This window comes from Emydura macquarii, unplaced genomic scaffold, assembly GCF_026122565.2.
Source record: "Emydura macquarii macquarii isolate MOO-44397 ecotype Brisbane River unplaced genomic scaffold, CSIRO-AGI_Emac_v2 contig_3019, whole genome shotgun sequence".
NCBI classification, from domain to species: domain Eukaryota; kingdom Metazoa; phylum Chordata; order Testudines; family Chelidae; genus Emydura; species Emydura macquarii.
This window is the reverse complement of record NW_027133156.1, coordinates 4,686,191-4,830,369: the sequence shown is the minus strand read 5'-3', so window position 1 is coordinate 4,830,369 and position 144,179 is coordinate 4,686,191.

Genomic DNA, 144,179 nt, shown 5'->3' with positions numbered 1-144,179 from the left:
TATTATGTGCTGAAACTAATTAAAACCCACTTCAGACACATAAGGATTCATAGCTTGATGTAGATTGAAAGAATCTAGGAATTCTTTTCAGTGTTGTTTGCTTGAAACCCTATCACAATCAGAACTTAAACACAAAATGTCCTCCTTTTCACAGAAGTCAAGATTTAGCCAGTTATTGGAATGTAAATTAGGTCCCATGATAATGATAAAAGCAGCAGCTACAATATTTGATCGAATTCCCTAATAATCAGGTTTTCCAAACTTTTCTAACAAGCAGCATCCGGTATCTATTAAAATCTATTATGAAAACTTGCATTGCATCACTGGAGATGATATGTCTATGGTAATTTTCTGAAATTTGCACAACTGCAGGAAATGTTATTATTAAAATCAAGCCCGACTAAAAGGCTCTCTAAAATCAACCACCTAGCACAGCAGCAGTGATTATTTTTGCTTTGAAAAGTGGTAGGAAAAATAGATTTTGCATGGCTCTGAGTGTCAGATTTTGTTTGACTTCTGCTGTTTATGCCCTGAGAGCTTGATTCAAGAGTTTTCCAGTTGCCTGTAAGTATTTACCATGTAAATCTGAAATTGAAGCACTGAAAGATGCAATAAACTGAAAGTGTCATTGATTTAAAATATTATTATGCAGGGGGTTGGCAATCACACCATCTCCTTGAAGCTATTGGGCATGACAGCTGCTTTCCATTCAGTTTAAATGAGAGAACAATTAAATGCTCCTTTGCTTAAGGATAGCTGAAACAATGGAAAACCACCAGCCAAGGACTAGACCACATGCAAGCCTGAGCAGTGGCTGGCCCATGCAGTATAAGGGTATTTCTAGACTGCAACTAAAAACATGCAGCTGGCCGATGGCCAGCTGACTCAGTTCTCATGGGACTTGAGATAAGGGGCTGTTCAATTCTGTTCTGGCTCAGGCTGCAGCCTGAGCTCTGGGACCCTCCCACCTTGAAGGGTGCTATAGCCAGGCTCCAGCATGAACCCAAATGTCTCCACCGTAAATAAACAGGCACTTAGCATAAGCTTCGTGGCACAGGCCAGCTGTGAGTATTTAATTGCAGTGTAGACATATTCTTAGGGGCTTCCCAGGGGTCTGTTAACAAATGCAGAGCTGATTTTATTGCAGCCGTGTGTCTCTTGGTGTGGGAGAGCTGCAGCTGAAGCACTGGAGATGCAACAAAAGGCAGCAGGAAGCCTAGGCAAAACCAGAGATGCAATTGTAGCATACCTAGAGAAAAGCTAAGACAGAGAGCTTTTGTGTAAAGTGCTGTCTGGAAAAAGGCTTGGAACTATGAGCAAAGAAACTGTCTCCTGTTGTTGGACTCCTACTGTGTTCAGGGAAACAGGATTTTATGTACATGTTTGTAAATAACCAGGATTGCATCAAAGAAATACCTGACATTGATTGATGAGGTTAAGGCAGTTTCTCTCTGAGTGATTTTCCAGGTTCTACATAGCAGACAAAATAAAGTTCTCATGTTAATCCTGACCTGTCACTTCTTTGTGTCATGTGCAGGGCCACCCATGCCAGCCATCCCTGATAGTTGTCCATCTCTTTCATGTCACTCCTCTCCGATCATAGCTCCAGAGATTCCATTGTGGGACCATTGTCATCATGTAGGGACCATTGTCATCATGCAGTCTGACCTTCTATATAACACAGGCCATAGAACTTCCCCAAAAGAATTCCTACCGCTTACCTTTTAGAAAAACATTCAAACATGGGGACAAACAATCTCTCATTATGGGCTATAACCACTCTCCATCCACTGGACCCTTCTCCACTGATGTCTGAATTTGGAGACTGGGCCTGTGGAACTGAAACTGGCATTGTATAATATTTCATTGTGTCCTGTTATAACACCGCATCCGATTGTATATTACTGTTCACATTAAATTAATGGTTAATAACCTGGTGTTTTACACCTTGGAACAGGAAGTGTACCACACACCATTCCTGCATCAGCTGAGGCAGTCCTTTGAAAAAATGCTTTACATTTCTACTCAAAGAACTTTAAACTGGGCACCCTTTAGAGTGCATTTATGAAGGCCACTGGCAGGAGAAGCACAGCAATCCAGCATTATTAAATAGAATCCTTTATGAATTCCTGTGTTTCAAACTGTAGAGAGAACATAAGTGACTTTCATGGAGCTAGTCACAGCAGTAAACCCTACAGGGAAGATTTTCAAATGCAACTGAAGGATTTAGGAGCTCAAATTCCACTGATTTGCAATGGGACTTGTGATCCTAAGTCCATGAGGGTTTTAGAAAATCTTTACCATAATGGGCAGTAGGTTTGGCACAGGAACATCTGGCCCAAACACTGCTAGTCAAGGTTTAACATCAACACGGAATTTATGTGCTAATAATGGGTGGCTGCTAAAGTCTTTTATATGCTCTCCACATGAACCGTGATACATGGTAACCACACAAAATTCATTTCTTAAAATGTTCATGTGATTAATATTCATTATTTGTATTGCAGTAGCAACTAGAAGCCCCAACCAAGATTAAATCCTGTTATGCAATATGTTATAGAAACAGTAAGAGGCAGTCCCTGCACTGAAAACCCTACAGTCTAAATAGACAAGACAAGGGAGAAAGAAAAAGGCAAATTGCCTTGCTCAGATTACTGGAGGTGAGTGGCAGAACTGGCTGTAGAACTCAGGTCTATCTGACTCCTAGACCAGCGCATGATCCACAAAACCGCACAGACTTTCTTGGGTGAATTTAGCTCTTAATTCTTCCCGATGGCCATGTGCCATTTCTTGTGCTTAGGCAAGACTTTCCAAATGTGCTAACACCAATTCAACCTCTAGCAGCTTTTACCTTCAGTATGCCTTTAAAAAAAAAAAAAAAAGAAGAAGAAGAAGAAGAAGAAGAAAAAAAGTGAAGGCCACAACAAATGTAAGCCCATACCATTTGTCATGCTTTGTTTTCCAAAGTCACAGTGGCAAATGGACTGTATCCATTAACCTTTTTGCAAAGATCAGAAGGTAAGCTAGTTAACATTTGACAGCTTTACAGAGTCTATTGGCTTCTAATAAAAAATTCACCAGTACGTGGTGTTCTCTGTATTCCTGTCTATTTCATGGAATTTGTCACAGGTCCAGCCATTATAATCTTCATGTTTTGCTCTCCCTGCTTCCCATATTCTCTTAGTAAACACAAACAGAAGTATCATCATGATTTATTTACTACATGTGTTTTAATTTGTACACTCAGTGATACCATGTTGGGGATGAATTTGAGTTGTTAGCTAATAGACCATGCATTTTCTTGCTGTGGTTTTAAGTAGTAGCTGATAAGGATTCCAGCAGATATTTTACCTTTACATTCTTTGTATAAAAAAGTTAATAGTTACAACATGTCCTTCTCTGACCTTAGAAGGCATCTAGAAGTCTCCCAAAATTATAGGAAGATTATAAATGATGATGGCATCACAAAGTGACGGTGCAAGGAAGGGCAAGGATGCAGGTGCTGTAATGATAATGTGGTGGCAGATGCCCAAAGAGGATGACAGCAGCTCCTAATCTTCAGTGCAGTCAAACACTGGGCATCTTCACTGGGATTAATAATTAATAGCCTGGGATCTCACAGAGTGACTGTCCCTTACCTAAGACTTAAGCAAAGCTTCAAAATAGCTCAGCACTCATAGTATCTAACTGTTATTCCTATAATAAGGAAAAGAACAAGGGGAAATAAAACCACATTCTTTATCTTAGGTAAGTATAAGTTATCTTTGCCCTCTGTTACAGATATCTAGGCAGAATGCTAGACTGGGCTAGAGTATTATGTTAAAATGTAATTATTTAAATTAAGCCTGAATATCAGAGAACTGAAATGTGGCCAAATACAAAATACATACTCAGGGTAGAGCAGGAAGGAAGGGACGGGTTAGAGACTGGTGGATTTGTAGATAACCAGGTATTAGAAAATATAGGCCGCATGTTTCCCTGATAACCACTTTCCCATGTAGGAACTTGGGGCCAGATCCACAAAAGGACTTAGGGACTTACAGTGCTCAGCATCATGTCACCTTGTTTTTAAGTGCCTAGAAAACCCCAGGAACACCATTATGATCTACAAAGCCTGAGTTAGGCACCTGTGCTCCCTATGCAATGGACGGGAAGGGATAGGTGCCTTAAAATGTGACCCCAAAAACCACTAGGCAGGGAGACGTCTAAGCTAGCCCATGGGAAATGCCAACCAGAGGGGCATGTGCTAAGCTCAGGCTTCAGGGAGGCACCAATCTCTGTTAGTGAGCCACAGAAAGGAACCCACCACCTGGAGTCAGACTCAGGCACCAAAGGTGAGTTAGGCACCTGCCTTGTGCCATACAAAACAGCTGCAGAAGTTGGAGGAGGAGGTGGCAGTGGCCATCTTATAACTTTTAGCTCAGTGGTTCAAGCACTTTCCTGAGTAGTAGATGACCCCTATTCAAATCCTTTCTCTCCTACTATCAGAGAGTGGAAATTGAACAAGGATCTGCCATATCAAAGGCAAGTGCTCTAACCACTGGGATAAAAGAAATAAAGTGTGTGTCTGTTGGGGTAGGCATGACTATCACCACCTCCTCTGGCCATATTTTGAATTGGTCCTGCTCTGGTAGGGGTCCTCTGATCATGCTTATCAGATCAGGTCTATAATGGGGTTTGAAGGGGTTAATGTGGACCTGCAAGAGAGAGAAATCCAGGCTTAAAGAAGCTTGCCCACTGAGAGGCTGGTTGATGATTATAAAGCCAAGAAGTTTGTAGCAGAAAGAGGCTGAAATTGGATCTGGAATGCAAGCCCAGCAGCAGTGATGGTCATTTTTTCAGATTCAATCTCAGGCTTTATGGTGATAAAAACAATGGTGTCTCAGCATGTAGAAGTGATTTAATCAAGGAAATTGTATTTCTACAGAGTTAGTACAGAAGTGGATGCATATAGAATTCACTTGGATTCCAGTGCATATCAGGCAAACAGGTAACAAAATAGTGGACTAAAATCTCTGTAAGAAATTGAAAGATTAGCACAGAAATACCCTGGAGTGAGTAGGAATGCAAAAGATTAGTACAGAAAAAAATTAAAAGAGGAATGGCAAAAAAACTGGATTAATAAAAAAAGGGGAAGAAGATCTCTTGAACTGAACTCCCCAGAGTTGAGGATAACAACATACTTCAGGAAAAATGAAGTGATTTTGTTTAGAGTACTAATTGGCTGTTGTGGCTTAGACAAAAATCTTTTTCAAATGAATAGACACAAAGATAGACTATGTGCACTCTGTAAAGTGGAAGAAACAATTGATCCCCTTTTATGGGGATGTAAGGACTTTGATAAAGAATGGTAAAAGCTTTCTGAGGAATTCAAATGTCTTCAGGTAACAAAAGTTACATTGTATTATTTAGTAAAAATATAGGAGAAGTGGAGTAGTATTACAAAGGCATTGTTACATTACCTGAAGCATACAAGGCAGAGTGAGAGAATATAAACTGCTAAGTAATTAGGAATCATAGTGGGCAGATATAGAGTATTCAGTCAAGTCTGATTTGGCATTTTTTAAAAAGGAAAAAGGAAAAAAAAAAAAAAAGAAAGAAAGAAAGAAAAGAAAAGAAATTGGCTGCAAGGAGAGAGTCAGTAATCACTCTCTGGGAGAAAGAAGAGGTAGAAAACAGTTCCGGCTGGTAACTAAGAATCTGAGGAAGTAGACTTGGCTGCCTGGTACAGCCAGGCTGGAACACAGTGTAGAGGGAGGGCTCAGGTTCCCCTACCAGCCACCAAGGAAGGTGCGGGGTGAAACCCCCTGAGATAAAGGGTTTAAGGACCACAGAGCCCAGAGACAGAAGACCTTCTGTAAGGTTATTGGACTGTAGTTGGATTGGATTCTGTTACTCCAAAGTGGTAGACGAACATGTTACCTGGCAGGAGGAGCCAACTTTCAGGAAGAGAGACCACCACAGTGACTGAGGGACCATCAGCAGAGCGCATCATATGGGAGAGAGATGCTATGCCATTCCTGCACAGAAGGAGGGGCTCCTGCAGTGACTGAAATCCATTACAAGGCCCCTATGAAATTTAGGCAAATGCATGCCTTTTTTCTCATATTCATGGATAATTCTAGATCGTAGGCAAGACAGGCATCCAGAAGCACAGTCTGAAGCAGTATACATGCCATGAGGCAGAACTTAGGCACCTACAAGGTTTGGGAGGAGTTCTGTGAGGCCAAAACAGGGACCTACGCAAATAAGTCTGGAGTTCAGGTGTCCAAGTACATGTGTGGATCTGGGCCTTGGAACATCTGCAAATTTCTGCTTGCCTCCCAGTTCTGCCACTGGTGGATAACTCTGTGGCTCATCAGATAGTATTTCTGTGGCAGGAGGTTTGTCCCCTAGTTTCACAGGTTTTGAGAAACCCACAGTGGGCAGAAACTTTCATACAGCAGCTTAGAATCTCTACACAGCTCCCTTGACTCCTCTGTCTCCTAAGTACCCCAGCAATCAGCTGCACCTAGACTTTTCTTTCATCAGGGAGACAAGGATTGTGACTAAGCTGGTCATTGACTTCACATCTCCAGGGTAACTCCACCTTTTTAAAGCAATAAAATTCAACCCCAATGAAGGATCTATTGCTTTCCCTCCTCCACCACACACAATGCATTTGGCCCCTACCCTGATTCATTTTGCTACTCCATATTCTTTATAGAAGAAGATAGACTGTAGTGTGAACATGATTTGTATAGTTAATACACTAAAGAAGTGATGGCAGGTGTTTCATATTCAAATGCAGCAAGAAAGAAAAATATCTTGTTTAAACCCAAAGCCAGTAGTACTCACAAAAGGTGCTGTATTTATAGCCCTAGAGAGTGAGGTCTTCTGCTTATCCAGAGTTGATACTCAGAGCATAGATACTAATAATACAAGCTTACCCACACCCCTTGTTGACAACAAGGTGTCTCATTAATATTCTGAAGGGGACATTAAAGAGACTAAAGCTCTGTGGCAAATCTCTGTGCTAATGCATTCCTTGACCTCTTAGCTGACACTGTCAGCAAAGATGCCAGTTAATGTCAACAGTGGTGGTTGGCTAGATATGTCCAACAAGGAATAGTGTGAAACCACCAATTCATTTCACAGAGGCCAATGAAGAGATAACAGTTGGCTGCCACTAGCAATCTAGATTGCATTTCAACCAGTCACCTAAAGGTGATTTCCATGAGACATAGAGGTCTCAGAAAGAAATATTTGTTACCCTGTAAAGAAATGGCCAGTTCATCTCCTTTTCAGTGCTCATCACATTCACTCGGGCAGGGTACCCCCTTGCATATTTCTACTTGTTATGATCTTTTAAATACCAAAAATCCATAAGGTAAAATAACTACGGATAAAAAAAGGACTCTGGTGCAGGGGTTCTCAAATGCCTTTTTTACAGCAGGCCTGTGGTGGACACCAGGTCAAGTGAGGCCTCTTTGAAAATATTTCAGGTTGTGATGAAAGATGATAAAAAGGTATATAAGCTGGAGAACAAGATGGAATAAACCTCAATCATATTGGTTGTTGTGCTTTATCCGTCCCTTCTGTCATCAGCCTCTCCCTCATCCTCTGCTATCAGCTCATCCTTCCTTACTTCGGTGCTGCTGTTGGTGGTGACATTGCCTTCAGAGGTGGGTGTCTGGATAGTAGCCACCGCTTTCTTGCTGCCCAGCTCTGAAGGCAATCCAGAAGTAAAGGTGCCATTACTGCGACCCCCTACAATAGGGTTGCAACCCCCTTTTGGGTCGTGACCCTCAGTCTGAGAAATGCTACTCTTCAGGATGAAAGAAACAAATCCGCTTTGAGATGGGTGAATTACACGTGTTGGCCTGCTCCTCTGGTGTATCAGTACCTCTGTAGATCTTTAGCAACACATTGAATTATAGTAAAGAAAATTCTCCAATTTCAGTAGCGTCTGTAAAATGTGTTCTGTCCCCCATTTAAATGACCTCAATAAATATGCAAAAAACATATCCCAGAGTAAACATAGCACAATTAATGAAAGACAACAAAGACTTTCTGGAACTGCTGTGTCAGCCAGTATCCCCACAGGTTTTTTATCATCATATGACACTAACAGCTGCAAGTGCCAGTTTGAGGGACACAGAACACTATGAATGTTTGCAGTGTGCAATATAACTCCGTGTTGCTCCTCTATGAAATATAGTGTTCAATACCCCTCTTCTTCTTCTTTTTTTCCCCATGTGGTGAGCTGGTCTACTTGGATGCACACTGGGCTGCAAGTAAAGCTAGTGGTATAAGGACTCAAGTAACAGGCCTCTTAAAAGACTTAAAATTGTCACTGTCTGTAAACTATGTATCTTTTTATGTACCAATGTATATGTATTTTATACCTGTGTATTCAGAATATCCGTCTTCCTGAAATGTTGCTTGGAGGCATGTGGTTTGAAAGTTGGAACTCTAACCTTTTCACGGTGAGCAAAATATCTCTAGGTACAGGAAACCACTCTATTGGCGCATGACATTGTCTGTACCTATATATTGCCTGGAATGGGTAACACCTCCTTATCAGCTTCATTTTATTACTAATAAAGGACTAAATTATGACATTACTGTCTAGCCCCTGGAGCAGCCTGGAGTGAAGACTGTGACCCCAGCATTTGTTGCTCTGGGGAAGGAGTAAACTAGAGCTAGTCGAACATTTTTGGTTCAGCTTTTTTTATGGAAATATTGTGTTTTGGCTAAGCTAAAATATTACATGGAAACATACCATTCTCAGCAACGTTTTTAAGGGGGAGTTTTCTGATGTGCAGGGTGGACTCTCGGCTGAAAGAGAGAGAGCCAGATACAAAAAAGTTGATCTTTTTGATCCAAAAATGGATGCTTGGGCACAATTCCATTTTGCAAAAACATTTGCCAGGTTTTGTTTTCATACCAATGTGGAGGGAAAACAAATTTTGAAACCTCAAAAGTTGTCACAAAATGGAATTGCAGTTCTTTTGTCAGCTATAGAGTAAACTGCACTGGGTTTTCAACTGGTTCAACTACGCTCCCCAATGCACTGATGAGGGGGTGGGGGGGTTGGTTGGAATTAGGTCATGCCTCCATCCCTCTCCTGCCCACCTGTGTGAAAGGCAGCCATAGAGGCTCTAAGTTAGTGGTACCCCCCTTACCTGGTCATGCCCCACTGGAGCCAGGGACGGGAGTGAGGCCAAAGCTACTGTCAGGACATGATCTGGGGCCTGACCTGTGGCTGGGGCCGGGATGGGGGTTGGAGCTACAGCCACTGGGCCTGGGATCAGGGCAGGGCTAGGAATGAAGCCACAGGGCCCAGGCTGCAGCTGGGAGTGGGGGTGGGCAGGGCTGGAGCAGAGATGGGGGCAGAGTGGGGTTGAATGGCACTTCCTCTCCACCTCCATGGGAGCTGGTCCAGGCTGGTCCAGGCGGTGCCCCACGGTTTGGGGAACTTCATTCTAAAGAGATTTCAACACCCTGAAAACCAGAAATAGTGATGTCGACAAAAGAATAAGGAGGCGCTTTATGACCCCTTCCTCCCTTGTGCTGATGTGCAGGTGGGGTCCAAAGGAAGAAGTGCTGAGAAATTGATTATGGCCAGATGATTAGTGTGTGTGGTGAGTAGTTAATGCTCAGCAGTTGTTGATTACAGTAAATTTAAATAAAATTGCTATCACATACCATAATCAATGATCTGTTAAAAAAGAGATACAGTAGAGCCCCAGAGTTATGAGCAGCTTGGGAATGGAGATTGTTCACAACTTTGAAATGTTTGTAACAAAACATTATGGTTGTTCTTTCAAGTTTATGACTCAACATTGACTTAATACAGCTTTGAAACTTTACTACGCAGAAGAAAAATGCTGCTTTTAAGCATCTTAATTTAAATGAAACAAGCACAGAAATAGTTGACTTACCTTGTCAAATCTTATTTTAAACTTTCCCTTTTTTGAGTAGTTAATGTTTAACCCAGAACTGTACTGTATTTGCTCTTTTGGGTCTCTGCTGCTGCCTGATTGCATACTTCCGGTAGCATCTGAGGTGTGTGGATGACCGGTCTGTTTGTAACTCTGGTGTTCGTAACTCTGAGGTTCTACTGTACAGTAGCTAAAATCTTGTAGTGAAGGGAGAAGAAGTGCTGTGCCTTTAGAAGACAGTTGTGTCTGAGGGAAGAACATTTATCTTTCACCACCAGATTCTGAAAAAAATAACAAGGAGTTTGCCTGCTAGACTTCAATATGATTTTTTTCTTGAAATATGTAACCTGGGCAACTGAATATTACTTTTGCAATGTGTGATAAGTTGTTTCTCCCTATACCTCTAAGGAAAACCTATGGGGATACATTTTCACAGGGGACTTGATGCTACATTGTGCACACATATACTTTTCAGTGTGCAAATCACTAGACTGCGTTCCATACTATTACTGTGCACACATTACAGACTTCACATGTGCAAAGGGTTACACATATGTGGTGTCTGGTCTCTGTCAGCATTTTCCCTAGCTGGGGAAGAACTTTACTTGGGCAGGAACCTGCTCCGATCAATGGATGTGCAGTGTCAGGGCCAGACAGTTTCCAGCTCGTACTCCCAGGCTTGGGTGGAGGTTCACAGCTTTGCAAATGCTGCTTCTTACTCAGTCCTTTCTGCTCAGACTTCCTTGTGCAGCCTGCAGCTCCTTGTGCTGTCCAGCCTGCATTGATGGGATCGCTTGCTTTCTGAAGCCAAGGCCTACTTAGGACACTTTTCATTACTGTTATTGAGAGCCCAACAAGTGACATCATGCATCGCCCTGGCAAATGAAGGACAGATTACTTCAATGCAAACAATGTCCCAATTAGCTTCTTAAAGTGTTTCTCTTCTCCTGTTTGTACCATCTCTATCTTGTTTTTTCTTGAGCTTGAGGCACATGCTTTTTGTCATAAGTTGAAACTAGTCCAGGTGTAATTCCTCAATTGTAAACAGTAGAATTGTGAACCAGAAGCCTCCTCTTTTCATCCAAAGTTTCCCTGAATCTTAGCAACTTAATCTTGGATGAAAACTTCATAATGCATCTTGGTCTTCTTCATACACATTCCATTGGACATGACATGAGCTTCAATATTATAAACTACATATAACTCAATTTAGTGAATTTACTCAACTCTAATTAGAAAATAGACATGGAAATCCTAAGACATGGATACCTGTGGTAGGATATCAAATATTTATTCAGAATAATAAATTAAGCACAATAGTTCAGACAGTGTTATTCCAATTAGAGAGGCATAATAACCACATTTTCAAATCTAAACATAAAGTATTTTGTAAGTGAAAAGCAATGAACAGTTTTATGAGTAAAATAGCATAGGACAACTAAAAAAAAATTTGCTCCCTATTTCAATTGGCAAATAATCCAGTTTAGCTGAGATCAAAGCACAGCAGTTTGGCAATTCAGAATGGTTAAAACTTGTTAATGTCCCCAGGCATAGTATTTTTTTTTTCTTCTGTCTAAACACTGTAATTGATAGGCATCAGTCTGCAGAGTTTCAGTTACCAGTCTCTGTCAAGGCATTTTACTTGCTAGATTTACAAATGTTTCTTCTAACCTATATATTATTTCTAGTAAAAGACACGCACGCCATATTTTTTTATTTATTAGATTACTGCAGGTTCCTTTTGCCTCCCATAGGTTATAGTTTTTCTGTTCATTCAGACGTTAAAAAAGAAAGTGGTAAAAAGAACTCAAATCCAGTGATGAAAGGTCTGTTTGGTTCATCTTTAGGGCATCTCCATGCACTTGCTGGTCTATGAAGCTCCTTCCCCAATCCTTCATCTGGTTTTGACTTTTTGGATTGCAAACTCTTCTAATTAGGGAAGAGATTGGGCTCCTCTCTGTTTGGAATACACCTAGCACATTGTGCATAATAATAAATTCATTAGTTAATATAGTATGAGTTAGCCTTTTGACACTGCCAGTCAAGGTACATTTTACTGCATTTTTCTGATCAAGTTCCATACCCAGCAACTGATTTTTTCCTCATTTGCTCATTACAGTATGTTAGTGTGTGTGAGAGAATAAAAATAAACCAACAAATAAATGAAGGACCGGACTGTAATACGTAGCTCACAGTGGAGTCCTCCAAAGTGTTAAGACCTCTGGCCCTGATCCAGCACGACAGTGAATCATGTACTTATCTTTAAGCAAGTGAGTAGTCCCATTGACATCAATGGGTCTATTCACATGTTTAAATGTAAGCACGTGCTTTATTGGATCAGGGCCAAAATGCTCAGCAACATGAAGGATCAAGACTTCTAAGTCGTACCTTGCTTCTCAAGAAATCCTTTGGAATAAATATAACTTTATACCATTGTATAAGATAATGCACACTGCAAGGAGATGACTGCAGAGAACCAGAGAGGGATTCAGAAAGAGAATGACTTGTAGTAGGGACTGATCTGAAACCAATGAGAGTCTCTCCATTTATTTCAATGGACAGTGGCTCAGTCCCACAGAAAATGGTAGAACTTAAATTAAACAATGACTTTTAAAAATCACTTTAAAAAACTAAATTAGACTTCCCCTTAAGCTTGCTAAAAATATGGATCGCTCTAAAACTCTAATGGTTTTAAAGTTACTTCTTAATTGCTTTTTGAGCGTAAGAAATTTTGTTTGTAAGACAGAAGTATGTGAGTCTGAATGAAGATTAGCTACTATATATACGTAACACATACCAGAAAGCCATCCTAGTGTGGTGTATGTTATTTGAGAAGTTTCTTAGCCAACACTTCTAATCATTATGAAATAATTCATAGTATAGAAAAAAATGCTTCCAAGTCTTCCTGGGGTAGATGCACATGGCAAAAATTGTAAATTATATCAACAGCCCAACAAATTATCTTTCTAAACATGATTATGTTACTAACTAGACACTTGCTGCTTTCACTTTTACCCACACATATTTCTTCCTTCCTTTTCAGCTTTCACTAGGATACTTTACTGTTTCTTGTCACAAAAATACTTTTTCAATGATCACATTTCTTAGAAAATTAAAAATACTCACGTAATCCACAAAATACTCCACTACCGTGTAGGCTAATAATTACTTCAATTTATGTTCTCCAGGAGGAATATAAATAATTTTACTCACATGCTCCATGATAATTTTTTCATGCATGCAAATCTGGGAAAATTAAAAAAAAAAGAAATTGTAGTACTTTTTTTTTAAATAAGAAAAGGACAGAAGCTGAGAAATTTTAGTATTTTGTCATGGCATACATCAGAAGAGGGTTTTCTTCCATTCCCTTTTAAGATCTCCACCCTCCAAGAAACATGAGTCCTTGCAGTAATGTCCAAAGCAGGAAAAGCAACAGCCCTTTGGGACAGAGACAATCTGTCATTCAACACTACATATCTGCATTAATCTGGTTTTAATTTGCTCACTGTTCATTCAGAGCGCTAGGGACTGAGAGTTTTAATTTTTCTTTTTAAGGAATTCCAAATATAGTCAAATGCCAAATGGTAAAAGGTCATTGAAATGCACAAGTATAGAAAATTCCCATCTCTGAAAGTAACATAAGTCGTAGAATCACTGTACAAATACATTGATTATTTTGTTCTTCATTTGCATACTGCACCCTCCTTCATCCTTAAATTAGAAGCTAGATGCTAATAATTTTATTGGAAACTTAAAGCCCAGATTTTGCTATGGGAGGAAGTTTCTGAATAAGACATCAAGTTTCTAGTCATGAGAGGATAATTTATTGATACTTGTCAAAAGGAAGTATCAGTCTAACAGAAATCAAGACAAAAAGAATGCCTGATGAATTTCCTTTGAAGTGCCTTTTATAAAAGTCCTTGGTAATACATATTGATGAACTTCAAATTGTCTTGCCTGAAGGGAAAAGAAAGTAGACTGCTTTACACTGTCTTATAAATATTCATCAAAAGAACAAGACTTATGTTTCCAGGCGTGAGGTGAATGATTACGGTTGTATGATTGCCTTGGAATCTGGATAATTAGTAAACCAGCCTTTGACAGTTGGAGAATTTTAAAATTGGTGTCTTGCCATCACTCCTTTTGGATTTAAAGACAGATCCTGCTATTCTGAAAGGAAGCAAATTTAGGGGTTGATGGAATGATACAATTAAGCTCTCCATCAGATCCATCTACTGTTTGTTTGCTTGTTTGTTTAACCAAAACTTAAAGGCAAAGTTGTATAGCACATCACTATCCTCACTCTGAAATGAAACCACAGCATCCTTAATGTGGATGTCTAGCTGGAAGAAGCCAATGAAAAATACTGTTATAACTAAGACTGAGATAATGTGAAAAAAGGTCATTGTGGCTGATATCCCAATGGATCTTCTCCAGAAATCTGCAGGCTGGGCACCTTTTTGCTTAGCTCAGTCCATTCTTGATTGTTTCATGACATAACAGAAGAGTCAACAATTTACCTTTCATGCTTACTTAATGTATGTGATAAGCGTATATGAATTGTATGGGGAAGGTTCTTTGTGAGTGGCTTGGGAAAAAATATGCCTGTGCTCAATGATCTGTGAATTTCCATCGTTTACTCAAACTGTCTGCAGATATCCATTGACCCTTGTTACAGGCAGCTAGCCTTCTCCTAGCAAAGAGGAAAAAATGACTTTCTCAGAAACATTATCCTTTACAGTGTTTGGCACTTAAATGCAATTAGGCAAATATAATATCCTCTTTGAAGGGAAATAGTTGCTCAGTTTAAGTAACTGAAACTAATTATCTCTGTTGAATGAAGGACAGATTCTATGAGCACTTGAGCAGTGTGCTATTTCTGAAAAGCTGAAGAGGCAAGTGGATTGTATTTCTGGGTATGGAGTAGAGGGAGTATCATCTTCATTAGGTATATGCCAATATTTAGATGCAGAGGTCTATGAAGAGATCCAGTGGTCAGTCAAGATAAGAGAAAATCAGTCTGTGAATAGGATTTTCCAAGAAACTATTCATTGGACAATATGTCAGAACTGTTTAAGGTACTGTACTATTCATTTTATTGCCATGATTTGGACTTGACCAGAAACACTTAGAAAGTTTTAAAGTAACCACATAGTGCTGAGCTGTGATGAAGGCAAAGATAGTGGTGGTGGTCTTGGTGATGTTATACTTGGAGAGGGGTACAGGATAATTTTGTAAGCAAAGTTTCTTTATTGAATGGAGTGAGAAATCTCCCCACGTTTATCTTGCCTCATTCCATTTAACGTGTTGTATGATTCATCCCATTTGGAATCCATAGTGGGGCCCAATCACAGTTAAAAACAGTTTGGAACATTTAAATCCATCATGCAGAATACTAAGAAGTACTTAATATGTATAAGAACAAACCAAAACCAGCTCCACATGAACCACACTATGAAGAAATGTTGAGTAAATAGATTAATTTTTCCTATTTTCCAGAAACTATTGGTAAAGTTTTACATAAACATTGAGAGATCAACATCTTTGCACCAATTTTCTACCTCTTCCTGTAAAAGAAGGATTCCCTGTTTAAGTATTTAGAGTGGCCTGCATTAAGATGTACAGAGCAGGGTAAAATAATTTACAGTAAAATATCTTTAAAACCTTACACTATCTGCCATTCTAATCCAAATCTTTGTAAAGCTATAGAATTATTGCACAACGACCCAAACACACACACTCATTAAAGACAGTGCAAATGACATTCAAAGCCTAGTTACATGGTAGGTACATGTAATTCTTGGTGTCAGAGCATACAAAACAACCATACAAGGCAAAGTGAATGGGAGAGAGAGAGAGAGACAACATGTATTCATAATTAATCAAATGATTACTATGCTTTTAAAGTAATACTAAAAAGCAAAGTGCCTAATTGGAATATTCTGATTCCCTAAAGGCCACATAAGTGAAACCATTGGATTGAAAAAATACTGCACTTTGCATACTGTGTACTAGATTCCCTCCTGAAAAGTCAAATAGTCAAATCATACCCTCCCTACTGACAAAATCAGGTAGGGAACAGCCAATTGCATTTAAAAACTCATTGTCAGCCAGCATTCCCTCTCCATTTCCTGTTTCACTTTCTCTTCTCCAGCTGATTATTTCCATACAATGTTAAACAGTCAACATTTCCGAACCTTAGCTTCCATTATGTGAAAAGTATTGAGCGAGGTTGAGAATTGCGTGTATTTAAAATGCTTTGTTTTTGATGCTGATATATATATATATATATATTTAATCTTTGTTGCTTTTTCATTGTGAATCTGTCTCCAATGTCCTAGTCACTGTCTGGTTGCATTACTATGGCCATTTCATTATATTTTCTCATCCGCTGAGATCAGCCCTGCACACATGGTATTGCCAAGAGTCAAGAATGCTGGAGTGCTTCCGTTTGATTATTCTTTCACCTAGCATTCGCAGATAGACTCATTCAGCCTAATTTCCTATATATATCTCTTCAGGCTGTTGATTTCCATTTCCTCCTCCACTATGGAGGGAAATGTTTCCCAGTTTTAGGATTGAAAGCCTTGTCTCCCTAAGGATGTAGCAGACTTTTAGACAGCTGTCTTTTTAACTATAACAATCCCCTCTGTACCTACTGCTTGGTCTTAACCATGTCAACACTCCCCTCATTGGGTTCCCATTGTCTGGGACCTTACTGGTAGCACTCAAGAATGCTGCTGCTGCTGCCTTTTAACAGATTTGCAGGATTACACCCATCCAAAGAGCCCATGTATAGTAGATTGCTTTCACAGCTCTTGTGGATGCTCTAGTTTCTTTTTCCATGGTTCTAATAGTTTCTGTTCATATTTCCCTTTCTTTATAGCTCCATCTCTTAGTTTTATATGTCATTCACTGGTGGCTCTTCCTCATCCCTCCTGGTCATTCTCCCTAACTCCAGTGATTGCCATATTCAATCATATCTAGGCTTCTCCCACTTAGCATAGGACTGCTGGAGCCAGCTATCAGGCTGGAATCATCACTGAGTTTCTAGCAGTGTCCCACAGCAATTTTGGCCCTAAGCGATTTAATATTTTTATTAATGACCTGAAAGAAAACATAAAATCACCACTAATCAAGTGTGCAGGGGACACAAAAATGGGGGAGTGGTAATAAGGAACAGGACAGAGCAAACTGAATTACTTGGTAAACTGGGTACAGTAAACAATATACATTTTAATATGGCTAAGCATAAATGTATGCATCTAGGAATAAAGAATTAAGGTCATACTTACAGGATGAGGGACTCAATCCTGGGAAGCAGTTACTCTGAAAAAGATTTTGGGGTTGCGGTGGATAATCAGCTGAACAAAAGCTCCTAGTGTGATATTGTGGCCAAAAGGGTTAATGAAATCCTTAGATGCGTAAACAAGGGAATTTTGAGTAGGTGTAGAGAAGTTATTTTACCTATATATTAGGCTGTTGGAATAATGTGTCCGGTGTTGGTTTCTACAATGGAAGAAGGATGTTGATAAACTGGAAAGGATTCAGAGAAGAGCCATGAAAATGATTAAAGGATTAGAAAATGCACTTTATAGTGTTAAACTCAAAGAGCTCAATTTATTTATCTTAACAAAGAGAAGATTAAGAGGTGATTTGATCACAGTCTGAAAGTACCTATGTGGGAAACAAATATTTGATAATAATCCCTTCCGTCTATGATAGAAAGCTATAGTATAACACAATTCAATAATTGGAAGCTGAAACTAGACAAATTTAGACTGGAAATAAAGTGTAATTTTTTTAATAGTGAGGGGAATTAATCATTGGAAGAATTTATCGAGAGTCATGGTGGATTATCCATCACTGGAAATCTAAAAATCAAGATAGGATATTTTTCCTGAAGAAATGCTCTAGGAATTATTTTGGGGAAGTTCTGTGTTATACAGAAGGTCAGACTAGATGATCATAATGGTCCCTTTTGGGCTTGGGATCTATGAATCTGAGGATACTCCTCACTGCTCTCCCTGCATTCTTATAGCAGCTTGTAAACACCTGCAGAGACAGACTAATATATATTCTGAATCTCCTAGCACTCTTGGTGATGACTTGTTTCATTTTCATATATCTCCCTACAGTTTCTCCACAAGCCTTGTAGACTATTTTTGATCACACCACACTCCCTAAACCCTGCTCATGGATTATGCCAGGCTTTAATGATTTCTGCCACCTCATTATCCAAAGAAGGAACTCTATTCTTTGCTGTATTTGCTTCTTTCTTCCTCAACCACAGGCTCTTTGTCTACTCCCTAGGCTTTTGAATAAGATTTAGCATAAGGGTCAAACCTATCTATGTCTAGTTTAACCACAAAGAGCATTTGAAATGACAATGACATTTTCAGCTGTACACTTAAGTAGACTAAATATTACAAAAAAACCTCAAACACCACAAAACAAATAAACAAACAAACAATGCCCCCAACCACACAAAAATCACGTAGACTTTTAATATGATGTCGGAGAACATACCAGGGGAAAAGGAAATCGCAGAACTTTTTCTCAGTTACCAGCTTCTGGCTTCATACATGAAGAGAGTGAAGACCTGTTTAAACTAGGGAGCAGTTTTCCAGGGAAGACCAGAGGAGGAGCTAAGAAGAATTGTAGTGATAACAAGAGAATTAATCTGAAAACATGAAATGCAAACAGGAAGAACAGATATCTGGGGATGGGAGAACAGCCAGCTATTCCCAGCTCTGCCACCTACTTGCTCTGTGACCTTCTATTCTGTGCCATTCCCTCCCACCTTATCTGTCTTGCTGCTTAGGTTGTAAGTTCTTTGGGTGCTGGGACTGTCTCTTTTTTGTGTGTTTGTACAGTGCCTCGCACAGTGGAGCCTAAGCATCAGTTGGAGCCAGCAGCTGCTTCCATAATGCTTGTTAATAAAAACAACTACCAAAACCCAGCAGCAGATTCAAGCAACTTTCATACTTACTGTTCAGAAGACGAAAGCAAGGGTTCAGTGAACCTTTAAATTAGATATTTAAAAGGTCACTGGATTCAAAAACAAGATTTCTGAGGTCTGAAAAGTGACAAATGTAACTTCATTATTTGAAAAAGAGTCTCAAGAGACAAACCAGGAAACTGAGGCCAGTTCCTTTAATATGAACAGTAGAGAAAATCTGGAGAGAGGTCAGTAGGAGAACACCTGGTAAAATACAGTTCATTAAGGGAGGCCAGCACAGTTCCCGGTAAGGGAGGTCATGCTTAAATGACCCACTGGAATTCTTTGAAGATATCACTGACATGACAGATAAGTGAAATTCAATGGATGTAATACATTTAGATTTTCAAGAAGTGTTTGGCAAAGTTCCACATCACAGATTACTAATGAGGATAAAGAGTCAAAGATAAACCAGGGTGCTAGATAGAAAATTGGATAAAAAGCAAGAGACGAAAGGTAGTCATGCATAGACCCATATTAAATTGAAAAGGAATTACTGAGCAGAGGACCAGCGGGTCAATTTTAAGATTTCAGTTAATTATGCAGTACATATCTTTGGATGAGGCTATTGAAAATAAGATCTCCAAAGACCTGCTCCAAAAGGCCATTGAAGTTAGTGGGTTTGGATCAGGCACCAAATCTGCAGAACAGTAGAAAATTCAGTGGCTGCCTTTAGCAGAAAGAAATCAGAGTCAAATGAATTTCAGTTGTTTAGGTATTTAGGCCAGCAGATGGTAATTGCTGATAGCAAAGTGAAAAACTTAACAATGATCCTGTAAGGTGCACAATGCCCTCAATTCTCACTGGCAGTGGGGTTCAGTGAACTCAGCATCCCTCCAGCCTGGGCTCTAAAATAGGAAAGATGTGCTAAATGGAATAATTTCCCAATATATTTAAGAAGGAAAAGATATGGGGATTACTGAGGCATAAAACATCAGTGAAACAATCATCCCATTGCACAACACTGAAAATAGCCAAGTAACTACAGTACTAGACAAAATACAAAACAACGGAGATAATTCAGTTACACTCTAAAACATTTGTTTATCTGAAAGTCAGTTCTTAAGGGCCTGATGCAAAGTTCACTGACGCTCACTGAAGGGAAATTGGGAGTCTTTCAACTGACTTCAGTGAATTTTGGATCATGCCTTTAGAGATGGTAGAGGTTTGCTGGTGCATTTGAGTATTGTTATGGTAATGGGCAAATGTGTTAAGTTTGATATTGTGTTGGGTGTGCATGTTGCCTGAAAGAAGGGTTACTTACCTTACAGTAACTGTGGGTCTTTGAGATATGTTGTTCACACAGACTCCACTCTTGGTGCTCATGTGCTGGAGAGAGGTGTCTCCCTCACAGCAGTGAACTGTTTCCTAGAGTTAGGCACCTAAGTCAGGTCAGCCCTTTCTCAGAAGAAGGGTGCTTGTGATGCTTCTCCTTTGTACCCAATAGCTAAGTAGTTAGAGCATTCACCAACGATGGGGGAGACGTGGTTCAAATGCCTACTCTGTCTGCTGTGGAGCAGCAAATTGACTCCATATATCCCACCACCTGGCGAGTGCCCTGCCTGACCTCTGGAGCAGGCCCAGAGCCACAAAGGGATTTATGTGCCTAAAAGCCACCAAACACCTGCTCTGTTGTTGTCTAACCATGTAGCCTCCTATATTTCTGCTGTAAAATATCCCTGTGCACCTCAGTTTCTGCCTCTGGACATAACGCCCAGCTGCCCATCTCACACCCAATCGCCAGATACAGATAGGCAAGGCAACGTCTATGTTGTCTGGGGGGGGGGGGGGGGAATGCAACTAGTAGATGTGTGTTTCTCATTCTCTCCTGTTAAAGCTGTTCCACTTCATATTAAACATGCATGTGGTCAGAACGAGCATAAGCATGAATCTATAATCCAGGGGAAGGGCACTTACCTGAGAAGTTGGAAATCCCTGTTCAATGGCTGTTTCTAAAGAATGAGGAGAAAGCAAGGGGCTGAGTGGTTCTTACAATTAGTTGGTTATGACATGTACAGTGCAGTTTCCTAATTGAAAAAGAGAGAGAGAGAGGTACAGTATCAGGGAACATGGTGCTCCCTTTTGTCTTAAAGCCGCTCAGTTTAAAATACACAGTTGCAATTTAGGTTTAAATTAAGAAACCACGGGCAAACAACTTATAAAGGGATCCAGAGAAGGAGCAGAAAACCCTTTGAGCTGCTAGTCAGCAGCTCTCTCAGTCCCAGCTCTGGTTGTGCAGGCTCCAAAAGTCTTTTCGGCAGCATGGGTAGAGATTCATAAAAGACTCGGATTCTTTGCCACGACATATAGTATGATACCTGCACTGAATATACTGCAACTTGTATCACTTATTTAACATTACAAAGCATTTCAGGATAGAGGTGGCATGACAAATGCTATGGCAACCAAGCTGTGTTGTGTTGAATATCTTTGTAGATTAAACTGTTTTGATTCATGAGTTGCAGCACACACAAATAGTTGGGCAGAAACAAACATACCCATAATCAATATTTCATGTATATATGAGTCACACTCCTAACTAGACACCTACACAGGCACATTTATATTCATGCCCACGTCACATGTGTAAATATGCACACATATAGGACACCTTTAGGAATATATAAGCTTATTCTAAAAGCTTGGATTGTAGTTTTAATGTTTTTACTGTTAACCTAACAAATGAAATCCTGTCATTTATGAACTAAGCAAGCCTAAAGATTTAAATAATTGGTGAATGTATTGGAAGATAAAATTAAATTTGGCTTTCCCAGTGGACTAGTTCAGACTGAAGGGAAGTAAATGTGCCTGCTCACTGATCTGAAGAAGCATAACCTCATTTTCCTACAGATGCTGCGGTAAAGACAGCACTAATCTAATTATAGTATTTTTAAAATTATCTTCATGCATGGTAGAAAATCACCATTATGGCAGTGAGAACTGCAGTACCTGAAGTATTAAGAAAATAAAACAAACAACTTTTATGTAATTTAACAGCGGTAGGTTTGCTTAAAACAGGGAATGTGTTAACTAACATCTGAAGACCGCACACATTTGCAGCCCTTGTGCTCCCTGGAATATAAAACATCTAAAAGGAGCAGGTCATGCTATCCCCTCACCTCCCATACACACTTGCCAGCGAATAATAGAGTCACACACATAATGAAGGTCCCTCTGCACCATTTAATTCCAATGAAGAAACAGGTAGCTGTTGCAAAGCAGCTGTGCAGGAACAGCAGCCTTGCAGCTTTGCAGTGTGGCCCTACTATTTATTCCCAGGCTGAGGGGAGGAACTCCATTCTTGTAGAAAGACACACACACACAAACCCAGAGATGGCCATACAAAGCCAGTTACTCACATCATCTCAGTCCAGCAGTCTAGATAACTTGCAACCAAGAATTTTAAAAGAGCTGGCTGAGGAGCTCACTCGATGATTAATGTTGATTTCCAATAAGACATGAAACACCAGGGAAGTTCCAGAAATCTGGAAGAAAGCTAATATTGTGCCACTATTTAGAGAGGTCAAATGGGATGGCCATAATTATAGGCCTCTCAAGCTTACATTGATCCTGAACAAGATAATGCAGAGAGCCTCTGTTAATAAAGAATAAAAGGAGGGTAATATAATTAATGCAATCAACACTGATTTATGGAAAATAGATCCTGTCAAACTAACTTGATATATATATTTTTAATGAGATTACATGTATGGTTGATAAAGATAATAGTGTTGATGTAAGGTACTTAGACTTCTGTCAGGCGTTTGACTTGGTACCACAAGACATTTTAATTAAAAAAATTAGAAAGAGATGGCACACATTAAATGGATTAAAAGATGGCTAAGTGATAGTCTGAAAATGTAATTATAAATGGGGAATCATCATCAAATGGGTATGTTTCTAGTGAGTCCCACAGGGATTGGTTCTTGGCCCTATGCTATTTAACATTTTTATTAATGACCTGGAAGAAAACATAAAATCCTCAGTGATAAAGTTTGCAGATGATGCAAAAATTGGTGGGAATAGTAAATAATGAAGACAATAGGTCGCTGACACAAAGTGATCTGGATAGCTTGGTAAACTGAGTGCAAGCAAACAATATGTGTTTTAATACGTCTAAATGTATACATCTACGAATGAAGAATGTAGGCCACGCCTACATGATAGGGGACTCTATCCTGGGAAGCAGTGACTCTGAAAAAGATTTGAGGGTTGTGGTGTATGTGTGTGAGACTGATAACTTCTTGCAATATCCTGAAATAACTTTATTGAACTAAGCTAAACCTTATTGACTTAAGTTAATACCGTTGGGGCCCATTGTATTAAAAATGCAATTGTGTATGTGTTATTGTGAAATTGTATGGGAAGGTTAAATAGGAGAATAGCAGGGTGTTTAGGCAAATTCACTCAAGTTGTAACGTCTCCAGAGAAACCACCCTGTTGGAGAGGTGTGCATATTCTAGTTCAAAATGGATTCTCCAGGGACCAACAGACAAAGAAAGTGCTTTTGGACAAACAGTCTGGTTTTAAACTGGCTCAGGGTTTTCTTCCTGATACAGCAGTAGTCTTGCTGTGACACAGAGGCCCATTAATGGTTCACTATTCTGTGTCAGTAGTTCTTGTCAGGCCTAACATACTCACTACACCTAACACACTGTTGTCGTAATTGGTATCTAAAAGGTGTCATGTAAGATATCATTGGAAAACTGATAATTCATTGATCACTAATATCCTTGCATGATGTATGTACAAGGATCGTGCAAAGATTATGGATATATACTAAAATTATGATCTTAAAATCTGTTTGGCTAGCATTGCATAAGCAAAGTCTGCCTAAGATAAAGGAATGTGTATTTGTGTGGTCAACCTGGCTGTCAGGCAGAGTCAATGAAGACATATTTACATAAAAGGTTAAAAAAAAGCCATCAAACTAATGAGTGGGGGAGATAGCCTCTTGCAGGAGTTTGAATTTTAAATGATAAGCAATTTAATCAACTGATTGTATGCAATATAACTGTATTGTAAAAGCATATCAAATAAGCTATTTTATGAAAGCTAATGACACACTAATTAATATCATTGTGAAATGTATTTATTAACACTATAAGAGTAACTATGAATACTTAATGATATGCTTTAAAATCTGAAACAGGTTTTCTCCCAGACATGAGGGAAAGCAGCTATCTACCTCTTGCCAATGAAATTAAGCAATGTGACAAAAACAATGGAAGCCCCATTTACATACAAACCAGCAGTGGGATGAGAAGACCACAGGAAGGGAAGACACCATGAAGTCATCCTGAGTCTGGGGTCAAAACAGTGAGTTTGTGCAGATATAAGGAGAGAGAAGAAGTCACCTTGGCATCTATCACTGGACAGATACAAGAGGCCAGAGCTCTTGCAAGCTGAGAGAGATGGATCCTTCAGCCAAGGGAATGAAATCTCTGGGAACTAAATATAAGTGAAAAAAAACCCTGCTTTGCAAAGATCTTTCACCTTGGAAGACAAGGTAAACCAGCACCTTGTACTTCTGTGGAAGGTCCTGACTGAGAGAAAGTCAGCCATAGCTATAAAAAAAGAAGATTGGTAAAAAAAAAATCTAATTTTAACCAAGGCTTTAGCTTGTTGGGTTAAGTCTTAGTCATTAGAAAGCATATTTTTATTTGCTAATAACCACTTTGTTCTTTACACATTGTACTTGAACTCACTTAAAACCTCTGTCTTTGTGATTAAATAAACTTGTTTTACTTTTAATCTAAACCAACCCAGTGCTGTGTTTGAACTAAAGAGATTGTTATCTCCAGGTAAAGTAATAAGATGTATTTTTGTCTCTTTTAAGGAGCAACAAACTTTATTACTTCTCTGAGTGTTCCAGGAGAGGGATGGACACTTCAGAGCAGACAGTTCTGGAGAAATTTGCAACTGGGGGCATGTTGGGGTCACCCTGCAAGTAGTAACCAAGGCTGGTGGAGACCAAGGTGGGGCTGTTATATTGTAGGCAGGCTGCTAGGGTCATTGTGCAGAACCAGGGTGGACAACACACAGGTACTCAGGATAGCATGCTTGTATGCTGTCTATGAGCCACAGCAGCAGAGCATTTAAGGCACTCAGGTTTACAAGACAAGTGGTGAAACAACATTACACTAGTCTAGGCTGAACACCAAAACATCACACTTGCATAGAAAGTGCTGTGTGGAAACTTATAACTGTTGACAATCACTCTGTTAACAGTCTATGAAAAAGAAAGCCAGCAGGTGTCTTTGGGCAACCTGTCTGTGATGGGAATTACATAGTGAAGACAGGGAAATGTGCAGTCTGGGAATACCCCGGACAGAGGGGAAAGAGATGCAGGTCTCCATCTAGAAAGGCAATGGTTGGAGAGCTGGAAGCTGAGAACGGGTATCCTTGCTTGGCCACTTAGGGGAATCCAGGTGCAGTTGCCCTGAACTGTGACAATGAGTTCCCAGTATGACACTGTGGCCAAAATGGTTAATATAATCCTGGGATGCATATACAGGGGAATCTCATGTATTTGACATTGGTGTGACTGCTAGTGGTATACTGTGTCCAGTTCTGGTGTCCACAATTCAGGAAAGATGTTGATAAATTGGAGAGGGTTCAGAGAATAGCCAAGAGAATGATTAAGGTGTTTAAAAACTTATAGTTATAGTTTCAAAGAGCTCTGGCTATTTAGGTTACGAAAGTGACAGTTACGGGGTGACTTGATTACAGTGTATTAGTACCTACATGGGGAACATATATTTTATAATGAGCTCTTCCATCTGTCAGAGAAAGGTATAGCATTATCCAATGGCTGGAGGTTGAAACTAGACAAATTCAGACTGGAAATAAGGCATACATTTTTAATTGTAAGGATATTTAACCTTTGGAAAACTTAACAAGGGTCATGGTGGATTCTCCATAACTAACGAGTTTGGATGTTTTTCTAAAAGATATGCTCTCAGAATTATTTTGAGGAAGTTTTATGACCTGTGTTATACCTGAGATCAGATTACATGATCACAGTGGTCCTGTCTTGTCTTAGAATCTGTGAATAGCCTTCCTAGAGTATTAGGCACTCCCATAACCTAAAAGCTCCGAGTGTGACCATCTAATAAAGCATAGGACCTTAACCATGGCCATTGTGACAATTCAGGCAATATGTCTGTGTCTCCATTTATGATATCATCTTTGTTCATTAATAGCATGTATGATTGTAACCTTCAGTATGGATTAGAACTTCCATTTTGTAGCCGAAACAACTGAATCAGGGCCATGAAAGAGTCATTAACATTGGATAGCTCTGCACTGTCAGAACAATTGTGGTGCTCCAGGCATGCTCATTGATTTTAATGACTTTCTGCTAGCAATCCCATATGGAGTTGCAGCATGGAAGATCCCTGTGGAATCACAGAAGAAAGGTGTCACACACTACTTCAAAAAAGCATGTTCTCTAAGCAAAAAGCACTATTTCATTGTCAGAACCAGAAGCCTCAGTAAGAGGCAGAAGGGAACTGGTCTCCCATAAGAACTTGGGCTAAACCCAGAGACCCAGAAAAGTGGGGTGAGACTAAGGAAGATTGCATTCATGTGTCTGTTGTTTTGCCTAGATCTGTAACTCTCTTTTCCTGTCTATAAGTAAAGTGTGTGTGTTCAAGAAATTCCTTTGCAAAGCCTATGTTCCTTTCTTTAACTGTCACATGATCCCTAGTGAGTTAAACTGTAATCCAAAATGCCCACAGGGGTGGACTCTGGCGAAAGTGTGCATAACAACAGGAGGCTTGGGAGGACTGAGGAATCCTGGGTTTCAGGGTCTAGGTGGCAGGACTGTGGGCTGTCACCACCAAGAGGGGTGTAAGATGCATGGGCTGCACCTGGTGTGTGCACCTGAGTAAACCAGAAGCATTGATCAGTCACTAACCATTTCCAGGTAGCTTAGCAGCAAGTGGGATCCAAAAATTGAGCCCAATATAGGAGACTGGTGACAATCCACGGAGGGCAACAGTACTCAGTCAAGGCTGTAACAACCACCATATAAGAACACCAGAGTATTTCATCCTAAAAGCCAAATGTTGGGCCTCTTGATATCATTAGCAGGAGCTGTGCTATTGATTTGAATGGAACCTAGATTTTGCTCTGCCAGTCTGGTATTTTAAAGCATTAGTGTATATATGTAATGTAAGTACAAAGTTCCAAAATGTACATTATGAAAGTACCATTGCTATGAAAGTATAATATATGATTTTCATGGTTTTCATGGAAAATTGCCTGGTTGCCAACTGACTTTCAGGCATTATATATTTAACTGACAAGGAAAGGTCAGGTCTCACCAGTAGAGAAAGGACAAATATCACAAATGCACAGAAATCCTCATATGCTGAGCACCAGTCAGTTCTCTGCTAGCAGTTTCACAACATTAAGTGTGTGCTTAATTCTAATTATTAGTATAATTCTTTCGAGTCTGAAATAGATAATCTATTCAGAAGCATGCTATCCACTGTCTTGTTCATAGACACTGTATTTAGAAGGCAAGTTACAGGACAGAAAAATGCTAGTGTGACTCAATAGCCAATAGAGATGTGTTTATGTCATATAAGGAGCTTTATTCTTGGAAGAAGAGTCAGGAGAAAAAATATGAGTATCTTGTTGATTTGTCTTTTCATCCTTCTCCGTGAAACAAATAAGTCACACCGTTAGTTGAACAGATTTTGAATAAGTGTGAGATACTTAGTATTATGTGCATAGTTTTGCTTAAAATGTGAGGGAAAAATTAAATTGAAAATGTTTGAAAAATTTAGTTGAACTGCTTTTACATTATGGAACTTTGCATGAGATAGGAAAAGCAGTGGAAAAAAATCATTTGTTGTGGTTTTTATACAGCCATCCTCAAGCTTTCCCCTAGTTGAAGACAGTTTTAATGAAGCAAACTCTGAAATAGAGGATGCTGTTCATTATAAGTGGTCAACTGCTCTGCTGCTTTGTATATGCTATTTGAGATAGGAATATACAATGACCATGACCTACTTGACAAAAATCTGACGTAAAATGCTACATTTCCCTTCAGCTAGGAAAGCCACTGCTTAAGTTAAGAATAGTTTTTTTCAGCTGAATAAGGATGTGGACTGGAATAAACTGAATATCTCCAAAAAGACTGTCTTCTACTTGTGGAATGCTCACATTCCTAATGAAGAATTTGACTGCTAAAGCTCAGAGATGGTGAATGGCTTTGGCTTTATTTTTAGGTCAAAGAATGTGTGATCATTTCTATAGCCTGGCCTTGAAGATTCTTCAAACCTTTTCTTCGTGCCTATTTTGGAATCCTTTGAATTCCCACTGATTCTGTTTTCCTGAGTCAGTGTTACCAGCTTCTTAAAAACCAACACAAACAAACTGTGAATCAGCAGAAACCATAAGGAAAAAGGAGTGGTTCATCATGTGACCATCCATCCCACATGCAGAATCCATGAGACTTGGCAAGTTTATAAAATTGTCATGCCTGAACTTCTTTCTTTGATGGCCATAATTTTTACTGCCAATACATTCATTTTAATTGCCTTTCTATAGGACATTAGTGATAGCCTATTAAATAAAATTGTAATCAGTATACTACATACCTCATTCCATATTTACAGGTGAGATCATCTATTTTTTTAAAATAAATTTAGCTTCTATTTTATTTCACAGTTTTAATCAGTGCTCTGTGGCCTCATAAGAGTTCAGACTAACTTGCAATCCCTTTTTAAGAAGAACTTTATAGTGAATTTTGATCTGGCAATTTCAAGTCTGAGGATTGAATTTACATAAAAAAGGGGCACCTATTTACTAAGGGACACACCCTTGCCCCACCTCCATATTTGTAGAGATGGAGAATCCCTTGCAAATGGAAGTAGTGTGGTCTGCTGTGCACCAAGATTTGGGATGACTGCAATGAGTATCCCTTGCTAGGAAGGTAGGTTCATGTGCATCAACACATGGTAGGTGAAGGCACAGATTGTTGTTCACAGCATTTGTTGGATGGGAGGATTTGGGGCAAAGAGCCCAATCTTGCACTGGCTTCTAAGACAAAATTCCCACTAAAAGAAAATTGCTTCAGTAAGGAGCATAGGTTTAGGACTTGTGACAACACATCAAAACCAAAAACTGTTTAATCAACACATTTCAAGTTTTAGCTGCTGTGGACACATTATGCGGATTCTTTTGCAAAGTTGACTGAAGTAGGGATGGTAGAGAATGAATGGGGTTTAGGTCCAAAACATTTATAAATTATAGTGCATCTAATTTCCCAACACAAATGTTAACTCAGAGCGAAATTTACGACTGATAGCTATGTCCAATCTCTGGCTCCAAAAGCACATATGGGCCTCATATGGTGTTTGCACTCCAGAAATTAATCAAGTTCAAGGACTCTGCCACACAATGTGATTGAGACCAAGAATTTAACAGTATTAGACATTTATATTAATTATGAAAACATCCACACTTACCCTGGATAGGATTAAAAGTATCCTAGCCAAACATGCAACAGCAAACAACAAACAACCAAACAACACATTGGTTAGACGGGGGTTAATCAGTCACTTTTGGTACCACGCCCCCTCACCCCTGCTGTGCATACTCCTGATGGAGGGAACAGATAAAAGGCAACTGGTCAGTTCAGTTGGGGCTGACTGAGGAGGGGAACAGACACACACTACCGGCTTCTACTGAAGAACCATCAGCTCTCCAGACTGCAGAGGCGGGTATCCCTGACTACAGTATGGGGGATCCCCTGGCTACAGAGGCCGTTCACAGAGATGCCAAGCTGCTGTCCGTGAAGGACAAGCAGGAGAATCAAGGTTAGGAAGTGACCCAGGCAACGCATTGGGAGCTGATACTTGAATCCTTAACAAGGAGGTTACCAGTTTTCTAGGGCACTAGGGTGGAACCCTGTGGAGTAGGGTGGGCCTGGGTTCCAATATCCCCACCCACACTTGCCACTGCATGTTACAGATGGGGATCATTAATATAAACTGTTTGTGCTGCCCCATCCGAGGTCCAGCACCCCAGACTATTATTGTCAGCCCCAGCCAGGAGACTGTTTTTTGTTTTGCTTTCCCTGCCCCCATGAGGGTTGCAACCAGTGGTAGTAACTGCCCAGTGAGCAAGGGCAGCACAGATGACTTTTTGCTGTGAGGCCTGACAGCCCAGCAGGAAGAGGTGACTCAGTGGGCTGTGTCTGATATGACGTCGTGATTTGAAAAGGGGGCAACCCCCCCATTAAACTGTGCCCTTGTGACAACCCCCTCCCCTGAAATCCCCATAATATGTAATGAATATAAACCCACATGCTTCAGGGCATAACCCAACCTCTAATGACTGGTTTTAGGAAAGAACTTTTCCATGAACTCATTATTCCATAATGCCCAATGCGGGATTTCTTACACCTATGAAGTGGTTGGTACTGGTCACAGGCTGCTGTAAGAGACAGGATATTGGACTAGAGGGACCATTGGTCTGATTCTGAATGGCAACCTATGTTCCTAATTTATTTATATTTTGTACCTTTAGCTATAGGTGACCCAGCTAGGATGGCTGTTATTCCATCCTAATTGATGACTCGAGTTCTCCATGGCAAAGATGGAGAATACAGATAACACATACCTTCAAAAACAAACAAAAAATAGTTTTGGTTTATGTCCATACCATGTCCTTTAGACCTGATGGAGTCAGATACTTCTTCATTGTTTAATCCATACACCTTTATGCTGTAAGATTATTTTTCTTAGTTTGTAATTTTGTTTGATTATTAGTGCCAAGTGGAATTGATAACTGCCAAGTCACCACAATGCAATTCTTTTATCTTTAAAATGGGAAAGATGTAATGTGCCACTCTTGAAAATCTCTTTTTACAAAATACAGAGCCATGAGGATTTATCATAATTCCATAGATTTCAAAAAAAGACCAGGATGTGCAGCGTCAACCCGTAGAATCACAAAGGTGCTGCTTTGCTGGAAATATATTATACATCCAAAGCAAAGTGCAGAAATTAAGTTGAAGTAGTCATGAGCAGCTCATTACCATATTATCATACTAAGAGAATAGAGAGTTGATCCCCTTTCTTTCTTGTTTCAGTTTTTAATCACTGGATTATTCACAAAAATGTGAATTTAAGTAGTTCAGAGTTTCGCTTTCATGTAACTCAGATATAAGATCATATTTGCACTTTTATCATAACTACCTCTTTCCATGTCAGGTGAAATGTCCATGTACCCACTGTAATGATCTGTTCATTTAAAAAAAAACTTTCTTTTTCATTTCTCTAGTGATATTCTTTGCAGACTAAGAAATCACCCCTGAATACTTATCATGGTACAATTCCTAAATGCAGAGTTTATTCCACCATTGTTTTCATGGGTTTGCATGACAGGCTTCTTTCGGCTAACCTCTGTCTGGCGCTGTGACAGGGGACAATAGTGGTAGAGGTGGGAGAAGTCCAAGGAATCTTCTCCCACTTAGGGCCAGTCTCTGCATTCCGAGAGCATAAGGAATATTCCCTATCTCCTTTATAGGAATTTTCTGTCCTTGAATACAAAATTATTATGTAGTGATTTCTCATCTGCTTCCATCTAAGATGTAAATATAAATAAATAAATAAAATAAATAAACAAATAAGTAAAACATGGCAGCGATCATAACAATTCACTGCATACCAAACACACATTTAAAAGTTTCTAGAGAAAAGAAACCCAGTGTCAGTGCTGAAAAAGAGATGACTCACTTAAATAAGCTTAGGTAAGGTGTAAGCCTCCATCAAAGGCAAGTTATTTGTCAGTGATGAAGATTTCTGCTTTTTGGAATTCCCTATGTGATCCAAGCAACAACAGATAAGGATAGCAACAACACCAAAATTACCTGGCTCTGCTGTTCATACAAATAAATATTGGTCCAATAGCTTCAAGCAGAATATTTATTTTTCAAAAAAAACCTTTGCGACATTTTCTTTTCTCAGCACGGAAAATCTCTCTCCCCGAGACCGCCTTGCGCATACAGTTCCAATGCAGTGGAGCATGGCAACATGAGATGCTTGTTCCTGAATTTAAATGGAGTGTAACGGTAGTGATCCTCTGCAAAAAAAGGAAAAGATCATGGTCCGGCTCAGGCCATTTTCAATGTTATCAGATGGTGAAATAAGAGGATTTGCCAATTCCCTGATCAGCTTCATTACAGATCTTCCCAGATGCAGCCGCCGTAACCACCTGACTAAGTCATGGTACTGCATATAAATACACACAACTTTCCCACAAACTGAGGCTAACTCCTCCCAAATCCAGTCCTTGGCATACATCCAAATTCCCATTTTACACATATTATCTGTGAAGAACTGTGTTGTACCCTAAGACTTTTCCAATCCTTTTTTTTTTTACATTCACCTCCAGGGTAATAAACTACTCATTTGCAAGCCTGTCACACAGTTCACAGATCAAAGAATCAAGGTGTCACAGTTTTCTTTAGTATAGACATCACTAGTTCTTTACTGCCTAGTTATGCTTGCATAGCAGTTACATATTTTTTCCGTCTTGAGGGTACTATGCCTGTTCAGGTGCTCTATTTTCCTTTTAATTGCATCTCTGCCACTGGTACGTTAGTTGAAAAAAGAACACAAAAAATAAAAACACTATTTAACTAGTTTCTCTCCCAGACTGCCCATCTGCTTTTGAATGGAGTCAGCAAGGTAGAAGAGATCTGAATTTCTAGGCTTTCATGCAAAATTTATGAGTTGCAGTGAGGTTTATTCTCTTTCATTGTATTCTCTGAAATTCAGCACTTCTGCACAGACTGTAATGACAAAATAAGAAGATAAAAAAGAAAAAGATGCTTATCTTCCAGTGACATGTCCAAACAGTCATTTCATTTTCTCTAATATGCTCTTTTAGTTTGTGCTCTGTCACATATCTGAAAGGAAAACAACACGAGGAAGTTCTTGCACAACTCTATCTTCCTACCAACATAATGACTGTGCCAGGAATTTACAAATAATGGGTTACAGCTGTGAACTCTAGCTCCTGAGTTGTTTTGGTGCTTCAGTAATTACAACAGTTTCATTAACATTTAAAGGGAATAGTCTGCTCAATATCAATAAGAGACTATTTATACTGTGTGGATCCATTTTACATTTGCATTTGACATTTGATAATCTCTACATTTAAGATCTGAGTCATGGAAATGAGGTGACACATAATGCCAGCTATAGCCTATCCATAAATCTAGTAAGCTTTAATGTGAACATGTGCAGGATAGGTGCTGCTGAAATGAGGTCACTACTTTGGGTGCTTACATTTATCTGAACATCGAAATACATTTTTCCTTCTATTCTAGCTATATTTTGCACTTGCTACCTCTGTTACATCCTGGGCAAATTCAGGGGAAGTAAATTTATGAATAGCTAGATGAATAGTAAAAAACAGTTTGTGAATATTTTCACAAATACAAGCACTGAGTTTGGTCCTTCCAGGCCTACATTTCTATGAATGTTTTCACAATCATGCAAATGACTGAAAAGATTTACTCACCCTAAAAGATTCATAAATTTTAGCCCCCCCCCATCTCAAAATTAATATGATAAATTGTTTGCTACTCTTTAGTTAACATTATAGGCAGGGCTGGTAGTGGCATCTATTAAGGTTGCCTGACACTTCCCATTATGGGTATGTCCGCACAGCAGTGGTGAGATGCGTGATTCTCAGGACTGGTCTACACTGCTGTGTTGGGTTGATGTGCAGTGCTAGTTACATAACATAACTAGCATTTCTTCTGCTGATGTCCTTAACATCTACGCAGCGCAGCGTCTTCACGATGCTACATCGATGAGAGATGTTCTCTTGTTGACGCTGCCTTCTGCCTTTTGGGGAGATGGATTAATTCAGTCGACAGGAGAGCGCCTTCCCATCAACTGAGTGGGTCTACACAGACAGTGTACGCATGCCCTCAGCGTGACTAGACAGACATGCCTTAGCTATACTAGAGCTAGCAGGCTAAAAACAGCAGTGAGGCTTCATCGGCAAATAGCAGCTTGGGTTAGCTGCCCAGGGGACTGTACTCAGGCACCTCTTGTGCTGCCACAGCTGTACTGTTATTTTTAGTCCACTAGTTCAAGCAGAACTGCCCGTGCTGAGATGTATGGTCCCAGTTGCAGCCTAGACATAACCTATAAGACCCTATTTTGATTTGCTTATAACTTTGCCAAACTATACTTCTTTGGGACGAAATTATACATCCTGGATGTCTGCCTCAGGCTGAATTTTCAGCCCAAAGTGTTCGGCAGTTTTCAAGAACAAAGCGAGGGTAACAATGCGTGTTAAAAAAATCTGGTGATCTATTCTCTGGACAGTTCTAGTGCTTCCATGGTTGGGAGTAAGGACTTGAAATTTTGTTGTGTCGAGCTCATTAAAACCAGCCCAAATTATAAATCTTTAAACATTGTCATTTTTTTTACATACTCAGTAGAAACTTCTTCAGTTTTAGCAGCTAAAATTTCCAGTCACTGTGACCTCACTGCACGTGCTGGAGCCTCCCACAACTCCCAGTGCTATCCAGACAGTGCACATGCCATTCCCACAGTATGACTGAGCATGCTTCATCTTCTCACTGCTCCTCATGGTGACTGGAATGTGCATAGAGTGACTGAGCATGCTCACTCTAACCAGGGGGAGCGGTTAAAAAAAGACTTTCCCTGTAATGGCTGATCCCAACTACTCCAGGCTGTGGTGGGGCTAGGTATTGAAACTTAGAACAGGGAACCCGTTTCTCCTGTGCTCTCAATGACTCCCTCCTTCCCTGCACCCACCCGCTGGCACTCAGACAGCATGCAGGAGAAAGCCATCTGATTCAAATGCAGAGGGGACAAAAGCCAGATGGGGGAGACAGAGGGGTAGATTGAACCAAGACATCTGGTGAGACTGGGACTGGGTGAGGAAGAGAAATGGAGACTGGAACTGATTGAGCAAGGAGGCTAGGAGCTGGGGATATGCGGAGGAGGGGAGGTTGGGGCTGCTTGGACAAGGACACACTAGGACTTGAAATCAGTGTGGGAGGGAAATACTTTTCTAACAGGGGAGGCAGATGTAGAATTTGTAGAAAGAACTGGGACTGGCTGGGCAAAGAGACTGGGACCAGAGGCCATAAACGGATGTTACAGAGGTGAGGAGCTGGGTAGGGGTTGGTGGGGGAGAATGAGATTGGATGAGGACCTTCGTAGGAAGACTAGGGCTTTAAGCCGGTGGGGGGTGGAGTGAAGGAAGAGAGAAAAATGGGATGAGGAGCTGGGATTGGCTTGGCAAGAGCCTGTGACTTGGTGTGGGAAGGGGCAGAGACTGGACCTGGAGGGGAGATTGGGATTTAGAGAGCAAGGCCATAGGTGGAGATTAGAATTGTCTAGGCAAGGAGACTGAGACTGGACTGAGAGTCCTGAGGAGTGAAGGCTGAGACTGGGTAGGAAAGAAGAATAGGACTGTGGCAGGGAGCCAGGGGTGGGGAAGAGACAGGACTGGGATAGGAACAGATTGGAGAGAATGGAGCAGAAAAGGTCGAGCTTAGGGAGGATTCGGGAAATAAGCAGGAGAATCTTTTCTCACTGGAAATCACTCCCCAGTGGAGACTGGAATGGAACTCAAGATTCCTACATCTCACCATGTGTGCAATGGGGCAAAAGTTGCACGGGCACATATATATATGGCTCCAATAAGCACTTGATTTTTGTTTCTGTGACACCACTTATTTTCCAACTTCCGTGAACATTCTTTTGAGATGAGCCCTTGTACCAGGTAGTATTCATCTTCAGCCATGGCTTGTGATTGACTTTCCAGGCACCAAGTGTCTGTGTTCTCTTGAATCCAAGATACTCCAGAAACCACATTGCGCTTTGTGTTTGTTTCAGCTTTCTCTTGGCACAGAACCATCATGAAAAATTATCTGGAAAGTGAATTTATTCTTCCCTCAAGTAAATATTATTTTTTATCATGATCCTGGTGACAGACCCTGAGAGCATAGGTAAGATCACATTGTAATGACTGAAGCTGGAAAAGAGAAAAGGCTACCATCCATCTGCAGAACACAAGAATTATGTTATGTGGATTGTTAAATGGGAATGCTTTTGAATACAAGCCTCCTTTAGGAACTTATTGAGGTGTTTCAGGTAGGACCATGCTCTGCTTGGCCTTGATTCTCTGAAGCTAGAACTAGGATGTGAAATGTGTTGCAATGCTCCATTCTGAAGTAGATGAAGGATGATTTCGCTCATGTTGTGGCCTCTCTATGGGTTGCTGAGATGGAAAGTGGGGCAAAGCTGTTCCTGAAACTCGTGCACAGCTCCACAAAGTACCCCTTCTGGACAATGTTCAGTGACCTCATTTGATCAAAACTTCAAATGCCCTTTTGCTTCCATAATGAAAGAGCCTGGTACCTGTCTTGAGACTAACTCCAGATAAGGCTGACTGGGAGACCTAACAGATAGCTCTGAGGCAATAGAGGGCAGCTACTAACTCTGTAGTTGTTCAATTTACCACTTACAAAGAAGTATTTCTCCTGTTCATGGACTGCTTCAATTTGCCATATTACTTGTATTCCTTTCTACAGTATCTGACAGGAGTCAGGATTAAAAGTCAACTTTTCTGGTGACTCTGTAGAGCTTCAGCTTCCGCCAAGTTTTTCTTTGTATTGCTAAGAGAGCTGGGAGCTGATTTGTCTGAGTGTCTGATCCCAAGGACCAGAACCCCATATACTTTCATGAAATAGAGTTTATAACCTATAGGACTACTGCTTGCTTGCACATATATATCTTTCCTTGTAGATTTAAGTATTGTTGTTTTATTATACTAGAGTCATAGATTCATATTAATGTATTATAGCTGTAATGCAAGGTAACTTACGGGCCACATCCTGTATGAAAGCTAAGGCAGTTAGCATATATGTGTTCTGAACCTTTGACCCAGATACGTAATAATGAGTTAAAGGATAAGACATATATGGTTATAATCTTTACCCTAGATAAGTCAGGAAACATCAAGACAGGGGGGCTGCTTCAGTTTATGCCCCAACTTCACAGGTCTGACACAAAACCCACAGAAAGCGTCAGAAATAAGAAAGGTGAGATAAGCGAACCATCTGGAAAGGATATGGATATGTCATTAATATGCACGAACCTGCCAGCCTATAGAATAAGTGTATCCTAATAATTTGGGGGTGAAGAATCCAAGTTTGGACTTAGAAAGAGGACCCATATTGTTCAGGGTATAAGAAGGGGCAAACCATGTTACTTGGGTGTGATCACCAGCTACTCCTTCTTTAAGCTTCTTTTAGTTAGTGTTCGTTAGAATCTTTTGTTCTTAGTTTATACTTAGTATTATTTGTAGCCTTAGTCTTAGTCTTATAGCTCTTAGCGCTCGAGCATTGCCTAGCTCTCCACCGCTCCACTCAAGAATTGATGAACCAAACATCTCTCTCAACCAATAGGGAAGGGTATGAATGTATTAATACAAAGCATACAGTATAAATATATATAATACATGTGTCTTTAATATAAGACTGTAATCCTACCTATTAGCCATTTGCTTATTCATTTTCTTTTAATCAGTCATTTGTCTATCATTTTATGTTATCTTAATAAAAGCTTATAAAATTATACAAATTTGGCTGTCAGTGTGAGCATTCCTGTCACGCACCCCAGGAGGGGTCCCTATAAAACTCTTCTGGGCCTGATTCCAGGTCAGAACCTCATTATCTTCTGACCAGATCAATTGGCGAGTCTATAACCCCATTCAAATTACTAAATACTCAGAAATCAGGCAACAATTTTAATCCCGTACTTCTGTTTGGTTGGCTGTTTTATATTCTTTCCAGGGAGAAGCCCTTAGACCATGAGATTTTTAGGCTGCGAGGAACCATACTTGTAATACTGCCCACCCACATTAGCATTGCTTGTAAAACATGTGGAGGTACTTAGGGTGTCAGATGAACATTCGTATTTGCATATTTATTTATTGTAATTGGCCTGTTGCCTCCTGAGATGTTTCATGCCCAAAGGATGGGGCTGAGAAGATGCCTTTCTGGACTTGGCTGCTTGTGAAGGGCCTATATAATAAGTAACATTTCCCCCCAGTTAGAAATGCCAAGTCCCTGACCACCAGGGAAAATAGCAATGTTTATTTTCAGTAGTGATACCAGGTGAAATCTGAACTATGGCATACTAAGCAACTTTCTGGCTAGATCAGGTCAAACGTTTTCTGATTGAACACTGTTTCCACTGGAAAATGCTCATCTAACAAAATTGAAATGTTTTGCAGGCACATATCAATTTCGTCAAAATTTTCAGTGAAAAATTATCAAAGTGCTTCATTTCAATAAGGTTAACACACCTTCTCTCAACTTATATTTTAATTGTAATATATATAGACTAGATGTATAGCATTATGTATTATACATCAAAACAAAGCAGTTCAATAAGGTTGCTTCAATATTTTCTAAACTAATTTTTTCAGAAATTTCATTTTCACGGGACATTTTGGCTTTGTTTCTTTTCAAAATGAAATAAATTTTTGAAAAGCTGGAATTTCTGTTCCGTTCTAGAAATTCCAAGTTTTGACCAGCTGTATTTTGGGGTTATGAAATGAGAGCCGGGGCTGGGGAGTCGAAAGATATAAATGGTGGGCCAAGCAGCCCTGTACAGACCGCTAGTTCTTCAGCCTCCAGGTTGCTGTCCATCTAATCACTTTCTAGCTAGCCATCGGCTGGGAGAAGAAGGTGAAGGTGGTAGCAAGGCAACTTGTAGCAGAAGCTGGGAACAAAAATGTGGGCATTAAGGCATGGTGACCCACAGCAAGAGCTGGGAATGACCACTAAAACTTTTCCAGTCTTTTAGGTGTAGTAGGAAATCCCTATTGCTTTATTACACCTCCTCAGAGTGCATGAGGAGGGATATATAGCTAGAGAAAGAGCTTTTTTAGGGCAACTGCAGACCTCCTAAAGGTAGTTTCATCGTACATAATATTCTTTTCTCTGAAGAGTCTGTCTATATATATATTTATTATTATATTCTCTAACTCTGACTTTGACGGTTGTCTTTCCTCCTCTAAGGAGGAATAACTCCCTTTGAGGGAGGAGTGTGCAGGCCTAGATGAATCCGTACCAGAGCTGTGCAAAAAAAAAAGTTTTGTTGTTGTTGTTGTGGTTCACTGGAAATTCCAAAAAAATGGAAAAACAAATTTGGATTGAACCCAAATGGATTTTTTTTTTAAATTTCCAGAGAATTTTAAACTTTTAAAAAATATTTTGATTAAACAAACTGTTAAGGTTTGATTTTGACCTCTTTTTTTGTTTTTAAATAACATTCAAGGAAATTATGAAAAAAAAAGTAATTTAGAACCAAAAAAGTTTAAAAAATGTCAAAAGAAAATTTTTTTATTTTTTTTCTGATTTTTTGGGCATTAGATAGGAGGGAGTTGTTTGTATTTAGAGATTATTGTGTCATTTTTTGAATTTACACTCACTTTTTACAGCTGAGCTCACAGGTAGGGTAAATTTGTAGGTCCAATTATTATAACATTCCTCATCTCCATGTCCAAGGGGAGGAATCCAAGGGGGAGTTCACTCCACACTTGGTTACTGGCAGAACACTGGCTCCTTTAGAGTACACATTAGTTAAAATACTCTTTACTTCCAGTCCTAAAGGATTATTAAACCCAATATTTTCTCATTGTATTGTATTTTATCCCATTGGTGACTGCATTTCATTTGTGGATGAACAAATCCCAGGTTAGTTTGCATTTTAATTTAAATGTGTGAAGTGTTTGGAATCACTTAAGATAGAATGAAATATTAATAACACTAAAATGAATAATAGAGTTTAACACAAAAGAAGGCTGAAAAAGTAGCTGACATTGTCTTAACTTTTTCTTTCCTGGAATTGATGAGATTAAGCTGGATCATTAATTTGTTTTCATATTATGTAAATTTTGTTTCTGTTTCCTATTTAAAAAAAAAATCAAAGATAGATAAATAAATAAATGAATAAAAGCTAAATTAAAAAAATGCCATTGAGAATCCTTGAAATCGGAATTACAGCTCAGACTGCATCTTTGTGTCTTCTTATTAAAAAAAAAAGATCTTTGTTTAAGCCACAATGGGCAGTTTAGTTCCTTAAAAAAAACACTTCATTTTTCCTATCCAGACTCCGAAGTATGATGTTATCCTCAACTCTAGGGCACAATTTAAAAAATATTTTTTCATTAATCCAAATTTTTTGCCATTCGTCTTTTAAATTTTTCTGTACTGGGCTTTTGAATTCCTGTTTTCTCAAGGGTATTTCTATGTTAATCTTTGCATTTCTTATAGTGTTTTTTTAGCTGCTTTGTCCACCATTACATTCCCTGTTATCCTGATATGCTCTGGGATCCAAGCTAATACTACATGTATTCCCCTCTGTACTAATTCAATTATTATAAATATTGATTAAATCACTTTTACATACTGAGAAACCCTTTTTTTCACCAAAAGGTCTGAGATAAAATAAAAAAGAAATGACCGCTGCTGCTGCAACATTTTTTGCTCTCAACTTCCTCTGTTTATAGTCCTCACCCAGCTCCTTGCCAGCTGAATTTCATCCTCAAATTAAGCTTAGCTCTCCCTCCAGGTACATCCCATATGTTAATTGGCCTCTGAGGTCCACATTAACCTTTTCAGATCAGGTGTGGGTTACACACTCCATCACACCCTCATAGTGCACCTTTCCAACTATGAAATGCTGGACAAGACAGAGAAAGTTAGTAAGGGCAGGATGAGACAGGAGAATTCCATTTTTACTTCCCCATTTTTATATCCTGAGGTTTGACATTTGACTGTGTATATCAGCTTAGCTTGCCTAGCTACAAATATTACTACTGGTCATAAAATTATCCCATCTCTTAAACATCCAGGCACAACAGTTCACTTGCTACAGCAGTAAATTCCATAGGTTAAATAAATGCTGTGAAAAGATTTGTTACTGGTAAGAAAAACACTGTTCTTGAATTTTGTACTTCTTGTTCTTATCCTGAAGCAGGGTAAAAAACTTAAGACTTCAACAAGATGAGTAAGGATTTTGGAATTGGGCCCTAACTCTGTATCAATATCAATACGTATCAAGGTGTATCTTCAATTCATCATGGTCAGAATCCTGCGTGTCTCAGCACTTGGGGGATAGAAACAACTTCCTCATTATCAAGTGAAAAGAATCTTATATATGCAATAGCTATTCCACCTAGAAAGGTTTATTTCCTGGAGACCAAAAAGGTTCCAGTATCCCTCCTCTGGTTCTGAAGTTAGTTTTGTCATCAGTAGACAAAGCAGGAGGTTTCACTTCTTTCTTTCCTCCTCATGAATGTGTTTGTGTCCAAGCCCCAATTCTCTGTCCTCCGACATGGATAAAGAGAAGGCTCACTATCTTATTACCTGTCTCAAACTAAGCAGCCTCCACTGCTACAAATTAAAACCTCACCTGCAGAGGAAGAATACATAGCTCCCTCAAGAAGCCACAGATGTTTTTAATAAGTAAAAAGGTCAGAGCTGTATAAATAAAACAAAGTTCTATAGCTCTTCCTCAACTGTATCTAGAACTTTGTCCCTTGAAGAAAGGAGATGATCAGAAAGAGGTAGAACAATATGATCATCACCAGCAAGAAAAAGGGTTTTATTTCCTATCTGAATTCTTTAAACACAATGTGCAAAAAAGGGTGCAATAAAATCCAGCCCAAATAGAAGAAAAGAAAACTTCAGAGAAACATCCACCCTTTGAATCAAAGTCTGAAACAGCAATGCCCCATCATCCTTCATTTTGAGAGTTTATTGGGGTTGAATGGGAATAGTCAAACAGAGATAAAGTCTGTTTGAGATTTCAAAGCAGTGCCGAGAATTTTAGCTGTACATCTATTAAAATTAATGGCATTGTGTAACTAAATATCCTGAATTGCTTTGAAAATCTCAAGCTCAAACACCAAACTATGATGATCTACAGGCTCCCAGAACTAAAAGTTAACAGTCTCTTCCATAAAAAGCAAAGCTCTCTTGCATCCTGGCTAAAGATATGCGGCAATTCACTGTATCTGAATCCAAGTGTGAGAACAAAGCAAAAGCTTCAGCCAATACAGAATGCATCTGCCAGCCTCCTCCACAAGTTTGGCTGGCCTGAGCACATCAAGTCAGTGCTCCAATTCCTCCATTAAATCCTAGTCCACTTCCATTACCATTTTTAGACCTTCACAGCAAATAACAGATCAGGTCCCAGTTACATTAGAGATGGCATCTCCCACTATAAACCAGCAACATACTTGTGCTGATGTGGGATAATGCAGGACAAAACACATGAGAACAAAGGGCAACACTTTCTCAAGTTGAGGAGATCCAGCTGGATCCGTGGAATGAATTTATTGAGAAGATTAGATTAATCCATCTTTAGGAAACACTGTAAAATGTTCTTATTTGATAATGCTTCCCCACCAGTACAACAGTGGCAGCATCAATCACCTCCCTTTTCCCATAAAAGAACCAAAACAAAACAAAAAACCCAACACCAAGCACTACTTTCTATGATCTAAAAATGGACAAACCAGAGATCCCAGAACGTACACTAGGGAACTTGCTATCACTGTTAACCTAGTTAACGTGAAGGTGCTCAGAACTCTAAAATAGATCAGTTATCCCTTCTAAAAGGTTTCCTTCCCCAGTCATCCCACTGGAGGAAGGTGGAAGGAACATTGTGATTTGACTCCAAGCATTGTTGTCTACTACTTGCTTTACCATGGCGGCCATGTCATATTGTGATATATTAAAAGAAGTGAATCCTTTGAATAATGAGTTCCTCATCATTTTGAGATGATTTCTTCATCAAATTTTATTTAATTAATTAAAGTAATTTATTTATTTAGATTTTATGGTATCCATATTAGGTACGAGGCATTTTACAAAATGAAAAACAGCATTTCCTTAACAAATTGAAAATTATTCACAGACCTGGCCATATATCACAGTAAACAAGCCAACCAATTATTATTAATATTATGAATAGTACCAGTAAACCAGAACCCATGGCCACTGTATCCCCATCCATCACTATCTCCTCCCCACATGTCTGAGGAAAAATTGGATTTGCAGCACATCCAAAAGGTTTCAGTCTCTTATGGACCCAATTTATGCACCTAAGTACAAAATGTAGGTACCAATGAAATCCTCAGCTAAGCTGCAGCCTAACCTAACATCTCTAGGCATCTACATTTTCATTGTTAAATGGCTAAAGGGGAAGGGGCAGCAGAGATGCCCAAACCACTGTGCTATGGGATATTCTTATATGAGTAACTCTCAGTCTCTCCTGTTGAAGCTGTTCCACTCTGTATAAAATAATTTAAATATGCATTGGACCAGAGAGCAAATGAGAATGACTCCATAATCCAACAGCTAGAGCCCCCAACTGGGAAGTAGGAAAGCTCTGTTCAAACCCTTCTCATCAGGCCAGGGAGATAAATTGAACCAGGGTCTCCCATATCTCAAGTGAGAACACCAAGCACTGGGCTAGAGGTTACAAGGAAGGCTGCCCACCAGGCTGGCTGTTTTGTGAGGAGTTAGTCATGCACCACCCTCATTCTTACAGGAAACAGCTGAGGCTCTTGACTCAAGGAAAGAATTCCCAACTGTGCATCCCAGGCCAAGGAAGGGTCTTAGGGGACAGCCCCTTCCTCAACGTCTACTAATGGTTGTTTTAAGCAGCTCCCCATCTTGTATGCTGGTGTTTGTGGATCCCATTCTCATGTGCCTTTCTTTTCCCATCTTTAGGCACCTAACCCAGGGATTGTGGATTCCGCTGGGTGACTGGGCACCTAAAAGTCCATTTGGGGATCTCAGTCAAGGTCAGTACCATGTAAGGATTCCCATCTATCCTGCAATCTCCAAAGGCATATCAAATCCAGTACGGATCAAGTGGATTAGAACCTTTCACTTAGGGCTTGTCTACATGGTGATGCAAAGTGGACTTGGGAGGGGTGGGGGAGTGAATAGTTGTGTTGCTAACATGTTGTGCTCTAAGGGCCCTGTGCAGACCCTGCGGGCACAAACTAAGAGGTACCTAGTTCACATTAACGAAAGCCCATTCAAAATGGGAAGCAAAAAAATTGTATAGGCAAGTACTAATCACTAGAGCCATTTATCCCCCTCATCACCAGTGCTCTGAAATATTAATGAACTATTCATGGATTCTATCACCTCGGTGATAATTATGTATTTCAAATCATTAGGTCATAGTGTACTAATTATCAGCCCACACCCGAAAAGTAAAGCAATGTATCCTCATGATGACTATGGTAGCTAAGCAAATCTTCCCCACATGTTCATTGCTTCTAAGATCTATAACAAGATCTGAATTTAATGTGCTGATTCTGTGGGTGCTCCGAGGCTCAAGCACCCACTGAAAATAATAGGGGGTGCTCAGCACCCATGAGCCACAGCATGTGCTGTGCGTATAAGAGGTTTGGGAAGACTAAGCCTCCGCAAATGGGGCAAGAATTGCCAGATGCGGTGCACCCCCTCTTCGGAGGAACACTGGCCCACCGCCTTAGGAGTGCAGCCACCAGAAGCTCCCAAAAAGCTGGGGGGGACTACCAGTGCCCAGACCATGGCCCTGCCCACGCTCCACCCTGACGCCATAGCTCCCACTGGGCCTCTTCCGCCTGAAGCCCTGCTCTCGCTCCAGCCCTTGCCCCGAGGCCTCCCCCTGCTGTTCACTGTTCTCTTCCTCTTCTCCCACCCGTCACTTACCCTTAAGGCAAGAGGGAGCAGAAAGGAGCAAGCGGTGGGTGCCTAGGGGGATGGGGCAGAGAGGAGCATCCACTGGCAGAAACAAAAGTCAGTGCCCCATACATTGAAAGGTTAGATCAGTTTTAGCCTGGGCAGCCGCTGTATTTATCGAAGGCATATTCTACAGAGCCAGAAAGGACTTTTATTCAATGAAAGCAACTATCCAGGTTTTCATTTGGGTCCTTGCTGTCTTTTACCATTAATTCTGGCACCTTGTGCAGTAAAACATTTCTGGCATGGAGCATATAGCACACTATGCAACACTGGTTAAGAATGAGTTTGCTCTCTGATGTGTTGTCTAAGCTCCCAACATTTTAGTGATAAATAAAATAGCATTATTAAAAACATACAAATAAAAGAAAGTAAAACCCACGGTAAATTCAGATAGAAAAGGAAAGGTTTTAGTTACCGATATTCACTATTAGACATTTAGGTCCCCAGTTCTGCTCTCTTTGACATCAACAGCAAAACTCTGATTGAGTTCAATAAGAGCAGAACTAGGCCCTTGTAGAGGGAGAATTTAATTTTATTGTGACTAGATGGGCACAAGGATATGTCTTAGCAAGACATCTTCTGCTTGTCATTTTCAACCAGGGTAAGTGTGTAATTCTGGAACTGGCTTTATATTTGCCACTTAGCCCAGCTAGCCCCTCAAGCGTCCTATTAAACCACTAAATGATTGTAACTGTGCATTTTATATTGTGTACAATGCAATCTTGAGTTTTTAGTGCAACACTACGTACTTGGGACCATAACATTACAATCTTCTCTGTGTAAGGGGCAGCACACAGCAGCACCATGCCTGCAGGAGACTAGAGAAAGAGCGGTGATGCAGATTCACAATTCCTCCCCTTCTCTCCATTTGTTGAGTGTGTGTGTGTGGGGGGGGGAGGCGGGGCGGAGGCGTAATGTGACCAGATGTCCCGATTTTATAGGGATAGTACCAATATTTGGGGCTTTGTCTTATATAGGTGCCTATTAGCCCTCATCCCTTTCCGATTTTTCACACTTGCTATCTGGTCACCCTTGGGCGGGGGGGTGTTAAGCTGTTAGCCCCTTCCCCCTGGTCCTGGGGCAGTTTAGTCCTCACTGGACACCCAGGCAGCTACTCTGGCCAATGAACGGGGTAGGGAAGCAAATGTGAAAAACCAAAGAAAAATCTCCCTATTGTAATTGTGGTTAGATTGTAGCTAGCTCATGGGCAACCATGGAGAGAGAGGGCTGACGAGTAAGGACTAACCTCTCCAATCCTGCACAACTATAAGTGCATGCTAGAACTGCAGCTTAGAAGACTGCAGGAGCTTCCACCAAGTTGCTTCCCCCGATTGGGAATAACTCACCAAAAATGGGATGGGATGGAAAAGAGAGTAAGGATAGCACTGTGACCCCTCTCTCTCCCATCCCTACCCCAGACACTGGCTGGTCAAACAGTATATGGAACGCTTTAAAAAGATGTAGTAAATTATTTCCCTTCCTCGCACAAGTAGGGAATTCCAGGATTCAATGTTTCTCTCTCAGACACAGTGTCTCCCAGTGGTCCTCCAGGAGAGGGGAGTGACATACTGGCCCTTACAAGGGTGTCTAGCAGGCAAAATTTTGCTCAATATTCATATTGTAACTTTGTCTAGCAGGCAACATTTAGCTCAATATTCATATTGTAACTCATATTGTAAGAAGAATAAAGTTCTACATCTTCTTAAAATTCATGGTTGATTTGCACCATTAGAAGTCGAATGCACTGAGCACAAGAGAGCAGTAAGAGCTGACTGTATATTGCTGGGGAGATATCACACAACACTTTGGGTTCATTGCTCTCCTGAGTGCCACAACCTCAAAAGAATTGGCACTATCCCAGCATGGCACGTCAACTGAGGAACCTATTCACATGGAGTAGGTGAATTTTTCTGGATCAATTATATATGTTTAAAAAGATTTATATTTAAAAATAAAAATAGTTCCAGATCCTAAATTAACTTTTTTTCCTTTATAAATAAATTAATTATTGATGGTGCTGTTATTTTATTTTTAAGTGATTTCTTTTCCTATCTGGACTAAATTCTCTTCAACAATCCGGGCTTTAATTTATCTTCCCAAACTCCACAGCCAGCACTAGATAATTTACCATTCCAGGTGGCTGCCCCTGCTAGTTTGGGGGTAGAGCTACCTTTAAAGAAGCACAAACCCTGAAACTGTCCTGGCTAGGTTGGAAGTGCAGCTGGGTTGGTGCTATGTTGGTACAGCAACTCCTGCACACATGTATACATGCACACACACACAAAAAGCTGCTTCTCCTTGTGTAGCATGTGTATGTATGTTTAGGGCAAAGGGGTTTTTAAGGGATGGACAACTGGCAAAGTCATGGCTGGTAGTGAGAGAGTGGCTGTCATTCCAGAATTACACTTTTGTAGTGGCTCCTGACTGCTTTTGCTGAGAAAGGGGCAGATACCATTAAAACAATCTCAGTAGATGGGGTTGGGGACAGCCATCTGATACTAAATATTAACAGACCAAGACAATTATCTATGTACATTGGCCCTGCTGCTGGTACTCCCTTCCCCCAGTTGCAGAGACAGTTAGGGCTTCCTGCTGAACTTTTATTTAGGATTTTAAAAAGACAGTTTAGTAAATGTACAGCACACTACTCTTGTATTGATATTAACACACAGGAGAATGAAGGCCAAATGTGAGTGCAGCACCACTTAGATCTACATCCCTTGAGAAAATGTTCCTGCAAAAATACCCAACAAAGGAATGTGAAATTTTTGCTGCAAGAGTTGCTATGTTTTATTCCTTTCAAAAATGGACTGTACCATTTTAAAATGATCCCTAAGACCAGACGTCCAGTTACAGCTGGGTTTTCCTGGTTCAAAGGTAAGAAGTGTATAAAGTGACTAGCATTGCAATACTATAATGTTTTTACATTTTTACTTCTTTCATATAGCAAAATTATACTCTCTTTTCAAGAGTAACCGCTGAAATTAGAGGAAGGGAGTGAGACATAACAAGAAGTAGCATCATCTGAGATCCCTGATTTTAATGTGGATTTTCAGTAACAGACGATGGGATCAACTCCTCAGGTCATGCTGAAAGCCACATGAATTGGGGAACCTCCTTCCTTTTACTTCTGATTGGTAGGTAGAGCACTTTCCCCAATACTGTGTCTTCCACATGTTCAGTAATAACATGGGATAACTCTGTTTCTAAAACTAAACTGGCTCTTTATTAAAATAACTGTTTGTGGAGATGCTGTAACTGCAGTTAGCATTCAATCCATGTGCACACAGACTGACTTCCTGGTGCCTTCTCCAAACGTTTCCCTCCTGCAATCGCTGTTCTTCCCTCTAAGGTCCATACAGGGTGCTGCAAGGCGCAGTTAAAAAAGAAACATATGCACATATCAATATAAAATGAAAGGGATGCATGCTATTTTGGCACAAAACGCACGTTTTACACCAACAAGATTTTACTGATCCATAACCAGAAAAATTACCTGGGCCCTGATGCTTCAATAAACAACACATGGGGTAACTGTTGCATCAATGAGACCCCAACTCTATGTGTTGCGCATTGCAGGATCGGGGCTTGAGATCTGAAGGTCTTTGGGTCAAGAGCCCTTTGGGGTTTTTTCATTATGTGTGTACCTGGCATCTAGGACAGTGGGCTCCAGTTCTTGCAGTGGGGCCTCCAGGCACTACAATAAATAATAATAAATTAAAAGTGCCACAACCTGGTTCAGTCCTTCACTCTGAATGGACACAGATCTATTATGAGGGGATCCAACTTCTGAATACCACTGTGAAGGCACCGGAATCATTCCCACATGCCACCCTGTGGTCAGGCACAGCACTGCAGGCAAATCCTGCCTTGGTTTCCCTCCATCCAGTCCAAACAAGTCCAGACCAGCTCAGGGTATTAAAGACCACCCTTCCCAGAGAATCTCCTTTATTAAAAGAAAATCTCTTTAAGCGCTCACAAAACCTTGCAACCTCAGCTTCCTGGCTGAGGGACTGTCACCTGTCTTGAGTTCAGTATTTGTCTCTGGCCAGATACTTCATCTGATTTCTTTCACCTCACATCTCTTGATTCTCCCTGGGTGGAGTCTTCCTCTGAGGTTAGGGTTTGTGGAGGTCTCTCAAGGGCTGTCCCAAATATGAGGCGGGGCCCTCTGGGCTGTCTGTTCTCCATGTCTCTTCCACTAAAATCTTCCCCTTTCCCTGGAGCACTTCTTCTGTGCTTCATCACCTGATAGGTTCCACAGGGAGCTCTCTGTTTCCAGGATCCCCCCTTTCTAGGTGCCCTGTTCTAGAAGTTTACCTTCTACATAATCCAGACTTCCTGTCCTTGGAACACAATGTTGGTTTATCTCATGTTCCCTGTGAGCTTCCCTGCTCTGGAGCTTCCTTCCTTCCCAGGAGACTTTCTCTATCTAATGTCCTTAGCCTTTTATCATTCCCAGGTGCTTCCTTGCCTAATTAACTGCCTCCCGGTTACACAGTGAACTAGAGTTGTCTCATTTTCCTTTGTGGCACCTGTCAGAGATAGGCTGGGTCTCTAGCCCCTTCAGAGAGCCAGCTACTCTGACATCCTGCTTCTAAGCCCCTGGGTGTAGGGGATGACTTAAGGCTAGCTCTGAGCCACTCTGATGCAGACCCTGTGTCTGATACTCTTTTGGGCAGTGGGATCTCCTTGTCTTAGACCCTGGAACCAATGCTACACACCTCCTGAGCCTCCAGAATGGGATCCACGAAAGCCAGGAAGTTGAGTGAGGATCTGCCTAAACTAGCCAATAGAGGATGCCAAAAAGAGAGATGGGTCCTCAGCCCTGCTTCTCTCATGGTGTTCAATGCCTATCTCTGTTTGGGTTTATACTTGGGAACCTTCTCCTGGAGTCAAGCCTAAGCCATTTCTATCAGGAAAGGTGGTGTCATACCCCTAACTCTATGCAAAATGGCTGAGGGAGGAGAAAGAGGTGATAGAGGCCTTCCTTATAACCTTTAGCCCAGTAGTTAGGGCACTCACATGGGCTATGGGAGGCTGAAGTTCAATTCTTTACCTTATCTGATGTACCGCAGGGATTTAAACAGGGGTTTCCTACCTCTCAAGTGAGTGCCTTAGCCATTGGGCTACAGAGTTACACTCACATGCTAGCTGCCCAATGATTCTTCAATTATTTAAGTATTTCATATACAGTGGAACCGCTTCACAGAAGAAATTAAGAGAGCCCCACAACAGAAAATCTGAAAGTCCAGCAGTTAAGGTACTAACCCACATCAGTTTGTTTGCTTGTAGAAGGATTACAGCTTTAAAAAATGGCTCACTAATTTCGTTCATGGACAATGATTGGTCATAAAAGCAAATTCCTACAAAACTTTTATAGAAATCCTACAACCTTCTTAATAGTTATTTATCTTTCTTCCTAATTTGCATACAGTTGTAAGATTCTTATGAGACAGGAAACAAATGCAATTGTCAGAAATGCTCGGAATCTGATATAGTACATCTTCTGGTATGTGAAGAATACAGAATTTTGCTGCCTAGTGGAATATAGAGTAAAGTAAGCAATCTTTTTGTTAGCTAATGGAAATGTATGTGGCAAGCTGTTTGACAGTATATATTTATAAAATATTTCCAGACTCTTCTTCAAAAGAGTGATTATGGGAGCTTCTGATCTGACTGAATTAACCCCCCTAATCTGCAAGTTTATTCTTATTCTGCAAGCTCTTTTAACTGACTAATTCAACCATTACCGGTCATGCATGCTGACTTTCACTGATTGCAGGGAGCAAGCATCAGTTGGGAAGGGCTCCGAGAGACGTGGTTTCGTTCTCAACTCCCATGGTGCCTTCTCCACCTCCTTGGTATTTCAGAGAAGACCATCACCTTCTTCCCCGTTCTTTGCAGCTGGCAAGGATCAGGAAAGCCAATAAGCTGTGATTTCTACTTTTCCGTTAAACTCTTTTCATTTTATCTTTACATCATCCGCCCATCTCTCACCACCCTGCCCGTTTGTCTGTATCATTCACTTGTTGCATCCTGTCTGACATATTGATTGTGAGCTGTCTATTTTGTATAGCACCTAGCACAACGGTGCCTTGATCCAAGCCACAGCCATCATAAAAATTATTGGTTGAACTACTGCATAATTAGTTAACTCGCTGTATACTACGAATTATTTTAATTAACAGCTCATGTAAATTAGCTAATTGGTTTGGATTTCAGATGTCTAACCACCATGTTCTTCATGCTAATTCTGTCACCCAGTTCCTGCCCTTTTCTTCAACCCAGCTTCCTCACCCTTCCTGTCTTTACAGCTTCATCTCCCCTTTCTGCTTCTCTTCTCCTTTCAACTCCTGTCACCTGTTCTTCTCTCTTTCTCAGCTACTGCCAATTTACACTCAACCTCTGTATTCTCCTCTGCTCCTTTTTTCTCTTGTGATATCTCCCATGGCACAGGTCGGCCCTGTGTCTCCACCCTCACTACCAACTGCACATTTCCCTGCAAGCTACCCCATTCCTTTACCCCTATTTCCACCTTCACTTTCCTTCACTCCCTCTGGAATACCAGCTCCATCTCTGAAAAGATTACTACCATCCACAGACTTTCCATCTTTCCCTCCCTCCATGTCTTGGTTCTCATGGAAAATTAGAGCACATTCACTTCCCCATACTGCACTGTGTTTGTCTCTCCTGCTCACTCACACACACTGAATCACCCCCAAAGGACAATGCTGGGAACAACAGTGTCTAGCTTTCCTGTGTCTTCTCTTCCCACCCCTCTCTCCACCCTCATCACTTATCCTCTTTAAAGCAAGACTGCATCAGATTATTCTCCCTTTACTCTCTATGCAGCTGTCAGTAGCTGACCTTTCAACTCCTTCAAACTGTCTTCTTCTCTTCTTCTTCTATCCTCATCCTCAGAGACTTAATATCATGACTGACCTCTTAGCATCTTACCAACTAATGTGACCTTCAGTAATGGACCAACCCCCCCATTCTCCAAAATGGGCACTCACTCAACCTTGTTTTCAGTAACACTGTTCTTTCTTTTATCCTGCAATATGCAACTTCCCTTTCTCGGATCACCTCCTCATTTTCCTCAACATCACTCTGTTCTGGCCTCTCCACACATTCCTCTTATGACCTCCAGTCTAATAATGTCCAGGACTTCTCTGTCACTTTTCCAGATCTCTCCTCCCTCACCTTGATAGCAGTTCCTTCTACTTTACTTTCTTGCAGTCTTGATTCCTTTCCTCCTCTTTCCCACCAATTCCACTAATCCACAGCTCTAATTCACTGAAAGTGAACAGAAGAAAATCTGACCTATTGAATTCAGCTACATGGTTAACTCTATATATTAAATCCTAGCTCCCTTTCCCAATACATACTGTATATAAATTGATTTTCTATTTCTTTACCAGCCTGAAATTCTGCCAAGTGGAAGTAACAACACATTTTATTAGTACAACCTGAACATGATTCGTTTTGTTTATTTAGCAGAAGCACCACTGGTATAGCATGGAGACCTGTGCAATTTAAGTTTCAGGTCTCTGGACTCTGTAGTGTTATAGGAAATTGCTAAAATATAAAAAGTACTGCACCTTTAAGAATAAACCGTCTAAGAGAAATATCAATCAAAAGTACTTCCTGTTAATTAAAAAGATCAATAGAGAATGCCCAAATACTGCCCATATGCCTATCTGTGCTACCTCAATTCACTGAGACTATGATATTGTACATGTGAGGAGTTCTTATTCAGTTCACCTTTTGATGGCATGACTAAGGGTTTATTGTTATTACATTGGAAATATGTCAACTCCCTACTTCTTTTAATATGCTAAAGCACATCTTTACAGACAGACAGTCAACAGTCCAGAGGTAAGTTGCTTCAGTGGTACTGTGAAGGTCCAGAGAAGACAATTTAAAGGGCCATGATGAGACATCAAATCAAGATTAGAAACTGATTTGCTAGTGTTGGAGGATGATATGAATACTAGCTCACTAGCTGAAACTTTGGAACACATTTATAGTACCTAAGTAGACCACCACTTAGTCTTAGAATAACTATTCAGTGATGGATGTCAGGATATTTTTCCAAATAACATGATTTTGAACATTGACCAGAGCAACAAGAGCTCTACTAGCTGGTGAGCAAAATATCAAATTATATTTTAATGCTTTCAAAGATAATGAGTTTAAGGAATCTTAATTAACTTCAGTGGAGACGTTTCCAACAGAAAAATGTCAACACTTCCATTCCTCTTACTCTCTCTGATCGATCTCACTCTTACATAAAAATGTCAGAATATCTAAATATAAATGTGTAAATACTGGCAGTTTTCAAGTTTCCTTTTCATCCCATTCCTAATGAAGGTGAACGATAGTGACTTCATGAGCTTTCCCTAAGCAAACCTTGAGGGGCTTGCTGATCTCTGATGTGCGGCTCACTGAAGCTCTAGTGTTTACAAAATGTGTCAGATGGATAATGTTCACTAATGAACCTGAATATATTAAAGGATGGTAATTCCTCCAAATTTTATGATGCTTTAATGATACTGGTAATAAGACAGCTGAAGACAGATACCAGCAATAAATACATATCCACTGCTAGTATTAGCAAACAGTTTTGCAAAATAAAATATTATAGCTGTACATAGTTAGAGCTTGACAAAGTGAAAGATGTATATTTTTGGTAAAATAGCTATGACTTTGTTTTCCTCTGTTCTATAATGAATATTTAACCCTTTTACTTAATTTGTTAAATATTTTGTGCATTAAGTTAGTGTTGCTTTAAGATGAGCTATCTGAGGGGAAGGGCTGGAAACTGGAATCCGCCAAAAGTTCCTAACATGCTGACTGAAAGGTGAGATTTATTAGTAGCGCTGCTGTTACCAACTCATAATTTTATTCTGTGTCTTACAATAGCTGGTGTTTTATATAAAACTCCTGATCTTGGAGACAAATCATTACATGAGAATTTCAGTTTTTATTTAAAAAAATAAAGTTCTACCCAACCTGGTTTCAGAGAAATAGTTGTAAACGTGACCTGACTGCAATCTAAAAGGCTCAAAACCAGAAGACAAATTAAAAGAATCCAACATTTCTTATTTAAAAAAATATATTGTGTGTTTTAAGCCAATCTCATGATTTCCAGGGAGCCTGACACATGAGTGTTGAATGTTTGGATCTGGCAATATTGCAAATAGCCACACGTTCAACTTGGGATCAGTAATCAAAATCCAAAAGGTGCATTAGGTTAAAGGCTGATTTGCATTACACCATATATTTGTTGTCTTCTTCAGGAATACCAGCATTGGTGCTAGTGAGAATGTTCCTGACTGACTGGTTTCAGTGTTGATTCTGATCCTTAGGGCTAAATTGTGACTTGGACTACACACCGACTCAAGAGAGAGAGAGGGGAGTAAGAATCCCAGTTAAAACTGTGCAGGATACCCAGACCTGGGTTCAAGCAAGTAGGAATGAGAAGGTACTGTGTACCTGCAGATGTGCGTGGTGCGGTGAGGAATAAGGACAGCTTTGGCTGCACTCCTCTCATACTTGGCCTGAAAGGCTGAATCTGCACATAGAACATCATAATTGACTGTTGGTTAGGCCATCTCCATGAAGCATTCTCGGCTGTGGAACAAACTCCCCCCCACAGATCACATATGAAATAACCTTTGAGTGTTGACCTTCAGGTCATGCTGCAAGATACAGTCTGTCATGAAGGACGGAATTTAGTAGCGGTTGATTTGTGTACTTTTATCATTTAATTTCTTATGATTTGGGCTTTGTTATTAAGTATTGTGAGTTTTTATTTAATCTCTTTTACACAAGTATGGCAGAAGGAAGTTATGACAAAAATAAAACTAGAAGTTCAGTATTAATGTACAAATGAATGTGTCTTGAAAATATATATGTTATATGTGGATATTATTGGACAAGATGTATGGCTATAACTTCAATAAAAAGCTACACTACACAAAATGAACAATGATTTTTATCAGACTTCAGATAAATATACAATGAAAATATTTAACCAGACTAACAGTTGGGTGCATGAACAATAAATATTTTAAAAAACTATTTGTGTGCGTTTTTCCAAACTACTGTTCTCTGAATTTTCCAAATGGGTCACAATGATAAATATTGAGAAAACATGCCAGGTAATTTCTTTTGAGTGTCCTGTTCTATCAAGTTCTCTCAAAGTCTCCAGCACCCAACATTACACTACCATAAACGATCATGTGTGGAAAATTTTTTAAATGAAGTGTGTGTGTGTGCATGTACGTTTGTGTGTGTGTGCGTGTGTGTGTGTGTGTGTATACATTCTCTTGAGATGGTATATATAGTATAAAAACATCATGTATATAAGGATGATGTTTATGGAGAACCCGGAAAGAAATAGCAAATATGAAGCAAAAACAACAGATGACAATGTGGATTAGAGTACCAGTTTATGGATCATATGTTCTTTTTGAAACCTTTCATCTAATATTTGTAAGCACACAGCATTCACATCTTCTAGTACTTTGCACAGTCTTATTGATTCATAGAGGAATAACAAATAGTACCTTAGGCAGCAGTTCTTCTAAAATGTTGCTGATATCATACAGGAATAAAGAGAATCTCATTGTTAGATATGATTTGGGGTACAATTCCTCTAGCGTGCTGAGCATTAAGGTCTTTTAAAGAAAGAGGTTTTTATTAACCCTACAGAAGGTATAAGGAATAACTCTTCTGGTAACAAAATCAGTCTGGAAAATTTGAGATTTTGCTATTAAAGACTAATGACAAGGATTTCTTACAGAAATGAACTGCATTGTGCAAGAAGTTAGATGTGACACCAGAAGGGGAAGGGAGGGGAAAAAAACCCCATGATTCTTATCAAAATCCATGTTATTAAAGAAATTAAATTGGAGTTATATAAAACTGAAGACACCGATTATGTGTAATGGTGCAGAACCAGGTTACATCAGCACTGAGTTTCAGGCAGTTCACATTCCATTTTACCTACAGTTGCGGAAAGTTGAGCTAGTGTCAACTTCCACTTAGAATGCCATTGATCACAGTGTTACAGAAAGTCAAACTGACGGAGAAGAGGAAGCAAAAGGTTCTGGGTCATGTCTGTGCTGGGTTTTAATTAATTCTTATTAGGCACAGTAATACAGCAAAGTGCACATTAGATTTTTGAGACCCAAAATCATGAATATATACGGAATACTGTCAAATTGTCAAATGTTTGAAGGGGTGGAGGAAGGTAAGTTATACATTAAAGTGCTTTTGGATTAATGTCAATAAAAAGTGCATGGCACACCTCTCCAAATGTTCAAACTGAGCCACTCTAGTGTTAAGTAATGTCTTATCTGTGCTGGATGAGCATGGCATGATGAGGATACCAGCAGGTGTGTTGTCTTTTTTAATTGTATTCATTTTAGTGGGAGCAATAAACATTAAGGGCCCTAGAGTACCCTTGTTGAAATGTCCCATGTTAACCATTTTTGTCTAATTTAAATAGAAGAAACTTGCTATGCGACTTATTTAACTCTTTATTGTGGTTTTTGAAGTTGTGGGCTGGAAATAAGTTAATAATTATGCATATTTGATTGTCAAAATGAATATTAATTACCATTCCTGATATGTTGCTGCACCACCAAAGATTGCTGCTAACGCAGACAAAAGAGCTCATTGAAAGAATACAGCACACAGGGGAAACTAACTTATTTATTTAAGTGACCAATTATGTATGCATATTTCCATGTACATTGGCCAAACTGGACTATCACTACACAAAAGGATAAATGGACACAAATCAGACATAAAAAATAATAACATCCATAAACCAGTCGGAGAACACTTCAATCTCCCAGGGCACTCTGTCGCTGACCTGAAGGTTGCTGTACTTCTCCAAAAAAATTTCCAAAAACAGACTTCAAAGAGAAACTGCTGAGTTAGAAATTATCTGCAAACTTGACACATTTAAACTGGGTTTAAACAGAGATTTGGAATGGCTCTCTCATTGCATGAGGTAAATTGCTTTGCTCACCCATTTTCACCTCCTACTCAATGGTTGTCATTAGACCTCAAGTACCCAGCTTTTATCCACTTACCCCATTGTCTCTATGCGCTTGTATATGTATATGATGCCTCCTATATGTTACCTATTTGCTGTATCATTTCTACCTACTGCATCTGAGGAAGTTATCTGAGGCTCACGAAAGCTTATGCCTGCTGAAATTAAATGTGTTATTTTTTAAAGTGCCACCAGAACTCTCATTGTTTTTGCTGCATATTTCCAGGTGACCAAAAGGGCATATGTTATATATCCACAGCCCACATGCAAGGTTGGATGTAACATGTATGTAGAAATTACTTTAGGGATCTTCCCATTGATTATATAAACAAGTCACCATAAAATGGCCTCCAAGAAAGCACAATTGTTCTGGTATCATGTTTATTTTGAAAATATGAGACTTTTTTTACTATGGGGGCTTTAGAAATTGAAAACATGAAGGTTAGAGCATAAGTACAGGCAATTCTTTATATCCTCCTAAGTAACAGAGTTTATAAAGGGAGACAAAAGCACAAAGAAAATCCAGGGGCCATAATTAGCTCATGCTTAATAAAGTTAAGACCTCAGCAAGAGGATACCATTTTAATGCTCAGCCTATGAAAAAGAGATCTAACTATGTGATTTTCCTTATCTTCCTTAGAATATTAGCAAGACTTTGGAAGAACTGTGCCTTCAGGTGCAAATTAATGTCAGGGTCTGCTTGATAAAATCAACTTGCCATAGCCTCAGTGTTTTGTTATGAGATCTTTATGGATCTGTCAGATCAGACATGTTCAGCATGGGCTCAGCCCTGCATCCATTGAAGTTAATAGCAACACTTCTACTGACTTCACTAGTGCCAGGAACAGGCCCACAGTTATTTTAAGAATTTAATCATATTTTTTCCCTTGAGAAAAAGGGCAGGGAGCCATACTATCTTTTTCCATGAAAGATATGATATTACAGATGTGACACACCAAGAAAATGTCTGAATTATTTCTTGTTCATATTATGAATGACCCTGTTTCCTTGTTGAGTTTGGTATTGTTACCTGACTGAATGCATATATTCAAATTGAAGGAGGCTGTAAAAAAGGACCACAGGAAGGGTAAAACAAAGACAGATGAGACAGTCTCTCAGGTACCCTGTTTCGAAGGAGTTAAGACAAGAATGGTGGGAGCAATAGTTGGGAAAGAAGCTATCTATCTGGCATCCAATTTAAGATGTTTTACTCTTCCCAAGGCTAGGGCTCAGATCAAAAGACCCCGATGGATTAAAATGGTGACCCTGGCAGAAGATAGGAGTTAAAGTCTTAGTAAGTTGTGAGCTTGACACAAAGACAGGCTGACTGAGAGTCAGGGTCTACAGCAAGAAAACTGTAACTAGGTGTCCAGCGAGACCAAGGGGACATCAAGGCTAAGTCATATCTGTATAGGGGCCTGAGGGGAATGCAGGAAGTAGATAAGCCAATATGCATATAGGTTTCTTTGTTATTTTAAACTTACCTTTGTAAGTTCTGTATGCCATTTGGGTACAATAAATCATACTTTGATTTGGAAAAACTGCTTTTGTGCCACTGCGTACTCTCACTGGCCACAGCTTGGGCAGTGTCCTACCCAAGTGGACCTGCTAAGTACATGGTTTTTAACTGGAGGGTTTAATGAGGCAGAGTGTTTAGATAGTGGAATCCCACCCAAAAGAGAAGTGGAGGCACAGGCGTGCCACTTGAAAGGGGTGCACTTAGGGTACTAGAAAAGGGTGTCAAAAGGGGTAGCATAATTTACATAACTTACTCGATGGGGACCCAACCTAACGTTCATTACAGTTAATGGGAGTCTTTCCATCAACTTCAATGGGAGCTGGATATAGTCCCAAATCCTTTGACTGCTTATTTTTAGTTGATAATGTAGCAATAATATATTGTTGAATATATATCTATGTATCTACTCCTGGCAGTTATATGGCCCCCATTAGTATCTGAGCACCTCACAATCTTTTAAGTATTTTACCTTTATTATGTTGTGACTCAGCAAAGAGGAATTTCTCATCTCTCCCTCTATCTATAAAAACTGGGATTTTCAAAGGAGTTTAAGGGAGTCAGAAACTTCTATCTGTGACATGGGGAAAATTCCTTCTTCTCCTTGAAACTAAGTCTTTGCCATAACCAAATGCATCTTAATTATGTTTCTTCAAGTGCACAGTAGCACGCTTTCTTACACTGTGACCTCTGATCCTGAGACTTAGAATTCTAGGAAACTACATGACATCCCAATGAGCGTTATCTATAGACAAACATTTCAACCCATGTTCTGTACAGTATGTTTCCATAGGTTTCAGAATAAATACCTGAGTCAGTTGTGATGAGCTGTTAATAAAATTATAATAAAACCCTTCCATACAGTACATGATCTCTATTGCCACACATTTTATTGGTATGAAAGGCAGATTATGTGGCAGTTTAGCTACCCCTTGAGCCACATAAAGGTCACATGGTAAAACTCAATGTACTGTAATTATAAATGTCCAGAATAGAGTCCTAGAGATCTGCTAATCTCTATATCTGATTTATGCTTCATGATGGGGTTAGGAACTTTTGGATTTGATCCAGAGAGAATGTCTGCTTCATACTGAAATTATAAGTGGACAGGTGTGTACAAGAAAAGGGAATGTAGAAAACAAATTCCTCATGATTAATTCATCCAACTCTATGTTTTTCACATAAAGAATTTTATTTTAAAAGCCCTTTGCCTAGCTACAGTCACAATTCTGTATAATATCCAGTATCTTTTGATAGGAATTATTTTTTATCTGTGATCACATTTATCTGTGGATCCCTTCATGAAAACCACCAGGAGCTCAAATTCTAGTTTGTGCTGGCAGCTTGACTAACGATGAAAAGTATAAAAATTACTATTATGTGTTTATAAATCACCTCCTGTACCCTGAGGTGACTTTGGGATTTCATGCTTTGAATACTGTTTGTCTGTGGAATGTAAATGCAAAATAACAACAAGATGTTCACAAGAATTCAAAGAAAGGATTAAGAAACATGGAGAAAAACCTATGCCTTGTAATTTTGTAATATTGTATATTTGATAAATATTGTACTGATCTTTTCTTTCCTCATGATCTGGGTTATAGGTGAGTGTGGTTTGTTTGACAGAGAAGCTCTGGGAATGGGAATTGAAATAAAGAGCTCTTTGGGATCTGTGAGGTCCCATCTCCAGCTCATGGGTACGCTGGTACTCCTTTGTTAGAGCTCTGGTTTTTTGGATTTATTTAGGTAATGTGGTCTTGTCTCATTCCTTCCTATACCCCCGATGTTACAATATGTTCTTTATGTATGTAAAAAATACATGATACTTTTTGACACAATATACACTAGGGGCCCGAGTCTCATCTGGACTGGAGTTGTTCAGAAAATAGGAAGTTTTTCTATGTGTAATTTTGACTTTTCATCAAACCCTAAAATTTTTCACTGAACAGAAAAAAAGGGCTGAAAATTAAAAAAAAAAAAATCTTTCTGATGAAATTTTCCATTTTCAGTTTTTTGGTTTATAACAACAAAATTAATTATATTTGAGCTATACAGACCCTTTCCATTAAAATTTTCATGTTGTGAAAACCCAAATTGTCCATTGAAAAATAAGTTCTAAGGAAAAATTCTCAAACAGCCTGAGTTACAGCTTATTTTACACTGGTGCAACTCTTTTGACTTAAATGTAGCTACTCCTTATTTACTCTGAGAATCAGGCTTTAACGTTGAACTCTGAGCCTCATTGAAATCAATGGCAAATCTCCCACTGACTTCGCTCGGGGGAAGATTTCCCCATATATTGTTGCAGTCAAATAAGGTTTGTTTTGCAAAGTTTGTCCCAGGCTCTCTGAAGAAATTGAATCTGTCTTCACAAGTCAAGGAGCACCAGTGCAGCTGTCCTGCAGTTAATGCCAAAGACCAAATAGGAATGAAAGGGCATCTACCTCTGTCAGCAAAGTATTCATTAACATCAGCAGTTGTTCAGGTTTGGCTACAATTTGAACCTATCCTGAATTTAAATGAGTTTGGTTTCAAGAAGAACATGTCACCCAGCTCTGATGAGAAGTGAGAGACTTTTCTGCCTTTGAAAATATATATATATATATATGTTTGTTAATTGATCTGGAATATAATCGGTTAGATCTGGGAGTAAGGCATTATAAAAAGGCTCAGATGAAAGAGGGGTTTTAAGTTTTGTTGTAGCAAACCCCATCACTTTGTTAGAAAACCAACATAAACTTTCTTTTTGTGGCTATTAATAAAAATATTCTAATAAATAAATAGATAAATAATAAATACCTTGCTCTTATATCGAGCTTTTCATCAGAAGATCTCAAACAGACGGAGAAACAGAGCCACAGAGACTTGAACTGACTTGCCAAAGGTCCTACAGACGGTCAGTTGCCCTTATAAAGACCACCTCTATACAACAGTTATGATATCTGGGAACCAAGTATTTCCCTGTGGTTAGAATAGGAAAAATTGTATTATCTCTGACACAATGGTGTAGCAATGCTTGATAAATATCAAACTGTTTGAAGAATAGGGGACTACATTTCCCGCTTTTTCACTAGAAAAATAAGTTTTGGTAGAAATTTGCCAACCAGTTGTAGTAAACAGTGACATTTTACTGGTAACCATTCCAAAATGAATGCAAACTTTTTGTAAGGGTCTCTATTTATTCATGTTTTTATTGATTCATTTCACTTTTCTTTGCATCTTTGCCTGTACTTCAACATGTGAGATACTATTAACTGTAAAATCACTCCTAAGAAGATAGAATATGTGAGACTTGGAATATTCTTGAGCTGCCCAGCTGGCCTGAGAAAAGGAAAGGATCACATGATCCCGCTTCCTTCCAGCATCTTGTTTTCAGTGTCACTGTGCTTCTTAGTTCACCGGCAGTGCCTTCCTGCCCCAAATAGACCAAGCTTCTCTAGCTAGCTTCTTATTAATTTTTGAACAGCTCTGTTGTGTTCTGTCATCTTGAGGTGTGAAAGCTGTATGAAGTACAGTGTCAAAGAGCTGGGTAAAAGATTTATCATGACATCTTTGTCTAAGCCAAGATTTTAGAAGTCTTGTTCTTGAAAGGGTTTAACATGACTCAGAATCTTTATTTTCTTATTGATGATGATATTTCACATTATAGAGTTCAGCCACTTTCTAGAGATGACATCCAGACTTGTAAATTCCCATTATTGCTTTGCTCAGTGCTTACTTTGGCTAGGAACATAAATACAAGGTTAATATACTGTACTGGCTTCATTTCTTTCCATTCCATTTTGTGATAACTTCAGTGCAGGCTCACTAATGTATTTTGCTGCAGGTCAATGGACCATGTTGGTGCTGAACCTTTGCCTCTCGAAGTAGAAGACCAGTGGTTTAATTAACTTTGCCAGTCATTTCTGCCTTTCCCATTTTTTTAAGCAGTGAAGGAGAACTTAGAAAACACTATTTAAATTTTGGCAATAAACATACCTAATGGAGTTTTAAATGGTATTTAAATTATGTCTAAATAGATCTCTAAACTCATTTAGCAAACAAATGACTACTAATGCTTTAGACAAAAAGACTGCTGTACTGGGTAATGATCTTTGAAGTGAAAGGAACATGGGTCAATAGAAAATTCCTTTCATATTAGTTAACAATTTATGTTTTATTTTATCTTAAACATTTTTAGAGTGAACTACTTATTGTGCACTCTCTGACTAGCAAGGAAGCCACGAAACTAAGATTATTACTTTGTAGACCATAAGGCACGAAACTAACTGCTGATGATTATATTTTTAGCTGGTAAAAGAAATCTTCAAATGTTTTTATGTACCTTACCTTACTGACTTTTAAGGACCTATTTATAAAAATAATTGTGCACCTGGACCTGTGGAGATAGAGATTGGATTAGTTTCACATTTTCTCTGTGTGATTCTCAGTGCAGTTTCTAATGTTTTTAAGGGAGACATAATAAATGCACATTGTCATGTGCTTTTATTTGGGTAGTTTCAGATGTGTGAAGTATTTTTTGTATTCATATTACGGAGTGTGATTATAATCATCAAGACCTGAGACGAGTGAAACTTCTTTCAGTGTTTACAGCGTTCAGTTTGTGTCATATTATATCACAATCTGTGGCAGAGGATCACTCTCTGAAGAACACACAGAGAAACACTTCAGCAGTTTCTTTGTAATGTAGATGGAAAACAAGCCAGCTGGTACAATTTAAGGAAAATCTCCTTAAAAATCCAAGACTGAGTAGTGAGTCATTAATTATCACATTTTTTGTATGACAGCTTCAGTGGCATATAAGCATTTTTGCTTAGATAGCAAAATACATGAATAGCTAACACCATTGCAAAAGTTACTGTAAGTTCAAGGAAGTTATTCACTAGTGACTATACCATCACCTTTCCTGAAGGGAGAGTTTGTTTTCATTTAAGAACCACAACATCAAGCCATTGTTTAAGTAGACATAGGCTTGGTCTACATTGCTGTTGGCAGTCGACGGGAGATACGCAAGCTACAGATGTAACTTGCGTATCTCCAGTTGACTTACTTACATTGCCGTACCACAGAGTGTCCACAGTGCTGCATCAACTGGAGATGCCCTCCAGTTGACACAGCCTTACTCCTTTTGGGGAAGTGGATTAATGGCGTTGACTGGAGAGCACTTCTGGGATCGATTGAGCGGGTTTCCATGACCCGCTCAATTGAGCCCGCTGCATCGATCCCCCAGGAGCCGGTAGTGTAGACATAACCCCTAGAATCTAGACCTAGAAAAAGTATTATGACCCAAGCTTTTTAGAAATGTGAACATTTTGTTTTCTTATGCAGTCTCCATACAAGCATGATAACTGTGATTGCAAACAATCAGTTAAATATTCTATTTATGACTTTCACTTGCTATGTTAGATTGAATTTAGATTGTGAGTTATTCAGGACTGGAACCATTCTTTTGCTTGGTTTTGGGTGCTCCAGAAAAAAAAAATATTAATTTCATTTTTCACTCAGCTGCATATTTACCCATTTGCAAGACTGCTGGTATTGGGATGCATAGGTTGGATATCTGTACATTTGTATGTGCAAATAACTCATATTGAAGTTTTAGGTGCTCAATTATTTTGGTGTGTGAAAAGATCCTGAATAAAATAGAATAGAGGCAGCCCAAGATCTTTCTCTTTATGGTTGTTGTTAATATGACTGCACAGATATTGTAATCTGATAAATTACCTTATTTGGATGACATTTATCTTTAGCCCTTTTATTATTCAGGAAATAGAAGGATTTGGAAAGGAAAAGTTATAATGCAAATAAAGTGAGTAAAATGTAAACTTTTTAAGAGCAGGTAAGAGAAAATGGCAGCAGATGTTTGAAGAGTGTCAGTGATTTGTAGGTTAGGACAATAAGGTAGTATCCAAAAAGGGTCCAACAAGGTTCACTATATCATCTGATGGCAAATGGAGAGCAAATGACATGAAATATTCTTTGGGTGTCATTGTTCAGTTGTTTTCATACATCAAACATTCATTCCTTCAAAGGAGTACAGCTCACTTCATAGGAAGTGTGGAGATGATGGCACAGTTGCCAGTGGCATTGGTATTGTAGGGGCAGTGAGAGCCCCAGGTAAGCAAATGCACTGGACTGCAAATGGGCAGGGTAGAGCGGCCACAGGACTTCAGTATATAAGCATCACAGAGACAAACCATCGTTGATTACAAATTGTTAACCCAGCAAAACAAGTCTGCTATGCACAGAATATACGAACATGGACTAAGACAAAGGAAGCCCTCGGAGCAGTATCAGAGGAGCACAGGCAAGAAGGCATGACACATATTCTTTTGACTTTTATTACTGGGGTGGGGAGTGGTAAGAGTGAAGACTTTCTGCAAGACCCATGGTAGAAGTGACAAGGACCCAGATTTGGGTAGAAGGGACAGTGAGAATTTTTTTTAAAAAAAGAACAGTAACAAAATTCCCTTTGAAAACCAGAGGAAAGGGGATCAGATTTCACCTGGAAAAGGACAGTTGCTGGACTTGCAAAGAGTGCAGCTTGCAGTAGCGAGATGACATCACAACAAACAGTCCTCAGGGTGAGAAATCTCTTCTTTACAGTCAGCATTAGTAGCAATGTTCTTTGTGGGGACCAAGCAGTCAGCTCAGCTGTTAAAGCTGCATTTGGCCAGAAAGACTGTTTTATTTATACATATTTTAAAAATTTGCTCATCAGCGTGGGGCTGGGGGTCTGTGTGCTCGGCTATATTCTCTGCAGTGACAGTGTTATTTTTGTGCTACTGCTCTCTGCTGAAAGCCATATCAGCTCGGCTGTTATAGTTATTGGTTACAGGATATAGTTTTGAATTTCTCATATTTTAGACCCCGTGGGTGAAATCTTGGCCCCACTGAAGTCTATGGGAGTTTTTCCATTGACTTCAATGGGACTAGGATTTCACCAGGGTGTCAAATTTTCTACACACAACCTCCACTTCTGTGCGTACTTCTGAAAATATTTACCATGCACATTTTTTTAACAGTGCACACATAAGCTATAGAATTAGAACTGGTGAAAAAATGAAAACCTATTTAAATGAAAAATGTTAAAACATTGAAATTGCTTTTGTTTCCAAGTGTTTGAAACACCCATTTGGAAAATCAAGGTTTGTTTTCTATTTTTTTTCAAAATTGTTATCAAAATGTTATTGAAAATGTTACCAAAACAGCTACAGAAACATTTTGTTTCCTAAAATGTGGATTTTTCTTAAATAAAAAATTTCAATCGCAATTTTAATGTTTTGATGTTATCGATTTTAAAATATATTTAAAAGGACACTACATGTTTATGAAAATGAAACTTTCACCAGTAGACAATTTTCAATGAAAAAAATTTCATTTTTTGGGTGGGGGGGAAAGCCATCTTGTGATTTAAAAACAATGATTTTGCTCAGGAAAGCTACATAGTTTCTGTCATTTGCCTGTTCAAGTGCTAGAGCTGGAGAAATAGGTATAGAATTGTTTGTGTATGCAAAGTCACAGCTGCACAATTGGGAAAACCAGGTTGAAACCTCTTTGATTCCTTGGTCTTTGAAGTCTAGAAGGCCTATATAACATTATTTCAGTTTTGTTTAGTGAGACGAGTTTTTACTGTTAAAAATTGCTATAGATCACATAGAATCATAGAATATTAGAGTTGGAAGGGACTCAGGAGGTCATCTAGTCCAACCCCCTGCTCAAAGCAGGACTAACCTCTGCTAAATCATTCCAGCTTGGGCTTTGCCAAGCCACACTTAAAAACCTCTTAAAAACCACCTCCCTATGTAACCCATTCCAGTGCTTTACCACTCTCCTAGTGAAAAACGTTTTCCTAATAGCCAACCTAGACCTCTCCCACTGCAACTTGAGATCATTGCTGCTTGTTCTGTCATCTACTACCATTGAGAACAGCCTAGCTCCATCCTCCCTGGAACCCCCTTTCAGATAGTTAAAGGATGCTATCAAATCTCCCCTCATTCTTCTCTTTTACAGACTAAACAGGCCTAGTTCCCTCAGCCTTCCTCATAAATCTCATGCTCCATACACTGAGGAAAGCAGAGACAGAATGGGCAGGGAGGATGGAGGCTGAAGAAGTGCAGTGGTAGGAAAGGGAGACCAACAATCAATGACAATACAGCAAGTGAGAAAAATAATGATCAACTCATATCAGGAGGCTGCAAAAATATATTCCTACTTGAAGGGGAGAAGGGGGAGGAGAGGCCATTGGGCCCATTCACGAGAAGTCCCCCTGGAACTAGTAGGATAGCGAAAGGGCAAATGAAAGCCCTGATTTACCCCTCTGCACTTGGCAGTAATTGGTGCTGGCCCGTTGGGAGAAGAATCTCTAGAAGTTTGGAGTATTCCATACCCTATTCCCTGCAAGTTTCTCCCAGTTACTTTTTCATGGATAGAGATGCCTTTAGGCAATCTCAGCAGCATCTGTTTACTGCAGCCTCAGCAATAGGTACATAGCTATCAAACTCTGGATTTGCCCCACTCATAGCCAGCAGCTGGGTGATCAGCCAGTCAAAGGCAGAGATGTTGCTAAATAGGGGAAAATAGATCTTCTGGTGCAACTCACTGTTGGTTGAACTTGTGCAAGTGAGTAAGGTATCCTAATAAGAAACATCAGAAGAGTCAAGAAAAGCAGGCGGAATCAAGTCCATCAAAGTATTCAATTTACATCCATTTGTCTATTTGCTGTAGTCATCCTGGTACACTGAAAAATACAGATGTGTACAAAGATGTAACTAATGTGGGCATTTTTATATCACTCTGAATGTAACAGCATGGAGCCAATGAACTCAGATTGACAGACAAAGCTTGCCCTCAGAGACAGCTTGTTCCTGAATAAGCATGTTATATAATAGAAGCACCAACAGGAAATCTTCCCCCTACTTTATTTTTTTCTTAAATTCATTTAGATTCTAGGCTCACTCTTTGAGTGTCAAATAGAAAAAGAAAACAAGTGGTAAGAACGGACAGTGCTACTAACCAGGATGGTATAATTATGATTCATTTCAAATCTGAACCAGCCTGAATCTCAGACCTTTCCTTAAACCGAAGCCAAATACTTAGAGAAACCAGCTGTACAGCCACAGCCCTTGTGCCTTCTCCATCTTCTTAAGCTCTCCATAACCCCCTTTCCTTGCTTTTTCTCCTGTTAAAAATCCTTATAGGGTCTGAACTATCTCTCTTCTGGACTGCTGCTGACACAGAGTAGGAACAATTATGGAATGGTTAGGGGATATTTTAGGGCTGACAATTCTGAAGGGAAACCAGAAGAGTCAACAGAATGCTTGTCTCTAAGGAGAAAACAAAGTGATGTTAACGATTTTGCACACGTGTATTTGGAGGCCCAGGCCTGGAAGTGTGCATCACTTTTTCAGTTGTAATGCTTTGGCTCAATACTGCAGAAAACTGTAGGACTTTAATTTTCCAGGGGAGGGCCTGTTACCAAGAAAACCTGGGCTTAGGGTCATGGAGAAGGAAGGCCACAGGAGCCTTTTGGAAAGTTCAGGAAAGAAGAATGAGGGTTGGGATTCAGTGGAAAATTAGAGAATTGAGCCATGAATAAATAAAGATATGTGCACAGTGCATTTTCAGAGAGGAGCAGTAAGATTTAGCCAAGTGACTCTCACTGATGAGATGGGAGTTGTAAAGGTCTCTGAATATTCACCCCTGTATGTCTCTTCCATGTACAAACATGGTCCATCTGTTCAATTATGCCCTCTGAAGCCCCCAAATTTATTTTTGTTGTGTATATTTACATTCAGAAGGGCCAAATTTCCCCCGTGTTTGCTCCCATTTGCACCGCTTCAAGCACATATAGGTTACAATCTGGTTTAAACCTGCTAAATTGAGACCTCCCCTAGGTGGAGTAAAGGGAAGCTCTCAATAAAGTCATAGAATCATAGAAGATTAGGTTTGGAAGGGACTTCAGGAGGTTATCTAGTCCAACCCCCTGCTTAAACTAGGACCAAGCCCAACTAAATCATCTCAGCTAGGGCTTTGTTAAACCGGGCCTTAAAAACCTCTAAGGATGGTGATTCCACCACCTCCCTAGGTAACCCATTCCAGTGCTTCACCATCCTCCTAGTGAAAACGTTTTTCCTAATAGCCAACCTAGACATCCCCCACTGCAACTAGTTCTGTCATCCACTACCACTGAGAACAGCCTAGCTCCATCCTCCCTGGAACCCCGCCTCAGGTAGTTAAAAGCTGCTATCAAATCCCCCCTCAATCTTCTCTTATGCAGACTAAATAAGCCTAGTTCCCTCAGACTCTCCTCATAAGTCATGTGCTCCAGCTCCCTAATCATTTTTGGTTCCCTCCGCTGGATTCTCTCCAATTCGTCCACATCCTTTCTATAGTGGGGGGCCCAAAACTGGACACAATACTTCAAATGTGGCCTCACCAGTGTGAAATAGAGGACAATAATAATTTCCCTCAATCTGCTGGCAATGCTTCTACTAATGCAAACCAATATGCTGTTAGCCTTCTTAGCAATAAGGGCACACTGTTGACTCATATCCAGCATCTTATCCACTGTAACCCCCAGGTCCCTTTCTGCAGAACTGCTGCCTAGCCAGTCAGTTCCCAATTGGTAGCAGTGCATGGGATTCTTCTATCCTAAGTGCAGGACTCAGCACTTGTCCTTGTTGAACTGCATCAGATTTTTTTAGCCCAATCCTCCAATTTGTCTAGGTCACTCTGTATCCTATCCCTATCCTCCAGGTATCTACCACTCCCCCTATCTTAGTGTCATCTGCAAACTTGCTGAGGGTGTAATCCACCCCATCCTCCAAATCATTAATGAAGATGTTGAACAAAACCGGCCCCAGCTCTGACTCCTGGAGCACTCCGCTTGTTACCAGCTGCCAACTAGACATCGAGCCATTGATCACTACCCGCTGAGTCCAATGATCTAACCAGATTTCTATCCATCTTATCCATTCATCCAACCCATACTTCTTTAACTTGCTGATAAGAATATGGCAGGTGACTTTATCAAAAGCTTTGCTAAAGTCAAGGTATATCACATCCACCACTTTCCCCACGTCCACAGAGTCAGTCATGTCATCATAGAAGGCAATCCGGTTGGTCAGGCATAACGTGCCCTTCATGAATCCATGCTGACTGTTCCTGATCACCTTCCTCTGTTCCAAGTGCCTCAAAATGGATTCTGTGAGGATCTGCTCCATGATTCTTCTATGATTCTAAAGTCAGTTAAGCTGGCTCATCCACCCGTCCCATCCCTCTCTGGCATAGGGTGTGTGTCTGGTGTGGAGAGATTCAGGCTGGGGGAGATCAGAGCTCCTTTCTGAGGCTGTTCTAACATGTACCATGAACAAGGCAGCTACATTTTGAGAATCAAGGAACTGTAATTGGCTCCTTGATAAAACACCCCATCCTCCTATTTTAGCCTATCTTGGCCTGTTATCTTTACAAAGGAGGGGGAGGGAGAGTGTAAAAAAATAACCAAGTTGGAAAAAGTCATATACATTCATGATCAGCCCTATAAAAATGTGACTTCTATAACAAGCATCAGGTTACATATTAGGTGCATGTGTATTCTGAGATACCCCTCTTGCTCAAAGGTTTTGACCTGAAGTTGTTTTAAAATTATCTAGTATCTCGATCCAATAAAATTATTATCTTTAAAAAAGAGTTTATTAGAAAAGGGTTAGTCAAATCAACAGATCAAACGAGAAACCATATGGTTATATGGTATTCACCTTTCCCCTCCACTTCCAATTCATGCTGTCTTTTAATTTATATCTGCATAGGGTTAAGTTAGCCAGCATATAGGAATAGGTCAAGTTGTATCTTATTTATCTTGGCCTTGGCTAACTATTTTCTAACTTGGTTTTCTTTAATTAATTAATATATTTTATTGTTATAATTAAGTAGAATTGCATTTCAAAATCAGGAGGATGTATAGGATGTGCACTAAACCAGGAAATAGGAAAGAAACAAAACAAAGTATAAAATAAGATCCAATGACTATAAATGCTATGACAGTGTCTCACTATGAAAGTCCCTTTAAAAATGTCTTTCTGGATTTTTAAAACAATGATACAAAACTATAGCTAGTAATTGCATCAAATATGCATGACCAATAAAAAACAAAGCACACATCACTTCCCCAGAGATCCCATCTACCTTTCTCTTGCACATCTGTTTTTCTTTAGATAACACATAAGTTCTTTCCATCGCACATGCAATTCTTCAATATAATCATTAATTCTGTTTAATTCTAATTCAAATTAATTCTTTTAAATCTTTAATTCATTTGAATCTAATTCTTCTATGACAATCTATCAACCAGTCTTTAAAAGTGGTGTGTTTTAGGTCTTGTAAGGGGAAATGGAAATGTAATATCAATATATAATTTGCATTGTTGTTATAGTCATATTGTTCCCAGGATATTAGTGAGACAAGGCGGGTGTGGTATTGTCTTTTATTGGAACAATTTCTGTTGGTGAAAGAGATGAGGTACACAGACCTGAAGAAGAGCTCTGTGTAGCTGGAAAGCGTGTCACTTTCACCAACAGAAGTTGGTGCAATAAAAGATATTACTTCATCCACCTTGTTTCTCTAATATCAATACACAGTTATGCTTTGATGTGAAAAAAAAATGGTCAGGTATATTACAGCAAGAGCTGGTAGTGAGTTTAAAATGAGATAACAGCACTTTCAATGTCCACTGAAGTGAATGACTACATTTACATTGACTTCAAGAGGAGCTGGTTTGGGCCAAATAAATATATTGGACTCCTGTATGCTTTTTAGGTACTTGGCCATGGTGTGTGATAGTTGCAAGGGCATCATGGTGGTAACGTGACACACAGTATTTAACAGTGTCCTAGTATGAGAAAATTTAGGTCAAATGTTACTTTTATGTAGTGAATACATGTAAAAATTTGTTTATCAAGCATCTTCTAAACTCAATGCTGTCAAACAATACAAAATGCTAACATCAGAAATAAAGGTCAGTCATTTGGAGTGGTCACAGGAGGAGATTTTCAAAGGTGCCAAACTGCCATTTCTGCCTGTGAAAATCTCCCTCCAGAACAGTAGAAAAGGATACAGCAGTGAACAGTCCTGGTTTGGTGGTCGATGGACTAGATGATCTAATAGTATTTTTCCATCTCTAAATTTCTAAGATAATTTTACATTAGCATGTTACTTCTTGGTAACCTGGTCCAAGGTCTGGAATTTCCTATTGGTGAGGGGCACTGGCCACATAGATATTTAATTCATTTTTTAAAATAAAATACTCAGTGAGAACAGCGCTCCATCTCCCTCTGGAGGAGGCATGGAGTACTCTGGTTTAAATAGGATTGCCGCTTTTCCTTTGCAAGATATTCATTAAGTTTCAATAGCACTCCAGGGCTAATGTTGCCCTCCACTGTGACCCCTGAGGAACACGTTAGTAAATCATTGTCTAGGAAGTCACGCGGTATGAACTTCTGAATAACATGTTACATGAAGTGATGATATCATGATCTGATTTTAATTTCAAACTTAGCCTAAAAAAAGCCTCCACTCATTCTGGTTCACCAGTTCACTAATAATTTGAACCAGCAGTGTTCCATCCAAATTATTTTTTTGACTTAAAGAAGGAAGAATGCTCAAGGAAACCAATTATTTTTTGCCACTGTTCATGAGGCAGATGAAAAACGTGTATGAGCAGCAGCGTGTCAGCCCTTCTCTCATGTGCACTTCAGTTACTGAATGAAAGAGAGAAAAAGGGAGAAGGACCTCACAGGCATTGAAAGCATTGACCGGCACAATTACCAATACCTTACAAAGTTTAAGACTATATGTCTTCTTTGATAATCAGAGCTCAGTTAAAAATATGTGCCAGTCCTATGAGAAATTAATAAAGCTGATGCAAATCCTATTTAAAGTGGGTATATCCAATACTAAATGTCACATTTTACTGGCTGACATACATTTATCACTTCATTTCACAGTACAGTAAACAACTCATAAGTCACTGGCTAATTTGATTGACAGTAGCCTTGGGCATTCCTTAGCAATCATGTACTGTACTGCACTAAGTCAGATTTCTAAAGTAATTGGCTTCAACAATAAAATAGTTCCATAGTCTGTTTAAAAAGAGAGAAAAAGGGGAAATAAAAAATACAAGAACAATAAATTATAAAAATTTCTCATTGAGTAAGTAACAGCTTTAATAGCTTTCTTTAAGTACTGAATGCATACAGTTGAACATCTGCTTTCCAGCTGTGCATATGGATATATTACCAGGGTTTTAGTCTCTTCTACTTTAAATGTATCCATAAGTTTTTAAGAGTTCCACTACCTGATTTTCTGACAATGCCTTGATTGTGAAAGATATAAAAATGTCAAAAATTCTGTAGGACATTTTATGCCCAGGATATTATTTTTCAATTGAATCCAAAGACAGATGTCTATGAACAATTAAACCATTCTCCAATCACACCTTGTTCCAGCTGGGATCATAGAATTAAAAGGAAATAAGCCATCATGATTCACTTATTGCTGGAGTACCTAGTGTTTCCTGCTGATAGATTCTTATTAAACAATTCTGTCGATGGAAAATGTATATTGTCCGCTGCTTGAACTTATAAAGTTAGTTCTTTGATATTAAATTTGATTTTCTTTTCTTATAATAATTCATATACTTAGCAACTGGCTTCAAAAAATCCCATTAGATGGAGATTATGTTATCTAAAGCTTACTAAATCCCATGTCAGGTCTCTCGGAGTTTAGTCATAAAGTACAACATTGAAACAATCTGTACTAAAAAGAGACCTTGCTAATCACAATGAATGTAACCCAATATCTTATCTATTAGAAGAGATGAGGAAAATGTTTTTCCCTTGTTCCCACCCTACCCTAATAAGATGTTACCTTTTCCAAATACCCTTTATCATTTCTTTTACCCTGACAACCAAATGATTCAGTGTTATCACTTTAACAAAGGACCATATAAGATCTACTTATGTGTTAGAATATCTTCAATATGTTTGTATTTTAATGATTCACAACAGTTCCATTCCTTCACAAAGACAGTATTTTATTGCCACTCTGCCTCCAAAATGATGGTTAATAAAATATTATGTCATATTTCTACACTTTGTAGATAGACAGTTTATGATCTGTGGTTATATATTCTGAAGGAAATATACAGTCTCACCATTTTCTCTAGATGCAGTTCAGAACAAGAACTTCCTCACAAAGCTAATATAAAACTGAAGAAGAAATATACTGATTGATTTGTTTAATTTTATTAAATGAGACTAAAGAAACATGGGCTGCTTCCTTCACAAACATTAGCATTAAGCTGACACATTAAAGCACATTAGACCTGATGAGTTTTAGTAGAAGATCAAAATACATATTAGAAATGTGAATAAGGAAATTGCAGTATATTGAGAAATGATTTCTTCTGCAAACTTAAAATGTTAAAGTGCATGATTATCTGAAAGATATTCAAACTACAGAAATTTGATGCAGCTAAATCATGTACATTCTTTGTATTTCTCTATGCTATTGCCACCGTAGAAATATAAAATGCTCATTGCCCATGTCCACTGAGAGTTATCCCCAGAATATATACTAAGTCAAATTCTGCTCTCATTTGGATCCTGATCAAGCAAAGCACTTAAGCATGTGTGTAAATTTTAGCATGTGAGTAGCCCCAATAACATCAATGGAACTACCCTCTTGTTTAAGTGCTTTGCTGCATTCTTTGGCTTCAGTGGATTTACCCTGGATTTATATTAATGTAAATCAGAGCAGTAACTTCATGTCTCTTTTTTCCACTGTCAGCATTGGAGGTGGCACCACAAGGAACAACTGTGAGAAACATAGCCTCATGCAAATGGTCACCTCTTCCCATATCCTGCTAGTAAGAGAATTATAATCCCTCATTTTATGGCTTCCTATGGAGCTGACAGAAGTTTTTCAAATTCCATGCTTTTAATGAAAGCCAAACACATTTTTTTGCTCAAAGTTTTCAGAGGAAAAAAATCATTACATTTTCCAACCAGTTATGGACCTGGTTGAATATTTTTCTATGAAAGTAAGGTGAATTTTTTGCAAAAACTTCCACAAAATAATTTCTATTTAAAAAAACATATTAGCCCTAGCTACTTATAAGCCAGGACAAAAACAGTTTTTATTAATGACACTGTTGGCAGGCAAAACATAAAATAAAATAAATCAGTGAAAATGAACTGACACAGATTTTCTTATGGACTTATATGATCCTCATTCCCATACTATCTGAACACTTCTCAACATCCTGGTAAAGTAAGCCATTTTATCCCCATTTTACTGATGAGGAACTGAAACATAGAGGGGAAATATCAACACTGCAGCTGGGAGTGAACCTTCTGCCTTGGGTAGACAGACTAGTGCTCGTGTACTAAAACTATCAGTATGGACAAGATGCAACTGCTATGATTAGCATGATATCTTGAGACTGTCTACCCAAGCCAGGAGGCTCACTTCCAGCTGCAATGTAGATACACGCAGGGAGGCTATATACCATATAGACAGAGGCATTTAGACACCCAACTTCCACTGGTTTCTCCAACGTTTTGTATAAAGCAAGAGAAATTCTCACCAGAACAACACGGGAAAGGCTGATTCTTTCTGAAACTGGCTTCTCTCCAGGTCTCTTGGTATGTTTAGTTGTTCCCTCTCTGCCACACCTGCTCTCCCTCTTTTTTTGTTTTTGTTTTTTAACTTCTTGCAGTAATCCTAAAGGATCCTAGCTGAGTTATGCTTTAAAAAAAAAACAAGATTTTCCACATAATTTTGAGATCTTATTGTTCCCAGAATATAATTAGTTTTGTGTAGATCTTGTAGGCATCAAGGTGTAGTATGTCTCATTATTGGAATTCCCTGTATGATTCTTAATATATTATGGTACATATTGCATATTTTATATGAAATACTTTCTTGATCCTTGAAAAATTAATAAAAATAAAATCTGTTTAGTGTCCCCATTGATTATCATGCTTGAAAATGCCCAAATCTGTTTATGTGTAATGTTCTATAGCAGATTGGATCCTATCTGTCAAGAAATCAGACTTGCTATTGATTGGAATTATTGAAAAATTGGAGTTATTAGGAAAGAAAGTATGGTCCTTTTAAAATTATGACCAAAAGGAGAGAGTCTGGCAAATTGCTTCAGCTTTAATATTTGAAGCAAGAATGGTGACAGTCTAATTAGCATTCAAAAGGATCCTGAGGTAGAAAAGGGGTGAGTGAATGTTAACAGAGTATGAAAGATTTACACTTACATCTGGGATTATAATATCAGCATGGTACATTGGACCAGCTCCAACAGGTGAAAAACCATTGTGTGGGAAAGTTAGATAATTGTATGTCACAGGATTAAAGTAGTGTTTGAAAAGTGAGGGGACATTACGATTGTAGAGAGAGAATTTTTTTCCCACCTCATGATAGGTGTGTGCTAGCTATTGTATGAGGACAAGAGCAGAGATTAATTCATATCGCCTGTATACCTGCACAAATGTTATTGTCAGATGCTACTGCCAAGGATGTCTTCCTAGGTAGGCAGATTATAATATCAGACCACACTGAAAGTGCTTGCCTGCTGAGCAATAGGAGATTCAATAACAGGCACCTGAGATGCAGCATGTGAGGGTGAGAGGTTTAACCACTGTAGTGGTGCGGGACCGTTCCTCATTGTCAGTCATGAGGGAGGCCATGCCCGCACCTGTGCAGGATGGCTCAAAGCAGGGAATTAGCTCTCTCTGGTCCCAAGGTCCTCAGGCAGGACCAGACAACTAAGTAGTCTGTGGCCCTGGGCAATCAGGCAGGGTGGGTCCACCAAGCAGTGTATGGACCCATACCCTCAGGCAGGGTAGGGAAGAGGTAAGCACCAAACACAGTATAGGGCTCACTTCTTTGGTGGGGTACCTGCGGTTCGGGATCATCAATTTCCCTGGGGTAAATGGCTAGCAGCAGCCCCAGCAGCTCCTTGGCATCCCAGGTGGCAGACGGCTCCAGCAACCCAGGCGCCAGGCAGCTTGGTTTCAAGCTCTGGGGGAGAGACTTCCTTCTCCTCTGACAGCTTCCCCCCAACTGAGCTAGAGGGCCCGCCCTTTATAATTCGCCTTCCTGCCCCGCCCCTGCCCAGTCACTTAAGACACATCCTGCAAGTTCGCTACCTCATACAGAACTTGCAGGATGTATCTTAAGCGAATGGGCCTGCCTCAGCTGTGAGGGAAATGTTAAGCTTTAGGTAGGCCGCGGGCTTTATGTTATTTTAGCCCTGTTCCTATAGATAAATAAATATTTCATTCTGAAGATGTTCTGAGTCACCATATTCACCTACTGGTCATAGCTCCCAAATGGAAGTTTCTTCCAGGTGCCAAATTCAGGTGAGCCTGGTGAGGACTCACAGTTGGTAAATAGTGGTCCTTTTGGCTGGGTGGGTGGCCAGTCTGTGAGTTGGAAATTCTCAAGATTTCTATGAGAAGTGAAGGTACAGGGCCTGTCACTTGAAAGGGTGCACTGGAGGGGCAGAAGCGGGGCCAACTGAGCAGCTAACCCTATAACTGTGGCATAGCTGAATAACAAGGAAACAAAATAAATCATCCATTTTATTGGCCCACTCACTATAGAATTCTTACTAATATTTTATTTAACCTATCTTGAATAGCTGCAGTGATGGCTCATTGAACATCTCACAGTATAGTCTCCTTTTGTAGACTGATTTCATTGTTCAACTCCTTTTATTACTAAAAACTTTTCCTAAATGTATCCTTCTTTATATTTAGTCCATTGCACCTCATTCTTAGAGATCGAAAAATACAGTAAATTCTTAGTCATTCCTGAGCTCTACTCGGCTCACTTGAAGAGAAGGGCATAGCTGGTCTCAACTCCCATGATCCTTGGGGCTATTCTAATCTTTTCCTGCTGAAACAGATCTCAGGAGCTGTTCTATTGGCCCAGGAACACAAGATTCTCCCTTCTACCCTTCTAGCCTTGGCACATTTCAAATACACCCTTTGTGACTTTGGGGCTTTACCTTACCTAGGATTCCCCTGTACAAGAGGAATCCCCAGCTGCTCTGCTAGAGCCCATCTCTGATGGTGCAGAGGCTGAGGATCTGGCCTACTACATTTAGCTCTGATGGTCTTTCTTAACACTTCATGAGTTTTTCTCCACTCTTTATTATTGGTGTTGCCCTTCTTTTCATGTGCTCTAGTTTTTATTCAGTGTTCTCAGCTGTGTGGACACCACATAATATTCAAGGTATAGTTGTAGTATGCGGGCTATCAACAGCAACACTGTTTTTTACATACTTTTACATACTCAACATTCAACACTAGTTATACACACTCTTTCTACGTCCAAGAATAGTATTACCTGTTGACGTGATGGAATCACACTGACAGTTCACACATAGTTTGCCATCTAATATCAGCATCTAGGTTTTTCTTGAACTTGTTCCATTCCCGCTAGCAGAACTTATGTTTCTACCTCCACTGTGCATTTCCTTTCTCAGATCTAGCTAAAAGAAGCTTAACAAAGAAAAAGAATCTGGGAAATCCTGTGGAATCCTACCACACTAACTCAAAGTAGGAAGTCTTCAGGTGCTAGCGAAAGAAGAACAAGTCTACTTTGTGCAGGTAATCCATGAAAATGAGCTAGCATTCAACATTTATTAGAAGACACTTATTCTACAAATTTTCAATTAAATGAAGCAGATGCAGTCCAGTCACATCAAGATGGAAGAGGATTTCTCTGCCGCATATAAAGTTCTAACAAATTGCAGAACATGTTCATTAACTGTGTAGGTTTCTGTGCTTAGCAGGTCAAACAATCACTCTATTTTATTCCTTTGGAATGAAAAGTGGATTTCCTTTAACTGTACCACTTACATTTTTACTAGGGGTTCATTACACATGACATTTTTATTTTAACCTAGTGATTGCTTTATCAAATTTTCATTTCAATTAATTTTCAGTTCTACCAGGTAAGGCAGGGGTTCTAGGCATCATGAGAAATACCTGAGGCTGGGCCAGTGCTCTCCTTACCAATCAGCACAGAAAATGGGGCAGGGCGATTAAGAAATAAAAAAAGAGAGCACTTTGAACATAAGCAGTTACATTCAAATTCCACAAGCTAAGAAAATGATGATAACATGAATTTAAACACTGGAAGGAAAAAGAGAAAAAAGAATAGTGAGCAGCATTTTATATGTTATAAATATTTACATTGCAGAGAAGAAAATAAGTCCCTCTTCAATGTAGTCCAACTTGATACCTTAGGTAAAAACATGTGATATTGATGGCTGTGGTACTAACAAAGCGTGTTAACAGCCCACAGGTTTCTGGGCTCTGTAGACAGCAATATAGCACTCAACAGTACTCCAAAAAAAGAATTTGGGGCACAGTTTTGTCTGTGTTGAGTCTCAGCACAGAGCTTTCCTTATGAATTGTTGAGCATTCTGGAGAACAAAGGAGCCTGGGATACATCAAATCATGGATTCATGAGCTAAAGGATATTGAGCACCCCAGAGCATTCAACAATGAACCAGGTGAAGCAAGTCCGATGAACCTTGTATAGAACCAAATGCAAACCAAATCTTCTTCCCTGAGGTTTTAAAATATACAGCTAAACTTTCTTCTTCTTCTTCTTCTTCTTCTTTTTTTTTAACTTCTGATTGCCAAACCAGATGGAACACAGTGTGTCAGAAATCTTGATAGGAAGGCTCTTCCCTCAAGATTTTCAGCCCAATTTTATGAACTCATTAGATTTGGATAGTTTATATAAGAGTCCCCTTTTGTTTTTTATGTGTTTTGATTTATAAACAGCTCATCCAATTAGTGTCTATTCTGGTGGAAAAACTTTCCTTTCTCCATTGAAAAGCTTGGCAGCAAATAAAATAGCTATAGCAGAGTCTTAAAGGTTAGATTCTAAACTGGTGAGAATGGATGTAGCTCATTTGAGTCCAATGGAGCCACACACACGTCAGTTAAGCATTAGGTCCTTAGAGCTCTAACAGTCTTTTGATGCCCTATTTAAAATTGTCAAAGCTAACAAGCCTTCCAGAAGTTACTATTTTATATCTTAATACCCTTTAAAATTAGAAATGAATCATCTAAACTTTTGCCCTTTGCACTAGATCTCAAAGGGGAGTCCAGTAAAATAAATTTGATCTTTTTCATGTTTATTCTTTTTCCCTACTAAGTGCCAAAAAATATTTGAAAACTTTTTTTAACTTCAGTGAACTCGTCTAGAACCTTCATCCAACTCACTTCAAACACGTTAAAAAAAGAGTGGTACTTCTGCTCCTGACCTCACCTACCAAGTTAGAGGTCAACATTCCTTTGTTTGCTATTATCACTCCACACTGAATGCAACTAAGGAGAATGATATAGTGACCCGCCAAATATTCTGATCTGCCACTGTGTCTGATATGTTATATCCATGCCATGTATGCCAACATGAAATGCATCCAATATTTTTAATCTATCTGCTTCTTTTTTTTTTCCTTGCAAAGACTTTGCTACTCACTCTGAGACTTTAATTTTCATATTTGACATGCACCATCTCACCTGCTGCTTCAGGTAATTATATGGTAGAACTCCTGAAACCCCCTGGCCCCTTATTAAAATCCACATTATCTTCTACCCGTCACTCACTAAGTGTTCACTACCTGTGGAGTCTTGATGATACAGCTCAGTTCTACATGTCAAACAGTCAAGTTAGTCCAATTACATTTAGTCTCAATTGCATTTTGGACTGTTGGAGAAGGAAGAACTAATGGCACTTCCATTATGCAGTTTAATAGTTTGTGGTTTTGACATGTAGAAGATAGACGCATTAGAAGCTGTGGCCACTTTTCTTAAAAAAACAATATGACAGGGCCAAATCATCTTGTCTTATATACCAGAATGGACAGGAATTTATGCACTGTGGCTAATGTAGTGGCTTTGTGAGGGAAACATTAAGGTTTATTGACTTTGCCAGGATCTGGGATTGTTGCTCTGATTTTAAAATGTGTTCATTACATGTTACATTGTTGGATTTTTTTCACCATATCATAGGCCATTGACCTTACCAAGGATAAGGTTAAAAGGTGATCATGGTCAAAAAGGGTTAGATTCATAAAGGGACTTTGCTGTTCTGACCTTCAGCAACACAACACCCAAGTTTTAGGCACCTGGAAAATAACTTGGTATTCACAAAGCCTGGGTACGGCACCTAGGCTCCCTGTACAATGAATAGGGAGAGAGAGGCCCCTTAGAATGCAGTTCACAAAAGCCAGCATACTACACAGGGAGCTGCCCAAGCCAGCCACTGGGAAATAGGTGTGTGCTAAGCCTCACCTCTCTCAGGGAGTTAAGGAGTCAAGGAGCCTAAGTACAGGCTGCAGGGAGCACCTGTTTCTGCTTGGAATTCTCTGCCATCAACCCTCTCCTGAAATCAGGTATCTAAGGTGTTCTCATCTGTTTCTTCAAGAGAAGGAGGCCCTTCCTCATAACTTTTAGTGAAGGGGTTAGGATTCTCTCTGTGAGAGACCCCTGGTGAAGAGAGAGGATTGGAACAGGAATCTGCCCTAGTCACTGAGATAAGGGATATTCTGATAAGGGGCACCCTCAACCACTTCTGACCATCAATAAACTGACAATCAATAAATTTAGGCTTGACATTATATGAAGTTTTCTAACCATCAGATGAGTGAAACTCAGAACAGCTTTCCTAGAGCAGTAGTGGAGGCAAAAAAAAACTTGTTTCAAGACTGAGGTTGATAAATTTATGGAGGGGATGGTATGATGATATTGCCTATAATGGCATATGGCCCATCTGCAATTGCTATTAGCAAATACCTCCGATAGCCAGAGATGGGACAGTAGATGGGCAGGGCTCTGAGTTACTACAGATAATTCTTTTCCAGGTGTCTGGCTGGTTGGTCTCACCCAAACACTCAGTCTAACTGATCACCATATTTGGGGTCAGGAAGAATTTTCCTTCAGGTCAGATTGGCAGAGACCCTGTGCGGTTTTCACATTCCTCTGCAGCGTGATAAATGGTCTTGCTGGTCTGAATTAGAGTAAATGGTGGATTCTCTAACTTGCAGTCTTTGAAGCAAGATTTGAGGACTTCGTTAAGTCAGCCAGAGGTTATGGCCTACTACAGGAGTGGGTGAGTGAGGTTCTGTGACCTGCAATGTGCAGCCAGTCAGACTAGATGATCATGATGGTACCTTTTGGCCTTAAAGTCTATGTGTCTAAGGTTTTTTAATCTAGCAGACAAAGGAGTAACAACATCCCATGGGTAAAGGTTGAAGCTAGACACTCTCAGATTAGAAATAAAGCACAATTTTTTAACAATAAAGGTAACTGCCAATTTGAATAGGTTTCCAAATGATATGGTGGATTCTCTATCATTTGAAGTCTTTAAATCAATATTTAATGTCTTTTTAAAATATATGGTTTAGCTCAACAAGAATTTCAAGGCTTGATGCAGGATTTACTGGTTGAAATTCTATGGCCTGTGTTATGCAGGTGAGATTAAATCAGAATGGTTCTTTCTGGTCTTAAAATCTCTTAATCTTAAAAATGAGGCCTTAACAAGCATTGGAAAAGGGGACTAAAACCTAGGTTTTCTACCTCTAAAGTAAGTGCCCTGACCACTAACCCAGAGAGCTACTCTAATTTTCCCCCTGCTCAATCCATATTTAAAGATTTATGCATAGTGGGTGAGCTTCTGTGATGCTGGCTCATGCCAAGGCCCCTAGGTCTCAACTGAACACTGATGACTGCATAGCTGGAAACCAGTCTGGTTCATCTGTATGTTAGCATTGGTAAAATAGTTATTAGATTTGTAAAACTTTAGTTAGTGTTTAGGCTTTATAAAATCCTTATAAGTTGCTGCATCCACTAATCTCACTTATAATATCTGTATCCCATATTATAAAGTAATATTTAAGTGCTCTGAAATTGTAAACAAAGTCAGAACAGAAGCATCACCAAATGTTAAATACCAAAAAAAAAAAAAAAAAAAGGCCCATAGACACTTAGCAAACCATTGTGGGCCATCAGCATACAAAAGACTTTGTTGATTGCTCCCCTTATATCCATGAAGAGGAGACGTGCACAAGGACTCGTCTTAGTCTGAACTCTGGGGGAAAGAGGTAAAAATTCTTGACTGGAAAAAATTGGGTCTGTGTGCTGCTTGAACTCTGAGGAGCAAAGATTTCTAAACATAAACAAGGGATCCCCAGCTGCTTACTCTGGGTTAGCCCTAAAGGAGGAATAGAGCTTGCTTAGTATAGAAGCTTCTACCACCAAAAGGTAGTAGACTGTAACTCATTTGTCTGTGTATGTTTACCTGCTTTACCCTTGTACATAACTCCTATTTCTTTTTCTTAGTTAATAAATCTGTAGTTTATTAAAAGTTTAGCTACAAGCATTGTTTCTGGTGTGTCTAAGGTGTAATTGACCTGGGGTAAGTGACGGTCCTTTGGGATTGTGAGTAACCTGAATATAGTTGTGATTTTTGGTATAAGGGACCATCTATCACAAAGGCAAGTTCATCTGGTTGTCAAGATGGATCAGAGTACCCAAAGGGACTATCTGTGACTTCATGTTAAGACTGTTGTACTGCCTGAAGAGTTCACACTTAATGCTTGGCTTGTGAAATATAAGAATAGAACTCATAACCAGTTTGGGGTTTTTGCCCTGATTTGTAACAACCTGACCTGGGGTTGGTATTCACGCACACAAGCTGCTCCAGGTCATTTGACAGCTTCAGTAGTAGAGACTGAGAAAGATATTCCTCAAGACTAACCCATACCCCAGTGATTAGGTCACTCTTGTTGTAAGTGGGAGATATGAGTGCAAATCTCCTCTCCAGATCAGGCAAAAGGGGGAACCGAATCACCTCCTCCTACATCATGGGTGAGTACCCTAACCCCTGGGTTGCAAATTATTAAGGCTACCTCAGCAGTTCAGCGGTTCCCCACTCAGTTTGCTGGCTTCTGTGGATCCCTTTCTGGGCACCTAACTCTCCCCATGACTTGTTGAGGGAGCCTGGGCACCTCCTCAGGGTAGTGAATTCCACTTGACAGCAGGGCACCTAAAAGTTAGGTGCTACAACCCTCAAGATTTCAGCACCTAATTCTCCACTTGTTAGCCCCACTCTTGGATTTTATAAACCAATGCATTTGCAATACTGGCCTGATCACCTACAACATTGCTATTGAAATGTTTTTAGCTATTTTATTGCACTTTCAGTCTGAGGAAATCATGGCCTTTTACAAACATGAATGAATGAAGTCACAAAATATCCCTGTAAAGTAGATATTATTATTCCCATTTTACAGATGGATAAAACTGAGTCTGAGATTAACTAACTTTACAAACATCACCACTTGGAATAGACCCTTATTCCTATGCCATAACAAACTAAGAACTTTAACCCTCTGCATAATACCATAATCATACATAAAATATATAAATGTGACAATATATTTTAATGGCAATGATAGAGGAAAGGGAAGCCAGAAACTTGCTAAACTTTTAAAATGAATCCTGGTATATTTGTTTACCTTCTATGATGCTCTCTAGTTTTACTTATAAAGTATGTGAATTACCCTGCTTGTCAATACATATCGAAGACCCTTGTTACTTTTCTTCTTTTTATGATCTTGAATAGAAACACATCTGCTTAAGTATCTTTAAAGATACTATTGTTTCAATCTTTCAATTGATTTTCTTTCCATGAGAAAACAATGAAGCTCTTCAATGACTAAACAATATATTTAAAATTGATCTCAGAAAAGCTATGCATTGACTTTTGGAAATGTTTCATGTCTTGTCTCATTGGACCAAAAAAAAGTGAAAAATTCCTTCTTTCATCATGATGCAGACACAGTCTTTGTCTGTAATTCCAGAGTCCCTGACTTCAGAAATGCCTTTGATTACTGCTCCGAGGAGGGTACGTGGAAGGGAACAGCAGTATCCCGTCTTTAAAGTTAATATCATGATTAAATAAAAATAATATTCAGAAAGTAAATACTTGTAACAAATACCCAATAAATTAATGCAGACAATCTTTAATATGAGAAGCACTGGATCAAATTAATCCTTAGTGTAAATTACTTACTTCAGAGGCATTATACCAGGGGTAAATTAGTTCTACTATATTTAATGTAAAATTGTTGGATTACAATTTTTTCTGAACAAACATATAGCCTTCATACACATTACCAGGACAACAAGTATAAATTATGTAAACTGAATGTAAGTTTAAATTCTGCTGATATAAAACAAGAGCATAATACACATTGCATGTTCACGACTGAATTATTAGAATACTTTGATTTTATTCCCACGTTTTGTATTTGACTTTGGATATATCTGGAGGCTTCATCCAGAAAGAAAACAAAAATATACATGAATATCCAATGCAACAGATCCTCAAAGCATCACATGCTTCCAATTCATGTCTCTTAGCCTCTTCTTGACCTTCAAGAAAAGTTTCCTCATTTTCAGATGACCTGGAAAGTAAACTGGATATATAAGCATTTCAGCTATATATACTCAATATTCCTCCTCCTCTTTTCTCTGATGAAAACAGTCCAATTTATTCCTGGTGTAACTCCATAAATTTCAGTGGATTTACATTCAGGATGAAAGTGGACAAACAGCGGTCAACTTGTGAGAGCAGCCCACTGAGCAACTGAAGAGCTAAATAAATGTAAAGTGCTCTGCTAGGGATGAAATCATGGCCCCATTCAGAGTTTTGTCATTAGGTGAAATAGAGCCAGGATTTCACCTTCTTTTTCTAGTTTTCCTACTTTGGAAAGATTGGGGAAAATTCCTTGAATAATACAAATTCTGTACAGTTCTGATGGTTGTGAGTCTCAGTCATCCAGAATAATATTCAGTTCCATAATTCCAGAGTCTGGCTATTTTACAACACTTCATTCTTATCAGTTGTTATATGGAGTCTATTTATAGAATCAACTTTCATTTTTCTATATTTCCTTTGCCTTATGATTTTCTATGTGCAAAGACCATCTGAATGCTTTCAGTCTGCATGATTTACTTGAAATAAAGGCAAACAAGAAAATCAAAAGTCTCCCTGAGGGGTCACAGTGGGCTTGTCTACACAGCATTTTGGAGAAAGTAGGAGTGAGCTTTCCAGCTCAAGCTGACAGATCCAGGCTAATGGGTCTCGCACTAGTGCTCTAAAAATAGTTATATAGACAGCTGGATAGATAGCGCTTTGAAGTTGTAGTTCGGGCTGAAGCTAGGGCTCTGAAGCCCATCTTGAAATGAAACTGCTCTTTAAATTCAGCTGATTAAAACATGAAAACACATTTGCAGGAGAACTTTAAAATTTCAAAGTTGTTTTTGTTTAAAGATGTTCAAATTCAACCCATTTTTTTATTTTTTCTAAATATTTTGTGATTTTATTTATGTATGTTTGTATGTATCTATTGTATTTTTATTGAAAACAAGCACATTTTTCATACCCTCTTTTGGTAAATGAACAATTTGATAATCACTTAATATTAATATTTTTAAAAGGCACAAAATACAGGGTGATCCAGTTGTTAGTTGACTATGGCTTGGGAGACCCTGCTCCGTTATAGACATCCGTGAGTTCTTGTGGACATCACTTAGTTTGTCTGTATCTCTGTTCCCCCTCTGTAAAATGGCACTTCATTCCCTCAAAGGAGTGTTGTGAGGAAAAATACATTAAAGATTGATAGAAAATCAGATACTATGGTGATGGGGGCCATAAATACCCGAGAGATTTTTTTTTCCAAGAGAAAGGTTGGTATTGTTGACAGTTTTTCACAAAAGATTTTGTTTGTTTGTTTTTCTTTTAAAGCTATATCTCAATGGATTGATTGAACTCCCTAGTAATTTAAAAAATGCAATACAGACAAAAAAAAGCCATATCAATTGCACAGCTAAATTTACTAATCTCAAATGCAATCAAATCATGATTCTCTCCTCCTCTTGTGTATTACACTTAATTTTGTATCTTATTTCAAATTAGATTGTAAGGTCTACAGACCAGGGACCTTGCATTTCTACATTTGTTCAGCAACTGGCATGATGGGGCCCAATTTTAACTGGGGCCTTTGGGCTCTATCACAAGAGAAATCAGGAATAGTTATGACAAGTAAACCTATCTTCCTCTCTACCTCCTGCCCTCAGTTTCTAAATTAGGGACTTAACTTTTTTGTGGTCAAAGATACCACAGTATTACTGCAATCACTGAGGTTTTTATTTAGATTTTAATTAGTCTATCCATCATCCTGAGAATTTTCTGAAGTGCTCCATTGACAACTGGTGTTTGAAAAAGGCCTACAGAGAGTCAGGGTGAGGAATATTACTTATTACTATTATTAATTATGTATATTGTTATAGTGCTTAGAGGCCTCAATCAAGAGCAGAGCCTGCTTGAATTAGATGCTTTACAAACACCTAGTAAAAGACCCTTTATGTCCAACAAGCTGGCTGTGTGAGTTGAGACAAGACACCACAAAGAAGCAAACAAAAAGGGAATATGGGAAGAGAATGGGAAATATTAGAACAGGATCACAGCTCTTCATAGCTAGTTATTTAAACTCGATGATTGCTGAAGCTACTGATTTATTTATTTATTTTCAATAAGTAATAATGGCTAATTTCTTGTAGAATCAGAATAAAGGTAAGTCTATCCGAGTGCTTTGAAGGATGGGAGAATATTGGCTTTACTAATTAACTCACGGAGGGCATTCCATGCATAAAGAGCAGCTTGGAAGAAAGCATGACGATGATTGTGAGATAAGCTGATAGATGGGCATATAAAGGCTGGTATTGCTAGTATCAAGGAAAAGGTGGCAGTAACATAATAAGAGATGAACGGAGACAAGTAGAAAGGGGCAAAGTTGCAAAGGGCTTTGAAGGTAAGGACAAGAAGCTTGAACATAATGTGATAGAGGGTGAGATGGTGGAAGGATCCAAAGAATGGGTAGGATGGACAGAGTAATGGGTGAGGAAGACAATCTTAACAGCTACATTTTGAGTGGATTGGAAAGAGGGATATGTATGCTAGAGAGACTAGAATTAAGAGAATAGCTGGTGAAGGCCTGAACTAAAGAGACTTTACAGTGGCTCATTGGAAACTGGAAAGTTTAGGTTCTAAAACTGACTGTAAAACTGATTGACTGTGCAATTTTGGCACAACATCTTCAATGTGCTCTGCCTGTCTGTATGATAAGGATACATCCATGTAAGCACGTTGGCTCCGTGGGAGGCCACAGCGGCTTCCTACATACGGGGAAATTGCTCACTCGCCAAGCGTGAGCTGTCTTAGCAATCCACCCTTAGGCAGGGTGCTCACCCTGCCTATCGCTCAGGCCCTCAGTCGGGGCGAGCGAGCAAGGAGTCAGTTGCTCCAACCCTTAGGCAGGGTGAGCAGCAAGCAAGGCAACGGCTTCAGGAGCAGTCAGGAGAGAGATTCTCCTGAGGGTGGCTAGGGAAAAGGGGAAGGAGAGGGGGACGCAGGCCCAACCGTCTCCACTGCGTCCCAGCCCAGGGCCCTAGTAGTGGCAGAAGCGGCTGCCACTGTGTCGGCGGGGCTCCCGCCGCAACACACTGACTATATTGCGGCTTCAGCCACAGGCAGTGGCTGTCCCTGGGCTACTTCCTCCCCACTGACCCCCGTATCTGCCTCCTCCGTGCTGCGAGGATAGTCCGCTTGGGGTAGCGTCGTCAGTCCCTCTTCGTCGACCGGGGGTAAGGCGGGGAGTTCCTCTTCAGGGGACAGCTCCTCAAGGTCGTTGTAGGTTGGGAGAGGCTTGGCCTCTGGCAGCTCCTCCAGGTCCTGCCCCACATCAGGGAGGGGCTCGGTGGCCAGCAGTTCCTCCAGATCCGGCCCGGCCTCCGGTGGTGCCCGCTACTCGGGCTGCTCCGGGGTCTTGGCCCAGTCCGGTGGTTTTGGAGCACGGGCCCAGGCTCGGGGTTGGGGTAGCTCAGCCCAGTCATCCTGGCCGGGTTGCCTGGTCCAACTCCATGAAAGGGCCGGGGTTCGGCGGCGGCGGCTCGGCTCTGCTGGCAGGGCTGTACGTCTGTCTCTGGTAGCAGTCTGGGGCCTACTGAGCTCAGGGGCCTGGCTTTTATACTTCCCCTTCCTGTCGGGGCTCCGCCCTGCTGCCGCCGATTGGACTGGCTGGGTGGTCCTATCACGGCCCGGGTCCCTTGTTGCCGGGCAGACTCTGTGGCAGGATGTGAGGTGGTCCAATCAGGGCGCTCGCGCCCTTCCTCGGGCTCTGGCTCCGGGGGAGGCCACAGCGGCTTCCTACAATCCAATTGTGCAAAACAGTTGAAAATAGTACGCTATTGGTTTATTAAACCTTTTGATCACAGAAAAGAAGGGCAAAAACTAGTGGATGCAGGTTTTTCCATCACTGTGATTTACTGGGAAAATTCAGGATCTAAGGGCCCTCAAAACTCATACTGCCGCTCATGCAATAGTCCAGTATTAGTGCTTGCACTATAATATCAGACTTACAGGAAAACTGTCTGTCTCAATACTTGCTAAAGGTTGTCTTTTCACTTCTGTCTGTACTTCTTTATTTATTAAAGCATGCTTCTTTTTAAGCATATTTTTAAGGGGGAAAAATGAGTTTACAAAATAGCTTTGAACTTTGTGTTTCCTCTAGTGTATTGCCGGCATCCCACAGGTAGTGAAGCCAGCATAACTGTGAAGGGTGTAATGACAGTTTATAATACTTTATTCACCCCCACAGTACACATATGCATCTGTTATAGAAAGATTGATGTTTTACTTGGTGCTTTTAAGCAGGTAAGTATCCACCAAAAAATGCTTTTTTTTAAAATAGATTGAAATAGGAAAAGCTAAGAAGTGTTAGGAAGTGCCAGGCTAAGAGCAGTGAAATTTGCTTAAAATGCATAAATGTTTTGCATATTTGTCGGAGTTTTATAAATGCATTGTGAAATTTCTTTAAAGGCTTTTTTTAAACCTTGTACTTTTTGAGGTTCTGTTTCTCACATGGCCAGGTGCGTACACGTACACATACACTTGTTTTCAGAGGAAGATATCTCCAGGAAGTGAATATCCGATGAGCAATTTTTCACATAATATAAAGGTTGGTAAAACGACCAAGTCCCCAGTTCAGCAAAAGTACTTAAACAAATGCCTAATTTTGAGCACAAAAGTAGTATAATTGAAGTCAGTAGGACTAAACGTGTGCTTAAAATAAGCACAAGCTTAAATATTTTGTTGAATCAGGGACCAAATTACCATATTATTATAGCTAGGTTGTTTGGATACTATTTAGCTCCAGGCCATCACTTGGAAGACTTTCTTTGATGAGAGGTACATGGATAATATTCATATAAAAAAGGGCTTTGATTTTGAGCTGGCTTTTCTTAATGTTCTGGATGAGCAGTGAATGTTGGATAGATGTATGGTTAGGGGTGCAGAGAGTTTATGAAAGAGTTGGGGGGGTGAAGTAATGATGAGCAATATACAAGACTGTGTTGATACTCCAAACCTCTGGCAATTGGAAATTAGACTGCCAGTGTAACAGCTGCTGAGTGGAGATGCAAAAGAGGTTGGTAGGGTGGGTGTCATTAAAAACTCAATGCCCAACACCCTGTAGACCTGCAGTAACTAGTATTGTCCAGTACTTTCCAGTATTAGGAGATGTCACAATACTTTGATTACTTTTGGAGTAGCACAGATTTAGGTTTTTAATGGCACGCACTGTATCTGAACTTTTCAAATTCATTTTTGTGTGGCTTTGGTTGTGTGGTTATTATTTCAGTAGTTTTCAGTACCAATCATAATCTAAAAGAGGTTGATTTTATTTTTAAATGACATTTAAAAGTGGAGAAGCTTCTCCTACAAATTACTTGTCAGTTAAAATAGATTGTTGATACTGTGTCATCTAGTGATAATGCAGGATATAATTAGTCCTTTTCAAAATTTTCTGCCTTTAAATACAAAAATTATACACATTAGGCATGCCTTTCAAAAAAGATGATGTATCAATGCATGCAAATCACTGTGTCTTTATAAATATTTTTTGAGGAAGCAGAACATTCTATTAATATAGAACCAATCAGAAAGCACCCATCAACTTTCACAGGGTCATTTTGTTAGTGATCTTGAGTTTGCTGGTAAAACCTGAAAAGATGAAATGTCAGATAGTTAGAAAAAACTGAAACCTTCCCTTTTGTGAAGTTGCTTATCTACTTTTTGAATTTACCAAGTTCAAACATCATCCAATGTTATTTAGTTGGAGAATGGTACAACAGTAACTAAATTAGCTGAAAAGAATAAAAAGATTCCATGATCTGAAAAGCTCAAAGGAAACCAAACCAAATTCATAGGTACATTTTCTAAAATATTATATTTCAACTACTATGACCCATCCGTGCCTAGGGCAGCCACCTGAAAATGCCAAGGGCAGGGAAGGCTGCAAAAGGGGAGCAGATTCTCCCAGCGCTGGTGGGTAACACTTTAGTTAGACTTCCCAACTAGCCACAAACAGTGCTTCTGTTTCCCCACACGGGTTATCAAGAAGCTAAAACAAAATAAATACACAGCCCCCTTTACTGCATTTCAGTCTCTAGCTCCCAATCAGCCACTAGGTCCAGTAAAGAGATCAGTTATTTAAAACTCTATGAAATTTACCAAAAAGGTTCTCCTGACCCCAAAGGGTCAGCCACAGCACCAGATCAATATAAGTTTTGATCTTACCCAAAATACCACACTGCCAGCCAATCCTTTAGTAACTAAAACTAAAGGTTTATTACAAAAGGAAAGAAACAAACCATAAGAGAAATGTGAAATGATTAAAGCAATGACATGCATACAAATGATTTGAAAGTCCATATATATCTGGTTTTTAGTAGAATTGTGGAGTTTTCAGGCTTGTATAGTTCCTCTGGTGTAATCCAATACCTGGATGGGTCTCAGTCCTTTGTTTCACAGCTTCAGTTATAGATGAGTTGATACAGAGGTAGGTGAAGGCTGAAGACTGACTGAAGACTGACTAGGGAGGACTGAAGACAAAATGGATGTGGTGCAGCTGCCTTTTATGCCCCTTGGCCTTTGCCATGCTGCTTGTGGAAATTTACAGAAATAAGATGGAGTCCAGGGTCACATGAGTAAGTCCTGGTGACTTATCAGGTATATCCCTGGCTTCTCCCCCTGGGTCCATTGTACTTATGAGTTTCCTTAATGGGCCATTAAGCAGCTTACTGCTGCAGCCATCCTGTGTGGGGTGTCACCCAGCAACACAGCACAAGTTGAAATACAGATACATCAAACATATCCATAACTTCCAATGCAAACATGACACATACACAAAAAGAATATCATCATACTTGGCAAATTATAACCTTTCTAATGGTACATGACATATCTCATATGAATTATTGTAATTTTGACATATTGATGTTAAATAATATCATAAATGGTCCTCCTAATCCAGGCAGCGTTAAAAATACATTCAGCCTTTATGATATGTGAGTAAAGATTTTGTATGTTAGGGTCTGACAGATACATCTATTTGAAAGGGAAAATAAAAAAAGCTTTATAAAATAGTTAATTGATCTGTTTTATATACTTTTATGTGCAGTAAGCATAGTAAATTTGAGCAAGATACTGAAAATAAATCCACTTGTGTGGGAATAACATACATAATTCACTCAATGTTCAGTTTATCATATGTTCCTTGTCTCCTGCCCTCATGGAAATCTGTAATCTTTCACTCAACCATTAACCCATATTGGTGGATTATAAATCCATCATATAAAACTATTTTTGCAGCCTAGGTGCAATGTTAAATCATTATACTATTTTTATAACTGATACCTATCTGTATGTTAGTTTCATATATATCCAATATCCTCAAAAGTGCAAGCTCTGGTACTTGTCTAAGACCACCTTTTGCAGTTGTCACCTCCTCATAAAAAGAGAAAAGCATTGTAAAGTGAACTGGTCCTAAAATAGCATCTAAACAGAAACACAAGTTTTACTTTCTGATTACATTTTAAGACTTTGTCTACATGGCAACGTAATACACAACAAGGTGAGTTGTAAATCTAAACCTCCCATTTGAAGCAGCAGTAGGTCAAAGTGCGCTATGGAACCTTTAGTGTGGCATAGCAAGGTCCACATGGCCAATTAGTTCATGGCAAGCTAGTGTTCTGTAGATTCACATTCCAGCTTGCCACACACTAAGTCTTCATATAGACAAACCTTAAGGTGGTGAGGACGATGCATAGGTGCTGAAACTAGGGATGATGGGGATGCTGATGCACCCCTTAGCTTGAAGTGGTTTCCATCATATACAAAGTTTACAGTTTGGTTCAATGGCTCTCAGCACTCACACTATAAAAATTGTTCCAGCACCACTGGGAGGATGGTCTCTATTCCTACCGTTCTGTACCTTTCTTACAGTGGTTGTCACAAAAACAGTAAAAAAGTATTCTTGTTACACACTTTGGTCCTGATTCTGTAATCAGATATTTATTCTCTTGCAAAGAATCATAACTTAAGTTTAGAATCACAATTATTAATTATATTTTTTTTTATCCTCACACCATTGTAAAGAAGGGAGGTATTATTCCCATTTAAAGATTGGGAACTTAGGCACAGTTAAGTACCTAGCCTAAGACTACACATGAAGTGTATGGCTGAATCAAGAACTGAAGCTAAGTATCGAGTTTTCCAATTTAGTTCACTAGGCCACTCTTCCAGTTGCAAGAATAGGGTATTGAATTTCCTCAGGACCAGACTCCTTTTGACCCATCTTCAGTTCCCACTACAATTTCGTCACAAGAATGGACACATTTGATGTTGGTGTTGAGTATTTAACATTTGGCATTTAAGTAATAAACATGTACAGATGCTTAAGTGTCCAAAAATATAAACTTCTATTTTTTAAATGTTTTGTATTTTTATGACCTACCTTTTTTCACTTTTGTTTGCAAGTTAGAAACAAAGGAGAAAAGTATTAGAACAAATCTCATAAAAAAGCATCAAAAAGGTCAAAGTAGCACACTTTATAACTTTCTATTACAGTGTTCCCTGGGCTGCACTTTGACATTGAGGGAAGGTTTGTGAGTTCCAATAACACTAAGAGCTATGCCGGAAGGAGTTTAATTCCTGGTAGAGCCACTCCAGCTGGCCAGGTCTAAGGGACCAGACAAAAAGCAATCTATTATTGGGGTTGACCAGACTCCTTAGCCACAGCAGGCAGCTGGTTTAAGAGAAGACATACTCTGTATTCAAACTGGGGCTGTTCTGCCTGCTAGCCAATCCTGGCCCATGGACTTGGATGAAGCAGCCACTTTCTTCTTCAGTCTTCAGTGGCATTAGCAAAGAAGCAAAGGCACTGGGCTGTGGTCACTTTGGCCTTCAACATGTTCTGTATGAGATTGTCTCAATTGTTTTGCCTGCACCTAGGAAAGTGCTGCATCTTTGGTTGTAAGCCAGCCCATTGCCTTCTGGACAAAATGGCCAACAAGGACAAGAGAGTGTGACTAGTCATAGGCCTTGTCTACCCTAAAAAAACGATGTTGACAAAACATATGTCGAATTACAGACAGTAATTAATGTGGTGGCTGACATCCACATTATCATCCTTGGATCGGTGGAGTGTGTCCTCACCAGGAGCACTTCCGCTAACTGAAGAGGGGCAGTGTGGGGAGCTGAGAAACCTGGCTCTCAGCTTTCTGCCAGGAGCCTCACAGGCTGGCTCCCAAGGGGGCTGTCCCCCCCTTTCCAACTCCCTGCTCCCCACCAGGAGTGGGCAGCCTTGTCAATTTCATGGCTCCAGCCGCGTGTGGCTTCTCTTGTTCCGGCTTGTAGCCGGGAGCCAGACTCCAGCCGGGACTTGCAGCATCCAGGGCTTCTTGCCTCCTCCCAGCTGGGAGTGGGAACTGGAGCAGTGAACTGACAAGAACGACAGCCCTTCCACTAAGGGGATGCAGTGTCTACACAGCACTATTTTGTCGACAAAATAGCTGATTTTTGTTGAGAAAACTGTCTAGTGTAGAGCAGGCCATACACAACTTAGTACCACTGCAGTTGCTTCTTTGTGCAGGTCTACAGTCCTTAATCCTTGCTATCTCTTCATTCATTCTGTTCTTTAATAGATGTGTAGCAATGAGCAAGTGTCAACGGGGACAAGTGGAGGATGTTGCTATAGGTCCCTAGTTACAAACCTGCTTGCAGGCAGTGTGAGAGTGATGGCCATTCATCATTGACTCAGAGTAACATTGGTGTCTGTATCCTTCTCGTGCTACAGAGCATCCCGCTTTAGGGCTAATGCTGGTCTCCCCAATCCGGGGAAGAGGGAAAAAAGGATCCTTAAACACCACTCACTCCATTATAAACTTGCCAATATGCGATGACTGGCTGATATATCCAATTGTGGTAAAAAGCAATGTCACACACAAAGAACACTGAACTTTGCAATCTGGAATGTCCACACCCTTTCTGATGATGCTGGTGGGCTCAAAAGATGCACAGCACTCATCATAAGATATCTATTTTGTATTTGTCAAGTTATAACTACTGAGTGAAACACACCCGCGAGGCGAGTCCCATCTTGAAGAGGTTCGTGCTGGATACACATTCTACAGGATAGACAAGCCCACAGAAGAACGGTATCGGTCAGAGGCAGGCTGTGCTATTCAGACATTGATTGCAGGTACACTTGATAGCATACAAAAAGGAATAAAAGATCACCTGATGGTCTTTCACCTCAGCTTAACATCTCTATGTCATGTAACAGTCAGTGCATCTGTATTCATGATGACCTGTTCTGACAATGTCAGAGAAAAATACTAAGAAGACATTCATAATGCCATAAAGTCAGCTCATCGCCACAAGAAATTAATCACCCTAGATGACTTTAATGCCACAGTTGGTTGCAATCATGAAGCTTGGTCTAAATTAACGGATGAACATGATGTGGGGAAAGAGAACTCAAATGGTACACTACTCCTTACAAAATGCATGGAGAACCAGCTAGTCATCATAAACACAATATTTCAACAGGCAACAAAGCACAAAACAACATGGATGCTTCCCTACCCTGATCATTGGCATTAAATCAGCTATGTCAATGTGACCATCGGGATGTTAAAATCAGCTGTGCAGTGTGGGGAGTCTTGCCGATATGCATCTGTGTGGCTGATATGCACATATGCACTTGCCGATATGGCATCTCTGTGGCCGATATCTGTCTTGCCGATATGCATCTGTGCAGTGTAGGGAGTCTTGCTGATATTCTCAGGGTCTAACTTATTTCCATATTTGGGGTAGGGAAGGAATTTTCTCCCAGGTCAGATTGGCAGAGAACCTAATGGGCTTTTTTTTTTTTTTTTTACTTTCTCTGCAGCATGGGACATGGGTCACTTGCTGGTTTAAACTAAAGTCAGTGGTAGATTCTCTGTAACTTGACATCTTTAAATCATTATTTTAAGAATTCAGTAACTCAGCCAAAGGTCACTGGTTTATTACAGGACTGAGTGGGTGAGGTTCTGTGGCCTACAATATGCAAGTCAGACTAGATGATTACGAATGGTCCCTTCTGCCATTTAAGTCTATGAGTATATATTATCTGATCATCGGCTTCTGAGATGTAAAATGACACTGATCCTCCAATTAAAACAGCACAGATGTCATCAGTCTCCAATATCTGGGCACAATGTGCACATGTTGAAATCTGAGCTCAGATGTGCTAGGCTTGTTAAAAAACTAGATGAATTTCTCAACACACTTTCGATCATACATGATAAATACTGACTCTGCCTGGTCATCTTTTAAGGAAACAGTGTTTGATGCAACTAAAGAAGTCCTTGACTTGTCAGGAGGATGCATGAGGACTGGTTTGATGAAAATGATGCTGAAATAAAGCAACTGCTGACATTCATGCATGCTCTTCACATGGATAAATGATAAAAAACTCATCTATTAAAAAGATGATTTATTCACATATAAGGTGTAATGTGCCAGCTAAGCTTCTCCACATGAAGGATATTGGGTGGAAAATGAAAGCTGAGTATCTTCAATCAGCAGCAGACAAAAAAGATTCTAAGTCTGTTTTTGATGAGCTGAAGAACACATATGGCCTGCAGTTTAACGGTAACATCCAAATCTGGAATTCAGCTGAGTCACTACTGCTGACTGATTGTGGACAAATTCTGAAAAGGCAGGTTGAACATTTTAATAAGGTTCTGAACTACCTATCTGCCATGTCAGCATCAGTGCCTCATGATGTTGAGCAACTTCCTATTTAAGTTCAACTCTCTTTTCCACCAGACATATCTGAAATATGGAAAGCTGTCAAGCAAATATCAGATAGAAGCAAGTCTAGATGGTATTTCTGCAGAGATCTACAAATGGGGGGGAGGAGGGAGGCATGAGCAGATCAGGAAGTTCACTGGCTACTTCTTAAGGTTTTGGGAACAGGAGGCTGTGCCACAGGAACTTAAGGATGCAAACATTATTCACCTTTACAAGAGGAAAGGCAATGGTGCTTCTTGCAGTGCCATCTCACTCCTTGCTGCTGCTGCAGGAAAGAGACTCACCCAAGTCATGCTAAAATGGCTAACTGATCAACTTACAGAGCAGATACTGCCTGAAAGCCAGTGAGACTTTTATCCTGGGATTGGTACTTCAGACATGATCTTTGCACTCTGACAAATTCAGGAGAAACGCTGTGAGCAGAATAAAGACTTAATATATATATATATAGTTTTTGTTGATCATACTAAGACGTTTGAATTTGTAAATTGAGATGACCCATTGACAGTCCTCCACAAGTTCAGTTGCCACAATAAGTTTGTCAACATTATTAAATCTTTTCATGCAGGAATAATGGTTCATATAATTGACCAAGGCTGTTTCTCAGCTTTCTTTGTTGTCAACAGTGAGTAAAGCAAGGCTGTGTTCTTGCTCTGACAGTATTTAGCATCATGTTTGCAGCAGTTCTAATAGATGCATTCAGCGACATTGACTGTGGCATTCATATGCAGTACTTTATGGACAGAGGAGTCTTGAATCTGCATCTCCTGCGTGTGAAGACAAAAGTTGTGAAGACAATTATTTGCATGATACTGTTTGCTGATGACTATACTTTATGGGCTCATAACCTCAGGGATAGCCAGTTGCTCACTGTCTGCTTTTTGCTTAATGATCGGACTAAAGAAGTGAGAAGTCATGGTCCAGCCTCAACCAGGAAGTTCTGCAACTACTCTAATTATGACCATCAATGATGGACCACTCAAGGTCATTGACAAATTTTGTTACCTAGGCAGTGTCGTTTCCCTAGATGCAATGTTTGCCAATGACATTATGAAGAGCACTGGTGCAGCCAGCGATGCCTTTGGAAAACTTCAGCATCATCTCTGGAACAAACATAGAGGATGACTGCAAACAAAAACTGATGTTTACAGCACTGTTGTTATCATCACACTCCTTTTTTGCTTTGCTATCTGGACTACTTATCAATACCACATAAAATGATTGGACCAATTCCACTTACATGTCTATGGGGGATAAGGGGAATTAAGTGGCAAGATTTGATTCCAAACACCGAGGTCTTTGAGTGCTGCAACATCATAGGCATTGAATCTTTTATATTGAGGGTGAAACTGAGATGGTCTGGTCATGTGGTCCAAATGTCTGATAGTAGAATAGGGATGGACATCTTTTATGGAGAATAGTTGACTTGTACTCATTTTAGGGGCAGACAAAAAAAAAACATTACAAAGACACTCTCAAGTGTAGCCTATAGGACTAGCCTGCTTGCTTGCACATATATACCTTGCCTTATAGATTTAAGTATTGTTTTATTGTACTAGAGTCATAGATTCATATTAACGTATTATCGCTGTAATGAAAGGTACCTTACAGGTCACATCCTGTATGAAAGCTCAGGCAGTTAGCATCCATATGTTTGGGATCTTTGCCCCAGGTAAGTAATGATGAGTTAAAGGAAAAGACATATATGGTTATAACCTTTACCCTAGATAAGTCAGGAGGCATCAAGATGTGGGGGCTGTCTCAGGTTACGCCCCGAGTAAACTGCACAGATACACCACAAAACCCACAAAAGGGCCAGACATAACAAAGGTGAGATAAGCGAACCATCTGGAACCATCTGGAAAGGATATGGATATGTCATTAATATGCACGAACCTGCCAGCCTATAGAATAAATGTACCCTAATAATTTGCGGGTGAAGAAGTCAAGTTTGGACTTTGAAGGAGGACCCATATTGTTCAGGGTATAAAAAGGGGCAAACCAAGTTACTTGGGTGTGATCACCAGCTACTCCTTTCTTAAGCTTCTTTTAGTTGGTGTTTGTTAGAATCTTTTGTTCTTAGTGTATAATTAGTATTATTTGTAGCCTTAGTCTTAGTCTTATAACCCTTAGCTCTCGTGTATTGTCTAGCTCTCCGCCCTTCCACTCAAGAATTGAGGAACCAAACATCTCTCTCAACCAAGTCGTCAGGGACGGGTGTGAGTATATTAATCCAAAGCATACCATATAAATATATTTATTACATGTGTCTTTAGAATAAGATTGTAATCCTACCCATTATCCATTTGATTATTCATTTTCTTTTAATCAGTCATTTGTCTATCATTTTATGTTATCTTAATAAAACGTTTATAAAATTATACAAATTTGGTTATCAGTGTGAGCATTCCTGTCATGCACCCCGGGGATCTCTATAAAACTCTTCTGGAGCCTGATTCCAGGACTAGAACTTCATTATTTTCTGATCAGCTCAACTGGCGAGCCTATAACCCCACTCAAATAACTAAACACCCAGAAATCAGGTAACACAAGGTCCACTTCAAACTTTGCAATGTTGACCTCAACACCTAGGAGCTCTTAGCACATGACAAGATCTAACTGAGGCAGATTGAAAGAATTTGAGAATTTGTGGACTGCTGCAATCAAGCAGAGATTCTGCAAAGCATAAAGCTAGGAGCAGTGTACATTCATCTAAAGTTGTCTTCACTGTGGCATTTGCAGATGTGGCAGCCTCATCTTAGGCCCCACAATAAGTGACTGTAGCTCATCTGTTGAGTTTGATGGGAGACTCCACCATCATAATCATTACAGACTTTACTATGGCATACTAAAAATCTGATTCCACAATTTTGGGACAAAGATTATAATAAGAATAAGAAATGTGATAAACACATTTTCTCTAATCAAATCCTTGACTTGTGGGCCTTCACAGAAGATATACTATAGGTAGTGTTTCACAGTACAGCCTGAGAAGTCTGTTATCATACTATTTATTTATAAGGACAGCTGTCAAAAAAGCATATGCAATATGATAAATTTTGCTTGCACTGAGAGGAATGACACTCCTGTTTATACCGTGAGATATATGCTGGTGAGATATATGCAACAGATATTTTTCAAAAGATTTTACAAAGATCATCCCCGAGGATTGTTTGTAATGATCCTTTCTCACCTCACATCACACAAGAATGTTACCCTTTCAATGAAATGGAGTCAATAGGTATTTTGTCATTGACCTCAGTGGGTAAGATCAGGGCCTTGGTGAGCAGTTAGGCACAAATGCAGCCTCGCTGAAATCAATGGAGCTTATTTTCATGGGTAAATGGTCATCAACAGGAGTCAGGGACTCACAAGCCAGCCCTAAGTTCTGAGATTCAGCCCCGCATGTAATTTGTAAGGAGGATTTGTAGGTCATAGAAGAGACAGAAGGGATTAAAGCCAACATGAATCAGAATGAAAAATGTAGCTCTTTGGAAGGCTCATTGGGATAGAAAAAAGTCATATATCTTTTTGTACAAAGTGTCTCTCTCCCACTTGAGCAGAGTGGAACAAACAGGCTTCATGAACAAAACAAGTGTTGCCCATTGATGTACATAATAAATCATCAGTCAGGAGAAGTTGTCAATAATGTTCTGCCATAAACATCCCTATGCCTGCAGCATTAGGTACATGCTAGTGCAAGTATATGAGTTCTCAAACAGCACTGTGCAGTAAAAGAGAGTGGTTTAAAGTAGTAGTAGATGGTTTCTCAAAGCCCAGATATTTTTTCGCTCATGTTCCCTTTCAAAACAGTGTGGCAAATCTATATTTATTTAGGTTAATAAAAGAAACCGACACTAGAAAATGCCCATCCCAGGCTCTATATGTCTCTTACAAAACTCAAGATTCTTGATGATCAGGGAAAAAACATTAAGTGAATTAAATCCATTTCCAGTGTCCCCCAGATCATCATCATTCTGGTCCTAAAATGTGGCTATGCCCATAAACAAGCTCATCCAACCAGGCAGTGTGCTCCATTTTATAGCAGCAGTGGGGTGGAGTGGCTATGGCAATGAATTAAGGTTCAGGAGACCTGGATTCTATTTCCACCTTTGACACTGACCTGTCATGTGACCTTGGGCAAATCACTTCACCTCTCAGTTTTCCTTCCCACCTTTTGACTGTTTAGACAAAACTCTGTAGAGCAGGGACTGTTTCTTATTGTTTCTTAATAATAATCCAGTGTGTATCGCCAAATGCCCAAGAAAAGAGATGAGCTTTGCAGCATGGCCAGAAAGTGAAGAAATCCAGGCACTGGAGGACCAAGATGAAAAAGCACATTCCTGATTTGAGGAGACTTGTGACACTTGTCACCTGAAATTAAAGTTGGTATTTATTCTGGAAGAAGCATTCTTAACCCTCTTACAGCCTAGGCAATCTATAAATGTTCCTCATCTCCCTTTAAGTCAAAATAACTGGTACTAAATTCTTCAAGTTCAACTTTATTTACTGCCTGATGCCTTATGTCACAATACATTATTCTAATACATATGCAAATAAATGGAAATCTATAGTATTACATAAACAAATTATCCCTTAAAAATCCAAAATAGATCCAGCACTTAGATACATCAAACTTAATACTCCAGGCAGTTCAAGCCAGATGAAACCCACCATAAAGTCATATGCAAGGGATGCCTGGATGAAAGACCTATGGTTCAGCCCATGACCTCCTTTGACTCAGTTTCCTATGCCATATCAACCTTGGAGGGTGGGTTTAGCTTCACAGGGGAGAAAAGAACCATTAAGGTTCAGACTTGTTGAACATGTCTGTAGAGGGAGTTAGATGGAGGTTTCACATTAAAAGAAGGGGAAAAAACCAGCAATGTACTGCACCCAGATTCAAGATAAGAGGAAAAATGGTCTAGTTTGCTAGAGGCTCAAGATATCACTACAGAGCTCTTGGTAAACTCAAAGAATCTCAGACTTAACACGACCTGGATGTACAGCACAATCAGTAAACATCAAGCTAACATTTCAATTTAAGCCTGTTGAGATTGGCCTCAAACAACACAAATGTCTCCTGTGTTGGTTTGGCAGATTGGCTGGACTGCCACTGCTAAATGCTAGCTGTCATTAACTGAATTAGTGTAGTGATTTCCATGACGATTATAAAAGATCATGAGCCAATATTTCAAAGACTAAGGCTCAGTCTGGCACAAAAATTGCAAGCATAAAGTGAATCTACAATTGTGTGCACAGATACCAGAACTGTGTCCATATAAGACACGTTAGGCAACTAAATATCCAGCTGTGTGTGCTATTACCAACTCTGTGTGCACAATTGTAATAATGGCTTGTGAAATCAGTGGTACACTTTTGCAAATGGTTCATATACCTCCACTGTTGAAAATTGTAATTTGTGTGACATAAATTGTCAGAATGACAGATGCTTGGAAGACCTACCAGACTGAAGAAGGTCATTTTTATTTTCTGTGGGTAATTTACTGCAATAGGACTTTTTCGGTTTTTCTTGGGTTTTTGTTTTCTTTTCTTTTCTACTATCTGCTATGCTTAATTTCCATGCCATCCATTATTTTCATGCACATAAATTCAGTTTATTCTGGAACATACGGTAATTAAGATGGAGGGGTGTGTGTGTGTGTGTGTGTGTGTAAACTGTAGTGAATCAAAGTGAAGAAAGGAAATATCAAAACTAACAGGCATTTCTACTCACCCCTTCTCATAGAACAGAAGAGCAAGATGACACTACATACAACTGAAACACAGAAAATTAAAATTCCAATATTTTTTCACACAGCTACAATTAACCTGTGGAACCTATTGCCACAAAATATAATTGAAGCTAAGAATTTAGTAGGAGTCAACAGCAAGGACATCCAAAGTTTCCATAGCAAGGGTTTTCAAAAAGATTTTGGAAGGAATGTAAATCCTCATGACTTTGGGAATAAGTCACCCTTTAACAGATGATGATTGGGAAGAAATTTACCCAATTGGCAAAGTATTCCATGAGAGGCTACTGTAGCATTTCTTGTTTTTATATCATGGAGATTAAGAAGAAAGTGAGAAAAAATTGCTTATCATATAAAGATCAGGCCAACATGGTTAAATTATTTGAAAAACTCTGCAAGCTAGGAATTTTCTCTCTGTTTTAAGTCTACTGCTTTTTACCACTCTTTCAGCTATTAATTATATTTATTATTTTATTTTATTTTATTTTATTTTATTTTCTGAGACGGTATTTTGACAAGGACATTGTGAGCTAAAAGCATCAGACTATATTTTCTGTTTTCTGGGTTCATGCAATCCATTCATTCTGCTTTGAGGTACTTTGACTTTCCAACAGCATGCTGCAGGTTTTATCACAATGTCTACTTTTACACTCAATCTGAGGCCAAAACAAATATACTACAAGCCCAAACACTTCTCTACGAGGGCAGGAGGATTCCTGCTTGTCATAACTAATGATGGTGATCAAAGCCAGCCAGGTGCTCAGACTGACGCTGGGCTTTGATCATTTACTACAATTTTCAATAACTGACCTTGAGAGTGAGTTGCCCTAGTGACCTCTGATTACATTAGTGGTATAGGAAAAAGGAACAGTGGATAAAGAGGGAGAAGGAGAGAGGAATATCTAACTATACAGCCTATGCGTGTCTAAAAAGAAGCTTACAAGAAGTAAAAGCTCGGTCAGATGACTAGGGAGGATTATAAAAATACTGCTCAAACATGTAGGAATGAAATCAGGAAGGCCAAAGCACCATTGGAGTGCAGCTAGCAAGGGATGTGAAGGGGAACAAAAAGGGTTTCTACAGTATGTTACCAAGATGAAGATTAGGGAAAGTGTGGGCTCTGTGGTATATCCACAGGTCTCCCTTGGCAGTAGGGTCTGAGGGGTGCCCTTCAACCCCACGGGAGGGCAGGTAAGTCCAGTCAGTATATGTCCCCAGGGCTGTAGGGGTGGTGGTAAAGCTCTGGAGGGTCAGAGCCGCCCCAGCCCTTCCTGCAGGCCGGGCCGGGATTTTTCCTTCTCTGCCTTTCTTGGCCATGGAGAAGCACTATATCCTAGTCTGGGAGGATTCTCTCCTCCTGCCACCACAAGCCTTCTGGCAATATCCTATTCTTTTTCTCCCTCCCCTTTAGGAGAGGCAAGGTTTAAGTAGACCTGGAGTGGCCCTTAATTGGATCCAGGTGTCTCTAATTGCCCTGCAGTAACCTCTACTCTGCCTGCAGGGAAAAGGGCCTTCAGTAGTTTGGGGCTCACATACCGGCCCTCGTATACCCTTTTGTAGCCATCTGGTCTGGCTTTACCGCAGCCCCTTACAGAATGGGGGAGGCAACCTGGTGACAGAGGATGTGGAGAAAGCTCAGGTACTCAATGCCTTTTTCGCCTCTGTCTTCACAGACAACGTCAGCTCCCAGACTACTGCACTGGGTAGCGCAGAATGGAGAGGACGTGGACGTGGACGTGGAGAGGAGAGGAGAGGACGTGGACGAGGATGTGGACGTGGACAAGTTGGAGAGAGTCCAGCGGAGGGCAACAAAAATGATTAGGGGGCTGGAGCACAGGACTTATGAGAAAAGACTGAGGGAACTAGGTTTGTTTAGTCTGCTAAAGAGAAGAATGAGGGGGATTTGGTAGCAGCTTTTAACTACCTGAAAGAAGGTTCCAGGGAGGATGGAGCTAAGCTGTTCTCAATGGTAGTAAATGACAGAACAAAGAGCAATGGTCTCAAGTTGCAGTGGGGGAGGTCTAGGTTGGATATTAGGAAAAAGTTTTTCACTACGAGGGTGGTAAAGCACTGGAATGGGTTACCTAGGGAGGTGGTGGAATCTCCATCTTTAGAGATTTTTAAGCAATGGCTTGAGAAAGCCCTGGCTGGGATGATTTAACTGAGTTTAGTCCTGCTTTGAGCAGGGGGTTGGACTAGATGACCTCCTGAGGTCCCTTCCATCTCTAATCTTCTATGATTCTATGATTCTTCTATGATTCTAAAACACCCACTCAATTAAAATGAGTTACAACTCACATTTAAAGCTTTCCACATACTGTACATGTTAATGCTATTGAAACACTCAGTAAATCTTGTGGCCCATTTGTTCATTTTATAATCCATTTATCATTGTGCTATGTGATGTTATGGCCAATTTATAAGCTATTTCATATACAATCAATGTATGCTAAATAGATTTAAGTTGTAGAATTATAAAAGTATAGGACTGATCAATATTTAGGAATGATGAGTGTGTTTTAGGTATATAAGTAAAGCATGGCTAAAACTTAAGGCCTACAACACAAGATTTTAACTTAGCCATATTAGGTCATAGATTTAAGAATGCTTGACATGAATGGGTAACCTCAGAATAATCCTATGCACCAAAGGTCACAGATTACTGCATAGATGTGCCAATAGGTGATTGCAATAGACCACAATGTATTGTACAAAACCACAAAACACTTAATTGTAACATCTTTGAATGTCTTGACTGCAAAGTACAAGTAATGTTTAAGTAATAATTTAAAAAAAAAGAAATTTCAAACAACCTATGAGAAATTGGGCATCCGAATATTCATGAGAAGTGGAAGTACAAATAAGGAAAAGAAGGATGACACTCTCATTCATACTCAAAAAGTGTTTGGTGTAGTTAGAATTACAATATATAATGGATTCTCTGGTTATATATATAGTGGGAAAACTGCCAGGAAAAATCCCAGCAGGAACTATCACGCTACTGATAAACAACTGGTGAGAGATCCATCGAACCCTAGAATACCGTTGAGGAGGTGCATATGACTACAGGTATAATTATTGCACGTTTTTTATAGAATTTCTATATGCATGGATAATTCTAACTTTCCTTTATTGCTTTAATAAAATATGTTGTACAGATAAGGCTTTGTATTTGTGATTGTGTCTGTGGTTATTATCCTTGGACTTTGTGTATTCCTAGAGCCTCCAAATCTAAGAAAGCACCAAAGGGAATTTCACTGTGTTGAACTTGAAACTGTAGCAACTGGAGCCGAACCCCTGGTGGTGTAGTACAACATCACTAAATTCACTTTAAATACAATAAAAGGCTACAGTTTACATACCACAGCCTTTTCACAAAGGCAGCTCACACAGGGCAAGATTGTGAGATAGGGCTTCAATATTTGTGTGAGCAAGTGCTCATCTGTGTGAGGAATGGTTGTACTATCTAGACCTTGAAATCCCCAGTGCTTAATCTGACACACTGTGAGTGGTCCTGTAGACATCAGGTCCCCACTACCTACTGCTGAGAGCCCCTAAATCCATTACAGTTACAATCTTACTGCACCCGAATTGGAAGTAGTGATGCAGTTTCCCATTAGTTTGTGCCACTGCCTTGCCAATCAAGAAAGTGTTGTACATGTTAACTCTGGGTGCAATGCACTGGTTTTAAGAATGGTTTAAATGCTCATGTAGATCAGCCAAAGCCATTTTGGGAAGATTTACTTCCACAAGGTCTAAATCACCTTTGTGTGAACTGCTTTGGAAAACAATGTTCTTTGGTCCTTGCAAGTACTTAAACCATTTTAAAAATCATTGCAGCTGGAGACATGCACTCAATATTCTAGCATATTCAGGGTCTAAGGCTGCTTTGTAGTATCTGAATGTTCTCCATGCTCTTTGCAATCAGAATTAATATGACACTATTGTCTATATGGTCCAAAAGCCCGTACACATAGTGCTGGGTGTTAGGTTACTGTTTGTCTAAAAGCAGGCCACCAGTATCAACAGAGAGGAAAAGGGAGCTACCTCAACATTTTTACAAGACTCGCCTTCAGCAATTCTAGAGGGGTCCAAGATCATCCCTGCCCCTTCTAGAAAATGGGAGTAAATTAGGTGTATTCCTCCCCCCACATATACATCCCAACAGCAAGCTAAACATTCAAGGCTGATGCTGGTCTGCATCTATAAGACAGAGAAATGACTACCACCTTTAAAGTAACTGCATCCTGAGTGAGGGGAGGGCACGTTCTGCTGTACCACCTCCATCAATTTTGTTTGGAGGACAGACTCATAGAGGGCCTGCTCCTGGAGAAAGCAAAGAACTGTTCATCACGGAAAAAAACTTTCTGTGGCTACTAACCCATGTACTATTATCAACAGTCATGTTAAAAGTTCTCTCTAACTAAAACAGATTGGAGAGCATGCCAGTTAATACAAAGCAGCCACAGATGGAATGGTCCAAATACCTATCCTACTGATGCAATTTCATCAGATCACTATTTTATATGTAACTGTCATGCTGTCTGGAAAGGGGGGGGCCCTGAGGTGTATTCAGGAGCTCCGATTACTCCTTTCTACACCAGTCTCGCGTTGGGGGTGTCATGCGGGCTGGCTTGAGTGGGGGGGGGAGGGGGCATTTAGTATATTGGGTGACATCAGTATGGCAGAATCATAATATCCATGTGGGATATGCCATGTCAGGTACTGTTAGGAAGGTTATAATGTGCTAAGTAAGGTGATAATACTTATGTTCATGTGTAATATTTGAAATGGAAGTTATAGATGTATTTGAGATATCTGTATTTCAAATTGTTCTGCCTGGGCAACACCCCAGATAGGATGGCTGAAGAACAATGGCCTGCTTAATGGTCCAGTAAGGCATTCCCAGGTGCAAGGGGCCCTGAGGGAGAAGCCAGCATCACCACTGAGTCAACAGAACCTGCTTACGTGACTCTGCACTCCATTGCAGGCAGCCTACCTGATGAAGCATCAGGACTGTCCCATGTGACTATGGACCCCAGTTTGGGTCTTGTGACTGCCCACAGGCCGCATGGCCAGAGGAGTGGGTTTATAAGATCAAGCCAGAGAAACCATTTTGTCTTTGCTCCTGTCCAGTCTGCAGACACACACCTATTTCTGGAACAATTCATCTTGCAACTGAACCGAAGGACCTAGACCCATCCAGGTACTGGATGTGAACCAGAGAGAACTACACAAGCCTGCAAATCCACATTTCTTCCAGAAACCTGATGTAAATGGACTTTTAATCATTTGTATATCTGTGATTTACTTTAACCCTCTAACATTTCTCTCATGGTTTATTTCTTTCTTCTTACAATAAACCTTTAGTTTAGTTACTAAAGGATTGGCTGCCAGCGTGATATTTTAGGTAAGATCCAAACTTGTATTGATCTGGTGCTGTGGCTGACCCTTTGGGGTCAGAGGGAACCTTTTTAGTAAAGAGCAGAGAGTTCTAGTAACTGGTCTCTTTACTGGACCTAGTGCTGATTTGGGAGCCTGGAGCTGAAATGCAGTAAAGGGGACTGTGGGCATTTGTGGACTGGCTTCTTGATATCCAGTGTGGGGTAATCAGAAGCAGTTAGTGGCTGGCTGGCTGGCTGGGAAGCCGGGCTTCAGTGTCACCCACCAGCATGGGGAGAATCTGCTCCTCTTTTGCAGCCTGCCCTGACATTGGCATTACGAGTTGGCTACCCTGGGCACGGGTCGTATCGCAGTAACCCCCTCCTTTTTCTGGGTTACTTGGGAGCAGGCTACACTCACCAGTGTGCAAGAGCGCCTAAGATTGCTGACAGCAAAGGAGATCCTGAGTATCCCAGTGATGATGTAGGATAGGTGGGAATCCTCTATCCACCCCTCTGCTGCAGTCCCTTTACTTGTAAAGGAATTTAAAATTGGCGGTGCTTCCACCTGGCTGGCCCCTGCACACTCAATAGCAAGCCTTGGGAGCTTCCAGGACTAAACCTTGTCTAATAATTGTAATAATCTGAGACATAGGTCTAACTTAACAATTGCAATTATGCAAACTAAATATCCAATATACTTAAATTAGAGTTAACACACCTTTACTTAACAAATTAAAGAAAAATGGCATAACAGACAGAAATTAAACATCACTATTATTTTAAATCCACAGGGACAGCTGAATAAATCAATTAATAAAAATAGTACACAATAATAAATGAAACTTGTCTAACTGGCATCTACACTGCCCCTATTTACCCCACCTCCAGAGTGTACACTCCCCTTGCTTGCATGGGCACACTTGAAGATCTGAAGACGGAGACAGCGCTCTGTTGGTTCAGTGTATCAGTTCAGCCCAGTTATCAAGATGGAAATCTGGAGTTGGCCCAACCAAATGTCTGCAGTCCTGGCCCTGCTTGAAGGGACTCTCTCTCGCCTCTTCTCAGGCCCAGTAAAAATCTCTCCGCTGTGCCCCTTCCTTTACATGCCCTGCCCCAAACAACAGAGGGGGGAACACTCACACCACCTTCACTGCAGACCCACCTCAGGCAGCTCCAGGCTCAGTCCCTGCCCTGGCTTGGGCAATGCCACTGACCACCAAAGCTCCCTGCTCGATCAAAACTCCAGCAGACTCTCAGCAGCAGCATTGGGACTCTGGCAGCAGGCAGTAGCCGGCAGCAGGCAGCCAGCAGCTTCCAGCCTCCGCTGTGCTCCACTCCAGCACCAAAATGGAGTCCCCCACATGCTTTTTTCTCACTCCCTGGAAGGGGAAGAGTCTCTCTCCTTTTTCCCCAAAGCATCATGGGAGTTGCAGTCTCCCAGGATCTTCCTAACTGTAAAACTCCCAATTAAGTTCCAAGGCCCCAGAAATACAGGGTGTCTTCATATACAAACTTCACCTGCCATCTTTTGCTTAGCAGAGGCCTGAGAGTTGAGGCAGTTAAAATGGGATACTCTTGGTGTTCTCTCACTGTTCCCAAACATGACATTTTAGTTTTCTAGACCAGTCAGACAACCCAAGTACTGCCTGTCACTATCAATGCACCAGATATTTGGTTTTCTGTAGTAACCGTTCCCTTAAAATAAGCCTCTGTAGTTTCTTTCTTCTCAATATTCAGATGTGTGTGCTCAGGAACTTTTGACAGTAGCTGTCACTGTAATTCAGAAAACTGCCATGGGGAATAGACTGATTTTTCAATCTGGAATTATGGTCAAAGCAAAGAGGTAAAGTGAGAGGCAAGCAGAAATTGGTCACACGTATTCAGGTAAAACCTTCAGAGATTTAAACCAATTCAGAATAGTATGGATGGTGCTCAATATCACAAACACCAATAAAATGAAAGATTTTGGTCTTTCTTTGAAGTCTCTTTGCTATGTAAATTATCTGCTTAAGGCTCAAAGATCCTAGAGTGCATTCCCTAGTTGCATTTTCATATGGCTTCAGAAGCAATGATGCTAAATCAGAAGTGGGCATTTGCATAGTGTCAGATTCCACCTCATCTAATGCCTTCTCACAATAAATTATGGGTGTTTGGTTCCTGCAGCATTTGCAACTGAGAAACGTCAAACTGTTCTATCACCGCATTTGTACTAGGTGATGCCAAGGAGCTTTGACCTTGATATGTAATGTGAGTTGTTCCATATATTAACACTGACTGATGGAAGTGTTTAACAACGTCAGAGGCAATAAAGAAGAGATCATTATCTCTCTCATGCTTTCCAAACCATAGTTCTCCTACCAAATAGGAAGCAAAGCTGGTATAGTGGTGGTATAGCTGGCATAATCACTGTGGGATGCTTCTACTGCTGGTGTTACATGTATATTTCTGTTGAGACATCTACTATTTTAAATGTTATGTGTTGAATACCCAAAATAGTCAACTGAGATTGAATGAATTCTACAAATATTAGTTACATTGTGTATTCCTCATTCAAAGTTACAGTGTAACTCTGTCATCTTGTAAGAACCTCTGTCTGAAGTCTATGAAAACATCAGAAGAGTGCCATGCTGTGAATCAGTGTGTGACATCGTAACTAGAAACAATGACCAAATAGCAAAGTCTTAAGGATCCTTACTGTGCTGCATTAGTCCAAACCATGACTATGATAATAAAATAAATAATTTTCCCCTTCATCAGCTGACTTCAGAAATGCTATTGATCATGATATTGTTTTCCACAACCTCACAAATGGTGAGGAAGAAAGCTCTTATATATTTTCATATTGTGACAGTGTTACTGTAGAATATTAACATCACAAGGTAATACTGCAAAGAAGTTTTGCTTTCATTTAGTGAACGACTATCAGATCCATGGGACAGAGAACATGTCTTCCTGTGTGTTGTACAATGGGAAGCTGGTCGTGTTTGGGGCCTTTGGAGATATTAAGGACTAAACTGAACCCTTGCTCCTACCAGCAAATAATGACTCATAGTTATGGAGCCCAGCAGGAGCCTGGGAAGGAACTGTGACTCAGTGAGAGAATCAGTGCATCCAGGAATGAGAATATTCCCCATCTGCCATGAATGTAATCTGATGTAGACACCTCTCCACCAAAAACTGAACTTCAGCTACCAGTTTATTTCACATGAGCCATCACCCATCCATCAAAGGGGTCTGAGTTTTTCTACCTACTGACATGGACTTAAATTTTCAAAAATGACTAGATATTTTGGGGTGCTCAGTTTTTGGATTTCCAACATGAGAAACTGCAGAGAAACCTAGTTTACAGAGGCCAAGTACTCATCACTTTCTGATAATCGAACTCCTTTAATGTGTTTCAAGTTTGGCACCAAAACTGAGGCATTCAAAATCACTAGTCACTTGAAAAAAAAAAAAAAAGAAGGCCTTGCATTCCAAATCCCACACTGCAGGATATAATGCTTAGTTAAGCCCATGGAAGTTACTCCTCCTCCAGTGGAAGAACTGGGCTCCAAGACAAAACTGAAACCATTATTTATAAGGAAGAAGATTCATATACTATCACTAATCTCCCAGAAGTCATCTTTTTGGCCTTACTGACTCCCCTTTGCTCAGGACTGGGAACATAAAGAAGGTGCTAAAAAACCCCTCTCCTGAAGACTAGGCCCCCGTCTTGAAATCGATGCCAGGGAAAGTTATCAAAAGCACATACGTGACTTAGCCCCCTAAGTCCTATTTTCAAAAGGGACTTAGATACTTTGGAGCTTGACTTTGATTTTGAAATCAATGGAAATTATGTACCTAATCTGCTGAGGCATTTTTAAAAATTCCCTGAGGCACCTATCTGCATCTTTAGGGCCTCAAAGCTTTTGAAAATCTGGCCCTAAATCACTCTCTAAAAAGGGACTTAGGCTTCTATGTCATTCAGATACTCTTGAAGAGTTTACACTGTGTACAGGTAGACTGCTGAGTTAATATCTATGGGTTTTGATCTATTCCAGCCACAATTCCATGGCATTGAGAGAACACACATCAAAAAAGAAAAGTTTTTAGTGTCCTGTAGTTTGTAAGTAGGGGAAGGAGACATGGGAAGAGGGTGAGGCGATATCCGTTCATCAATGCCTTTGCATGGTCTGCATCTGATAAATGGTAAAAATAAAACAAATCTTTAAGAAGGGGGGACAAGTTTAATTTTTTGTGTGCTTGAGCTGTCTGTTTTCTCTGTATGCTATGATCTAGTCACAGTCACAGTTATACCATTTTATTCTATTTTTGTGTGCTTTGGAATTGATGGCAGTAATAATAGATTATGTCTGGATATGTCTGAAACTATGACATTTAACATGCATGAAAGGCTGCAGCCAGACACAAAATGTTGAAAACAAACTATCTTCTCGGTTCTGCAAAGACTTACGCATGTGCTTAAGATTACATACACTCTCTGAGTACTCCCATGGACTTCAGTAGGATCACCCAGTCTTTAAAGTTACAATGTGCATAAATCTTTGAATGATCAGGGTCTAGAGCCCTGACCTTGCAAATGACCCCAGGCAAGTTCATCCTTGCATTTAGTCAGAGCCCCGCAGCAATCAATGGGGCTCTACACAGCCCCAGGATATGTCTTCACAAAGTGAACTGCAGGACAAAGACCTAGTCTGGTTAAGAGTGGACTGATTTCTCTTCATTGAAGTTTAAAGACCTGGCACTCACCTCAGTAATTCAGTTAGCTTCTTTTATTAACACATACAGTGGGAACTGGGATGGAGTGCAGGTAATAGTAGTAACTTGTAGATAGTCATTTTAATAACATAACATGGAACAGAGGATTGGTCTTCCAATAAAATAAATGCTGTTTATTTTTCTTTTATTCTACTGATAATTGGGCTGTGATCACTGGAATCAGTCATTTAGATATGCAAAGAAGAATTTCTTGGTATTATAGGGTCATACTTGTATCTGAATTTACTCACTCACAACTAGTTTTGCACCTATATAATGACACTGACATCCCTCAAGTTGCTCTAGATTAACATCAGTGGAATTGAAATCAGAATCTGGTTTGCTGTTTTTATACACAGCGACAAAGTAAGCAAAGCGATATTTATATCCCAAATGAATTAATTTAATCCAGATAGTATTTTGTTCAATGGGCTAGTATATGCAAAGAGTTTCAAATACATACGGAGAGAGTTGTAAATAAAAAAGCTCTTTCTGACATGTTTGCCATAAACAAAACAAGGCTCCACCTGAAAGTACTTTCCAGAAAATTCACATTTATGTACTAAGAACTGAAAATATATTGGCTCACATTCAAGTCTGTTTAAAATGGAAGTCAATGAGAAATTCACCTTGAGAAACTGAGAGGAGCACTGGACCCTAATTTCTGAACATTTCAAGAAGTTCCATTAGTACCGTAAAAATATTCCTCCCTGAATCATTATCATTGACATTATGAATTGTGGAAGTAGAGCAGTAGACATCATACAGTGTTTCAAAGTATTCTTGGTGGGACAGGGCTCCATTGAGCCTGGGTCTCCTTGTGGCTAGACAAAGCTGCCAAACCTACAATCGGGCGTTGGCACAGATCACACACTTTAGTAAAAGCTAACTTCTACTTCCTCAATGTCAAGAAATGTGCCATTCAAATACTTTGGGGCTTCCTGAATGCTTCCTGCATATTCCAGGCCTTATGTCAGCTTGATATCCATTGTCCATTTGCTGGGCACCACTTTCTTTGTCATTTCTGGTATTGCTCTCTCTGTTCAAATTCAGTGAAATAAGATGAATGTATGGGAGAAAATGTCTTGCCATGTTCTCCCTCTCACTCAGTGTTTTTGGTTAGTGGGGAGAAGTACTGGGTCTGGTATTCCCCCCTTCTGGAGAATGTTCTGGTGCCAGGGAACAATTTAATTCTAAAATAAATAAATCATCAGACATCATTTTAAATATACCCTGAACATCGCCATTGTATGCTAATGTCATTCAATCAATTTAATGTTTTAGTTTGGGGGGACTGTCTGGCTAATGGGATTGGTAATAGGCTATGGAAATTGAGATTCTGTTTTGTGCCTCTAAGAGATACAACACAAAACACACAAATAGGGATATCAGAGGGAAGGAGTGAAGCCTAAGATAGCTTTAAACCACCTTTGCAACCTCCTGATTCTGAGCTGCTCCCAGAACTGAAGTTGACCCAGGACAGTCTTGGGGGCTTGTTTAAGTTACAGCAGCATTCTTGGGTTGCCTTGTGGGCCATAGTACTTCTCAGAAGCTCCTCAGTGTTATGTGCTGTTGGTTCTCCCCTGATATGCCCCTCTTACCTCTGGTAGGACCTTTCACCAGGGCTTGCAAGACGATTCTCAGAGGAAAGCCAATGGATTTAATTGTTCTACTGGCTAGATCCAAGGCTTTTAGAGTCCCTTTACACTGCTTCAGCCCTTTTACTCAGTGTAAAGGGGCCAGTGTAAAAAATCTGCCCCAGATTCTTTCAGTGCTACTGCAATTGGCCCATTTTAATCCAGCACAGAATGATAGAGACTGAAAGTTGTTACTATCCAACAAACAGTGATCCAAAGCCCTGTGAGATGAATGAAAAAACTATGACTTTCAAGGGATTTGGATCAGGCTGCACACCAACACCTATTAGCAACATTGACATGAATTGTTGAGCATCTCATCTGAGAGGCCAAGGCTGAGGACCCTGACAAAGTGCTTAAACACACAGGAGCATGGAAACTATCCTCTCACTTTGAGGGTTGGTTCTCTCAGAGGAGGGACAAGACAGGGTGGGGAAGCTGACTTTGCTGTGGTACATTCTCTATCTCTTCTGTCTTCAGAGGTCAGTGTACCTGGCACATTTCATTTAGAAAGAAAGCAAGGAAATCTGTGACCACCTAGATCATGACACATCCTAGCCACTTGGAATTTAGTAGCCGTGGGAATATAATCCAGACTCCCTTACTGCAAAGCATAGGCTTTAGCACTTGTGCTAATGAAGAACTCCGCAACACATTCTTGTTCAGTTTTGATTCTATCCAGTAACTGGAAGTGGTACACATTAACGAGTAAGAGCTCTGACTGAAAGGCCTTACCACCGCTGTCTGCTAGCTTTTTATGAACCCCCATGCACGTGTACATTTAAAACATGGATAAAGGTAAATACATATAGAAATAATGAAATCATGCATGTGCTTATATAAATTATGTCTGATAATTACATTAAAAATATATAGCTCAGTATGATTAAACTATGATTTTTCAACCAAGATTAAACCCAAATGGATGGTGTGAACAGAGACAGAATTTTCTATCTGCACTCATTGAAAACTGTATTTGCACAATTCCCATGTTATTCTATTCAAAAGTAATCTCTTTACATTTCTGTTTGTCTCTTGTTTCTCTTCTCATTGCTCTAACTTAAAAGATAGGGAACATATTTTCCATCCTTATGGGTGCTCTGTGACTATAATATGACACAATATTGTATATTTGTTTAGGGAATGACACATCTCTTGCACTATGCAACACTTTGTATATATAACCTTATGGTAACCAAAATAAAAGTGATCTCTTAAGCCTTCTCATGGATCCCAAAAGTTCTCACATCTAACAACAGAGCTTACAAGCTAGCCTGTATCAACCATATATTGTATTATTTCTTAGTATTCGGTATTTTTTTTTTCATATTGAAATTCATACCATTAGATACCAGAGTTATTACCTAAAATATTCTCTGGTGCTTTTTCAAAAATGTATACAATCACTGAGTATTCCATTTGCCCTGTTTCTAGTTTATTCATAATATGTTAGTTTGGTACTGTACCTTAAAACATTTTTGTCAATAAACTTACATTCATAAACATATAGACTGTTCTGAAGACTTCGTAATGAGGATATCTTGTTTAAGACTTAATGGTTTTCTGTGTTTATACTTAGTTCTGTGTACAACTTGATCCATGTAGGGGATTTTGGCCCAGGGCCTAGTGTTTTTAACAGATAATTTTAAAAAAATTCCCCAAAAACCAAAAACCAAAGCAACTATGTGACAGAAGAAAAAGGACTTACATAAGTAATAAAATATTCTATGGACAAATAGCAAATTTCTAATAATGAAAAATATTTGCCTATTCTTCTCAGACATACAAACCATATAATCTCACTAGAGCCAATGAGATTGCATGGGGAGTAATTCACTGTTGCATTTGGCCATTTTTGTTAATGAATTTCAAAGAGAACTTAACCGGGGTTGTGGAGCTGACCCTCCAAAGTAAATTAAAATGCTTTACAGCATGAGAGATGTAGTTATAGGTAGCTTGTGACCGCAACTTACAGTGAAAAGTTGTGGTATAGCCCAAGCAAAAAGCAATGATTGACATTCTAGTTTGAACAAGAGATATTGCACGGGGTCACCTTTCTTACTTTTTAATGTCAACATTTTCATGGAAATGGAGCATTTAAAAAAAGTCATTGACAAAACTTCTAGATGGTATTTATATGAGCAATTATTTATAAGAAAAACCAAATGCTGACATTAATAGTTTTTCCAAATGCACATTTCATATGCAACCTTTTCATACTATAATGAAATTAAGCTAAATTTGTGTGCATTAGGTCTTTTTAACCAATATAGATTTTTATATATATCAAGGCATTTAAAAATAGTAGATTCTAAAGGTCTACTTTTATACAAAATGCATTGCAGAACAATAGATGAGTATATCAAAACATATCTTTAAAGGGCCCAATTCTGTATCTTTTGCATACTCAAAACTCAAAAATCCAGTTCAGATCCAAAGAAAATGTTTTTTCTTCAATGGAAGTTTGATACAATCATCAGGCTGTAACTTATCATCTTGATGCATATAGGACAGATTGACAATGGAAAGCCAAGCTCATAAATTCTTCCTCTGATAAAAACAGTATAATGGTTGTAGCCATTAGCTATTAGTATGTTTTGAGTCCGAATTTTCCATATATTCATATTGTTTGTCAGGAAATAGCTAATCTACCTGCAGATAAGATGTCATTCCTATCTGTAAAGGTATCTGAAATGTTGATTGTTTGCACGGAACATTTCAGTAAAAGTAATTTTTATATGAAGATTGGCACACATTTCAGTTTTTGACTAGCTATGTATCTAATGTTTTTCCTACCAAAATTTAATTTCTATATTTAGTAGCACAGTAAAAAAAATCCATATTTCTGTACTTTGCCATTTGCTTTTGGGGTATGTCTGCACTGTAGAATTTTAGAAGTTGCAGGAATGTGATGACACCAGGCTCTTATGTCCCCACTCACCCTGCTTGGGTCGACATTCAAAGCAGTGTACCATGGGTAGCTATCCCACAGTGCAACTATCTTCAGAGATTTTTGAGAAGCTTGCCGTCCTCCCATGATACAACGTGCTCCCTCCCCCTCCCTTCTTGTACCAAACAAACTGCAAACGCTTTTTCACGCTGTTTTTCTATGCCGCACACATGCTGTTGCCGGAGAGACATGGAGCCTGCTCAGGTTTGCACTATCATTGTGAGCATCACAAATACCTCAAAGCTTATCCTGCAGTATTTTCAAAGTTGAGAAAGGAGCTGCAGCATGGAAAATAGCGAAATTATTGAGGCCACCTGCTACAAGCCATAGAGCGAAACAATTCCCGGTTGCTGCAGGCTGTCATGCATCATCTTCAGTCCGTGGAGCGCTGGTTCTGGTCCTGGGAAACAAGCACAGATTGGTGGGATCGCATCGTTATGAAGGTATGGGATGATAAGCAGTGGCTGCAGAACTTTCGTATACGAAAGGCCACTTTCTTTGAACTTTGCATGGAGCTGTCCCAAGCCCTGAAGCATGTGAATACTCTTTTGAGATCAGCTCTGACAGTGGAGAAGTGAGTGACAATCGCTCTGTGAAAGCTGGAAACCCCAGACTGCTACCAGTCAGTTGGGAATCAATTTAGAGTTGGTAAATCCACCAGGGCAGCTGCTTTGATTCAAGTGTGCAGGGCCATCAATAGGCTTCTGCTAAGAAGGGTAGTGACTTTGGGAAACTTGCAGGACATAGTGGATGGGTTTGCTGCAATGGGAGTCCCAAATTGTGGTGGGGCGATAGATGGCATGTATGTCCCTATCCTAGTACCTGACCATCTTGCCACAGAGCACATAAACTGGAAGGGATACTTCTCAATGGTGTTGCAGGCCCTTATGCATCACAGGGCACGTTTCACTGACAGCAATGTGGGGTGCTCTGAAAAGGTGCATGGCACGCGCATCTTTAGGAACTCGGGTCTGTTCAATAAGATACAGGCGGGCACTTTCTTCCCTGACCAAAAAATAAACATTGGAGATGTGGAAATGACAGCAATGATCCTGGAGGATCCAGCCTACCCCTTGCTCCCTTGGCTAATGAAGCCCTACACCGGGCACCTGGACAGCAGGAGCATTTCAATAACAGACTCAGCAAGTGCAGAATGATGGTGGAAGGTGCATTTGGCTGTTTAAAAGCCAGATGGAGATATCTGCTTACTAGGCTTGGCATTTTGAGCAGCCAGATTGCAGCACTATGCTCAGAGCTAACCGTGGAGTGCTTCGGCTTCAGGAAGCATTGAAAAACCAGTTTTGCAATAAACTGCAGTAATGTATGTCTGTGCTGTGCCTTTATTTCCCATCCCCCACCCTCACTTCAGTGGCCCTCTCCCCTTCTCTCCCTACTCAAACTATGACTAAATAAAGACAGATGTTTTTTAATGCTACAAAGTTTTATGTGTGACCCATTTTTAATGGGGGGGGAGGAGGGGAGAACTTAACATTGTAAAGTGTCACCGTGCAAGCAACTGTGGTTGCATGCAGTTCTTAAAGGGGCCTTCGTGTCCTTCTGCTCACCCACTGGTGTGGAGTGCAGCACATACTGCACCCTGCTCAGTCTCCTCGTAGACCACTTGGGGGTGGGAGCTGATAACAAAGTGATAGGCAGCAAAGCATTTTGGAGGGGCTGCAGAGGGAGTCTGTCCTGCCGCTGCTCTTCTTGGAGCTCTACCAGATGCCTCAGCATGTCAGACGAATCCCTCATAATATGCAACATCTCCTGTTGCTTATGATGCTCCTGCAGCTGTGCAGATCTTCAGTGTTCCATGTCCATGTCTAGTTTTTCAGCAAGGATATCCTCCAGGCTCTAAGCTCTGTGTCCGCAGCGGTGGAGGCGTTCATTAGTTCACTGAACATATCATCCTGTGTTGTTTTTTTTCCACTTCCTAATCTGGGAAAGTCTTGCAGCTGGAATTCGGCAAGGGGGACAGAAGGCCGAGGTGTCTACTGTAAGATAAGCAAAGCACAAAGTTGCCATTGTTAGCTGACCCAAAGTAGTAAAGGAAATGTTACAAAGTAAAAAGTACTTCCCTTCATGATCACAAGGCTAAGCCAGACCCACATTCCATTCTGTACATCCCAGAAGAGTCAGACTGGCATTACAGACATGGTAATCAAGGCGCCTTTGAATCTGTTATAGAGAGACTTCACTAGCACTAAAATTCACAATCCACACTTGAGTAAGGACAGGGATCAACAGGCTCCCCTGTAGCATGCCAAAGGCCGGTTTGGGAGGAGGTGGGCAGAACAGATTAGGGGACACTGCAGATGTATTGAAGCAGCAGAAAACATAGGGCAACAGTGTCCCAAGCCATAATGCCCATTGCAACAATACTAGGACTAGGAATATTCTTGGGGAGGCACCCAGGGACCCTATCCACGGCAGAGGAATAAAACAAAGTGACTGTATTGGTCAGGTACTTTAAACTTGCACCATCTTTCCTAGGTGACCATGTGTGATATCAGTCTCCTGAGGGTAACACAGGCGGAAAGGGAAGATTTGCTGCAAGCATCAGGGTACAGGTCTGGCCCTTATGCTGCTGAGCTGTGATGCCTGCTCATTTAATAGCAGAGTGGCGGGGAAAAGTATCCTACCATGGTGGAAGAAGTAAGCCTGCCCTCCCCAGAAACCTTCTGCACAGGTTAACAGATTACGTACATGAAAGTTTCCTTGAGATATCTACAGCGGATTCTCGGAGCATACCTCTGCACATAAATAGTCTGTTTTGGGAGTAACTCTACACTGAAGTTTGCCACCATCCAGTAAGACCCTCCCCTCAAAAACACAAACTCCTTTTAAGAAGCTGGATTGGGGACATAACCGCAAAAATAAAAGATTTGCCACATACACTCACCAGATGTGCCTTCCCCTGCATCTCGATGAGTCCTGTTATCTTGTGTGTGTCTGGACTGCTCTGTGGTAACAAACTGGTCCTGGCTCTCTGGGAGAATGGATACCCCACTCTCCTGCACCCTGCTCTCCTCATCCTCTTCCTCCTTGTCCACAGAGTCCTCCTCATTTGTCCTGGACTGTGATTCTTCGATTCTGCATGGTGGCACAATGGTGGGGTACCACCAAGAATTGCATGAAGCTCCTCATAAAAGCGGCATGTTTTGGGCGAGGAGCCAGAACGACTGTTAGCTTCCCTAGTCTTCTGATAAGCCTGCCTCAGCTCTTTGATCTTAACATGGCACTGCTGCGCATCCCTGTTGTGCCTCTTCTCCAACATGCCATGAGATAACTTCTTGTATATATCTAAATTTGCTGGCTCAGAGCTGAGCCAGAACAGACTCTTCACCCCACAGACCAATGAGATCCAAGGCCTCAGGTCGACTCCATGCTGGAGTGCATTTGGGCCATGCAGTTGCCATGAGCAGTTCAGCTATAAAGCTCTTTCCATGCTGTCTAAACCAGAAATGGAAATTCAAAATTTCCCAGGGCTTGAGGGGAGGAGCTATTTCCTGTGTACGTGGTCACATTATAGCAGAGCGTGAATGTCCAGAGTGGTAACAATGGTGCATTATGCGATACGGCCCAGAGGCCAATGGTGTCGATTTACGTCGCTCTTTGCCTACACTGACGCAAATTCGACCCATGGAATTCAAATTCAGCGCTACACCACTTGCGGAGGAGGTTTTATTAGGTCGACTTTTATCATGCTTTAAGTCGATAGAATTTACGTGCCAGTGGAGATGGATACTTTAGGGTTTCAATGTAAGTGGCGTTATGTCAACCTCAATTGCCAGTGTATACCAGGCCTAAGTTAACCTAAGTAGCCTAAGTAGAATATCTATGAGAGCAGAGTTAGGCCAGGCCTGAGAGTTCCTTAAGCTATAAAAGACCTAACTCTGATTTACACTAATCCTCATTTACACCACTCCAGGAATATAAAAGCACCTTAAAGTGGATACAAATGTAACTTACAACCACTTTAAGTACATTGTACACTACAGTGTAAAGGGGGCTTAGTATAAATGAGACTAAGGCCTAAGGAGTCTCTATTTTTAGGTCAATACCAAAACTGACATTATTCACCAGCTTATAGTTTTGTTTATTCAGACAAAATTCTCAGTTCAGGAAAGCACTTACACTCATGCTCAACTTCAAGCATATGCTTAAGTCTCTTTGAAGTCAGTGAGACTACTCACGTGCTTAAAATTAAGCAAGTGTTTAAGCGCTTTCCTGAATTGAGGCCTCTGACGTCAGTTCAAATTTTGCTTCAGAATTGGGCCCACAGAGTTGGTCAGCTAGCCTGTGCTTGAACAGGTGTCATTGCTTTCTCAACCAAAAAGGCTTCTGGGTAACTCAATGTCATATTGCTAATGAAGGCATATACAATCTACAGGCTGAAGCTATATTAATTACCACAGAGGCTCAGTGAATGATCAGCTGGGCTCATTGTGTGGCCCTTTTCAGCTAGGCCAAAGACCAGGTGCAAGGCTTGCATTCCTGGCTGCTCTGAGCCTCATTATTATCTTTTCAAAAACGCAGTGCTTCAGAAACACTACAGGGATCTGATCATTTCCCTGAGAATAATCAAGGGATTAGTGGAATTTAGACAGAGATTGAATCTGCGTGGAAATTGTCCATGCTGCGTTCTATTAGAAGTTGCTGCTGTGCAAGATTTGTTGCTAATCATAAGGCAAAATTACAACAAGCTGCAGAAAGAATAAACTAGTAAACAAAATAATAAAAGTCATTTTAATTATTAAACTACAGTGTTATAAATGATGTACCATTCATCATTGCCATAATGAAGTATAAAAAATAGCAGAAAAATCCATATGCTCTATGCACTCTAATTTAATTTTACATAATAAATTACTATATTACAGAATTTTAAGAAATATGAATAATCACCAAATTACTACCCATTTTCTCCAGCCAGTATCTAAATTTTAATACAGACAGTTATTACAGGTAACCTGTGCTTCCAATTGACTGAAATACAATAAAAACTCAAAAAGATATTATAGACACAATCCCAGTTATCAGCCACTAATGATGCTAAATGATGAATTGCTACATTTTTAAGAGAACAATCAGAGTCTGGTATTTTCATTATCATTCTCAGAACAGTTTGTATGCCTGCTATTAGTCTGCCGATTAGCCAATACTAGTGTGACATTATTTGAACAGACATAGGAAATGGTAAGTTAGAATTACATGTCACATTTTTCTGTGCTATTGGGGTGGGGGGAGATGTTCTTCCTGGTACAAGCAACAGTTGTTTTTCGTCCTTTTTCAAAGCCATTGAAATAACAATGTCATTTTACCAAAGACATCTTTTTGCTTATCCTCAATGCAGTCTGTGGAAATAATAAATAAATAAACGAATAAATGAATAAATGAAAGAGAGAAAAAACTCACCATTTGCTTCTAAAGCTTACTATATATCAACTACTATTAATAATCTACTTAGGTTAATATTCATTGTTAGTGTTCTTCTAAACTAAGAAAACTCAATTCATTAAAAATTCATGATAACTGTACTCAAATGACTTATCCTTCATGAATAAAAATGTAGAAAATACTAATCCAGCATAAAGTAGACTATTTTATGATTAACTTTAATCTCTCTCTCTCTCTCAAACACAGATTTGAGTCAGCAAAGAAAGACCATTCATTACTTTAAAATAGAAAATATAAACATTTCACATTATAAAAACAAGAGACAATATTTAATAATTCAGTCAGGTTGTGTTACCCTTACTCATGTCGAATAGGCTTCGCTTCAAGAGTTGTTCCACTGAAACCAATGGGACTACTTGAATAATATGCCAATACTCAATGTTGCTGGTAGAATCTAGTCCTCAGAGAGATGCTCGCCGCAAGGGAGACTTGGTTCTCCTCCAAGTAATGCTCCCTAAGTGTAGCTATATATAACTTCTAGTATGTGACCAGCCTCATTCAAAATAAAAGAATGAGGGTACTTATATTTGAAGGTTAGGTCCCATCCTGGAGAGTGAGTAGAAAGATCATCATATATAACTTCAAAATCCCATAGAAGCTACACTGATGCTCTTGCCTGGTGCTTGCTTTTCACAGTCTACTGTTTTTAGAGGATTCACCCACATATGGTTATCTTCTTACATGTAGAGCAGGACTTTTGACATACAGAAGAACACTGTCATTGGTGTTCAGTTACTTTGGGATGGATTGCAGGCAGCTCAGGAGGGGTTCCTTGCATACTGCACATATTTCCGATAGGTCGAACATTAACTGGTCTGCATGGCTTAAATCATCTTGAAGTCACCAGAATGAAACCTGATTGCAGCAAGGCTTATAAGGGGGTTGTACTGGTAGGAAGCTGGAACAGTGCTTCAGAGGACTCCAGAGTGTGATGGGATGGGACCTAGTTTGCCACAGTGCCTATGGCTCTTTGGCATTTCCAGGACTCACCCATCTCTTTCCCCTTTACTATCACCAAGATCCCTCCCCTTTATTTGGCGTATACTGAGGGAAGTCTTTGAGATGAGTTTTCTGAATTCTTTTTCTCCTTCCATGAGCTTTCCCCATGGGGTCAAGCATGTGGCCCTTCCTTAGTATGTTATTCACTTGAAATAACCTGAGCTGGATTTATGTGCACCCTTGAAATGTCCTTTGTTTGTTCTCTCAACATGGCTTGGTAGATACAATACAGGAAATACTGCAGAGAGGCAGATAACTTAAGCTGTGAATAAAACAAATTACATTAATCTATAGGCACAGCAAAGAATGTTGTTTTAATTGCTACAGAAGAGAATGATCTAGGAATGATTTAGAGTATGATAGTGTCTTGTAAATGGTAGAGCTGAGAACACAGGGTGGTGCTATTTACATTTGACATAATAGATATAGAGAGAGCTGAATATAGTGTGCTGGGAGTTCAGCCTGTGTTGTCTCATCATCTCCCCGAGAGGCTTCATCTGGAAGTTGAATATGATGAGGAAGGGGACTGAGCCTTGTTGAACTCCACAGATGAGGATTCTGGAGGTGGAAGGACATTTTCCTGTAACTTCTCTCTGGAGTTCATTTTGACAGGAAAGACAGGAGGCATATTGCAGGGCATTTATGTTCACCCTGGCAGTATCTTGGAGGTAGGACAGCAACATTTGATGATCCACTTTATCAAATGCCACAGAGAGGTACAGCGGTATGAGAAATGATGTCTTACTCTCTATGAAAAGAGGGAGGATAGAATCAAAGCACTGAACACTATCTCTATACCATTTCCTGGCTCTGTGTGGCTCAAGAGTTTGTCTCTCTCACCAACAGAAGTTGGTCCAATAAAAGATATAACCTCACCCACCTTGTCTCTCTAACAACCTGGTAGTGGCACAGCTACAACGACACTGCTTACAATCTGTACTTTGGAAGCCCAGAATCAAGGGACTGGAACATTATCAAAAAACATTATTTATTTTCATGTACTGAACCCCCCCAGTTTTGATAAACAAAACATGTCAATAACATCTAAATAAAAATAATTAAAATATTTCAGGCAAGCAATTGACCACTCCCCTCCCTTCCAAAAAAAAAAAAGGTCCATTTTCACACTCTTCAAAATATAAACACCTTGGAAATTTTAATTATTTTTGAGTGATCTTTAAAAAAAATGTTCTGAACGGATCTACTTTTTACCATAGACATAGGTTTCTATAAGTTTGCATTTTCAAGGCTACTTTCAAGGCTAGAAATAATTATGGGAAGGAAAAAAAGGAAGTTGAGACTCTTCTTTCAATTTGTATTTATAAAATCAGTGGGACATACAGATGTGGACTTTGAGATCCCAAATCCAGTTCTCTCTTAATTGAATAAAAAGTCACTTCCAGTATGGAGAAAACATTTGCAGGCTCAAGAATATCCAATAAAACTCTGCTGCTTTGAATATTATATGTGAAAACAAAACTGGGTGAGTTTTGAATGGCTTTGGTTTTGATGCAAATGTTTATCACAGCTTAGGAGGCAATTTTAGAAAGACATCATACTTGGGAAAAAATGAAACACTACATGATCTTTCCTTTACCATCAGTTAATGGCTCTAACTACCAAGCTCTACATCAGTGCGAAGAATATTTTTGAGGGGAGAATAAAAGAGAAAATTTATTAAAAGAGAAGGGAAAAGAAAGTTTCCAACTTTCTTTTGTTTTTCTGTAGTGTCTTTGAAATCTTTGTTCTTTTAAACTTCAGCTAGCTTCTCTTTAGCACTTAAGTTTGGCAGCAGTATGTGCTTTCCACTTCTCTTCATTAGCTTCAATTTATGCAGTCAGCTTTTCTTCTACCATTTTGCTGAAATGGTTGTTTTCTTAAATTGCTTTGTCAAGTACTCTGTATGTGTTCTTCTCTTTCAGCTGCTTGCTTCAAGACCTCAGCTTCACAATTGCACTGCAGTTTCCAATTCTTTAAAAATAAAAATAGAACAGTGAAAGATTCTTCTTCTGAAGAAGGTAGTGATGAAAGTCTGACATGCTTTCTTTCAAAATAGGACCATCAATTCAAATGCCTCTCCAAAACTTAACTGTTTGTTTGTTTGTTTATTTGATTGTGGATGTCAGGAATCTGAAATGTGCTCTAGAAAGTCGAATAGATATAAAAACTGTTCCCAATTCAGCATTTATAAGGCAAACTCTCTCCTTTTAGTAAACTCCCTAAACATAAATGTGGTTAGAAAAAATCCATATTATTTTGTTTCTGAAAAATGGAAAAGGGCATTCTGCTGAGATTTGCAGAGAAGAATCATGTCTCAATATGTCATGTGTTCACTTCACAACTGAAAAAGGGTATAGTGGTCAACGGGTTCATCTTATGTCTGTGACATAGGATTGAACAATTTTCCAATTTTCTATTCTGTGACGATTGCTAAATAACAAAATACCAGGAAACATACTTTTTTGTATATTAAAGGACCTCAAAAAAACACATCAGAGTTGTGTACTATCGGAATTGCTGCAAAATATGATCAGTTCCTAAATCTTACTTCCCATTTGCTTATCAGTAGATAGCTAATTACATTATTTGATTATGGGAACATAAATTCACCTTAGTTTAAAATACTGAATTGTTTGTTGGATTTGAATATAGACAGCTAATTTGGATATTTAATTAAACTCCAAACAATAAACAATTCTGACTAAGCTATTGTAGAGAAATGCATTGACAAATTTCAATTTTACATTATATTTTAATATCACAGAACTCCAATGAGTGTTTTAGTCTTCTGTAGTCCATAACAAGGGCAAATTTCTTATTTCCCATTGGGAAAATCTGATGCAGCTGATTAGTTTATATTCATTTTAGTTATCCTTCTCCTGAATAATTCAACTGATAGTTCAGGAAGAATTCACCTTTTTAAATCCGCATGCTCCTGTCTTCAAATGTTGATGTTGGTTTACAAGTGCAAACTCTTCAAAGATTAACTTGTATATGTGTTTAACTCTATTTAAACATGCTGAGACAGATCCTCAGTTGAGATAAAGAATTGTAGTTCCACTAACTTCAATAGAACTACACCAGTATACAGCAGCTGAGGATTTGAACCACAATTTGGCAACAATACAAGAAAAAAATGCCCTAAATATTAAATTTTCACATTTTCCCCACATTTTCCAAGATGGATGTTCTTAGAGTTACACTCAGTTGCTTTCCCTGTTATGGATATTTGCTATTTGTTCTTTGCTTGTTTCCTTAATCTAAAATAAAAGCAATCTTCACTGAAAGTATATTTGGCTCTTTGTATATGGAAAAACATAACACTAATTACATTGTATTATCTCTTGATTAACAAACCATTCAAAAAATGCCACCACCATCTAAGTCTGGAAAACATTTTATAAATACTTATAACAGATACATGGGAAAATATATTTCTCTGAGAGGTAATTGGGAACATCCATGACAAAACAAATTAGCAAACAAAAACAAATTGAACTGTAAATGCTTCCAGATGTTATACTTCCTCTATGGTGGGAATCATCTCAGGGCTTGTGGGATGACACAGAATGCCCTCTGTGGTGTGGCTGCAGATCAAGAGCAATCATTTCTGCTACTTTCTTGTATATAGATAGAGTGGTTGAATAATTGCAGGATGTTTCACTGTTTTTCTGGGAAATTTCTTGAAAATGAATCTGTCTTCCCATGCAGGAAAGTGGATCACATTCTGTAATGATTGCACTGATGTTTACTATCAATGACATGGTAAACTAAAATGCTGCTGTTATGCATAGCAAGAATAATTTCTTCCTTTCCGGTCTCTTCTTTTTTCTTTTTCAGTATAAGGTCTGCCCTGATGTTATTTATCAGAAGTTGTAGGAGAGATGTTCCCCTACTAGAGCGCAAGACTTATGAGGAGAGACTGAGGGAACTAGGTTTGTTTAGTCTGCAAAAGAGAAGAATGAGGGGGGATTTGATAGCAGCCTTTAACTACCTGAAAGGGGGTTCCAGGGAGGATGGAACTAGGGTGTTCTCAATGGTAATAAATGACAGAACAAGGAGCAACGGTCTCAAATTGCAGTGGGGGAAGTCTAGGTTGGCTATTAGGAAAAACGTTTTTCACTAGGAGAGTGCTGAAGCACTGGAATGGGTTACCTAGGGAGGTGATGGAATCTCCATCTTTAGAGATTTTTAAACTGCGGCTTGAGAAAGCCCTGGCTGGGATGATTTAGCTGAGGTTAGTCCTGCTTTGAGCAGAGGGTTCGACTAGATGACCTCCTGAGGTCCCTTCCAACGCTAATATTCTATTAATATAGTGTAAGTTTGAGCTGGAAACATCTCATTCAGTGGTCTTATCTTTATCTAAAGTTATGGAGCAAGATCTGAAGGGATGTCACTAATAGTTGGAATTCCTTTCCAGTTGGAGTCCCATGGGCCAACACCTTCTACTCACTGAAATCCCTGCTACATTCTCACTTCTTTTCTGATGCCCGTAGGTAGTTATTAAACACACACACACATACTATTTTGGGCCAGCTCATCACCTGGAGTAAATCAGTAAAGCCCCATAGAAGTCACTAGAACTATACTGATTTACCTCAGCTGAGGGTCTGTTCTGACTCTCCAAGGATTTTGCCATTCTTACTCAGGGTGAGGCTTACTTTACCCAGGAAGTATCCCCACTGTAGAAAATGTGATTATTTTGTAGTGAGGTCATCCTGGATAAAGGTGGAAGAATCTGCTTGCAAGTCACTGCCTGCTCTGTTCCACCCCGTGGACAATGTGTTCTCTGCCTCTTATTTTGTAAATTTTTGGGGACAGAGATAGTCTTTATTTCTGTGGCTTGTACAGTGCAACTTAATGCATCTGGGAATTGATTTTCCTGTCCCACATAAATGTTCAGGAGTTCAAAATATTTTCCTATCCTGAATCAAAACTAAATATGAAAATCCCAAATGTTTTCACAAACAGTAAAGCCAATTTTTTTTGGCAAAGTTCAATCAAAATCTTGTTTCAAAGTTGACCATTTAAAAAAGCTTTTTTCATTCTACTTAGCTTATATTTCAAAATGAAAATTAATTTATACCACAAAACAGGGAACATTCCTGTCTACAGCCACTTTAAGGAGGCTGATGAATCTGTCATAGCTGGTTACATTCACAAGTATTTGATGATCCAGTTTTTTATGGTTTCCATCGAGCCATTCTAATTGGCTTCCAAAAAGTTCTGTCCTGGCTTCAGTAATGATGTAGTTAGGATGACTTGACAACCAACATGTACGACAAGACAGTCATCAAGCCAGTTTGTTCTGCCACTAGAGGTCATGTGTTCTGGTCACGAAACATGATGCAGAAGTCCAGAGAATATAGTCTTTTCTGCATCTTGTAGAATGGAAGTTTTCTGGCTGCTTGGGATCAAATATTAGGGGCCTGTCTTGATTCGAAGCCCATTCAAGAACTTGTTTTCCTGCGATATCATTGCATGGATTGCTATTGATGGCCATTTTTTATTAAAAAATATTTCATTGCAAAATTCACAACCAACTCTATTATTGGGAAGATTAATTAACAATCAATATCTTCCCAGGTGTGTTTAAATTTTCTACAAACTAGCTTACCCAAGGCACAGAGGCAATGTTCAGACTCCTGATAGATAAAACAGAAAAGGAGGAAGTCCCTCTGCCTTGCATACAAAATGTCAAAGGGCTTACTATTTATCAGAAAAGAACCAACAACTTAGTCTACTATGCAGGAGATTTTCTAGAAGAAGACAAAACATCTCACAAATCACTCAGCCACACTAGCTATACACCAAAAAGTAGGAGAAATTAATACCTTGAATCTGCAGCCACACCACATTGTAGAGAATATTGGCTTCCAAGACTTTTAAGATATATTGAGGCATATTATTCCCTCCCAAGCAAAACACTCTATCCTATTTTGTGCTTTTTATTTATGATAACTTATTGATCAAAGCAAGGAATGTCTTCAGACAAACAGATGAAGAGTCATGCAAGGAGCCAAATGACTGCATATCTTTCATTTACAGCACACATGCTTTGCTTTGATTCTATGATAGCAGGATCTACTCATTTAAAGCATAACTGCTGGGGCTAGTATCATCACTGCTGTCTCCACTACCATCAGTAAGCAGAGACTCTGGTAGCAAAACAATAGCTGTGGTCCAAGGTGTATAGTTCCATAAATACACATATCTGAGAACATTTAAAACCAGCTAAAGAACTCAGGGATATTGGGCTCATTTTCATCTGCTGTTTTGTCCATTTTTATTACTTGATCATGTCGTTTTTCTGACAGTGATTGGCGGATATCTCATACCCATGTAAAGTTTATGTCCAATTTAACTGTCCAACAAAAGCTTGTGAGACTCTTACCTGGCATCAACAAAGGAAAGCACTTCCATTGCAGCTGCTCATTCTAGAAACTAGTGGAATTCTGCCCGGTGCATTACTGAACTTTTCATACATGAGACAGCATCAGTTATTGCACGAGGGAAGGCATTTGCATTCTTTGGATGACCAACAGAACAGGCTGGAGAACCGGTCTCAAATGCTACTAAATAAGTCAGTGCTTTTAAAAACAAAACAAACAAAACCCTTAAATCAAGTTATCCCATTCAATCACTTCTTGGTACAAAAAAAAATCCTGCACATGACTAGGGAAACCCAAATCTAAGGCCCAGTAAGTTCCCACATGCAAGTATAGCTCTGGCATTATCTCACCACTATTGCTTCTGTACATTCACAGCCATAAATATGTGATTATTTTATACACCAATATGTTTTTGTTTTTTAATCCCTGCTAGCACTCCAGATCCAACACATATCTGAGAGAATGAGCAGGATTCAGTTCTGCCTCCCAGATCGTCAATTGAATGGTTAAGCTGCAATTGCAGAACTGCATTCTAATGTACTGCTGTCAAAGTGGTTTCACAGGTGTCACTAAGAGTATGATTTGTAGGTTCCAGAAGGCAGCCTGCAGGATGTTTATTACTCCTGGTGATGTGCAAGAAGGAATGAACCCAGCTTGACTATCATCTCGCAGGATGAATTTGCAATTATGGCCGTTAGAAAAAGAATTTAAATATCTTTTTTACTTGTGAGCTCAGAAAATGTTATATGAAAGAGAGGCAACAATAATGGAATCCCAAAATGCCATTTTTACAGTCACTTTTCACACCAAACTTTGAAGCCATTTTTTGGGTAAATACTTTAAAATTTGTCAAACTTTGATTAGAAGAATAAGAACTTGGGGGAAATCTGTGAGCAAGGCTTTGTATATATATACACATATATATTTAAATTTCATCAAGTCTGCAAGTTCAGCAAGAGCTTAATTAAAGTCAACAAAGAAAGATCAAGAAAATAATGAAGTACTTAAAATCTATATATTATTTATATTCTGGGCTTAGAAAGGCTATCTTTCTCTCATCTTGATTGGTCTCACTGAATTAGGCAACTGAATCAAATATATGGTAACTAGCAGTCTTCTAGATTACTTGGCACACAAACCAATAGCGAAAAGATGGATATTTTAGAAGATCTCGTTCATTAGAGTTTGTCTATGGCTGTGATATTGATATTCTCACTGTTACATGTTTTGTTTGTCATATGATGCCTCCGTATTATTGGAAGTCTGGATTAAAATGCTCTGATTATTTAGTTATCTTTATGTTGGTCCCTAACAAAAAAGTATGTACAATATAATCATCCTAACCCTGCCCCCTCCCCTTGAATAACTTTTTCTCCAGCAAATGCATGATCATTAATCAATGGTATTCTATGGGCTAGAGTCAAGAACTCATTTGCAGCATCACTAGACAAGGCTGTGGTGATGCCAGAAAGAGGCAACAAACAGACCTATTCTGGGGCTGGGAGTAAATGATGTGTTGTAAAGTGCTAATGAAGCTTAAAAAGCATTGTCAAGGAATAGGATGTGTCCAGGTAGCAAGCAGAAGTATTGAATCAATGCCTCTCCTCAGCTCCATCTACCACCAGGGCTCCATCTGTGACATGAAGCCCAGCCTACCCCAAGTCTCATCTGCATAAAGCAAAAAGAGGGTGGTGGCAGCTAAGCTGCTGCTTCTGTCTTGTGGGTGCCTATCTAGGCCACAAAGAGCTTCCCCATTTTTAACACTTTTGAAAATCTTGACCAGTCTTTACATTAGAGTGTCAGCTCTCAGAGGCTGAGGCAGAGACATTGGACCTGATCTTATATGGAAGAAGTTCTCATTCAATTGACCGGGAGAGTTGCCTGCACAAAGAGTAAATCATGTGCGTTTATTTTAATTACTGAATTATTTAGAGTTTCAAAATAAATAAAAAGATGCCTATCCAAGGCTATGGACACCCTAACACACGCATTAACAAGGCAATTTAGATCTGAGAAGCTTTGCAGTGATGATTTTTGCAGACGTTCAGCCAGCCACCTACAAAACTTCTGTCCACCCCTTAAATATCTAGGAAGTATTCCCTCAGCTGACTTCGAAATCTCTATCAAAGAGATGCCTTTTGCACTGTATCTGGAGAGGCATCATAGTCAGATGATTATGGACCAAGGGTGTAGAAAATTCTTATCTTTGGGAGATGCTATGTACACTTACTGTATGACACTAGAAACCAAGTATTCTAAAAGCCCAATAGTTGATCTGTTGTGTATTCCCCAGCACTGTAATTACAGATAGATTTTTGTAGACCAGTAAATACTAAATGTAGTTCTCTGTTAATTGTCCCCCATGAGGTCCTGATTTGAATGTTTTTTTAAATGAAATATTATATATTTGTTAAACTCACTTGAGGTCCTTTCCGTCTTTAAATAACATTAGCATATAACCCATGGAAAGTTTTCAGCCAAAGGCCAAAACCTTTGATCATGGGCCACAGATAAATGTAGAGACTGATTTCACAGGACATATTCAATAGAAAACTAGGTCAGACAAAAGGAAATATAAATGAATACATAAACAAAAGAAGCCACAGAGGAATATGTTCCAAGGAAGTAAATTTTTTAAAAGTTAGTTTAATGTGATCCTTGTCAGATCCTATACATTTATTTCTTCTAATGAAAATTGCTTTATCATAGCCCTTGTGTAAAGTCTTATTTAAAACCTGAATACATTAGTAAAGTTAAGCAGTAATGATCAGGTCACAAAGTATTTCCCCACCATTGATGATTGTTTGGAACGAGTTCATGGCCTCAGGTTCTACACTTCAGCCATGAATTCTTTCTAGCAGGTCATTAATCCCCTGGAAATACCTTGTCTTGAGGAAATTACTACCATTATAAGCTGAAAATGAATAAACAGATTATGATTTTTTCTTTATGGGTGATGCACTTCTGAAAAAAATTGGTGCTCTGTACATGAGCCAATCAGATTGGTGGAATTCTCTCTCCACATTCCATTCAGGTTATAATAATTAATATACACTCGTTTTGAACAACAACAAAAATATAAAAAATCTGTTTCAGTTATGAACCACATACTGCAGTTAAATAGACATGATAAGTTTGCCATAAAAATTGAAAATACATCTTGTTAACGTCTCTCTCAGCTTATGAAAAGTGAAATATGCCACCCATATTAACGACGTAGAATACTAGAGAGGCAGAGGACACGTTACCGAGAAAAGATATATAGACTGATGAACACAGTAAGAAATCTTATCTTGCACTTGCCTTAAATACATATTTTGTTAGCGCTGCAGTGCAAATGATTGGATTTGAAGCTTGTGCCTATCAGTCTTGACAGTAGTAGCAACAGTGATGAACAAGGCAGACAATTTCCTCTGCTTCATTTTTTTCTGATGAGTCCTTTTTTTAGCCAAAGCTGCATAACTGGCAGCTAGTGTTCATAACGTTCCTTCCCACAGGCAAATAGGGCCTGGTTGTCCCATCGTGTGCTTCTGTCACAAAGGGTTAAAATTATACCCAAGACCCTCGAAATAGATGTGTTACTTCAAAAAGGATTCACTCCTGGATTTCCATCATGAGTATGCAGGTACGAGGAGCCATATGCGATTCTTGCTCTTTGTGTGCTCTGTAGAACTGCCGTATGTTCAGATTAAAATGCCTTACTTATTATGGTCCCCTAAAAAAAATAAAATTTAAGTTAATTTGCCTTGAGTGGACACGAATTGGAAACTTCACCATAGCCATGTTCTATTGGAATATGCAGTTCTGCTGAAATCTAAATGTTTTGTGAAATCACATTAATTTTGCCAGAATATCTTTTTGGAAGAAAATGAGAAAAGAGTTTGAACTATGACAAAATATCCTGTTTTGACATTATTGGAAAAAAGTGTTTCCCTTTTTTTGTTTTGAGATTACTTTTATTTAGAATTTTTAATGTTATATAATATTATAATACTGTATTATAATTTTGTTTTGTATTATAACATTATACAAAATTAAAAAAAGTCAAAATAGAAATTATATTTTTCAGATGACCCAAAACAATTTTTGTTTGCATAGTGGGGGATGCATTTTCCTTCATGGATAATTTTAAAATTTTCAGGTTTTGTTCCTGTCATACTTCAGAGTAACTGCATCTATATTCTGCCTTTATTGTCTAGAAAGTGCACCCACTCTCAGGCGTTCAGATCCCCAGCCATCATCTCTCTTAGCAGAGACACACATATCCTTTCCTCCTAATGGGGGTGTGAAGCTGGACTCTAGGGGAGCCACACCAAGATAGCTTAAACAGGGAAAAACTGCAAAGAATGGAGCTGGTAAAGCCTTAATACTGGTGGTTTGTCTTCCAGAAGATATACCAAGCTAACAACAAACAGCTTTTGATCATCTCACTGGTTATTCAGAAGATAAAAACACAGCTCCCTTAAAGTTATCCAGCCCTTTGGCTAGCACCCAGACAGTCAAGTCAAATATGATGGGGATTACTGAAAATCTTTATCCATTATATGTAAAAAAAGTTCTATCAATCCCAAAGGATTGGACACATTACCAAACAGGTCAATGAATAGTTCAACTCTTACACAAATACACGCTTAAAGCTTATTAACTAAACTAATATTTATTTAAAAGAAAGGAAAGTGAGTAATGGTTAAAAGATTGTTATACATACACAGATGAAAATAAAGTTCTTAGGTCAGATTCAAAATAGAGATGATAACTTAGTTGCAAAGTTCTTAATTCACAAAGTCTCTGGAAATTACCCAAACAGCTTGGAGGTCATCAATCCTTGTTAGAGCTTCCTTGTTAGAAATCCAGTCCAGAGAAGTAAAGCAGAAAATGAAGACCAAATAATTAATGTGCAGAGTTTGTTCAAATTCTTTCATGAGAATTATCAGGGCGATTCCAGGCTGGTGCTGGGATCCCAATCTTGCGATCTAAACTTTCCCTTAAAAGCTTGGACAGATTTCAGATAAACAGGATTAGGACCTTAGATTATTTGTATAGATCCTTATAGATCTTGATTGATAAGGCTTATTGATATCTTCTTGACAGCAGATATAATAGCAGGTAATTATTTGTGGCTTTGAAGTAACATATATTTTCTCTGCACACTGGTAACTAGATATATTAGCATAAAGCAATCAGCAATTTACAGCCATTCACAGGTATTTACTAGTTAAACTCCAAAGAGAAATAAAAAATTATTATTACATTCAAGTTCCATCTAAATGTTAGTATCTTCCTTTGATTTTTGACTAACAGAATATAGTGACAGACAGGAACTATTTGGCTACATTGATGATACCTGGCAAGAATATAGGTGATTACAGACATATATCTACTTCCACATTTGTAACAGTGCAAGATTTAACCTAAAAGTTTTAGCTATTTACAGCAAATTGCTCTAATTACCATTTTAATATCTTGAAACATGTCCTCAAATGTTGATTTTGGGTTATTTCAGCCTGCTAGGCTCAAGCCATCCTAGCCCAGTGTCACAGGGGGGTATTTCCAGGTTTCAGAGTTCCCTGCCTATACTGTGAGTTCCCCAGCAAACCAGACTACCTAATCAGGTGTGAATCTGCACTTTGATTACCCTTCAAAAGCGATGAACAGTGTAATTGCTACAGTTAAGAGGTTACAAAACAGATTTTTCTAAGCAAGCAGATTTATTCTTAAGCTAAAAGCATTACAGACAAAATATTAAAACAATAAAAGAACCTACACGCATGCTACTAAATTTACCTGAGATTACCCCCTGACTCCAACAAGAGGCTCTGGCAGAAGATCAGACCTTCAAACACCACCAGGGTTTTTTTCTGTAGTCACTAATTCATATCAGCTGTTAAGTCATTACAAACACCCCCATGAATCTGAGAGCCACTTTTTAACCAATCTGAGTCTCTGATTTTGTCGTCGTGTAACTGATCAGAAGACAATGGGTTTTTCCTCAGGATGAAGCTTCAAAAGGATGGGTATGGTGCTGGGTAATTTGTGTTCCTCTCCTCCCAAATATTCTCTAGGAAATCTAATCAACTAAACATTCTATTTTGTCTGGATCATTGTTTTAAAAGAGTCCTCTGAAGTTCATAACACTTCCCAGGGTTTACATTAGTTCTGTCTTCCCCTTAAAGAAATTACATACAATTCCACAGCAATACATAAATATTTGCATTTTAATGCAATGAACTCCTAAGATATGTAAACTTAATTCAATAAGCTTTAACTTATTTCAAGTAATGTTTGTTGTCAGGAGACTGCAGGAAATTGACATATCTGTCATAGTTCCTGTTTGGAAATAAGCCAGATTTTGAAGTCTCAAAATCCTTTGTGAAATGGAACTTCAAACTGCCACCGTTTGCCACATACACTTGCTACTTACCATCGCCTACATTTACCATCGCCATGCTGGAATGAGGGTACTTCTCCTTTGGGTGTCTGGATACATACAAGCTGCACTCATGAAAAATGAAATATTTGAGTGATTTGTGATAGAAATACCATATAGGATGTCCCTGATTATAGGCATGAACTTTTACTCTTTTCTCAAGCAAAACTCCTGCTAATTTCAATGGAAGTTTTTACCAAGACAGGAATTGTAGTAGGAGCAGATGAATATTATGGACCAATATGCACTGGGATATGAGCTGCATACTGTTGAAGTGTATGCGAGGGTGGGACATTGGTGTATGATGGGCTCATCTTTTAATGGGTCACATTTCTTCAATGGTTATGATCCCTGTTCCTTTTGCTGATTTTTTTTCATTGATGGTTACCATCTATCAGTATAAATACTATTTCAGAACTGATGGGCATGCAGGGATACCATATAATTCAGTCGGTGTGCCTGATTTTCAGAAATAAGCATGCAAATTTGAGTGAGAACAAATGTGTAGGAAATTGCGCACCTAATTTGGATGTGCAAAAACCGGCCCATAGCTAGTTTGATACCTAGTTATCCATTAACATGCAATCATGGTAACTGTACACATAAATTACCCATGCAATTACATGTATATTTTGCATGAACAATGATGCATGCATGTTTCTGAAAATAAAGGCTGTAAGTGAGCATTACTATACATGGCACATAGCAGCAGAATCAGTACCTATTTGCAGCTGATTCAGGAAATCATTTATTTTCCAATACCTCTAGCATACCTCTATTATTGTGGACTATTTCTTTCATGGGATTCTGGACTGCTTTCCTACTGTTTATTCAACTTCCACATTCTAGCTGATATAGACAGTGCCTTGGATAATTAAAAAACAGTACATCAGTATTTTCAGAATTTCCTATAATAAATAGGAGAAACTGTAGGAAATACTGCAAACACTGAGGTAACCTGATCCATTTATTTATGGCAAAATTAATAAGTTTTGTGGATGGCTACTGTATATTTAAATTATTTTCTTCCACTATAATCCAATCTGTTAGAGGTCTAGTGTGCCACCTTTACTTGTATTAATTAGGACCTTTATTCTGCAAGTAGTCTCACTGGGACCCAATGACTATAGGCCAAAACCTGAAGTCCTTACTCAGTTTACTTTGAACTTTACCTCAAGCAAAGTTCTAGATGAAGTCAATGGGAATTGTGAAGTTAAGTATTTGTCCCTAAATTACTTTACAACAGGAGTATTTATAGAGCAATGTATTATCCACTATGAGTAAGGATGGCAGAATGGAGCCTTAAATTAGCAAATAATGATATTAAAACCTCACATTTTCACCAGCAGGTAACACCAGCAGTCTGTGGTCCAGATTCTCAGTGGGTTCAAATCAGCATAGTTCTTCTGAAGTCAATATAGTGTTGCCAGTTAATATCAGCTGAAAATGGCCTGTTATGTGTAAAGTACCATAGGGCCAAATCCTTAAGTCCTTAACATGACTTAATTGAGAATTTTATCTAAATTTGTAATTGTCTTACAGAGAAAATGCTACTTTAAAGATGTTGTGGAGCCTTCATATAAGCAAAAAATAAACCTAAACCAATGCACAATAGTAGAGGGGGAATCTGAGCTCCACTTGACATTACACATTGATTTACTTTGCATTTCATATTTTCTGAGAAGACTAGAGATAACAGCTTTGCTATTGTTTCTTTTGTGTTACATCTATTCTGTGTTACTTTGCTGGCATTTCCAGTTACAGTGTTGGAATATCATGTATTGTCCTCATGATACAGGTGGCTACAGTGAATTGGTACATTTGTTCCTAACATACTAACAGAGATACTATATACAGAACTGCAAATGAAAACTAGGATGATTTCCTTTTCTGGAAAGATAAAAGGCACTTATCTAGCAACTTGCTGTGACCTAGTAACAGAATTTAAGTATTCTATAAGTGTCAACTTCATGGCTAGGTTTTTTTTTCCAGCCTTCAGGGTACTCTCGTCCCCCTTCTAGTCAAGTCTGGTATTCAATGATTTGAGAAATCATCAGCTTCCCAGCCTATTTGCTTTAGATATCTTGTTATAATTTCATTTTTAATTAATCAAATAATCATTGCTCCAACCAAATGAATTAAATAATTGCTTTTCCTTGGGAGAAAATAAATTAAGGTTTCTATAATGATTATGTAAACTAACCGCACAGCTTGGGTGCACATAGGATACATTGTAAAGGACTTCTCACATTTGTGAGGAAACACTATTCCTATTGGGCTAGACTGTGCTTTCAAAACATCCTAAGGGCAGCCAGGGAAGGCACTGTGACTCAAAGGGACACCTCTGCATCATTATTTCTCCTCTGCTTCCTTTTATTTTCCTGGGGTACTAATTTGCTGCTAGCCTAGACAATTGTGCTGGCCAGCGAGTAGGAGGTGGAAGCCTGTGCTTTGCCCATTTCCTGTCCCCCCTTGCCTTTCTGCAGTGATGGGTAGCCCGTAATTATACTTATGCACCTAGACCCAAGATCTGGGTAACCTGCCTAGAAGCACAAAAAAAGTGTTTAGTTCCTGCAACTTGGCTGCACAGGCCTGTAGTGTGAGTCACAGTCTAGCTCATTGCAATTTCAGGGAGTTACATAATAATAAAATAGATAAAATAGATATAAAATAAAATAGACAGTAGACCTCTAAATCTTTACTATTGTTAACATTTGCAAGATTTTAAAAGACATATTTTTCAAACATAAAAGGACTTACAATACATTTCAAGGCAGTAACTCATTGTTCAAGGCTATTATGATGCTAAGCATTTCGATTCAATTAGCCCCAATAGTGAAAAAAGATATACATGCCTTAATAGAGGAAGACCAAGGAGGCTATAATTATATAGACATATAAAAGCTCTGGCATCTCCATTCATAGTTTTCTAATGGAGAAACCAGAAAACTGAAAATTATCTTATGCTATAATTTCCCCAGTTGTGAAGTACAGTAGTTGAAATAAATGTTTAATTAAAAACAAATTATAAAAAGGTTGTATTTAATTCACTGATGTCTTAAATATAAATAAAAGATAATAAGCAATAATGTTCCTCTCAGTGTTTTGGAAAATATATTTGTCAAACATTTTTGTAACCAGCATTCAAATCAAACACAGTCATAAAGAAACAAGTTATTCTTTATTGTGACCTTGAACTTTGACTCAATCAACCCAGCCCCTTAGTCATCTGGTGACCATATGGGGATATTGTTCATCCCCTTCCTAATGTGTTCCAAATCCACAGATACATTTTTGTGGTGTTCTTACTTGATTCCCCTCCCTGGACTTAATCAGGTGATGGGAAATACATTACCACTGAGGTTGTCAGATGGATTTATTCTGTGGATTTTTTGGGTCTCGTGCCTAGGTGTTGCATAAACATAGACAGACAGCATTATGATACAGAAGACTTTGACCTTAAATCTTGAAAGTTGGGATTCTCAAAAAAAAAAAAAAAAAAAAAAAAAGTCCTGCCATTGCTAAATTGCTTTTTAAAAAAAAACCAAAAAAAACCCTCTATGTTATCGTGAGCTATTGCAGCAAAGTACAAATTTGCTGCAGCGTGGCCTATTATGATAGCCAAGAATTCTGAATAGCCATTTGCATATGTTAATTGGTATATTTTAGTCAGTGGATCAAATTCAGATCTGAAGCTCAGTTGAAGCTAGCTTTGCTCTTATTATTTCCATGCATTCTCAATTATGTAGAGAATACTATTCTCCATTTATTATTCTAGGTATCCTATTTTGAATAGACTGTAGGGGACAGATGCAATCTTGTGCTGGTGAAGAGATGGATGAAGTTACCTGGTAAGCCTTCTCAGTACTCATTTAAATGATTCATATACTACAAATACCACTGTGAAGGGTTGCAAGTGCTTTGGAGGATAGGATTAAAATTCAAAATGATCTGGACAAATTGGAGAAATGGTCTGAAGTAAACAGGAAGAAATTCAATAAGGACAAATGCAAAATACTCCACTTAGAAAGGAACAATCAGTTAAACACATACAAGATGGGAAATGACTGCCTTGGAAGGAGTACTGCAGAAAGGGATCTGGGGGTCATAGTGGATCACAAGCTAAATATGAGTCAACATTGCCAGAAAAGTAAACAACATTCTGGGATGGATTAGCACTTGTGTTGTAAGCAAGACACGAGAAGTAATTCTTATGCTCTACTCCACGCTGATTAGTCCTCAACTGGCGTATTGTGTCCATTTCTGGGTGCCACATTTCAGAAAAGATGTGGACAAATTAGAGAAAGTCCAGAAAAGAGCAACAAAAATGATTAAAGGTCTGGAAAACAGGACCTATGGGGGAAGATTGAAAAAACTCTGTTTGTTTAGTCTGGAGAAGAGAAGTCCAAGGGGGGACATGATAACAGTTTTCAAGTACATAAAAGGTTGTTACAAAGAGGAATAAAAAATGTTCTCTTTAACCTCTAAGCACAGGAGAAGAGGCAAAGGGCTTAAATTTCAGCATGGGCAGTTTAGGTTGGACATTAGGAAAAACTTCCTAACTGTCAGGATATTTAAGCACTGGAATAAATTGTCTAGGGAAGTTGTAGAATCTCTCTCATTGGAGATTTTTAAGAGCAGGTAGGGCAAATATCTGTCAGGGATAGTCTAGATAATGCTTGGTCGAGCCTTGAGTGCAGGGGACTGGACTAGAAGACTAGTCCCTTCCAGTCCTATGATTCTATGAAATATGGAGAAAGCACTAGTCTAATACTCACATCACAAACAAACATGTGGGCATAAATTCAGAAGTGACAGAAATGATGGTGTCAGATACATGTCGATAAGCCAGGTTAAGTCTGTATGACAGACTAAGGGAACCCGGGGTGCTGTTGGAGCAGGAAAAGCAACCAACTGATATATATGTGTGCAAGAGGAGATGTTATATCTTGCACCTTTCTCTTGATTACTTTTGCTGGTACAATCCTATCCTTTCAACCCTGGGATGTGTAAATTACGCTCACTTAAACTGAACTGTAAACAAGTACCAACTACTTATATTGCCCCTCATTCTGCTTTTCATTATCTGTATTATTGTAGCACCTACAGTCCGCAGCTGAGACTGGGACTACATTGTGTTAGGCACTGTACAAACATAATAGTAGACAATCCCTACCCTAAAAAGCTCACAATCCAATTGGGCAGGACAGAGTATTATTTCATAATTAGGAAAATGAAGTACAGCTAGACTAAGGGCCAAATTTCAAAGGTATTTAGATGTCTAAAGGTGCAGAAAGGTGCCTATTGGAACTTTCAAAAGCATCTAGGAGTCAGTTTGCATCTTTATGCACCTAAATACCTTTACAAATCTGATCCTAAGGGCATGCCTACACTGCAAATGAAAACAAAAATCCAAGGAAACCCCCCAAACAAACAACCAACCTCTGGCAGCAAGTCTCAGAGCCCTGGGCAACTGACTTATACCAACCCTATGAGTCCGATGGCACTACAAATAGCAGTGTAGACATTCTTGCTCGTGCTGGAGCTCTGTCTCTGAAACCCTGTAAGGGGGATGAGTCTCAGAGCCCAAACACTGAGACGTGCCCTGTAATCACAATTCTGTAGGTCCAGGCTCTGAGACTTGCTGCTGTGGATTTATCACAGGGTTCACTCACTGCTGGTGGCACCTCCTGCTGGCCCTCCTGGGGATTAGCTCCACCCAGGCATTGCCTGTCCTGTCATTCTTTCACCTTTCAGACCGCGCTCACTCCAGGAACCACAGCCTCCTCTTCTTGTCTCAGCCTTCCGGCCAGATCACCATATATTCCCCCTTCTGGGGTATAACAATCCTTCTTAAAAACGGGCTCAAGCAGTTTTCCTGCTCACTGCCCAGCCAGTGCCACTTCATCATCAGCTGGTAGGGAGACCTGGGCCCACCCTGTGCTCCAGTCCCAGCTCAGGAGTTTTCTCATTGGCAGGCAAGGTTTGACTTACCCTATACATCATTGCTTTTCCCCTGAGCCTTGCCTACCTCCTCTTCTCTAGGCTTGCCAAGTCATAATCCCTTCTCCCAGGGTAAGTGTGCACTACTTGTCTCTAGTCCCAGACATACTTCCCTTCTCCAAGGAAATGACTAAAGACTCCTATCCTATAAGCTTCCTGGCTTATATAGTGCTCCCCTGTTCCTGCCCATCTGAGCCTGTTCTGCTTAAATCACTGTTCCTCTCTCTTTCTACAGGTGAAACCTGGCAGTTAATTGGCCATCTTAACCCTTCCAGGCCTGGACAGCCTATCACAGGGTTGTTTCTTTGTTTTTAGTTTTTTGCAGCGTAGAGGTAGCCTAAGTGACTCACACAGGAAGTCTAAGGCAGAGTCAAGAAACCAGAGCTCCTGAGTCTCAGGCAGGCGAGTGCTTTAACCACAAAACCACATTTCCTCTCTAATCCCATAATAATCCTGTTTAGTTCCTAAAGGCACTCCATGTCCCATCAGTGCTCAGCAGCTTCGCAGTCCCTGCCATATTGTCACTCATCAGTAGAATTAAAAACATTGCAGGAAGCTTGAGGTTTTACTAAGACACCGTCAGTACATCATGATCAATACATGAAGATCACTAAAAGCAATGTTTGTCGCTATCACTTAAGAGTGGTTTGTGTAGTCAGTTGGATATCTAGAGAGAAGAGTTATGTGTTTTATTACTTTGCTAAAGCTATATAAGTAAACACACATCATTTGTATTTGTAAGCATCCCTTCATTCATCAAGACAAATGTTTATGGTGAGGTGAGCTGAACGGAAACAAGAGGGGGAACTGAATGTGTTGATCCAACTCTCCCTGGATTATGTTCAGGTACAGATGATTTGTTTAAGTTCCTATTTTTAGACTAATGAACAGAGTGGCTACTTTGGCTGTCTATTTCTTTGCAAGTTTTGCATCCAATATACAGTACAGTGATGTACTACTCTTTTACAGATAATTGCAGGAGGTTAGTTCAGTTATCACAAATAGTAAAATTCATTTATAGTGCATTAAAATGCAAGTATAATTTTATTATAATTGAGTTGTGTGTTATAAGTTGTTCTCTAGGGTTTTTGTGGGGAGTCTAGTATTTTTATATACAAGTAAGGACACACACAATCTTTTCTGTGGCATTGTTGTACATGTACACTGGTAATTGATGTAACTTTGTGTTTGATATAATTATATGAATAAGTATCAGTTGCATTAATGCTATACACATAGTCTGACCTTCCCCCAAGACCCCAGGAATTAGTGAGTATTTTTAGTATGGAGAGAAGAATATGGATTTTTAGTGAAGAACAGTTATGAATGGATCAGAATGCAGGTGTTTTATTCAGTATATCTACTATATTTACATCTTGCTAACTAGATCAAAATGGAGTTTTGGCAGGAGATCATAGACCAATTTTTCTTTGTGTTACAAAGGGTGTTTAATTATTCCATTCTGCTGAAAGACCAAGATCACAGGTTAGGTTTTAGATTTATCAGAACCAGGAAGTAAGGTATCTACACAGTACATAATTTCCTGACAGCTCAATCACTATGCTAATAATCAGATAAATTGATTTTCACTTCTGGTATCCAACCATCCACAGAGATAAAATTGCTGAAATACCATGAGAAAGATGGTTCTGGTGAGACTTCCAGTTTAGTTTTGTAGACTCAAGAT